This window comes from Anolis sagrei, chromosome 2 (genome assembly GCF_037176765.1).
Source record: "Anolis sagrei isolate rAnoSag1 chromosome 2, rAnoSag1.mat, whole genome shotgun sequence".
Taxonomy (NCBI): Eukaryota; Metazoa; Chordata; class Lepidosauria; order Squamata; family Dactyloidae; genus Anolis; species Anolis sagrei.
The window spans coordinates 110,440,184-110,584,362 of NC_090022.1; the positions used below are offsets into that span (position 1 = coordinate 110,440,184).

The 144,179-nt window shown below is 39.6% G+C and overlaps 1 protein-coding gene and 1 long non-coding RNA gene across 6 annotated transcripts; one reads left to right on the top strand and one right to left on the bottom strand.

Moving 5' to 3' along the window:
• Window positions 1–42,309: 42,309 nt before the first annotated feature.
• On the bottom strand, window positions 42,310–86,970 carry GABRA1 (gamma-aminobutyric acid type A receptor subunit alpha1). 5 transcript variants are annotated; one of them, XM_060764979.2, is made up of 10 exons: window positions 86,861–86,970; window positions 83,898–83,986; window positions 79,045–79,157; window positions 68,742–68,809; window positions 64,228–64,448; window positions 61,727–61,809; window positions 58,880–59,023; window positions 55,335–55,487; window positions 49,157–49,359; window positions 42,310–44,728 (listed from the first exon to the last, which is right to left on the bottom strand). In XM_060764979.2, exons 2-10 carry the CDS (start codon window positions 83,969–83,971, stop codon window positions 44,414–44,416), a joined length of 1,374 nt encoding a protein of 457 aa, XP_060620962.1. In that variant the 5' UTR covers window positions 83,972–83,986; window positions 86,861–86,970; the 3' UTR covers window positions 42,310–44,413. The 5 variants fall into 5 exon arrangements, with proteins under 5 accessions (XP_060620962.1, XP_060620961.1, XP_060620959.1 ...); XM_060764978.2 differs by having other exon boundaries at window positions 86,845–86,970; XM_060764976.2 differs by lacking the exon at window positions 86,861–86,970 and adding an exon at window positions 86,384–86,669.
• An 88-nt stretch (window positions 86,971–87,058) lies between these two features.
• LOC137096058 (uncharacterized) lies at window positions 87,059–91,200 on the top strand. The gene is made up of 2 exons (XR_010909203.1): window positions 87,059–87,616; window positions 90,867–91,200. It is a non-coding gene; the product is annotated as an uncharacterized lncRNA (long non-coding RNA).
• The last annotated feature ends 52,979 nt before the right edge of the window (window positions 91,201–144,179 follow it).

A 144,179-nucleotide genomic window follows, 5' to 3' on the forward strand; every position in this document is an offset into this window, starting at 1 on the left:
AAGATGGATGAGCTCTTCAGCTTTAGGCTACACTTTTTCATTTTTCAATAACAATGCCAAAATGAAGGGACAAGAAATAGGATCCTGGGGAGAACAAAAGGATTTGAGCCTGTTGCAAAGTTTCACATCTATTTTCTAAGGAACAGTGTGGTTCTGTCAGGTCATGCTGATCTTTCATTTTCAAACTTGAAAGATCAACTTACAATATCATCACTTTTTCTACGTCTCAAGATGTGGACACCTTCCCTGCTGCCTAGCATGGACAGATTGCCCTATGGTTCTGTGACCCTCTGCCAAAACATACATATCTCTTGTCCTAACTTCAAAAAACCTCTTTAAGAAATCCATTCCAGACTTTGCAAAAGGTGAACTCTTCTTTCCTGGCAGCCTGCTTGGTGGGAGTGGGAAAGCGGGGAGAGCGAAAAAGGAAAGAGGAGAGATAACAGGACAGATAGAAAAAGATGCAATGGTGAAAGGAGAAAAAAGCATGTAGCCTAAGGCTCCTTCCACACCACTGAATAAAATCCTACATTATCTGATTTGAACTGGAATATATGGCAGCGTGGACTCAAATAACTCAGTTCAAAGCAGATATTGTGGGATTTCCTGCCTTGATATTCTGGTTTAGAGGCAAAGATGAAGTATTTTGGCCACATAATGGGAAGACAGGAAAGCTTGGAGAAGATAATGATGCTGGGGAAAATGGAAAAGGGAATAGGGGGCTACCAAGGGCAAGATGGATGGATAGTATCCTTGAAATGACTGGCTTGACCTTGAAGGAGATGGGGTGGTGACAGCCTACAGGGAGCTCTGGTATGGGTTGGTCCATGTGGTCACGAAGAGTCAGAAGTGACTGAACGAATCAACAACAATTCTGGGTTATATGGTTGTATGGAACGGCCCTCTGTCTTACTACTATTAACTTCAGACAATCCACTATCAGCATCTTTCCTCCAGCAAATTACCTCCCAAAGAATTCATTCTCTTCTTTTGAGAATACAGCTGTTTGTGTGTGTGTATTTCAAATGTATGCATTTTGTGCCCTTTTAAATACAAATATTACATTTATTGTCTACATTGTTTCCAATGCATGTAGATATTGTACCCATACATTCCTTTGCATATAGCATCACAAAAAGGTCTATACATTTTGACAGCAAATCGCTTCTCTTTAGGGTGGGTTCAGTAAGTTTGATTTGTTCCCATCTAAACTTGACAGCAATGTGTTTGTGTGTGGGTGTGCATGTCTGCATGTTTGAACAGTGCCTGTGTTCACATTTGAAAGGTTTCATAAAATAGACAATGCCAGACGGGCAGTATCGTTTTCCCTTTCTTTTCCTTTTGGTGGCCATCATTTTTTGTACTGAGTTCTTTCTGCAAAATGTCTCAGGTACATAAAAAATTGTAACACTGAAAAGGTTCTGAATTCTAGGCATCCATTTTCAGTACTAATGGGAGACTTCAACTAACTTGTTAATAGTCAAACTCTGCCAAGAATCTAAGGTCAAGTGAATGCTTATACACAACTTCATTATCAAAATAACAAAAGGATCAACTGCTCTGAATTTATTTCCCACCAACAGAAAACAACTGGACAACAATGTGGAACTACTGGAAACATTAGTCAGAGGTGACTACATCCTTATCACACTTGGGCTTTAAAATGGGCAGCCTCATTCTTCTGATACCTGCAGAATTCTGGGAAATGTCATTTGAGAAGGCAAGGACCTCTCTAGCTGAGTATTCAAAAGGCCCTGCTCTAAACCACATTTCCCAGAATTCTGCAGGTACCAGAAGAATGAGGCTGCCCACATTAAAGCCCCAGTGTAATAATGTGGCACATCCTCAATTTTAAGAAAATTTATTTCAATAAATGTAAGAAAATGTTGGGTAGGACCCTCTGGTAAGAAATGCACAAAAAGAAGGGGGTTCATGATGGATGAAAGTTTCTTCAAACTAGGACTCCATCTACACTACCATATAAAATCCAGATTAACTGCTTTAAACTGGATTTTATTAGTCTACACTGCCACATATTCCAGTTCAAAGCAAATAAACTGTATGTTATATGGCATCCAGATGGGATCTAAATTACCACAAGTGCAATTGCAAAAAAAAAAAAAATCCAATGAGGAAGAAAAGAGAGGAGTATCTAGAGAAATGGTCCCCAAGCTTTGGGCCTCCAGGTGTTCAGCTCCTACAGTGCCTAACAACTGGTAAGCTGGCTGGGATTTCTGGGAGTTGAAGTCCAAAACACCTGGAGGCCCAAAGCTTGGGAGTCACTGATCTAAAGAAACCAGAGTTGTACAATAAGGGGTTTTTAGATGAGCCAAAGTTTAAAAGGGGTACGTATAATACAGTACATGGAATAAAGGGCAAGTCATCAATTTGGAATACAAACAAGTAGTCAATGTTTGTGAGGGGGGGACCAGGAGGACAAAAGCTTATAAGATCAAGCCTGTAAAAGAGATTAAAATAATCATAAATAATCTTTCAGTAATGTTTAGAGGAAGAAGAACAAACAGATTTGTTCAAGATTTGTAGTTCTCATGTGACAGTGGTAATCAAAACAGCCTTCCTAGTCAGGATTTTGAGTTTTTATCATGTCACCTGCTTCTGACCTAAAGTTTGAAAAGTTGCAGTTTTGTACTACCACACATAGAATTCCCCTAGTCAGCATAACCACTCACTGTTCTAGCTGGGAAATTTCTCATTTCATGTGATGAAGGATGATGGTTCAAAAAAAGAGAAATCTAGTCACTTAGAATACAGGGCCACAGTCACAATACACGGTTATAGTATTATGATTCAACTTAAATTGCCTTGGCTGCATCCTACAGAGTTCTGGAATTTGTAGTTTGGTCAGAGACACCAGAGGAACTTTCTGGCTGGGGATTCTAAAAGTCCATCCTCCACCTGCTAGTCCCAAGATGCCACAAGATGTAACCATGGCAGACAAAATAGACTCTTAGTGGGATAATTGTGTAGTGCAAATGGAACCCTGGTTACAGGGGGCTGTAAAATGGTATGGAGAACCTCCATAAACAAAGCAGACTCCTCACTGCAGGTCTTCACTCTCCAGTTCATGGAGGACTGTGGGGACAATCAATGGGGTGGAGGGGCTGTCACTACTCAAGATGAACTCTTGAGTAAATGTCAGCTGATTGCACTGAATAATGATAAATTTTGAAAATATCCCAAGGAAAATTTAGCTCATCTTCCTTTATTGCCTCCCCTAACCAGGAAACCAACCCAAAAGCACAAATATTTTCAAAAATAGTATTTATTGAACAATGTGAAAGATTGTTAGCTACTTGGTCTCTTGTTCACTTGCTCTGAGGCATCATATATTCTTTCAGCCATGCATAAATCTGGTTATTTTTCTTCCCATTTATTCAACTGAGGGGAAAATAAAACATGATACACAAGCTTAAAGGAACATGTTTGGTTTAATAAATATCCCTGAAAAGCAATTCACTGTTCTTATAAAGAAAATTATATAAATCCATCAATACCCTAGAAACAAGAGGGACTTCATCAGTCCTGTTGGTGGGATACTGAACCAAAGCACCAGAGGCAAAGCTCAACATCCTTTAAAAATTATGCAACTCTTCTCATCCTTTGGTCTTGGACATGGAGATGCTGATAGCCATGTGCTTGATAATCCATTCTGAGAGTTGGCATACCCTTCAGCCAGAAAAGCATATCCCCATCTTGCTGTACATTTATACTAATAAGAAACATGTGAGAACAGCAATTCTTTATCACAAAACTAGTGTTTTCTAACAAATATACAAGGAAATATGAATAAAAGGAATTGAAATGGTGAAGTGATGAGAATACTGCAGCATAATACAAAAAGGTGCATTGTTGTGACCTGTGACCTCATCAGACAGGGGCAAAATCGGTGGCATGTACCGGTTCACCTTCTCCTTTACAGCAGAGCCTGCGGGTTCCCATCTCATGACGAACTGCAACTTTCAGCAGGGCTCCATCATAAAGGAGAAGGTGAACTGGCATATGCCACTGCAGGGGCAACACAAGAGACTTCCCATGTTGCCTTGGCTCAATGGGGGAAGTCAGGTGGCAGACACTTTCCCCCCAGTGGGTGGGGATTAGGGTGAGTTGGGCAATGCAAGGCATGAGGCGATGGGTTCCCCATTCTCCCAGATGGGCACTGCCAGAATTGCCATGATTCCCCTTCTTTTCTTCCTCCCTCCTCTCTGGCTGGTGCTTTCAATTTATGGAAAATTGCAGGAAGCTTTTTATTTTTAATAGCAATTGAAATACATTCTAAAGTAAATCCCTCTGTGGTCCCTTAAGCTAGATCATTTTGCTTCATACAATATGGTGCTTCAAGGACATCCAAATATTTTCATGGTGGGGATCTCTATCTCAGATTTATGCCTCAGCCAAGGCAAGGATATAAACAAGGAGTAATTTTAGTTGCTTTCCTTTCATAGCAAATCACAGGTATATAAAGGTGAAGTGTGAAAGAGCCCCTGACTTAGTGTGTTTGTGAATGGCTGAATGAGATACCTTCAAGTCACCCTATTATCAATAGCCCTGCTCAGGTCTTCTAAACCTAGAGCTGTAGCTTCCTTGTTTAAATCTATCCAGCTGTAATGGTATCTTCCTCCTTTTCTCCTGCCTTTTTTTCTAATAAGTCATGTCTTCTCATTATATATCCAGTCTCAGTTTTGTCATCTTGGCTTCTAGGGATGGCTCTAGAACCCATTTATTTGTGTTTTAGGTTCATGTTATCTTCTTGTAATACATTGCAAATGAGTTGATTTTTTTCCCATCTGCTTTCCTTACTGTCCAGCTTTCACAATTGTACAGAGAAATCGGAAAGACAATGTCACAGTCAGTCCTAACTTTAGTATTCAATGATATATCTTTACACCTCACATATCCTTCATAGTTTCTATTTCAAGTTCATCTGATTTTGTGTGTGTGTGTGTGTGTGTGTGGCTGCAGTCTCCATTTTTATTAATGAGTGAACCAAAGTATGGGAAATCTTCAAGTATTTCAATATTTTGTCAATTATTTTAAATTTATGTAAATTGTCTGTGGTCATTTTTAATGGTTAGCTATTAGGCCTGTCGGTTTCGTTTCGTTAATTCGTTATTTCGTATTAAAATCGTTATTTTTTGCATATCCGAAGCGATATCAAAACATATTTTCAAACCCGGAAGGGTTTGAAAATATCGAAGCAGCAGCCCCATTTTTTTTACGAGCTGAAGCTCCGCTCGTTAATGGGATGGAGGCTGCTGTCGCTGTGCTGCAGTGCTGGGAGCCAATCCGGCGCTCCCAAGCACCCCAGCAGTAAATGGGGCGGGCGGGGCGAAGGGGCGGCGCGAGGAGGAGGAGGGCGCAGGAGCGCGCACGCCATCCAATCGGCTCCGGCTGCTGCGCCCTCCTCCTCCTCCTCCTCCTCCCAGCTGTGTTGCAGGAAGTGCGGGGAGGAGGAGGAGGAGGAAGAGGGCGCAGCAGCCGGAGCGGATCGGATCGCGCGCGCACTCCTGTGCCCTCTTCCTCCTCCTCCTCCTCCCGGCACTTCCTGCAACACAGGTGGGAGGAGGAGGAGGAGGAGGAAGAGGGCACAGGAGCGCGCGCGCGATCCGATCCGCTCCGGCTGCTGCGCCCTCCTCCTCCTCCTCCCAGCTGTGTTGCAGGAAGTGCGGGGGGGGAGGAGGAGGAGGAGGAGGGCGCAGCAGCCGGAGCGGATCGGATCGCGCGCGCGCTCCTGTGCCCTCTTCCTCCTCCTCCTCCTCCCGGCACTTCCTGCAACACAGGTGGGAGGAGGAGGAGGAGGAGGAGGGAGGCGGCGGCGAGGAGGAGGAGGAGAAGCGGGCGAGAGACGAGAGAAAGGCCGAGCGCGGGGCCACAGGCAGCCCTTCACGGTCTGGGATGCCCTACAAGCTGAAGAAGGAGAAGGTGAGGAGGGGCCCCTCTACCCAGCAGGGAAGGGCTTGGCGCAAATGGGAGGGGAAGCAAGGCTGGCCGGGCCTCGCAGGGAGAGAGCCAGGAAGGCAGGCCTCTTCTCTGGGCCTTGGATGGGCCACTGCAGCAGAAGCAATTTGCCTTTCCCATGGCAAGAAACAGGATTTGCAGCCATGCCAGCCCAGTCCCTCCCCAGCACACAAACATTCTATTTGCCCTACATAGGCCTGTTTGATCAAGAAAAAAATTGTTTCTAAAATGTTTTGTAAATATTTACGAAATTTCGTAAATAACAAAACATTTTTTTTGAAAGTTTTGTAAATATTTTAAATATCGAAACAAAAAAACACCCCAATTAAGAATCGAATTTAGAAACAAATTTTTTCTTGATCAAACAGGCCTACATTTAACTTTGTATTTTCTTCTTGTACTTCAGTAGTTATTCAACATTTCTGCTATTTTCTGCTAGTAATATGGTGTTATCTATATATCTCAAACTGTTGTTCCTTCCATCAATTTTCATGCCTCTTTCCTCTGTGTTTAATGTTGCTGGATGTATGATATGTTCAGGACATTGAATTCAACAGAAGGGTAGTAAAATGCAGCCTTGCCTGACCTTACCAATTTGGAACTTTTGTGTTTCTCCATATTCTGTCCTGACAAAAGTCTCTTTTTCTGAGTTCAGGTTATGCATCGGGAAAAATTAATCAGAATTCTTCTTAGCTCTTGTTAAACATGTTTTTCTGACCATTTTTAAAAAAAAAATGCATTTCTGCAATATCCTTTCAATTCCTGCAAAGGCACGGCCTGGTAATTAAATGTACTGGAATTAAAGATGGACGACAATTAGGGGGCATCAAAACTCTTAGAGGAAGGAATTGTATACCAGTCCCAAACTCCCATTCCTGCCCCAGTTCTGCTCATCATTTAGTTCAACATTAACCTTGCTCCCAAAGGGAAGCAAAAGCAATTATCAAAGCTGGGAATTATGAGATGCTTGAACCTAAGAGCAATATAGTATCAGTATCTGATTGCCCCAAATGGCATCTTCAAAATAAAGAGAAGAGTGTAGTGGGAGATATTTAGGCTTAAATTGAATACATGGTGACACATTATTTGCTGATACTCTTCTGGGGGAAAATGTTTTATTGCTTTCTACACTGTTCTCCAAGGAAAAGCATGGTTTTGATCAGAAGCTTTCATTATGAAGTCTGCTTTGCAGTGATTTCGAAACCCACAAAGGTTTGGTCAAAGTGCAAGTGGCTGATTTGGGTGAATTGATATTTCATATTATGGAATAAAAAGGCCCTTTTGAAATTATATCCCTCAACTATCATATTTTCACATGATACATAATGGCAAGGAGAAATGTTAGTATGTTATATACAATTATAGGCTAAGCCAAGCATTAGCCTCAGTCAGTGGAGCAATTAAAACCATTGAGACTTACATAAACAGTAACTAACAAATCCTCTTCATTTTATTGGTCTCCAGGGATGGAATTGTGTGGCCTTCCAACTGTTGGGTTGTTGTAGGTTTTTCTGGGCTATATGGCCATGTTCTGGAGGCAATTTTTCTCCTGACGTTTCGCCTGCATCTATGGCAAGCATCCTCAGAGGTAATGAGGTGTTCCAACTGTTGTTTGACCGCAGCTTCCAGCAACCCTAACCAGCATAGTAATAATGCAGCATGTGCTGTTCATATTTGTTGTTTTTCTTTTTAATTGTATGGTTTAACTGCTTTCAATTTTACCTATAGTTTAATTACATTTCATAACTTTATATGATGTTAATGTTAAGCTAGATCTGTTGTATATACAGCCATTACAGCCTGGAAGGCTCATTGGCAGCTAGGGAAGGGAGTGGGGAGGCTGGACCGTTGTTGCTGCTGCTGTTTGTTGGGTGTGGGGTAGAAGAAAGGGTTTGGAGCCGGAGGAAAGGAGTTTTGGATAATGGAGGAAGGCAAGGCAGAAGGGAAGATTTTAAGAGAGGAAGGGTTTAGAGCCAGAGGAGAGAGAGAAAGAAAGAAAAGTTTGTTTGGGAGATAGGGAGAGAGTGAAATTAATAAAATCATTTCTGAAAACTTCTTTTTCGCTCATTATTAAAGCTTTTCTATTTTTATTGGGGTCTCTCCCTTTTTTCTGAGGTCTATATGTTAAACATGTCCTAACAGTCCTGTTCTAAAGAAGAAGGAAAAGTGTGTTTGGGAGGGAGGGAGAGGGTAAAATTAATAAAGTCATTTCTGGAAATTTCTTTTCTGCTCACATGTTCTAACACGTTGAAATTTGGTATGCTAACAGAGGAGAATGTGTTGTAGCAGTTTCATCAAGATTGGTGTAAAAATGAGGAAGGCAGAAGGCCCTGGAGTTTCCCCACTGCCAATGCTGTTTTCCGCATATTGCCCAATTGCATCCGTCATTAGCAAAGCAATTCAGAAGTTTCAGAAAATTCCAACCTTTTTCCAGAAAAAATTCAAAAGTGACTTTAAAATCAAACCACCAGCCCCCCCTAGATCCAAAACGAGTTTTGAACCATTTTTTTTTTACCAATCAAGCCTACTAGCTACTTCCAGTTTGGGGTTTTTCTCTATTTATTTTGTCTTTTTAGCTGCCCACATGGAGTCTAGAAGGCCCATATAGAATATTACCCTAAAGCTATTGTCCATCCCTGCTTTAAGGGCTCTATGATGAACAAAAACTCACAGAGGAGAATTTTCCCTTCATTGACCGTATCTCCATTTTGGAATTTCATTGTACTTGAAAGACACTAAAAGCGTATGGGTACAAACACTTTCTGTGCCTGAAAATATTTCCTTGTGTGAAATGTGGGGTTCAGGTGCATTGAAGCAATGTTTTCAGACTTCATAGATATTGAAAATTAAAATGGTCTATAACAAAATCTTGTGATACTTGGTAGCTATAGTTATATGAAAACACTTGGTTATCTGTGACCATTCTTAATCATGACACTGATAGCTGTATTGCCATTCAATTTCCATTTATAGTACATCATAAAATAGGAAACCCTTCACGATCTTGGCTCATGTATGTTAGCAGTTGCTTGCCGCAGTGTGTAGAGTTTGATTTATTTTCTAAAGGAGAAGCTACAACAGCCTGTGGCAGTAAAACAACAAAGAGTTTTGTACCACTTAGTAGTATAATGTGATTTGGATATTTTAACTACTTGATAGAAATATCATTACTTGTGACACTCTGAATATTTGCCAATGAAAATGAGGTTTTAGGAAGGATGGTGCTTAGTTCTGCCAGCTTCTTTACTGATAAAAATACTTTTACTCTGAGGACAGGAATCTCCTACCCCTTCTAGCAACAGAGATCAAGAAAAAGTAAAGTCTTCCTTTGCAAACCTGTGGGCATCAATCTCCTTCTAGAGAGCAATCCTGGTATTACTTGTAGTTACCCAGGTCTCTTTCTGCTTTGGTCCTAAAAAAAAAAAAAAGGAAAACAGCTCCTTGTCTATGAAATGTAGGGGGCCTAAAAGTGGAAAGAGTCCTGTGAATTTCTGGAAACCAGATATATAATTACCAACATTTGCTTTTGGCTGAAAGGATGTGAGAAAAATTCTATGCTTTTATATCTATCACTGCCTTCTAGACCAGGCATGGGGCCCTCGAGGTGTTTTGGACTTCAACTCCCACAATTCCTTACAGCCTCAGGTCCCTTTCTTTTTGCTTAAGTGGCTGAGGAGGAAAAGGAAGGGCCTGAGGTTGTTAAGAATTGTGGAAGTTGAAGTCCAAAACACCTGGAGGGCCGAAGTTTGCACATGACTCTTCTGACAATGACCTGTGAGAAGTAAAGCTGCATTTTACATAATCACACAGTGAGTTCATTTTACTTCAGCATATTAAACTGAGCTCAGGTTGGCCTAGAGCTGGATGGATCAGGCTTTCCATAATAACTGCAGAACACAAAGCAATAGATTCAAACCTCAACGGAAGATTCAACTTACCTATTAGGAAAACATTTTGGACTGAGTCTGAAGGTTGTGGTCTCCCAATAATTAGAGGGTTTTAAACAGAGGCTAGATGGTCACCTCACACACAATTCAAAACCCAACAAATGCTACGTTCGGCAAAGGACAAGAGGGATCCTCTCACTTCTGCAGGAGTCTACTGTATACCATGCAGCTGTGGACAAGTCTACATAGGGACCATCAAACGCAGTGCCCAAACACGAATCAAGGAACATGAAAGGCACTGCAGACTACCTCAACCAGAGAAGTCAGCCATAGCAGAGCACCTGATGAACCAGCCTGGACACAGCATATTATTTGAGAACACAGAAATGCTGGACCACTCTCACAACCGCCATGTCAGACTACACAGAGAAGCCATTGAAATCCCTGAGCATGAGGACAATTTCAACAGAAAGGAGGAGACCATGAAAATGAAAAAAAATCTGCCTACCAGTATTAAAAAAACTCTAAAATTACAGCAGCAAAACAACAGAGAGTAAACAATCAGGCACATCTAATCATCTCTCAACAAAAGATTGTCCCAGGCACTGCCAGGCCATCAAATACTAATCAAGGTGGTCAGTTAAAACATTCACACCTAGCTCCAACAGACAAGAGTTCTTTGCCCCACCCTGGTCATTCCACAGATATATGAACCAATTTTCCTAGTTCCAACAGACCTCACTACCTCTGAGGATGCTTGCCATAGATGCAGGCAAAACATCAGGAGAAAATGCCTGTGGAACAGTAGTTCTCAACCTATGGGTCCCCAGGTGTTTTGGCCGAGAACTCCCAGGAATCCCTGCCAGTTTACCAGCTGTTAGGATTTCTGGGAGTTGAAGTCCAGAAACATCTGGGGACCCCAGGTTGAGAACCACTGCTCTAGAACATGGCCATATAGCCCGAAAAAACCTACAACAACCCAATTTAAAATACTGTTTAATTCTTGTAGGACTGTAACCTAAATTGTCCCCCCATCCTTTTCATTGCCATTCTTTTTTTTTGGTTCAGATTGACCTTCTCCACTATCTGGCACATGTTAGATTTAATACCAGCTCAGGCAAAGGTCTTGATAGGCTAGATTATGAAAAGTGTAATAGACACACAAGAGAGTTACATTTATCATTTCTTAAATTGATTCAATTAATTTACATTTTGAAGATGAATAGCCCACCTTTCTTTGCTGTGGAAGATAGATGCGTATCAGAATCAGGAATTCGGCATGCATGATAACTTTGCTTCTATAAAGAAAACAGAAAACATTTAAAATGTAAATGCTTTTTTCCCTTTTGCCAGTATCAGAAACCTAATACAAATCCTCATTTCACTCATTTTAAATATAAAGAGACCATGTACATAGTAAATGTTTAATCTTGCCATATCTATCACTTTACATCTTTGTTAACTGAGCACTTTGATGACTTCGGTGTGCTGCTAAATTGTATATCTGTGTACACTACTGTTCTCCTTAATTGAGTACGCCTCCTCCATGGTTTGTGGAACCTGCTTTCTTAGAAAATATATTTTTCCTATTTGATTTCCAATGAAATCTTGAAATAAGAAATGTACTTGTCAAGACAAGGCGAAGAATTTCTTCTCAACTACATGACCTTTCCTGTAGCTTAATTACACTGGAGGTGGGCTTTACAGCTGCCAGCCTCTTATATATGTATGTATCTGTCTGGCTTACTTGCCTGCTTATAATTATTTACATTCTGCCTTAAGAGGTACAAATCCTTCAAACAGGAAATAAAAATACACCAATTTTGTTCAAATAAGACAGTAAGTCCTCACATGAGACAGCCGGTGTTAGCTGGAAAAGTGCAACACTGCTGGAACAATGGCAAGCAGGCTCTTACAATTTCCTACCTGGCCTCTCTTGTATAATTGACTTCCTATGGATGTCTTGCTTCAGAAAGAGTTACACCATTTAGAGAAGGATACACTGTCCTTCACATACCTCTTTCCATCCAAAATAACTGAATATATACCTTTATAAATCTTTTTATAAATCTTTTTCCTTGCTATCCCTTTCTATTCTTTTTTCCGTTTCCGTTTTTATTTTCTTCCTTTTACTGAATGTGTAATATGAAAACGTTAATAAAGATATTTATAAAAAAAAATAACTGAATATATGGTAGGGGTGGGAGTAGAAACAGACTTCCTGGTTCCAGCTCCTATATTGTATTTTCTGGCACTTGTCTTCATATGCTGAGCATGATTTAATGCATAAATAAGGGAAAAATTATATTCATATAGTCCTGTGTGAATAGATTTCCACATGGTTTGAAACCCAATGGTTTAAATCCTATTGTTATTCCTACTAAAAATATATCAGTTGAATTAGTGGAACTTACGCTGTTGCTATAAATGCTAGATCCTTCCCTTTCTTGGCTTATCAAATTAGTCAGAGGAGGACTAGCTGGCTGGATATTATTATTATTATTATTATTATTATTATTATTATTATTGGAGTGTGTGCCTCTCTCTATAGTACTATAGCTTAGTGCTATAGAAGCATGGGAGTTGTAGTTTCACAAGGCCTTTAGCCTTCTTTGCCAAATAATTCTGATGCTTCACCAAAGCATAAATTGAATTGAGAAATGGCAGTTAAAATAGTGTTGAACTGCATTAAGTCTACAGTGTGGATGTAGCTGTGGTCCCAGCCTTCCTAGAGGGGGAAGTTGTAAGACCCTTGTTTGAAAAGGCTTACATGGACCCCATTCTATGGGCTAATTAATGGCCAGTCTCTAATATCCAGTTTGGGCAAAGTTCTGGGATGTGCAGTGATCTTCCACCTTTTGAGGTTCTGAATAAGACTGATGTTATGGATTCATTCCAATCTGGTTATGTTGGTGTGTAACCAGGGGCTGTCTTTTTCTAAATCACCTTGAGTACCAACCTAAGAGAAAGTGATGGATGGATTTGGTTCAGTTCCATTGTTGGTGGAGCTCAGAATGCTCTTTGGTGGCTGGTGAACTATAAATCCACACAACTGCAATTCTCAAATGTCAGGGTCTATTTTCTCCAAACTCCACCATTGTTCAAATTTGGGCACATTGAGTATTTGTGTGAAGTTTGGTCCAGATCCATAATCGTTTGGATTCACAGTGCTCTCCGGATGTAGGTGAACTACATCTCCCATAAATCACTGTCAATTTCTCCCAGCCCCCTCCAGAATGTCTGTTCGTCATGGGGGTTTTGTGTGCCAAGTGTGGTACAGGTCTGTAATTTGTGGGGGTCTCATTGAGATGTGGAAGTCAGAGCTGAATCAGTTGAAGGTACTTCAAATCATCATCATCACCATCATCATCATCATCATCATCATCATCATCATCATCATCATCATTTAATTACTTATTAATCGCCTTCCATCCGAGAATGCTCTAGGCGATTTACAGCTAAATTGTAAAAGATAAAATACATACATACAAAAATTAAAAATTAACAGGGATCGAATGCTCTAGTAAAAAGCCAGGTCTTAAGTTTTTGAGTAAAAGGCCCTAAGTCACACATGGCTCTCATGTAGGGCGGCAAGGAATTCCATAAGGCAGGGGCACTTCTCGTCATCCCTTCATCCGTTGTCCATACTCCCCCAAACATATTATTTTTATCATTAATCACTATGGTTTAATTATGTTCAATTTGTAACAAATGAAAATACATCCTGCATGCCAAATATATACATTACAATTCATAACAGTAGCAGTTATGAAGAAGCGACAAAAATATGGTTGGGGGTCACCACAACATATGGAACTGTATTTAGGGGTCATGGCATTAGAAAGGTTGAGAACCACTGGCTTAGTGGGTTTGAAAAAAAGGGGGAAGAAGAGCACCTGTTCAGCCTCACAGAGTCCACACTGCCATATAATTCAGTTCAAAGCAGATAATGTGGGGTTTTATACAGCTGTATGAAAGGGGCATCTCTCACTCTATATTCTTCTATCCACCTTGTTATCAATCCACATCTTTGAACTTTACACAAATCTACCATTTGCCAAAATATGCAATTCTGTGCTTTTCTTTTCCATTTCTCACAATATCTAGTTTGTGGTCTCTCAATATCGTTTGTTGGTCGACACGTCCATCGGATCCTGCTTTGTACCCCTCCCATCTTCTTTTTGCCGCCTAGATTTCATTGACCATGTCACGCACCCCAGTTCTTTGATGCATCCCTTTTTTGCTTGCTAAACTCTTATTGTCACCCCACACATTGTTCTTTCCACTTTTCTCTGAGGTCCCTTCCACACAGCCATATAACCCAGAATATCAAGGCAGATAATTCACAATATCTGCTTTGAACTGGATTCTCCTTTCAGGAGTTGGACCCGTGCTTAAGCAGCTGAGGGTGAAAAGGAAAGGGCCTGAAGCTGTTAGGAATTGTGGAAGTTGCAGTCCAAAACACCTGGAGGCCACAAGTATGCCCATGCATGGGTTACACTACAGAAAAATTAACCCTATGACAAATGTGCCATCTACATTGCCATATAATCCAGTGTTTTAATCCAGATTATTTGATTTGAATTGGATTGTAGGGCAGTGTAGACTCATAATCTAGTTCAAAGCAGAAGGGGCCTGGGGCCATTAGGAATTGTGGGAGTTGAAGTCCAAAACTAATGGAAGGCCCAAGTTGTGCTTTATAGGCTTCCACTCTAAGCACACCTTGGGCCTGGCCTTCTACTAACAACAGGCCTCAACTCCCCCACCCTTCCTTAGGCTTCAGTTGCTATGACAATGGAAAGTTCCTCCCCGGGCCATGAGACAAGCGGAAAGCGGGGGGGGGGGCACAATCTGCAACGTGATTGGCCACCGCGGAGCCACGTAATCTTGTGTGCATGTTTTGACAGGGCAAAAAAAGAAATCAGACCCAAGATGGGAGTAGGCACTTTGGAGGCAGGATGAAGGTTGAGGAGAGGAGTGAGGCAGCAGGGAAGGCATCTTTTTGGAAGGGACTTCACTTCTCCTTTCGGGACTAGAGCCTGTGTAAATCAACTTCTGGTTTTGGAGGGGCAGGGGTGCCAAAATACTGTTCGCTTACACTTGAAAATTACCTCAGTCCGGCCCTACATGGCTGAAACAGTTAGTGGGAATCCTGGTCACATTTTGGCCAGTTTCTACCCAGCCATGCATCTGTGCAGCCCACAGGAAGACAGAGGGAGGATTAACCATCACCATCTCCGATGTTGACCACCCCACTCTTTTTATAAGAAGTCTTTGCATAGTATAGTTGCAATGAGTATATTTTTATTGCCCTCTGCTTCAAAATGGTTTGGTAGTTACATATATTCAAAAGACAGAACAGCTGTGATTATGTACTATTTTAAACTCTATGGGAAAATATTAAATTATAGTGGGGGGGGGACAACAATATAATATTTGAAATTACTAAGGACTTATTTGACTAGACAAGTAACTCTTGAAAAGATATTACAGTGTATTTCTTTGGGATAAGGTCTAAATTATCCACCCACTTTTTCCAAGCCACCGCCCCCCCCCCCAAAAAAACCAACCCACCACCAATAAATTAAGTAAATGCTTCTAAAGATATAAATCCCACTCAATCAATAGTGAATTTAGCATTAACTGATTTAAATACACTGCATTGAATTCATGTAAACACAGACTAATATAAACTGAATGGCAAAGAATTTGTTTTGATAAAGATCCCATGCCTTTATTCTTTATGTATTTAAAATAAAATCAGTGCAATTACCAGATGACATATTTTGTTCAAAATGTACAGTGCCAAAATAATCTGACACTCAGATTCAGAATCAGAAAAACAGTTAATTATGATATAAAAGTTATTAGTAGATATAAGGTTAACATCAGCTTATGTCTTACCATTCTCAGGAGGAAAAAAAATGAAGCACTATTAAAAACATACGCTTTTGCATAAATGTGGGAAATATTTCTTAATTAGTCATTTCTTTGACCTACAGTGCAAGAAACCTGCCCATGAGTCACGACAAACTTCTCAACAGATAATCAGCTTGGGGAATAATTGTAAAGTTATGAATTTTGCAGTTTAAACCCACAGATCCCTCACATGAACGTACTAAAATGCCAGAGACGCAGGATTAATCTCTTTTAGGTCACTGGCTGTATAATGATCCATCTGTTTGGTTGCATAATGCCATCCAACTTGGAGTGAGGATATTTTGCTTTATTAGGATTTCTAGTTAATCGGTTGTAATCATTGTTGTTTATGTCCTGATGTTGTTTCTTTCTTTGTGCATTTTCATATTGGAGGTCGCTTCTCAAGCTAATGAGTGTCAAAATATGGGAGCAATGACCCTTCTATTCTTCCAAAGGCCGCATACATTTGACTAGCTATGTAAACATTAAAGATCTATCACACATGATTTCCTTCTTAATCCTGACCTTTTTGTTTCTGTCATGGCTAGAGGGCAAGGTCTCCCACAGCAGCATGCAGGTCTGTCCTTTCAGAACTCAGTGGATGATAATTTTAGAAAATTGAGACTCTCCTAACCCCACTCCCACCAGTCCCAGCCTCATAGGGATTTTTTGAAAGATTATAGAGTAATAGTAAGATGCTTAGTGGAGGATACCACCTTGTCTTGGGCACAACTTTAATGTAACAGCAAACTCTGCAGGTATAGAGAGCTTAGAAAAATTACAGTTCCAGTCTCCTAGCAGTATAGCCAGAGAACATATTGTTTTGGGGTTCTGGGAGCTGTTTCTCATTACTTAGAATGGGGCCAGAATGGGGTAAAGCTGGACTGTGATGCTTTCCCCAGGGTGATGGGGAAAATGGTGATGCGGGCGATACAGGGAATGGGTTGAAGTTTTCCCCCCTTTCCCATGGATTTGCCACACTGCCCAGCAAACCGCTCCACTGACACCTACATTTTGGACGTCGATGTGATGAGGGTTAATTTAAGAAATAATATTTTTCACACAAAGAAAAAAGGAAAAATAAAAGGGGTAGGTGTTGTGGAGCTCTGATGTGTAGAGTGGGATTACATAAATATCTACTATATTAGTGAGGAAGAAGTAGGGGGTTGAGGGGGAAGAGTACTTATGTTTGTTGTGATTATTACTTCTATATCTTCAACTCAAGTACTATACACATAATCTAAAGTTTTGAAAGTTCCAAATGTCCTCTATAACAAAGCAGAATACCCTGTTGTCATCCAATGTCAAGACTAGTAGTCATAAGTCTTGAAGTTTCCCATGAGTAAAGAAATAGCCAACTTTTGATTTAAAAACAGAGGTAACAAATGTCCTTCTGATTCAAATATGTGGTTAAATAAAATATTTTAAACAGGACAGAATATATCTACACAAACACAAATAAGCAAACACAGAGATACACAAAGAAATACACACACAACTCATATTTTATTCAGTGGTGGTGTTCCCCAGGCCACCTTTTCTTCAACTTTCTTAAAGGATGTATAAATGATACTAATCAATAAGGGAACCCATACAATAAGGGTTTTTTATGGGTTGTCTTAGTTATAGCAACCCAATTGTAGAAGCTCTCCCCTTGGAAGCCCAATTGAGATTGACTTTATTTTTACAACATGACTCCCATATCTGCACAATCAATATACATAATTGGGTTGTTGTAGGTTTTCCGGGCTATATGGCCATGTTCTAGAGGCATTTTCTCCTGACGTTTCACCTGCATCTATGGCAAGTGTCCTCAGAGGTAGTGAGGTCTGTTGGAAGTAGGAAAATGGGTTTATATATCTGTGGAATGACCAGGGTGAGACAAAGGACTTTTGTCTGCTGGAGCTAGGTGTGAATGTTTCAACTGACCACCTTGATTAGCATTTAATGGCTCGGAAATGCCTGGGGGGAATCTTTCTTTGAGAGGTGATTTGATGTGCCTGATTGTTTACTCTCTGTTGTTTTGCTGTTGTAATTTTTGAGTTTTTTAATACTGGTAGCCAGATTTTGTTCATTTTCATGGTTTCTTCCTTTCTGTTGAAATTGTCCACATGCTTGTGGATTTCAATGGCTTCTCTGTGTAGTCTGACATGGTGGTTGTGAGAGTGGTTGTGAGAAATATACATCATTTCACTTATTCCCATAGAGTATCCTGTACACATTACATTTTTTTTCTCAGAACCTCTGGCAAATAATAGGGTTCACATGCCCACATAAAGTCTGGTAACATATTCCCTGCAGATTCATACTGTATTTCCTAAATTTAAAATGTAACTAATCCAGAGATCCTCAAACTTTTAAAACAGAGGGCCAGTTCACGGTTCCTCAGACTGTTAGACCCGTACTATTGTTTGAAACAACCATGAACAAATTCCCATGCACACTGGACATATCTTATTTGTAGTGCAGAAAACCCCCCTATGAAATGAAAGAACAATATAATATTTAAAATGAAGAACAATTATAACCAACATAAACTTATCAGTATTTCAATGGAAAGTATGGGCCTCCTTTTTGCTGATGAGATAGTCAAGTTAATTATTGTTGTTGTTCTGTGCCTTTAAGTGATTTCAGACTTAGAGTGACCCGAAGTCTAACATTTAAGGCAGGTAAGTGTTGGGGTTCAGCCTGAGTTTGAACTTGAACCTGATTCTCTGTTTGTTCCTCCTGATGCTAATGAAAGTATATTTACTGATGCTAGTGGAAATGTACCTTTTGATGCCAATGCTCCTGAAATTAGTGAGGAAGAATCTGCTGTAGGTTTGGAAAATGCCAATGTTCCTGAAATTAGTGAGGAAGGAACTTCTGTAGATTTGGAAAATGAAAGTACCAGTGTTAATGAGAATGTTGCAGATGGAGACCTTGAACTTTCTCTCCCTTCTGCACCTGTTAACTGTAATGACAACAGAAGGAGCCAAATTTGGGAAGACAGAAATAAAACACTCAGTTTGCGTCGATCCTCCCGAATTCAAGAATTAAAAACATTAGCTTCAAAACAGAAGGGCGGTTCACGGAACCGATTCTTGAGTTTTAATTGCAATACGCCAGGCTGATTCCCTCAGTTCAGGCATCGTTTCAGAATTGATGAAGACCTTGGCAGTTCTCCCGGTTCCATGGCCATAGTATGGAAAGATTTCTAGGATATCAAGTACGGTTAGTGGATTGCTAACAGATTCAAGTATTTCTCAGAGAGGCTTTTGGTTTTGCTTTGTTCATTTAAATTCATGTTTGCTGATTTTGCTGTGCCTTTTGACTTGCATTTTTCCTTTATTTTGTAACCATTTTTCTTCAATAAAAAAAGGATTGTTTTTCACAGCCAAGTGTGGTGGATAGTTATCTTAGGCCTCGTTCTCTGCTCTGGATTGCAACAGTAAGTGAACTTTGGGGAGAGGAGGCATCTGGCCATTGGATCTAAGTTTGTGGACCCCTGATCTAATCATTCAGCACCGAAGAAGATTAGCTTTATTTCTAGTGCTTCTGTTTGCTAGTTTTTATATTGTTTGAACAATCACATTACTTTGAAATATTCAGGGATTTTAAAACTGTTGAAATACTTTTGAATTGTTTTTAATTGCTCTAAGTTGATTATATCAGGTGTGTTCAGCCCTATAAATTATGGAGATATTATCGTTATCACACTGATAAAAAATAAATAATGAATCGTATACAAGGGATTCAAATGACTCCCATCTACAAAGCTGTCCAGGAGGTTGAGTCATGTCTGCCATCCACATGCTCAGTATGCACATTGGTCTTACTCTGTAATATCATGAGACATTTTAAATGAAGCCTATAGTTGTATGTATGAAGAAGCTCCATAAAAATCAAAATCCTCATTGTGTAAGATTAAGAACTATGTCAATAGTATTGTACCTGTAAAATCTCTCTATTCAACCACTGTGCTCAAAGCACAAATAGCAGAAGTGTTGGGCATAAATACATAAACAAACAAAAAAGCAAACATAATATACAGATCCAGCATAACATGCTACAGATAACCTATGGACTGTTAGCCAAGTGTCTTCCTTCTCCATCATTTCAACTTAGAACCTCTCTCCTCGAGTCCATAAGCTGGCATTAGCATCTACAATGTGCATCCAAGTATAGAAATGTAATACCATTTGTCCTGTTCAAGCTCTGAATGTGTGCACAGAGGGAACCATTTTCATGCCTCAGGTCTAAAATAATGAAGCTTCTGAAATAAAAGGATGAAAAATGAAAACGAGGGCAAGAAAAAAGAATTTTCAAGCAAAATACTCAAGAACCAGCTACAGCAGAGGGAGTGATTCTTGATTTTGCTAAGTATATTCAAGAAAGGTTTCAAATCATTCCTAGAAAAATCATTGATAAAGGGTTTCCTGCCAATTCATGACATGTTCTTCATCAGGGCTGGAGCATTTGTGTTGTCATAGAATCATTTACATTACAGCAGCCTCAAGCCTGAGCTTACTTTTTTGGAATGGCTTCTTCTCCCAAATCCCAAATGGGGCCATTTCAAACATGGCATCACCTAAAGAGATTTTGAGCATATATGGCTTGGTGAATAGCAAAGACAGCATGGTAGAAAGAGATGTAGAAGCAAGGAAATGCAGTAAACCAATTACTCTGTCAATCTGTTGGGTGGGATAAGTACACAGATATGTGATTCACTGGCAATCCACTGGTATAGATGTATTTCTTGAGCAGATAACATAAGATTTAAGCCTGAAAGTAAAACATAAGATGCCAGACCAAAAATAAAGCCAATTTAAACAACTCAGCCCTTTTTTTAAAAAAAGAAACTACATCATTTTAATGATGATCGCAATTTTCCTCAGGCTGAAATAATTAAGTGCCTGGATGGCATTTGCTATCCATAAACCTATTTCCCCCACTTTAGGATTTTGAATAGAAAATTGGGTCATGTGGGCAATGAACGAAAATATAGTCACTGAAATTAGATAATATAACCCATTTTTCTTAGAACTGTAAGCTAGGTCTTAATTATGGAAAATAAATGCCTTATTTACTAATCCTCCCAGTCTCCTCTAATTTGTTACTTTATCACACTAAAAATAATTAAGTTCTGTCAAAACATCCCATCGGTTAATCCTTCAACAAACTGAATTCATCAAATATATATGTGCTAGAAATATATGCTTTTTTTGTGTTCCGGGAACTTGCTTCTGCTTAAATAAGCAGAACTCTGTTTGTGTTAGCTATACAGAAACATTTCCACTTTCTTTTCCCAAAGACATTTTGAGAATTGATGCAGTGATTAATAAAACCATGAATCATCCAAGAGAATCAAGCAATGCCCTTTTACAAGAATCTGCCATATCTATGACCTAGTTCTCCCTGCTGTGGTGGTGAAACCGGCTCTCTTCCTTACCATCTCAGATGCATGGATTTGGGTTGGTCACACAATTCCAAACATGAAGGTCACCCTTTCAGGGGGGAAAATGGCAGAGCATATGACAGCACTACAAAGGAAAATTGCAGAGGAGAAATGTATGGTCATCTGCCCTGCATCAATTGGTCTGTAAATCCAGACATGGCTAAAACCAGAAATTTGCTAAATCTTATCAGCAAATTAGGTCGACAACATTTATAGTTATCTAAAACTCAAAATGGACATCAGCCCCCTCAAGTGTCCTACATCATGGAGAACAACCCTGGCTTTGTAAGCTATTCTGCTGCCCTTTGTTAACATCTCAGTGTCGCCATTCCAAGGTTCTTGGTCATTTGATTCAAATGAATAGTAAATGCCACTATTGTCTCACCCTAATATAAATTGAAGATATGAACATTCCTTTATCTTGGAATGTAACTAGTTGCTTTTGCCATTTTGAACTTACTGTGGAAATAGATGGGAATAGTAGGGAAAGACAGAACAGGAGAGAAAAAGTCAAAATGGTAAATATTAGCACACCCCAGAACTCTTAGCATCCAATGTTCAGAACTTTAAAAAAATCTTATTGGAAGACTCCAACTCAGAAAATAACCCAGCAGCATGGCTATGTCGACTGAGGGATTCTGGGAAGTATAGACCTCAAAAATACATTTCCCATGGTCTACTTTACCTCTCAGAAAAATGTTCATTTTTTCAATTAAAAGTTACTGAATTTCTAATAAAACTATATTTAACTCTTTTCTCTTCCATCTGGGAAATAACAATTATTATATAATGTGCCTGTTTTATCATTTTCTCCTCCACCTGCTACATAACAGGTACTTTATCTCTTGGCTAGATAGCCACATCAAACGGTGATTCCAAAATACTCCTTAAAGCATCTCTGCTTTTCATTTTATATAGAAAATGTGATAATGACTGACATTTCAGAAGTTAGCAATATACTTGATGGCAAAACTCAGCTTTCTGAGGCATTTTTCAAGGGCTGACTCTGTTCAAGGATTGATAGTTTAAGGCCAAATGGCCATTTACTTACTTGTATATACTATTTTTAAAAGTATAAAAATGAGTGCCACTAGGTGGCACTGTGAAAGTTCTCGAGTTGAGTAAAAATCTCATCTATATACTCATGTTTATAATTATAAAGATTTTTATGTGACTGTTGTATGCAGTTATGGCCCATTTTTCTAAACCCATTTATTGGCCTCAAAAAGTAGCTGGGGTAGGTGATGATTTTTCATACATGCAGAGCTACTAAAAATAGTTCCCAGAGTTACATGATATGAAAGAACAAAGCTGTAATTTTTGATCAAGAGATTTACACATACAAAAGGCTAAAATCATCTTTTTAAAATTGTCTGAAATGCGTCCTGGAAAGAATCCAAGGGGAGGGGGAGCAGTCGTGAATCATGCTGCTAACTCTATAGTCACTATGGAAACCAGAGCCCACGAGAAACAGTTTTAGGTAGTCAAGTTACTGTCCAGATCTTGAGAATATTCCTATAAAGTATTGCCTAAAATGGACCATTCCATTCCAGGCATTCCATCCCCCTATTGCTTATTTTCCTCAGGCATTTTCTCGCCACATTTTAGTTGTCATATTAAATAGGACAGGATGGGTGAAGTAGACATTTTGTTTCTATTTTATCCATATATCCATGTAATCCCTAGCCCTGTTCAAGTGTTTGGTTGCTGTGACTACTAAAGACAAAAAAAAATGCAAACAGCAGCATGGGACTGGTAGCCTCACTTTGCAACTAGATGTGAGGTGGCTATAGTGCCCAGCTGAGGCAAGATCAGCTCACTGTGAAGTGATCCAATCCTTGTGGTTGATTATTGCACTTATGAATGTGTAAATTAATCTACAGGGAGCCAGAGTGATGCAGTGATTTGAGTGCTGGATTACAACTAAATGGTTCAGGACCTGCCTATCTCCGTGATCGCATCTCCCCCATGAACAGCAGATGCTTAGATCTTCTGGGGAGGCCCTTCTCTCACTCCTGCCACTGTCTCAAGTGTGGTCGGTGAGGACGAGAGAGATGGCCTTCTTGATGGTGGCCTCTCACCTTTGGAAAGCCCTCCCCAGAGAGCTAAGACAAGCTCTGTCACGAGCCTTCTTCCTAAATGACCTGAAGACCTGGTGGTTCCAGCAGGCTTTTGATAATGATTAGCTCCAGGTCCTACCATGGCCAACAGTTAGGTCCCTGCTCTGCGCTCTACCCACTTCCCTGGCCCTCTGCTACTTCATTGCCCTTGACCTGGGCTTGTTCTATTATAGCTATTCAGCAGGCCCTGGAAATGAATAGCCCCAGGCACTACCCTGACATTAGGTAAGGCTGTGCTCTGCACTTTACCCGCTTCCCCAGTCCTATGTCTCCCATTGGCCCAGCCCTCTCATATCTGTGCCTCAGTCCTTGGAAATAAATACCTCCAGATCACACCCTGACCATCATGCAGGATCATGCTTGCTTTTTATCCACTCCCCTGGCCCTAGTTTGTTAAGACTTGGGTGCAAGATTCTCAATCGTCACTGTCTCTCTCTGCAAGGATGCTGCAGCTTGCAGGCCCCATGCAAACACCCTTCAATCACGGCACAGCTCAGCAGCCAAAATAAGCTATAAACAGCTTTTATTGCAGTCGTAAAGCCATTTACACTATATACAAAGTGAATCCATCAATCTCTCTCTGCTCTGGTCAATTAGCAGCTCAGGTAGCAGTTCAAAAAGTAAGTCCATTCTGTTCAGCGTGCATTTCCACAATGGCGATTGAAGAAAACTCTTATCAGTAAGTCCACGCCCAGTACTAACCTAAGTGATGACACAATGTCCATCTACACCAGAGGAAGCAGGAAACATTTTTAATGTCCTTTCTAGGAAGCTGACCATTCCCTCTGTAGCCTTTAACTCCATCCTTGCTGGATAACTTTGCATACATACACATTGCCATACACAATTTAAATTCCCCATTATTGACACAGTTTTGACATAGCTTACCTCATTATATTAGCCCAGCCCTCCCATAGCTATCCAGGCCCACTCTCAAATCTTGGCCATAGGAAACTGAACTTGCCCAATGGAATTAGCACTGAACTGGTTTTTAATTTTAAATATTTATGACTATTTTATAGTATTATGTCTATGTTTATACTCATATATTTTTATGTCTGTAATTGCAATGTTTGACCTATGGTGGAAACTGCCCTGAGGTTTATTAAGTTCATTATTATTAACTCTGGATACCCTGCTGGTGGACCAAAGAAACCCACTGTTTGATATTTGGTGAGTCACACACTCTCTGTCCCAGAATCCCCATGATAAGTTTACCTTATGGTTGCCATAAGCCAGAAACAACTTGAAGGCATACAACAACCTCATCTATGTACAACATGGTTAGCAGTTTGTTTAGCTTAGCTTGGTTGTTGCTGGGTGCTTGGTAGGGGTTAATCTGTGATGATTTGTATAGGTTTGATGAAATGAGCAGCAGCTGAGTTCTTTAGATAAATAAAGGGCCTGGAACTCTTTGGGTACAGATAACACTGTACCTTCATACTTGTGTCTTGGCTGTTATCCCTGGGTTAGATCTGTAGACCCTACCCTTATTCCTGCAATCCTGTTTTGAATTCTGCTGTTGCTCCTGTAACTATGTCTTGGACATTGTCATACCTTGGAACTGTGGAAAATCTTAATCTAGACTTTACTTTGACCCTGGACTCTCTGGCTTGACTTTGGAACTCTGACTACGTTTTGCATCCTTGAACCCTGGAATACTATTCTAAGTGAACTTTTGGCATCTCATTTTTGGGGTGAAAACCTGGCTACTGTTTGTTCTTGCTCTCAAACTGGCTTAGGAATATTATTGAAGTATTGGACTTTTTGATCCTGATTTATGTTATAGGCATCAAGCAGGGGCCATAGCTGGCACGTTCAAAATTCAGGACATTCTAGTTGTCATGTTTCCACTTGTCCCATATTTTTTGAGGTTAACTCCTATAGATGGCTCCCATTTTCTTCCTTCTTTTCATCTCTTCATTTTGGTTTCTATTTTGTACAATTTCAGTAGTCTGATATATGTATGTAGGTATTTTTGAAGTTTTCTGTGAAGATTGTGTGTTGATTGCTGTGAACCAATCCCCACACATAAAACAAATTCACATACAGTCATCTTCCAAGCAAACCAAAACCAACAAAACTCCCTTGGTGATCAGTGAGTGGTGACAGAGGGAGGACTGGGAAATCTGGAAGCCCCTAACTTTGGAGCAGCCCGTGTGTGCTGGGTGTGGATTCAGTCGTTCTAATCCACCGCCAGGACTTACCTTTGGAAGACAATTATACTCACCCATGAGTAATAGCCTATGATGATGATGCTGTTTTTGTCTGAGAATAGCTCATTCCACTTCTGAATCATGAAGTCTAATCATGGATGCAATGGCCATAACCTACAGTCTGTGTTTCTAAGATGCATTCCATATTGTCAGCTTTTGGGAGACATTCTGAAATGGGGGTATTTATTCTTGTTGATTATAGTCTTGATAATTTTTGATGCACTACCCACAGAGTACTTTTTCCATGCACATACCCATGGGGGAGGTACAGAGGAACACCTTCTCCCATAAACTGGATTGCAATGGACACAGTAGTTTCACTCTGTTTCAGTAGGAGTAGGATATGTCTGGCATGTTTCTGCACTACCTTCAAGATCATGTAGGTGATGAAAAGAAAGGGAAAGGAATGTAATTAATTTATGATCCAAGGTCACCTGTTTGCCCAAGCAGAATGGGGAAAGCATAAGAGTCTTGGAGGTAGCTTCTAAGGCCATCCCTGAGTCCCTGCAATGCCTCAGGGAAGGTACTCATAGAGAGGAACAAAAAAACAAATTTGGATTAACATTTTTTTTAAAAAAACAAATCTGACAAAACTTCTGACATTTGATCTTAAAGACACAGTGGGGGAGGAGAGAGACTGAACAAGTTACAGGATTATTTATCAGTGCCTTGCAATGGGAGACTGTCAGTGTAGGGAAAGATAAATAGCTTCCAGAAATAGAAGTAAGAGGGAAAATCCCCTCTGGATATAACTTCAATTTATTATCAGTTAAGTGTTACAATTGTGGTTTAATGTTTGCTGGTGAAGGTTGGAACAATAGCAAAGCTTTGTGGACCCTTTCTATTAATCCCGCCATCATGAAAAGTTTATCTGCTAGAGTAAAGCAACAAGTGTGCGTGGATCACTTCAATCTATTTATAGTAAGCACTCAAGCAGTTTCATTATCGAGGGATTCAGGTTGCACATAAAGCACATTTTAAAACATGAAAAGTCTTTACAGAGAAAGATTGATTTTACAATGGGTTTTTTTTTTTGAGGGGGGATCATTCAGTCTCTGCCAACTGTTCAGAAAGTCTAAGAACTTCTCCAGCTATACCTGTTACTCCCCAAAGAGCAGTACATAGCTTGGCCTGAGTGAAGCACATTATCAACATCATTGTCATTTTCAGAGTGCCTCATGCCTTTTCCTATTATAAAACTCAAATGGCCTTAAATGTAGAAACTCGTAACAACTTTAAGCTTCTTACACACTTTATTGCATGACGCCAGCAAACCATTATTGCAACTGAACTAACATGATATCATGTACATCCCAGTACCATTTGCCTTTCTCTCCCCATGATTCAATCTCTAGCTATTGCCAGGTAGAACCTGTCAATAGCTCCCCATCCTGTCTCTATTCACCAGCAAGGGTGAAGTGATTCAATCTATGTTTCCACAGCTGAAAGGTCAGCAAAGTTTGGCTAGCAGAGTGCATGCAGCCCCCAGGATTATTTTGGTGGACCCCAGAAACCCTCCCCAGGAGTTCTGATGGTGATGCAGCTCTCCAAAGTACAGAGACAGGCAACTTCTGTGACCTCCCAAGGGATCTCCAGATGTCTCTCACAATGTCAGTCCTGTTTCAATATAATGGGATGCCAATCCAACCATAGGAATGCAGCTGGAGATTTCTTCCATGCCCCTACTCCTGATTCTCCATCAGACAATAAATGGATGTGTTGGGAGGTGGCTGACCCATCTCAAAGGGTGGGTTCATTGAGAGAGTTTTGCCATTCCGCAGTTGATAAAGAATGGCAACATCCACAGTGATTAAAAAAAACTGAGTTAAACGGTTGTAAGTTAGACAGCAGCTTTGTAAGCCACCAGTCTGCCCAAGTTTTATATGCTATGGGAAGAAGTACTTACTTTCATCTGTTCCAAATCTCCTACCACTCAGCTTTGTTGGAAGAACCTTGCATTTAGTATCATGAGAGATGAAAAATGACTTTTCTTGGCCTATCTGTTCCTGTTTCAGAGCTGCTGGCTTTCACTAAGTTGCTGATTAAAATACTGGGTGTTTCCAAGCTTACATCTAACTAAGTGTATCAAAAGGCTTTGGTAGGCATCTCTAGGCTTTTTTTTTGTCTATCCATTAGAAAGAGAGATCCTATTATTCTCTGTCCAACATATTCACAAATGGTTGCTCTCAGTATGGCTGGGTTGTTGAGGAAAGGAAATCCTCAATTACCCAAGAAGGAACAATATGCCATTTAATTATGATTCATAATGCACATACTATTCTAAATTGCTCCCTTGTGATTAAAAAGCATTTGCTATGTAATGCTGATTATGTTATTTTCTTGATTACTTGTCCCAAGCCAAATCTTACTGAGACAGTTTTCTTTCATTTTGTTTTACTTCGATCTTCAGGTTGCTATAGAAGCAATGCTTCATTCTCTTTCTGGTTCTGTACATGCCTTTCCCCCCCAAAAAAGTAAAAATTAAAAGAGCAGTTCCTTAAGTAGTATTACTACAATGCTGAACAGATAATTGAGGGTGAAATTAAATGGGAAAATCCTTTATGCAGCTCATCATCAAAGATTGCTCTTGTTTCATTGCTTGCTGGTCTACAGAGACACTCGCTGGTACACCTCAGCAAGCGAGAGTCCAAAAGTGGCAGGCTCAAACCCTGAACCTCAATCAATGGCTGATACCAAATGAGAGACTCCCCCCCCCCCCCCCCCGGGCACACAGAAAACTGGGCGACTTGGAAGGTGCTGAACAGACTGCGCTCTGGCACCACGAGATGCAAAGCCAACCTTAAGAAATGGGGCTACAAAGTGGAATCCACGACATGTGAGTGTGGAGAAGAGCAAACCACTGATCACCTGCTGCAATGCAACTTGAGCCCTGCTATATGCACAATGGAGGACCTCCTTGCGGCAACACCAGAAGCACTCCAAGTGGCCAGATACTGGTCAAAGGACATTTAATCAACTACCAAGCTTTCAAACTTTGTGTTTTGTCTGTTTGTTTGTTTGTTTCGTTAAAAACGTAATACAACTGTCTGGTTGCTCCTGACACGATAAATAAATAAATATTGCTTGCTGGTTTCTTTTCTCACCTCTCTGTGTTTCAGCTCTATCATTTTAAAACATGGCGTCCAAGTGCAGTGCAATGGCTTAAATCAATCAGCAAAAAAGGATCACTGACATGCACATATCCTAATCTATCCATCCAAAGACAATCTCCTCAGTTCAGTTGTGTGTATGGTGCTTGCAGTGATTTCATATGCTTTTCACTGTAAGTGATGTGAGCCAGAAATCTATGTTTTCTTATTGTCAAGGCCCTTACCTCATAGACACTTCCTTTATCTCCCCATGGGGCCATCTTTCTCATTCATGCTACAAACTCCAGGGTTCCATAAGATATTGCTGTGGCAGCTGAAGTCAAGTATAGCTTTATATTTGGTAAAATGAATGACCCACGCTACTATAATAATGATTTATCATAACACATGATAGCTTAAGGTAAAGGTTTCCCCTGACATTAAATCTAACCATGTCCGACTCAGGGGTGGTGGTGATCATCTCCATTCCTAAGTCGAAGAGCCAGTGTTGTCCACAGTCATGTGGCCAGCATGACTGCATGGAGCACCATTGTCTTCCCGCCAGAGCTGTACCTATTGATCTACTCACATTTGTATGTTTTCAAACTACTAGGTTGGCAGAAGCTGGGCCTAACAGCAGAAGCTCACCACACTCCCTGTATTTGAACTACTAACCTTTCAGTCAGCAAATTCAGCAGCTCAATGGTATAACCTGCTGTACCATCAGGAAGCCCATTAACACATGATACCCCAATGAAAATGTCAGTCATTGGAATCATTTGTAGTTTGGGTGATTTATATATCTTTCCTTTCATTCTTTCTTGTAATTTGAATCTCAGGCCGATGATATTTAATTACTTAATTATTTACTAAATGTATATCCTGCCTTTCTCGACCCAGAGGGGGATTCAAGGCAGCTTACAGCATAGGCAATAATTCAATGCCTTAAAAACAATATACATCCAATATACAATTAAATAAACATTTCAATTTGAGATTAAGAGCAAGGCAAACCCCGGTGGTGCAGTGGGTTAAACAACTGAGCTGCTGAACTTGCTGACCGAAAGGTCACCTGTTTGAATTCAGGGAGCAGGCTGAGCTCCTGCTGTTAGCCCCAACTAACAGTTTGAAAACATGCAATGTGAGTAGATCAATAGGTACTGATCTGGCGGGAAAGTAATGGTGCTCCATGCAGTCATGATGGCCACATGATCTTGGATGTGTCTAGGGACAACACAGCTCTTCAGCTTAGAAATGGAGATGAGCACACACACCCCCCCAAGAGTCAGACACGACTGGACTTAATGTCAGGGGGAAACCTTTACCTTTACTTTAAGAGCATTAAAACATATAAAACAGTGCAATTACAACTATAAAATCACATTTTCCTCATATTAATAGAGGTGACTGTATTTTGAGTATAGCTGTAGCCAGTATTACCAGCACTGATGTCACTAATTTCATATATGATACAAAACTTTGACTAGGAGCACATACCATTCTTAAACCTTAAACACCATTTTACAGGCAAAATGGATCACAACTTGCAATTTTCTATTTAAAAAGACATTTGATCATCCAGATGGGCAAACAAACGTTTATGGTATCAACCTAAGTCTAAATATCATGTTTGGTCAAGCTTACATAATCCATGTACATGTCAGCAAAATTACAGAAATCTCCAAATTTGTTTGGAGGTACCTGCAGTAATTATCAAATCAGGTACAAAACTTTATTTTGATTCCATTAGAAAACATACCAACTTCAGAGACTTTGTGATCAAATGTAGCTTTTCATAATAAAAAAGGTAGACATATATTTAAAATTATAACATAGCTTATGGTTATACACTAATAATTCTTTCCTATTCTTTTCAAAGATTGTTTGTTTCAGAGTTTCCAACCTTTTCTGTTTTCTGGTCAATTTTAAGATGTTCTTCATCTGATGCAACTCTTTTAGGCTGCTATCTTAAGTTCTTATAAATTTAATAACAACACAAATTGAGTCCAAAAATATATTCACATAAATGTTAATTGTAAAATCTACCTTAGCTGTCTAAGAGTGCATCTACACTGCAGAATTAATGCACTTTAACTTCTATGGCTCAATACGATGTAATTATGGGAGTTGTAGTTTTACAAGGTGTTTACCCTTCATTGCCAAGAGTGCTGGTCCCTCACCAAATTACATATCCCAGGATTTTATACCACTGAGCAGTAAAAGTGGAGTCAAACATTATTATTTCTACAATGTAAATGCACCCTGAGACTTTACAGCTTCACAGAGCTTTTCCATCAGTACTGAACAGAAGGGGTGGTTTGAAGACACAAGATGCAGCCAGTTTGTGCAACTGATCAGTTCCAAATCTGGTAAAAGTCTGAATGAATGAAAGACTGTGTGCAGTCTCTATTACCTGGAAATGTCACAATTTTGAATGACAGCTCTGTGAATCCCTCAGACAGTAGTTAAACTGGATGGGGGAATTGAGGGGCTTCTAACACAAAGGAGTAACTTTGTAGATGCTTGTACCATGGTCTGTTACTTTCTATCACTCTATGTCTTTTTCAGATGGACATTTTCTAACTAAGAACATTTTTGCTGAGGAGTGGAATAAAAATGGAATCAATCAAGTACTGCACAAATAAATATGATCTAATTTAATATTAACTGGAACACAATTTTGTTATACAAGCAAATAATAATGGGGTGATTGTTGAACATGGCAACTCATTTTTGCCTTTCCATTCCTTTCTATGTAATATACTATTAAGAAATCCCAATGCATAGTGTGCCATCATTGTGTTGAACATCACTCCCACTCTCCAATTCATTTAGCAGCAACAAATCATATAAACATGCAACATGTTATCACAGAGCACGTATTTTCTGTACGAAGGACAGGTTGAAAAGCAGGAATTCAAATTGAGGAACATTTTTAGTTTGCCTGCATTCGGTATATGTTAGAGAAGGTGAGTGAGAGTAACAACCAATCCCACACCACCACCACTCCTACACATATTATGGACTAAAAATAGACTTACAACCTCATCACCGAGAATGAATCCACTTAAATCCGATTTCTTTCTTTCAGAATTCTGGGATTTGTAGTTTAGGGAGGAGCATTTATCAGCCTCACTAAAATACAAAGCCCAAAATCCTGCAGGAGGCAGAAACCTGATTTAAAGTGGATTCATTTTCTAGTGTGATGAAGTCATTAGGAAACATCTACACTGACCCTTTAATGAAGTTTGGAGTTAGCTTGAAAATGTAGTGGTTATAAAACTGCAGCAATCTTTATGGGCTTTAAACTAACACAAATAAAGTTGGGGAATAGTTCTAAACAGAGCCCTTAATGCTTACCTCTGGTATAAACCACATCATATGGAAAAATGGCTCCACAGAATGTAAATTGCAGAGTGGACACCTGCAGTGATTAAAAATTGTCTAGCTGTGGATATTGGAACCAATTCAAGTTCTAGGATTTCCAGTCTTATCATCCACTCACCTAAGCTGCTTTCTTCTATACCAGTTTTAAATTAACCTAAGTGATCAGTGTAGCTGTGACCTTAGTCTTCTTTGCTAGAAAGTTGGTAGCATAAGCTCTCATAGACTTGAGTCTACTTCATACCTATAATACTGGTAGACTGAATGAGCTAGCTTCAGGTACTAGTAGCTCAAGATCACCCACTGAATTTCAAAATACAGTGTGGACTTGAACTAGAATCCCAGATCAAGTCCCAGTCAAATGCCCTTAACCACTCCACTGATCCCATTGGATCTTAAAACAATCTAATGGTGATAAATAACTTGCAGCAGAACATTACATTGTCAGAGGATTGATGAAGGTGAGGGAGCTGGACATCTTTTTATTTGGTTTGGCTTTTATTTTGTTTTGCTTTTTGTGTGTGTGATTAATATTTTGTGAAAGCCACAGTAACAGAGAGTGGAGGCAAACAGCTGTCTCAGGGTAATGTGACAGTCGGGATTTCTCTATTTTCATGTTTCTCATCAGTTCCTTTTTATAGATCAGCTGTGGCCAAATATTTGTTGGCATTTAGGTCTACACAGTCTTTACAAGCCAAAGCTCTCGGGCACAGCTGTCCCAGGACTGTGGCTTCCTTTTCCTGACACAAGCTGCCTCAGGCCAGTCGCTCTTTGCCCAAACCTATTGCAGTTTTCGGTCCTCCAGTTCCTTATGTCACAAAACAATCTGTCATTTCAGTTTTGTTCCTTGCCTTTCTCCTGACTCTGACTTGAATAGTATTTGGCAATGGTGACAGTGGGAGAGATCCTGATGCACTATATTCAGAAATATCTTGGGAAAGAGGAGATGAATTATATGACAGTGTTGTCCTTTCTTCACCTAGCTTTCTTATGCTTCCATCCCAAGGCCAAATCCTCAAGCAGAGATGTCATTGGGACTGCATTGCAATGGCGAAAAGGGTCAGAAGCAAACATTAATAACATTGTTTAGCATAACCTTCTTCTTTCATTAAGACTGAGAAAAGAGATTCTAAGCATTTAGAACATTTTAAATGTCTACACCTTTCAGAAGTATGGTGGAAAAAAACAATTTTTTAAAACAATGTATGTTGTGGAATTAACCTCTTTTTAATTTTTTTTAAAATCTACTATTAATGTTTATATCATTTCCTAGCTGTAGTGCTAGTGTTATTCAGAGGAACCATTAACCATTCTTGATCTTTGTTTCATTTCAATTGCCTAGAAGGATTTCCCATCACTTTGGATGCTCAAATATTCCTCATGATGAACAATATAACCCATAACTCATATAACCAGATTATATGAGTCTACACTGCCATTTAATCCAATTCAATGCAATTCATTTGCATTCTTAAACTGAGTTAATATGGCAGTGTAGATCCAGACTTAGTTGTCCTTGAGAGAACATGCCTCTCTTAATCTAACATCAAACTCACTATTTTTTATGAATGAAAATATTGAGTGCCCAGATGTATAGTCAACGAATACCATAGAGTTTATAATCTAAGTCATTTGGTGAAACTTATCCAGCTGTTTATGTTTGATGTGGTATTAAATTTACCAAAATCTTTCAAAAGGGGTGCCACAGTACTCCATATGAATAATAAAAAAGAAACTTTGGTGTTACTCAGTAGTCCCAAAAGTTGAATCTTCTATGTACAATAGAGTCCCCAAGTACTCTTCAAATGTGGTGAAAAACTTATTGTCCCTTCATCATATGCAGTAACTAACTAACAGACAGAAGCTTCATTTCATTTATATACAATTATCAATTTACAATGGCAGTGTAAAATCAAGAGATTGAATTGTTTGATAGCTATATTCTAGAATAATTGCAGTCATTCTGTTCTTGGGACTTCATTTTGATTAAAGACTACTTTAGAAATTTCTCCATGTTTAAAATCTCACTATTAACATACGAGGCCATGAACAACATTAGTCCAGACTTAAAGAATTGGGTGGACCTGTTTATGAGAATTTTGTTCTGGTTGCATAATAATTTGAAGTTGTCATTTTTTTCTTCTTTAATCAATGTGGGAATTGGAATGCAGTCATCATTTGTTATTTGTAATTATCTGAATTTTGTCTTTGTTTTCTTTGAGCTTCATTGCTATTTTTTAGCATGATGACAGAGATTAGCCATACATACTAACCTCATGTATGAGCCTAATATTTTCTGATTAACCATGAAAAGGGTCCAGTAATAAATATTTGTATCATGACTGAACTAAAATTCTATTTTTTTTTTCAAGTGGAGGAATACTGTCAAGGCTTCTTGTGGCCTGTTTAGATGTTTATGTTCAAATACTGTGCTACTTTGACCTACAAGTCCTTTTCATTGAATAATATGAACTACTCAACGCCAATTAAGGTTTGAAACTAAATGCATGATCATTTCCCATTGTGTTGTGTCTGCACATCAGAGATAATACATTCACTTTATCTAGCAAGCAAACTTTCTGGGCTGATAGAACAATGAAAACAGTAAAATGAAATAATAGTTGATAACCGTCTTTGAGAATTTGGGATATATAGGGATAGTAGCTTGTCATTCTTTAGAGCCAATATTTACCTTTATCACTGCTTATGGTCTCCTGAGATTCATCTGTTGTGTAATTTCCATTAAAAGTGGGTAGTAAAACAGTCTGCTGTCTTCCTATTTTTCCATTAGGAACACTATAATAAATTAGAGGGCTTATATGATGCAGAAATATTGCAGGGATCTTTTCACAGAGGGTCCTCAAGTCCACCTTTATATAGAAAACATTTGTATTGTTTTAAAAATGCATTTGTAACTTGCCTCCCCCCCCTTGCTATTTTCTCTTTTTCTACTATATCAAGTATATCCCTAGAGTGACTGCTTCAACAGTTCAAAAATGGACCTTAGAACATTCCTTGTTTTTTATATACATTTCTGATCTTTCTGAAGCATTTATGAGTTTCCTATCTGCCATCTTATCAAATATATCTGGACAAAGGAAAATTAGATCAAGAGAAAATGCACACGAAGGGCAAGAAAGGGATACTATCTCTGTACTACCACCACCACCATCACCAATACTACTACTACTACTAATAATAATAATAATAATAATAATAATGTATTGCTTGCTTCTTTCGGCTCAACGCAGGACACATCGTTAAAATGCAACCATAAAAGCATACACATATCAAAATACCTGAGACAAAAGCTAAGACACAAGAAACATAGAATGTAATTTTAGGGCTGTGTGGTTTCGTTCGTTAATTTTGTAATTCGTTAATAATTCGTATTTAAAGTGGTTTAAGATCCGATATTGAACCATTCAGGAGCAACTAAAAATCGAAACGAATTTTTAAAATTTATTTCGTAATTGTTTCATAATTGTTTCGTAATTGTTTCGTTATTATTTCCGTATGTCTGGTGCAAGTTTTATAGTTGTTGTTGTTTTTTCAGTGATAAAAAAAATAAATTATCACACCAATAGTCAACAACAGAGGGAGAGGGAAGCTTCAGAAGTTCCCCCTGTCCCATTTGGAGGGTTTTTTTAGTGTATTGCGCAATCGCGTCCGCCATTAACGAATCGATTCGTTATTGTTTTCAAAATCATTTCGTAATTGTTTCGTAATTTCCGAAATTTCATAAATATCGAACTTTTTTAAAGAAAAAATTCGGAATTCTTTTAAATAACGAAACGCAAAAACCCCCTAAAAACGAATCGAGTTTAGAAACAATTTTTTCCATGGTTGCACAGCCCTATGTAATTTAATAGTCATAGTTATAACTGTCTGAATAGGCCTGCCAGATAAAGTCCTCTGGAAGATGGTTGCCAGTTGCTTTTTGGCAGACTGAAGTAGCAACCCCAAAGGATCACAGTGTCTGGGACAGTTATAAAGGAAAAGGTGATCCTGTAATTTACCTGGACCCAAACTGTGTAGGGTTTTAAAGGCAAAACCAATAGTTTGTACTGTGACCAGAAACGAATTGGCAACCAGTGGAGTGACTTTAGTATAGAGATGATATGCTCACTCCTAGATGTTCCTGTAACTAGCCTAACTGCCGTGTTTTAAACTAACTGAAATTTCCTAAGTTGGTACAGACGTAGCCCAATATAAAGCACATTACAGAAGTTCAACCTTGAGGTTATCAGTATGTGCACTGCCATCTTTAGGTTCTCCAATTCTATGAAGGGGCACAGCAGCCGCATCAGCCCAAGCTGGTAAAAAGCACCCGTGACCTTTATATCTACCTGGGCTAACAGTTGGACAGAGGGATCCAGGAGCACTCCTAAGCTGTGAACACAGTCTTTTAGGGGGAGTTCAACGCTGGTTGGTACACCTCCATCCCTAGGTTAGGACCCTTAATGGCAAGCACCTCTGTTTTGTTTGGATTCAGTTTCAATTTGTTTTTCCTCATCCAGTCCAGACACACATTCACAGGAGACATGCTAAAACTGTATTTGAGGGGATAGAGAAATCTATTTGGCTGTTATCAGTATACTGATAGCACCCTGCACCATGCACCGCCACCTGGAACTTGCCTGAGAGGTACAACCAGAATCATTGCAACACATTATCTCTAATTTCTGAACTCACCAGGCAATCCAGAAGGATACCACAATTGATGGTATCAAAAGCCACTAGAAATTATAGAAGTCTCAACAGTGTCACACACTCCCTGTTAGTGTTAAGACTCAGATCATCCACTAAGACTGGTTCTGCACAGGCCTTTAATCCACACCCAGTTGGCTTTAAGAAACCTGATTGGGCACCAATTAGAGTCCATACACCTTCCACCAAAACCCACTTGGGGGGGGGGTGTCTATATGCCCTGCCAGATCTTCCAGACATGAAAGAAACCCCCAGCAAAAAGGAATAAAAGTAAAAATTATTTACCCATCCACCATTAAAGTGGTGTTGGAACTCTCCTGACTCATAGAAATGATACATCAGGAGAAGGGGGGGGGGTATAATTAATGCACCCTCAGACAATTGCCTCTTTTTGCTAATAGAAAACATCAAGGTTGTTGTCTACTAACACTTTAACTAACTACAATAGTTGGGATAAAAGTAACATAGACACATGCTCACTGAGCTCTTGGGTGAAAGAGAAAATAGAAAATCTGATCAATACAGTTTAGTTGCAGTTTTGCTTGTATGATGTAGGTACTGTTCTAAGCAGCAAATGAATGTTTGGAGGTTATGGACTAAATGTATTGCTCCCTACTCTTAGAATCAATTACTAAATGGTAAGCTAAGTCAGCACATTGGTAAACATATTGATTCAATAGGTCTAGGCTTTCAGATTCATCCAATAGATGGAGTTTCAGATTTCTGTCTCCAGGTGCACAATACAAGCAGGGATAAAATGCGTAGGAGGGGATAGTGCTGCATCTTTAATTAACTAATCACATATTATCTTTTCTGTATAAAATAGGCAAAAGAATGCAGACTAAATCATGTTCTAAATTCTGTTGGGATTAATAGTAGCACTAGGGACCTAATAAGACAGGGCTTGGGAAGCATCCTAGAACGTTTCCCTGCCAGTCCAGCAACAGATGAGCATGCTGTGAAGCCCCCCCCCCCCCACAACAGGAGTGGAAGCTTCATATGATGCTTCCCTCTCAACACAGCAGCCTGTCCACGTTGTGCTGGCTCATGTGATGAAGGAAGTGTCACCATGAGGGCGTGGCAACAGATTTGCACTGCTGTCCTCTGTTTCTTCAGTGAAGCCAGACAAATTGGGATTTTCAGTGAATTGACTTTAAAATTTAAAACTTAAATAGTAAAACTAAAGATAGGCCAGGAAAATTGTTCATTGTTATATAGTTTTTGTTTTCTGACATATAACCTTAATTTATGGAGCATTTGGCAAAAGAAACAAACCACCACCCAGATTTGCAAGGTGTAGGATCAAAAATCTTATTGACTTCAAAATCATAGCTCATACTCTGTTTCATAGTACGCATGCAGAGTTAACATTACCTTTTTTGCAATTACTGAAGAATTCTTTTTAAAGGGGAGAGGGTGCAGCTGTTTTTTGAAATGTGTACAAGACAGCTACATTTTAAGTGCAAAATGTATTCAGAACATTGAAATGCCCCCACCCTCACAGTTCAACCAAATGAGTTTATCAGCATCAATGAAGCCACCGTGTCTTCTTTGATAGGCCTCCAGTGAAACAAAAAAGAAAAGAAAGGAAGAAAACTCAAGGCTCTGCAAACTTGGCATTTAGAAGCTTTTACTTTTCCTGCTCCAACATCATCTGTAATCAGATGTAATGTGACAGCAACAGCTTGACAGGGTGATAATACATTTTACTTGCATAACTCCCGCGCTGCCACTCAGCTGAGATGCATTTGTATTTAAGCCCTGCCATGTTGATATACAACAGGGGAATGTGTCTTTCCCCAGAAAATCTGCTACACAAAAATCTGAGGCAATCTTAAAAGTATTTCCTGCTATTTCATCAGTTTGATGCTTTCCTATGAGAAATGTGTAATTTCCCCCAATTCTACTCATATAGACATACAGTTGTTCTGATGCACGAAACAAGATAAAATGAGGACTCCTCCACTGGAATATCAGATTCCTAATGCAGATGAAGTCCATTCTATTCACAAAACGACATGTTTTAAGCAGAGTCCTGAAAATATTATTTGTGACAACTACACCTACTACAATTTCCCATCCAGCATACTCATTCACCATGTTTGCTGGGGGTAGATGTGTCTCGTAGTGTAAAAAAGTAATTTTCCTTTCTTTGGTTTGAAGTAAAGTTTTTTTTGCTTTTGCTTTTGTTTTGTTTTTGGCATAGCAACAACAATGGGGAGATCACACAGATCCTCTGTCTGAGTGACTTTCAGGAATTAATGGCAACCGAAGACCTGGAAGAAAAGCAAATAAGTCTCTCGAAGAAAGAGACAGATGTGTTACTCATAGAACTTGGAATTGCTGATGGCAAAAGCTTGAAGATTCTTTCAAACCCCTTTGAAACAGTGTATTGTAGTGTGCCTTCAAGGCATTTCCAACTTATGGAAACCCTAACACAAAGCTATTATGGGATTTTCTTATCCAAAGAGTTTGCCATTGCCTTCCTTTGGACTGAGTGGGCTCACCTTGTTGATTTCTAGAAGTGAGCAGAGATATGGCACCAGGCCTCAAAGGGCCTTCTATATTGCCATATAATCCAGTTCAAAGAAGATAATCTGGAATTTATACAGCTATGTAGAACGGCCTCAGAGCCCTAGACAAACATTGCACCATAGTTACTCTCTTGTGTTTTAAAGTATATATTTAATTTATATCTTCTGCATATAGTTTTTGACAGTTAACTACTTACATGTTGCTTCATTCTAAAGGTCTGTAACTTAATGAGTTCAAATCATTCAAGCTCCAAAGTGCTGAAAAACCTGAACTGTCAAGGACAATGTCCTCAATAGATTCATCATTTTGATCTGGAGTCTCAGACTCATTTTCACCATGAGCCACATCTGCCTTCTTGTTTGCCTTCAAAGGGCTGGTTGTAAGACCGTATCAAAGTAACTATGTTGCCCTGACTTACCACATCATCACACTGTAGCATTTTGCCCCTTTGAAGCACTCTGGGGACTGGACCTGCCAAGTGTCATCACATGACACTTGGCAGCCTCCACCCCATTTACCTTCTAAGTATGTAAAGGTAAGTGGGTTTTGGGTAGCTTCAATGGAGCTACCCACATTTTTGGACCTTTCCACCCTGTCCTGTTGTCCCCATCTAATGGGGAAAGGATAGAGCACTCACAGGGTGCCACTAGGCACCCCGCACAACTCCCAGCAAAAGAGCATGGCCCCAGAGGACATATGAAGAGATCCATTGAAAGCCTCATGGGCCACATAAAATGACATGATGTCATTCGACACATGTAATTTAGATAGTTTTTAAGTCTTCCTTCACTACTGCCTTGGATCTGAATTACTGCTCACAGAAAAGTGTCTGATCTGCCTTCCAAATATTACTAAAGGAAATAAATCTTACATTTTTGTAATGTAAAGCGATCATACAAGCAAATCTACTATTCAATGTTCGAAATATCTAACTGGCCACCAATATTATCCACAAATAATACTGTAGTTATAAAGGACCTTTTATAAAGAAAATATTGATGTTTCTTCATCCTTTGCTGAAAATGGCTAAAAACAATGGTTGTCTTAATAGAGCTCCACAGTTCATTTTTCTCCAAATTAAGTACAGACATGAATGGTTTCTGATATCATGGTGATATTATCTGGGAAGTGCACCTATTCAGAGGGATAGTCTTAGAGCAAATAAAGTCTGATGTCTGTTTAGAAGGGAACGAGACTAACCCAAGACCATCATACTTTGGAGACATCAATAGCCATTGGAAAATATTATAATGAATACCAAAGTGGAAAACAGTAGAAAAAGATGAGGATACCATTAATAGATACATTGACCCAATCAAAGAAGCCACAGCTTTGTTGATGACTAAATTTTCTTGAGGTGTCTCATTCATAAGGTTCCCATGAGTCAAAGCTGATTTGATAGTAAATAACACAACAAAAACAAGTAGATGTTCACTTTGAAACAATTTTCAAGAGAAAAACAGGGTTTATTTTAGTATATTTGTAATTATAATATGAAAGATGTGAGCAATCCATGATAAATTATGAAATCATCCAAGTGTGGTACCTTTCCTTGTTTCCAATACATTTTTTCTTCCACTCAGATGGGAAGTAAGGAAAGCCTTTAGATCCCCCCCCCCCAACACCCGACATATGCCTTCTGTCTCAGGATGGATAAAAGTAGGCTCTTCTCTTGGACATCTACTGTCCTCTCTCTCAGGTCGTCATCCACCTTCCACTTCTGCTTTCTCCCACATAAGATTAATAGGGAATGCATGCAAGTATGCACAGAACAGAATTTATAAGGCCTGTAGAAGAAAAGAAAACCTGAAAGAACGTTTTAAAACAAACAAATACCATTTAGAACTGCTGTGTCAGAGCATTTATTAGTCTCCTTGGTCTAACAAAACAAAATGGATCATATCCACAAATGTTTTCCCAACAGTATCTGTTAATCATTTGGTTTCAGACATCAATCAATTATGAATTCAATCCATTTCCAGAACTGTATTCATTCACCCATTATTCAGAATAGTTTACATTTGTAGTAATATTCATTAAACTTTCACAGAATTATCCAGTATCTAATATAAGATAGGCTTCTTCAGTACTTTATTATTAAACTTTCTTATTGCTTTGCCTAATACTTGGGATTAAGTGTCAATGGGGAAGTTTTAATTAATTCATGGAATGCTGTATATTTTCATTGGGGATATTAGCTTATTGGTTTTGCTCTGCATTTGATGGCTGTCTCCAAAGTCATAAGTCAGATTGTGTGAGTTGAAAATAAAAATAAATACTATATATAAAACAAGGGCATGTTTAAACATTAAATAATTCTATACATTAATAACCTCCTTCTACATACTCTGCTTTATCACATTCCTTCTAAATCACTCATTTTCTGTAACATGGCAAAAGAGTCTTTGGTCTGCTTTGTCATTTATCAAACAAGTCTTAAAATGAAGCCATGTTTTTTTTTTTTAAAAAAAAATCAACCAAGTAAAACATTCACTGGCATTATTCATATTTTTTTAACTTTATTTGTATAATAGAGTTACAGTTTGACATAAAATAATGAGCTTTTGCTAAACTCTGTAAAGCATTACATGCGTCTGCCATAAACAACCCCTATTATAGATTTAGGTCTTTATTGCCACATCACTGCACAAAGGTGCAATAAACATTCAATGTCATCTTTTTTTAATTATCCCAGGAGTAAACAGAAAATGTCCTCTATAAGAGTGTATCGTTATTTTCAAGGAAGACTTACTATTATTACATGGTTTAGCAAAGCACTGTAAAAAAGCTACATAGAGAATACCTTGTTTTCAATAAACTGTGCAGTTGGATTTATACAGTATACTATTCACATAGACTAACAAACTAAGAGATGATATAATGCAGTCATTGCATAGCAAAAAAAGCAGACTAGTAATATTCACATCTAATGTGCAAAGTGCAGACCGAATAGTAGCAAAATGGATAATTAGGAAGGTAAAATGTCCTTAAGGAACATACTAGAGTAAACGCCAAAAATAACAAGATAAACAAATACCGAAGTTAAAGAGTCGTATTTTATTTTATTTTATTTTATTTTATTTTTCTATACATATATCTACACATAATACCAGAAGATAACACATCCTCTTTTAGTAAGCTCCAGTCAGATTAGCTCATCAAGTTTGGACAGGACTAAATGGTAGACAATGAAGCATTAGGTTTATTTAATAAATAAATAAAAAGAAAAGAAAAGATTTATTTTCTAAAGAAAAATATTAACTATTTCATTTTGTAGATACTAGGTGAGCAGCAATCTTTTGATTTATTGAGAAAGAGTATATAAAACATTGCCTGTAACATGTATAGATATCAAACTGACTATCTTATTAGCTAATTCAATTGAAGGTCCATGTAGCATTTGTTTTCTTTTTATATATATATTTATATGCATTCACTACCATGTGTTATGGATTCTGAACCGCTGTTTTAATGTTTCCAAAAGCCATCAGTGCCTCACACTTGTTTTCTAATAACCATCTCTAAAATTTGTGGGTTTTTTTTTCTCCTTAAAATAAATTCTTGGCAGAAATGAGACTGGCTAGAATTATTTTGAAGGGAAAACTAATAACTTGCAAAATGGACATCTTGTATTTAAAGCCCTTACATATTGTTCCTACAAATATATTGCTACAGTAAAAATGAAATGTAATAAGTTTTAATCAATAAAATGTATTTTCCTGTACATTCTTTTGTGTATGTTGTTTTTTTCTGTATTTAATGCTACATATATTACATCACTTATCATTAACAGTTATGTATCAGCAAATATAGCAATAATATACAGATGACATTTGTCTTAAATATTTTACCATTTTCCTACCAAATATAATTCCATATTTTAGTATTCACGCATTACCTGAGCATACAAGTCATTAGCCTAATAGTACACTGGATGACAGTTTCAAACTGCAAGCTACTGTACAAATAGCCACTTTACAAATGGAATATATTCCCAGCTCTCTTCTTTTGTCTTTTTTTCCCTTTCAAATGCCACTGACTTTTTTTTTACTGCAGGCTCTCAATATGTATCTTTTTAAAATATAACATATTAAGAGCTTAGAGAGGTGACCCCTACACAATATATTAAGAACATAAAAAAGTAAAAAAATGTACAATCTCATGCTGTATATTTACATATATTATTGAAATAATAGATTTTGTCTTTCTCTTAGCCATATGCTTTTTTCAGACTAAAGCTTTGTAATGTACTGTTTTATAAAATAATACATTCAACGTATCTAGAGCTTGCAATACAATGGTCGTTTCTTTTTCTTCTTCTTCTTCTTCCTAAAACAAACAAAGAAACCTAACAAAAATATCCCTAGTAAATTATCCAAGTATTGTTTTACTGAACACGTTAAAAGGAATTAGGACTCTTCGCTTAATGTGATACAGGGTTGGTATTATAAAGTCAAGTGACATTCTAATGCGTAAAATAAGACTGCAGTGAGAGAGCGTATTAAAGCATTCATTATCATTAATCAAATGTGCTATTCTGTGATAACCTCTACCATTAGTAAGTCGGCGTTCGTTTATGTAAATAACAGTATATATACTCTAAAACTGGTGGCTGGGTGTTTAGGCAAAAAAGAAATCTAGGAAAAATATTTGTATTTTCTGGAATCCACCACTTTGGAAAGGTGTATATTCTATAAAAGAACTGAAAATAAGCAGCACTCCAAAAATGGAAAATACAATACTGTATGTGCAACATGAACATATATATATAAAGACTGTTTTACCTTCTTTCATTTTGCATAAAAATATCTCTGTTCTGACATGTACAGCATCTCTTATGGGGACATTCAGCAATATTTTATCTACAAGTGGTTTGGATTTCTTACATTTCCCTCTCTCATTCAGAGACACGGTTCAGAATAGGGTGTCTACATCACATTGTTACAGCCCTAGAGTACAGAGTTAATATCTTTTTTTCCTATTATATATATGTATATATATAATATACTTTTACTTTATAAAATAAGATCTCATTTTCTTTAAGACAGAGGCAATGAAGCAAATGGGAACTGCTGTGTGTTTAAAACCAAAAAGCAATCCCCAGTGCAAAAGAGACGGAACAAACTATGCGGTTAATGGGTTAGTGAGGAGGGGATTGGTCTTTCAGCCGGGGCTCTCTATTTAAATAAGTTGCCCAATACACTAAATTAAAAATCCCAAAAAGCAATGGGAATGCTATTCTTGATAGTCGGTCAATTTTGCTGACACTGTTAAATGTTTTCTTGGGTTCTGGAGGCTTTGTTTCAGGTTTCCCTTCTTTGGGCTCTATCGTTGCACTTTTAGCAATAGTAGCTAGTCCAGGGTCCCTTGCAATATTAGGAGTGAAGCTGGTTGCTGTTGCTGGTGCTGTGAACGAGTTGTTTTTCATAATGAGAGGATCCTTGACTTTCTTTGGCTAGGAATGTAAAAGAAACAGGTTTTAATGCAATATTTCTTTTCCATAGACCACCTCTTCAAAAATATCCTAGTACTCGAATATTGGTAAATTGAAACATTAACTTAGAAATACTTATGTATGTATTAGGGATGTACAACATTTCTACCTTTCCTTCACCGGCAAATTTCTACAATGTCAAAAAGTGACATTATGTTTTCAGGATAGTATGATTATGCACAAAAGCAAGGCTATTTATGTTGATCACAGAAAAGTGGGATTTGATAGTTTGTATGACAGTTTGTATAGCAGTCATGCCAGTCATGGAGGCATCTACGGATTGATTGTGAGAAGTGTAGAGTATTGGGGAAAGGAGATAAAAGAAGCATTGTTCCTCATTTAAAATTGCAAAGGGATTGAAAGACCTACATTCATTTTTTTAGCCCCAGCATATGTAAATCCTGTTGATTCAGTGGCTACACAACTCGAGAGTTGCCCTTAAACTCAAATAATTGTTCAGCTAGTCTACCTCCTAAACGATATTGGTTCAGGTTGCTTGTATGCAGAAGGAGTTCCCTGATGTTGAAGTGAATAGGAATTGGGTTTACAGGCAAAGCATCCAGCAGAGGTACACAAAAGGTATAACTACTAGGCTTGGGTAACAACAGAAAAATTTGTTTCTAAACTCGTTTTGTTTTTAGGGATCCATCGTGTTTCGTTTTTTTAAAGAATTCTGAAATTTTCCTTTTAAAAATTTCGAAATTTACGAAATTTTGTATAATTACGAATCGATTCGTTAATGGCAGACGCGATTGCACAATATGCTAAAAAAACCTCCAAATGGGACAGGGGGAACTTCTGAAGCTTCCCTCTCCCTCTGTTGTTGACTGTTGGTGTGATAAAACAAACAACAACTATAAAACTAGCACCAGACATTCGAAAATAATTACGAAATAATTTCGAAATAATTTTGAAATAATTATGAAATAAATTGAAAAAAATGTTTCGAATCTAATTTACTCCTCACACTATTCCTGCATGGCTCAATATTGGATCGTAAGCTAATTTAAATACGAATTAATAATGAATTACGACATTAACGAACGAAACCGCCCAAGCCTAATAACTACCTATCCTGGATGCAACTTGAGCAGTGGGCAAAATTGACAGGATGCAAAATACTGAATTCTGTTAAAATAAAGAGTTATGTTAAAAGCCAAATAAAAGTGAGGTTACTAGGGTATATATATACTGTGCCATCAGTGCACTTCTATCTGGTCGTCTGCCTGCAGGAAAGTACATTTTGTCATTGCTGGTGGGAGATGAAAACAGATATGCAATGTGACAGCAGCTTACAGATTTTTGCCTCTGAGTAGGAGGAAGCAGTCTGTGAAGTGAGAAGTTTAGATTTCACAACCAATTTCACAGAAAGGTATATAACCATTCTTAAATTGCCCAGTGCTGTTATAGCATTGCACCATATGTTTCACCAAATCTGACATAGTGTAGATAGAGATATGATTGGAAATGCTTTTAGTTTAGACACAAATGGAGACCTAAGCAAGTGAGTGTCATTTGTGCCATTCATTTCCGTTATAGAAGTGTACAAAAATCCCAGAGAATGAGTCTAAAAAAAAATCCATTTGTTTCTTATTGGGTTCTTATGGGTAAGAATTCAAATATTCCTGGAGCAACCCAGATAAGTCATAAAAAGGTTACAGAGAGATATATTGTTGAATAACAGCAGCAGCATTAGTTGTTGTTTCTCAATACCTCAAAGGAAGTCTTCAATGATTTCAGTTTTTATAGCCCCACTCAGAACCCTATAGTCGCTATAGAGTATATAGCAATCTCTCATGAGGCATCCTGAGACCCTTGCTTTAGAAAACAGATCAGTGTATGGCATTCAGCTGTGCATCATTTGTCTTTCATTACCCCTTGGTCATCTGCTCATCTTTCCCATGGGTCACCACTACAAATGTGTGACTGTCTTCCCTAACAGCTACACCTCACAGTATTCACCCTATGCCATGCTGTTTCGCCCTAGGAAAGGGTTCTTTCTTATTGTGGAGCATTATGGCCTCGGGTGCCTGTACCATCTCTATATTGTAATGTGATAACAGCAACTGCTATTGAAAGATACTTTTAACTACTTGAAAGTTAAAGTACATTTAAATAGGACTTGTCCCAAATTCCCACCATGGAAGAGATAGTCCCAGGGGCCACATCAGCCATGATACTTTGTTCCAACGGAATGACCTCTTCCTCAGAGCAATGCATTGAGTCAAGTGATACCCCAGAAAGCCCATTCTTTCACAATTAATGGGACTGTAAATCAGCGTAAAAGGCAAACTATGGAGAGAGGGAGCAGGTTCACCATGTAATGCCATTTCTTGTTCTAGCCTTGCAAGGTACTGGAGTTATAAAATGTTGATGGCACTTTCTTGGCTTTGCTTGAGTAGTTCCCATTCCCTTTTTTCAGGTTTGATTTCTTGTTAATTGTATGCAAAATCATATCATTTTCCCTATTTTAATTATGCCCAGAAGCTGAGTAACTACTCTGCAGCTAGTGGAATTTTTTTCCAATAATCTTTCTGATATAATCTATTTGTTTTCATATACAATCTTTATTCCCCAAATATTAGAAATGGGTGAATAAAAACTGAACATATATAATCATCACATTGATATTTTTAAGAGCTGTGAAAAATGCATGGAGAAACTAAATCCTTTAGAAGCCTCTTGGCATAAAAGCTGCTGACTATTTCCATCTAATAGACAGAATAAACCCAGTTAATCCATCTGCAGAGTATGATCCAAAAATCATTCAAGATTGAGAGTGCTTTGGCTTGCTGTTTATGAGCTGTGCTAGTTTCCAATGTCCCAACAACTTTAATCTAATGTTGTTTTCATTTCTTTAACATTTCCCTCATAATATTTTGTGGGATGGAGATAACCTTGGTGGCCCAAACATCTAGAAATCATTAAGAAATGGTTCTACCTTAAAGAATAACCTTTTGTTGAAATAGTAGTAATGAGGTCTTTGAATTCTGCTACAACGGAGCTCAGTTTCAATAGCTTGTTTGCCTGGATCCTACTGGTGGGCAAAATCCTCCTCCTCCTCTCCTTCTTTTATTAATTATATCTTGCTTTTCCTCTTAAACTATACTCAAAGAGGCTCTACTCAGCTCCACAGAATCTGAGACATCCGATGTGGTTCAGCCAGATCCCTTCATACAGGGATAGAGGCATTACCATCCAGTTCACACTGGATGATAAGTATGAGAATGATTTTTTTCAAGGCATAATTTGCATGTTCTTTATTATTTTCACTTTTCCATAAAAAAGCACTTCATTCTGGCTCAGAAGTACCATAACTCTTGCTCTTGAACATATGACCTCTTGTATTCATGGGCTCTCCCTAACAGTTTTAGTTTTAAATTTACATCTCATATTTTGATCACTCAAAATAACTTCATGCTGAATGACAGCATTCTGTCCACTGAAGTCTTCTTCTCAAGTGGTAGCAAGTGATATAGAAGCCATGTATAGGCTCAGGGTGTGCTTGGGAGCAGAAGTGCTTTGGATTTTGAGGAATGTTGAAAACCATGGATTTGCAAATATGTGCATAATCTTGGAGATGGGATCCAAATATAAACATGTTTCATGTACACCGTATATATATAACCTGGAGGTAAGTTTATCTAATACTTTCAATAATTTTGAGCATGAAACATGTTTTTGTGTACACTGAACCATCAGAAAACAAAAATGTTGCTATTTCAGCCACAATCAATTTTGAATTTTGGACTATTTCAAATTTTGGAATTCCAGATAAAGCTGCTCAAATGGCATTCTTCCAGTGGAAGTATGTAGTGCAGGCCCGTAGCCAGGATTTCGTTTCGGGGGGGGGGGGGGGGCTGAATTTTTTTCAGGGGGGTTTCGGGGGGGCTGAGTTTCGGGGGGGGCTGAGTCTGAGTGAAAGAGGGTCTAGCCTAGCAAACTTTTTGTATCATTACCCCAATACCCCCATGCATATGGGATATATTGAGTATGGTGATCAGATCATGATATGAATAAACATAACAGTTTAAATAATGCCCCAGTAAGGCCTTTTCATGAACCACCATGAGAATTTCGGGGGGGGGGGCTGAAGCCCCTCAAGCCCCCCCCCCCCCCCCCCCGGCTACATGCCTGATGTAGTGAATGATGAATATTCACATAAACATTCTTTGAGACTGTTACAACACAGGGCACCAGTGCTTATGTTCAAACCCTTAACTCAACATTCTTAAGTGTAAGAGAATACAGGCAAATAGATACAACTCAGGAGGCTTTCTTTTAGATAAATACATTTAGAATCAGATTTCAAGTTCAAATGGTTTTGCTTAGTGGTTTCATACTGTCCATGTTACATATAAAGTATCAGGCGAACATCTAAATTATTACCTTTTCTGGGACAACACTCTTGCCATCCCATGCATAACCTCTCTTTGTAAAGTAGTTCACTGTTGCAAATTCAATCAGTGCCGAAAAAACAAATGCATAACACACAGCTATGAACCAGTCCATAGCAGTAGCATAGGCCACCTTTGGAAGAGAATTCCGTGCACTGATACTTAAGGTGGTCATTGTTAGCACAGTTGTCACTCCTGTAAAGCAAAAGAACATTTCAGAACCCATTATATCCTATTGCTGTTTTCATTGTTGTTTATTGTTGTTGTGTGCCTTCAAGTTATTCCCAACTTATGGCAACCATAAAGAGAACCTATCATGGAATTTGCAGGGATGAAGAGTATTTGACTCATCCAAGATCACCCAGTGAGTTTCAATGGCGGGGAATTGATCCCTTGTCTTCATAGTCATAGCCCAACACTCAAACCGCAACACCACACTGGTTCTCATTTTCATTACATAAATACAATTTTCCTTCTTCTCAAGGCCACTGTAATAGCTATTGTATGTACATACATGGTTGGGGTAAGGAAGAATATATAATTCTATTAGGATGCCTAGTTGTTCATAAGTATCCAGTGTTGTGCACTGGAGATGGATAATCTGGAATTCACTTTAGCATTTGAAAGTAGTTTTGGATACTGCACAGCAAAAGCACTGAGAAAACCGTCTTCAGCAGACAGTTAGGAGCAAACACATGTGGGTCAGCTCTTAATGACACTCTATTACAGTGTTCCCTCACCACTTCACAGTTCGCTTTCCGCAGACTTGCTGTTTCACAAGGAAGGAGGAGGGGAAAGAGGAGGGGGAGGAGGGCTTGCTTCCTTTCCTTCCTTCCTCACGTGAGGGGAGGGGGAATGAGGAGCATCCCTACTTCATGGATTTTCACTTACCGTGGGTGGTCCTGGAGTGCAGCACCCATGATAAGTGAGGGAACACAGTGAGGTAGCCCACCTGAGATGAGAATCCATGTGGAACTGTTAAACTGGCAAATTGGCAACTGGGTACATTTTTTTTTTTACCATGGGGGGATATCTAGGCTTTTTTTTCTGCCTCTGGCACTAAAATGTCTTGAGTGGGTCCCCTTTGATTGAAACACAGCCATCTTGTCACTTGAAGTATATTAAAGTTGCAGTTCATAATTCTAGTTGTTGCTGAATCCCAACCCACCATCTGAAGCAAGACTTTCAAGCTGTTTTTGGAAGTTGAAAGGCTAGTTACTAATGCTGATTAAATTAAATAACGGGGAAATAAAAAAGATGTTGCAGCAGTAATATACTTTGCATCCTGAGTAGCAGTGTTCCTCACCTGCCACCAAACAATTTTCTTTTTAAGTAGCCACTGAGCATTCACTGTGAGTATAAGGTCTGTATCTTCGTTCCATTGCTTACTGTAGCATTGAATCACATACTCACCAGTTACCTTGACAACTGCAGGCATCTCATGTATTAAATCTCTGCTACAGTCTATTTCCACTGTGTCAAGCATTAGCCAAAACACATGGCAACCAGAAATATTCTGCGCTATCCATATTCAAATGTTTCATTTATTGCTTTGGAAGGAAAATAATCAGACTTTTCAATTATCAATCATCTCTATTCCAAGTTGGCTCTGTTTGCATAACAATTTGGCTATTAAAAATGACATAAAGACTGCAAGTCTGAGGTAGATTGTTCAATTAGTCTTGCTAAATTAATGGGATTTTAGCACTCCAACAATCTAATTTAATTTATCTTACTCAGCTTCCCATCTATTTCCATTTTTTGTTGTTGTTGTGCAACTTCAAATCATTTTCAATTTATAGCTATTCTAGGGCCATCCTATCATGGGGTATTCTAATCTGGAGGTTTTCCTTTCTTGGTCTTCCTAAAGCTACACCTACACATACACAAAAATAAATAAGTACCAATTTTAGCAGGGTAGATGTTGACATCATCAGCCACCTCTTTGAGACAGTTCAAGGGAAATAGAACCATTTATTGTTGCGAACTTTCCCTGTTGTATTGCAAAGTACTTTGACTGGCTTGGTCTGGAATATTTATTATTTATTTATTTATTTATTTATTTACTGCATTTGTAAACCGCCGTTCTCAGCCCTAGGGCGACTCACGGCGGTGTACAACATATAAAAAACAATTTACAATAAAGGCAATATCACAAACAACAATAACAACATCACTATTAATAATACAATTACACTAAATCATTCAGGATGTCTCATCGTAGAATCACAAACCAATCTCGTTATCCATATTCCGTTCCAATCATCATTGCCAATTGTTGTAGCACTTAGTCAAACGCCTTCTCAAACAACCACGTCTTTAGTCTCTTGTGGAATGTCATAAGGGAGGGCGCCTGTCTGATGTCTACAGGGAGGGTGTTCCACAGCCGGGGGGCCACCACCGAGAAGTCCCTATCCCTCGTCCCCACCAGGCGTGCCTGTGAGGCAGGCGGGATCGAGAGAAGGGCCTCCCCAGACGATCTCAAAGTCCTCGTGGGCTCGTAGGCTGAGATGCGGTCAGACAGGTATTTTGGGCCGGAACCGTTTAGGGCTTTGTAGGCCAACACCAGCACCTTGAATTGGGCCCGGTAGCAGATCGGCAGCCAGTGGAGCTGGAACAACAAGGGTGTTGTGTGCTCCCTGCATCCCGCTCCTGTTAGTAACATGGCTGCCGCGCGCTGGACTAGCTGGAGCTTCCGGGCCGTCTTCAAGGGCAGCCCCACATAGAGAGCGTTGCAGTAGTCAAGGCGGGATGTGACCAGAGAGTGTACTACCGTGGCCAAGTCAGACTTCCCGAGGTACGGGCGCAGCTGGCGCACGAGCCTGAGCTGTGCAAATGCTCCCCTGGTCACCGCTGAAACCTGGGGATCCAGGCTCAACGATGAATCCAGGATCACACCCAAGCTGCGAACCTGCGCCTTCAAGGGGAGTGCGACCCCATCCAGCACAGGCTGTAACCCTATACCCTGTTCGGCCTTGCGACTGACCAGAAGTACCTCTGTCTTGTCTGGATTTAATTTCAATTTGTTCACCCTCATCCAGACCATTACAGCGGCCAGGCACCGGTTCAGGACCTCGACAGCCTCCTTAGTAGCAGGTGGGAAGGAGTGACAGAGTTGGACATCGTCTGCGTACAGATGACACCGCACCCCGAAACTCCGGATGATCTCACCCAGCGGCTTCATGTAGATATTAAACAGCATGCGGGACAGTATAGAGCCCTGTGGAACCCCACAAGTCAAAGGCTGTGGTGTTGAACAGGTGTCCCCCAATAACACCTTCTGGGTGCGGCCCTCCAGAAATGACCGGAGCCACTGCAGAACAGTGCCCCCGAGGCCCATTTCCGCAAGACGCCCCAGAAGGATACCGTGGTCGACGGTATCGAAGGCCGCTGAGAGGTCCAGGAGCACCAACAGGGACACACTCCCCCTGTCTAGCTCCCGGAGCAGATCATCCACTAAGGCGACCAAGACCGTCTCAGTTCCATGTCCCGGTCTGAAACCAGACTGTGCTGAGTCCAGATAATCCGTGTCTCTCAAGAATACCTGGAGTTGTGAGGCCACCACGCTTTCCATGACTTTGCCCAAAAAGGGGAGATTGGAAACAGGCTGAAAGTTGTCAAATTTAGTGGGGTCCAGTGATGGTTTTTTCAACAGCGGTTTTATAATAGCTTGTTTTAAGCTCGCTGGAATTTTGCCTTCCCGAAGGGAGGCATTAACCACCACCGTTACCCACTTAGCCAATCCCCCTCTGGCCTCCTTCAGAAGCCAGGATGGGCAGGGGTCTAGGATGGACGTAGTGGGCCTCATTCCTCCAAGTATCTTGTCCACATCCTCGGGCTTCACAAATTGAAAAGAATCCATCAAAATAGGACAAGCAGGTGCTCGTGTCACATCCTCAGAGACTGCATTTAACATGGTGTCCAGACCAGAACGGATCAAAGTGACTTTGTCTGCAAAGAACCGAGCAAATGCTTCGCAGCGCGTGGCCGAATTGTCAGGGCTCCCGCCTGGGATGGCGGGAGTTAAAAGGCCTCTGACAATCCGGAACAACTCCGCCGGACGGTTCCTTGCAGACGCAATAGTAGCCGCAAAGAAAGTTTTCTTTGCGGCTTTTATTGCTGCAGCATATGCCCTTAGAAAGGACACAAACCGTGTTCGATTTGACTCGCTCGGATCTGAATGCCACACGCTCTCTAGTTCCCTCTTCCTTCGCTTCATCACTGCCAGCTCCTCAGTAAACCAAGGAGCTGGTTTAGCTCGGCTACTTGAGAGGGGACGTTCCAGAGCGATCGTGTCAATTGCCCTGGCCATCTCTCCATTCCAGAGAGCGACCAAGGCCTCGACAGGGTCACCTACCGAGGTGGCGGGAAAATCCCCAAGAGCCGTCAGGAATCCATTCGGATCCATAAGCCTCCTGGGGCGGACCAACTTAATGGGTCCTCCACCTTTGCAGAGGTTGGGGGGCGCAGTGAGCCTAAATCTGACAATTAGCTTTACAAAAAAATAGAATTGAAGCATTTTGAGAGCTGGTAAGGATCAATACAGCCACCTTCATCTCTAGACCTTCTTTGGAAGCATGTGTCTAGAAACTGCATTTGAAATTTTACCACTACATTACTGCACATAATATCTTAAGAGACCAGTGCAGAAGCAAGTTCAATGGATTGCAACACAACATTACTTAATAGCTAGGCTAAGAACATATGATTTCTTGGTGTTTGCATGATTGTGTTTGTGTGAATTGTGCTTCAGTCACATTCTGTAAGTCTGTACTGAGGACGAGTGCCATTTCTCTAAAGTCAGTTTTATTACGGAAATAAATAGCCTGACAAAACTTTGAAACCAGTGGGATTTGTGTCTCAAAAATGTGAGCTGAAGTTTTAATGTTTAGTGTTTCAGACTGTAAGATGACTTTCTTTGACTTTATAGTATAGCTGTATACATTTAAATAAAAGAAAAAATAGAAGAAGGAAAACGTTGCTAGAAATGCATTGGTTTAACATCAGGTAAAATGGATGGTGTAGTGGTTTGAGTGGACTAGGACAATGTTGGATGGTTTCATGCCTTACTTAGCCATGAAAAATCACCAGGTAACCATGGACAAGTCACATCCTTTCAGCCTCAAAGGAAGGAAAGGGCAATCTTCCACTCCTGATGAATATTTTTAAAGAAAACCCAGTGATACTCACCTGAAGGTAACCATAAGTCAGAAATCATTTAAAGATAAACAGCAACATCAAAAATTGTGAAAGTTTTCACAGTAATACTACTAAGAAGCCATTGAATTTGGCCTTTTGACTGGATCTTAGTTCAAAGGCCAAGAAGCAATCAGTCCTAAGCAACCCTGCAGTAAAGGCTTTCATCATTTTACATGCTATTACATGTAGCATCTATGTAGGATGTGCTCTTATCAGTGATTCCTTCAAGAATGTCATCACCAAGAACCATTAGTATGTTGGCCATCAGCCTGTAATTTATTTAGAAAGCCCACTGTTGCAAACAACTTTTTGCCTGAGTGAAGGTATTTCAATCCTTCTGCTATTAGAAAAAGATGATTCTCACACATTTCTATGACATATGTGTTTCCCTGTTTTGTTTTGTTTTATTGCTATTGCATCTGCCCTCAGCTCCATCCCATTTCTAAACTCAATATATCCTGTATTTCTATGGCTTTGAGCTACGTACTATTCTCACAAAGCTATTAATGAGGTGCCATTGTGCAGAAAAAATGGATTTCGGAAAATAAATAGTTTTGCTAGTTTGTCAATGAATACCATGGGGGCTCTAGAAAAAGAGAAACGATCAGAAATAAAGAGGCATTATTCTTTCTTGACAGTTGCTCATTCATAAAATCTCCATAAGTTTAAAATCAGAGGCAGTTAGCAGCAACAATTCTCGCATGTAATTTGGTTGGAAACAAACTGGGACTGTCCTGCTGATCCTACTAACCCTTTCACTCCCCACATATAGGACCTTAGCAGTGGAGTAGGAGTCTGCTTTTGTGAACTGCCTTGCTACTGGCTCACTAGCAATATTCCCACAGAAGCTTAAAAACAAGAGCACTCAAAGCTCTGCTTTATTGAATTAGCTTCCTTGCCTGCAGTCACTGTGTCATGAAACTGAATATTTATCAATACTCTCAATAAATTTCTTAATGAAGGACACTCACCGAATACCGTTCTTGCTGGAACAGATTCTCTGTTAAGCCAAAAGGAGACCTGGGAAAGAATCACTGTCATAATACAAGGTAGGTACGTTTGAATGACAAAGTAACCAATCTTTCTCTTCAGGTGAAAATGAGTTGTCATCACAACATATTCTCCTGAATAAGAGGACAAAATATACAAGTCAGTGACATTCCATTGCAAAGTGCCTGGGATAAAAACTACAAATACTCACATCAGAAATAATTTAGAAACCATTATTCATTTTTTAAAGAAACAAAACTCTTAAGAAATTACATAGTACAAAACCAAAATATAGAATGCTAATATCAGAAGTTTTGACAGTGGCAACCTGGCATTTAGAAAAGATGGGGTGTGCTAGTCATGCAGAATTTCTTCTCCCTCCCCTGAATTCCAAATTTGAAGGGATCTTGGAGGGAAATTTTGCAAAGCCCTTCTCTTAGAATATGATGGCTAAGTTTGCACAGACCTCACCATTATTATCTGTTTATATCTTAGATGAAGTTTGTTCACCAACCCTGTATGGTGACTCACAAGTGGCATAATATAATCTTATTTCTATCTTTATTTTTAGCTGCTTGAGAGTGAAGAAATCGTGTGAGTTGCCTTGCAGCTGGCATGGTCATAATATCAGGCCAGCAAGTTGCTCTCGGCTTGGGAGTCACAAACTGCAAGGTGCAGGATGGATTGATCTGTGAATAAAGTCAGAGAACTGGCCTTCTTTAAAGAGAAAGATTTTGCCCAAATGTCTTTTTGATCTTTTCTTGATCTATGAATTATAAATCAGTTGGGTGGCTTTCATCTTCTTTTTTAAAGAAAAGTGCTCTGTTAAGATTGTCTGTGGCGCCTGTTCACAGTTTAATGGTTTTTTGTGAAACGGTATTTTCCAGAAATTAAACAGGCATCTCATTTTTAGTCTGATCATTTGTGACGATTAGTTGAAAAATTAATATCTTGAAAAGGTCAAATTCCTTTGGGGCCCGATAATGCAGCGTCACGTTCTGCACTGACATAACTGAAACAAAATAACTGTCAGAAGAGAAAAGAAATGAGCCAGTCCAATAATCAAATGGAAGCTCTGCCAAAATTAGAAGCGGCATAAATGGTGTCAGGCTTTAAAAAACTAATGACTGAATCTAATTAGTGAGTGTCACTTTCCAGAATCTCTGACCATTGCCATACTGGCTGGAGATTCTGGGAGCTGAAGTCCAGCCATTTCTAAGGATTGAAGACCGTGAGGCGCTGGTTTCATACAGCTTTTGTCTGAGTGTTATCTACTATATCTGGATAGATAGTGGGGAGAAAGAGTCAGAGAGAGAGAGAGAGGATAGAGAGATATATTTAGACAGTAGGTAGTAAACAGATAGATAGGTGCAATTTATTTTCTCTTTCTTCTCCAGTTCGTTCAAACCTTATTTGTATATTCTTAGCAATAATTTAAACAAAATCCTGGTGACGACCCCTTTATTCTTTCAAAGGAGTGGATCTCTCTTGCAAACTGTTTGAGACTAATGGTTGCAATTTCATCTTTGAAATTTAATATTTGATATTGTTCTTTCCTTAATATAACTGCTTCTCCAGTTTGTTTTGCTTCTGTGTTCCTGTTTTTGTTATTTTTATTAGTCTGTGCAAACATCTTGCGCAGAACTTGGCACTAATCATAAATAACAGTGATTAATGTCTTTTAAGCCATTATGTTAATTTTGTTCTTGATGCCTTTGCAAATTGGGATTTCTTATTTTTTTCTGCCTGAGCTGCCTCATTTCTGACAGCATTGACAAAATGCTATGAAACAGTGACTTGAATGTTAACTATGTTCTTTCCATTAGGATGACATTTTGGATTGGAAAGCAAACCGTAGGACCTGTAAACGATCCCTCATATCCCACTTCTTGGAAATAATTACTTGTTTGCACACTTCAGAATAGGGTACATTTTAATACAGCCAGAACAGTCTTAGAAGTATATTTACTTCATCGAGAACATGGAAAGCCAATCTGTGGCAAAGAGATATATAGAATTTTAGGTCCCAAATTAATCTCCTTCAATGGGAATACCTGCTCATCTTGAAAGAGTGATATGGTTTGGTTTATTGAGCATTCAGTTCCAAATAGTAGTGAAGGCTCATCCTGATCTCAGCTTTCAAAGCTGGTTTTGTTTTTTCAGAATCAGGCAAAATGAGCTAATTTGGTTACTTGGATATCCTAGTATTTGACCCATGGTAAACATTCCCAAAATGTGGTGCAGAATTGCTTAAGGTTATCTCTGTTTCTGTCCCTGAATCTTTTTCTGAAAAACCACTTGATATGAATTCTAGTATTATAATCAGCCATCACAGAACTGGACAGTTGATAAGACAGAATTTTAAAGAAATATTTTAATTTTCTGTAGTTTGGCTTTTTTTTCTCATGTCAGGAGTGACTTGAGAAACTACAATCGCTTCTGGTATGAGAGAATTGGCCGTCTGCAAGGACATTGCCCAAGGGATGCCCTGATGCTTTACCATCTTGTGGGAGGCTTCTCTCATGTCCCCACATGAGTAGCTGGAGCTGACAGACAGGAGCTCACCCCACTCCCAAGATTCAAACCACTGACCAGTCCTGCCAACTCAAGGGTTTAACCCAAAACGCCACAAAAAAACCTGTTTGCTGATACAGTTTTATTTATTTACATGCTTAATATATTTCTAGGCTGAAAGTCAATATTAATCCCAACTATAGGAGACCCACTAATTGAATTAAATATGCATTGAATTAAATGTGTTTCAATAGACCTGCTCTGGCTAAGACAATTACATTTCCCCACTTGGATCAACAATTGTTGATTTCATAGGAGAGAATCCTCTGTGAGTTTGATCCATGTGAAGAAAACAATTAATTATTTAGATATGCAGCACACTAGTTTGACTAACATCAACATAATGGAAGAACTTAAGAGAGCATTTTAATTTTTTTCCATAATAGCTCAGGTACTATCTGCACATGAAGTAACAATGTTCTGAACATGTAAAGAACAAGATATCAGAAAAAGCTTCCTGGCTATGAGATTTCATCCCCTTCAAAATTTAACAGTCCTAAGCCCAATTGTTTCACAATTACTTGTTCATTTTATATTGAATTTTCGTAGCCTGCTCTAAACACATGTGCACACGGACACCAAAGATAGCTTTAAAGTGTCTCATTCTTAGAATTATGGGTTTTTTCCCCCTGAGGCATACAAAAGGTATTTGAGGATTCAGAATGAGAGCAACGTTATGCTCAAATTTTGCCATTACTCTGAACTGGCTCCATTTTTCCTTAGCAAATCTGTTGAAAACTTTGGAATGCCATTATTACCTGGAGAAAGAAGCTGGATTTCACTAGTGATTTTTAAACACACACCTAACCCTCACTCCCTAGTTTTCTAAGCTTATCTTCTTATCTAAAAAAACATGAGGTATATGTATTTTAAAAATCCATCTATTGGAATGGTTATACATTTCACTCCATACCTACATCACTTCACACTGATTTTGCATTTATGTACTCACCTGTACTCGACTGCACTATTCCAGAATCTACAGTTTGTCCCATGAGATCATATTGGTTCAGTCGAGAGCCATCCTCTGCTACTACAACAGACAGTGCAGGTTCCTTTGTCCATTCATACACTACTTCTGATTTTGTGTAAGCATCTAATTGAGGGGGAAACAAGTCATTTCCAAAGGTGTGACATTTTATTTACTTACCTGCCCATCATTCCAAATATAATGTACTGTATATACTTGAGTATAAGCCAACCTGAATATAAGCTGAGGCACCTAATCTTACCACAAAAAAACGGGAAAACTTATTGACTCGAATATAAACCTAAGGTGGGAAATGCAGCGGCTACTCGTAAATTTCAAAATAAAAATAGATACCAATAAAATGGCATTAATTGAGGCATACAGCTTCTTGTTTCTCCTTCAGAAGTCTTCTGGGAATGATCAGTAATGGCTCAATGTATGCGATTAAGAAGAATAGCCTGAATGCTCACCAGAAGGCTGCATACTATATCAAACATAGCTGTGCTTGCAAACAGTTCAGAATTTCAACCCTGATTCTGCTTGACTGATAAGATTATTCAGATTGGAATTCCTTGGCACACACCTTAAAGCCTTTGTTTTTTTTTTAACAAAGCTTATCAAAATCTCTTCCCAAATGCTAGTATTTTTAAAGTATTTTTTAACTTCATTAGAGTAGCAACGAAAGAGTAGCACGAAGCCTGGACCTCATCTACCACTCCTGCCTCTCCATGTGGCAATGTTTTTTTTTTCTTTCATTCACAGTGACTCACTTTAAAACCCCATAAAATGAAACAATGGAATTGGTGTGATGACTTCCTAAAATAGCTCTAAATATTGTCATTGACTGGATCATATGCATTTTTAAATTAGTGCTAAAACTCCAATAAACTAACATGCTCATATAAAGTAGGTACACCTGTACTTTAAAAGCTTATCAAAATCTCTTCCCAAATGCTAGTATTTTTTAAAGAAGATTATTGGAGGTGTAATCACTTCCTAACATTTTTCAGATGAGAAACTGATAGTGGTTGAACATGCAGCTTATGTCAAGAGCTGCTGTAGAAGCAGGAAGAGCTATTGAAGCACCAAACACCCAGTTTCCAAGATGAAAAGCCATTATATTAGGAGGGAATTTGAGGTAAAGCTTTTTCTCTTGATGGGTTCTCTTTTTTCACAAGCTCTATCTCTTTGCCCCTTCCTTTAAAGCAGCCTGTGTAGAGTTCTGAAGGGAAAACATGAAGGGACACCACTGCTTACTTATGGTAGGCATTGCTAAGAGCATCTTTTGATCACTAGAAACTATTTCATGCTGAACAATTAGAGTATTACCATTTTATTTTAATTTCCCTGTTTACACGCTCTGGAATCCTAGGATTTGTAGTTTGTTCAAAGACACCAAAGGAGCTCCCTAGCTGAGTATCCCTTCATCTTAACTGCCAGTCCCAGATTTCGGACTCAGTTTTTTAAAGCAACATCAACATGAGGACCTTAAATGGAATCAAAGGCTGGAGTTTCATTATTGCTGCACTGGTGTGCTGAACTAAGCAGTTTTCACTTTTCCTGTTTAGTGAACAGGCACAGGGTTAGGGTTCTTCCAGTGGAGAGGTCCAACCAAACTGCACGGAAGATGTAGAAAAATATATTTTATTCCAATGGGACATGTAGAGAAATACCCGTATTTACTCCAATCTAATGCACCATCGAATCTAATGTGTACTTCAATTTTCAACTCTGAAACCAAAAAAAGTATTTGCTGATTAATGTAATGCACATCAGCAAAAGGTGCACTATTTGTAATATGGCCATTACAGTTGCTGCCTGCTTAGATTTACTTCTTTCAAAAGTTTTAGAACACCAAAACTTCTAGCAATGGAAAAGAAAACCTTGGGTTGCATCAATGCTGTAGAATAAATCAATTTTAACTGCCTTGGTTCAATGCTAAGGAGTCATGAGGGCTGTAGTTTTACCAGGACTTGGGCCTTCTCCACCAAAGAATGCTGGTGCTTCGCCAAGCTATAAATCCCAGGATTGCATAGCATTGAGCCCTGGCTATTAAATTATAGATGGCATTCCTCAAACTGGAGCTCCAGTTGCTCCTGAAGCAGCTTCCCCTTTTGCTTTGGCTCAGCACAAAGTTTACCAAGGGCCCTTCCACAGAGCCATATTACCCAGAATATCAAAGCAGAAAATCCCTCAATATCTGAGCCCACACTGCCATATATTCCAGTTCAAAGCAGAAAATGTGGGATTTTATTCAGCTGTGTGGAAAGGGCCCAAATTACACCAATCTAATGTGCACCCTAATTTTGACGAGATGATTTAGTCAAAAAAGGTGAGCATTAGATCTGAGTAAATGCAATATGTCCCAATGGTTTCTACACTAGTGTTTAATTTTTTTAAACAAATTCTTAATACTGGTTTCATCTAGACCTTTTAAAACATCATAGTGATCCCTAAATGTTTTTAATTGGATGGAAATAGGATAAAATAATGACTTCTTCAAAAATGCTTGGGGACAAACTCTCACATTCCTTGTAGGTCTTCCTGATAAAATGTAACTGCAGTACAAATAGAAAATCTCTTCCTCTATATATGCTGTCTTCTCACAGTACTTTTGTTCCCCAGGTCTGCAGAGGAGCCATTTTCTCTCTTTGGCTATTGTCTGTGACAGCTATTGGAGTATGTTTATTCATGTAGAAAATCATCATTTTTTAAAAAAAAAAAAAGAGAGAGACTGGAAAATATATTTACACACATATAGTCCCCGGCTTTTAAACAGCCTGGCTCATGGAAAGAAAGTGAGAAAAATTATTTTTGAAGTCAACTTACAGCTTCCAAATTTCAATGGGCAAGCATGTGCATCCATGGGAAAATCTTCTAAATGCATTGGACATTCTGCTCTCACTGTGAGCCTGTCAGGAGTGGTGGATTGGAAATGGGCAACAGAATAGTTTTAGAACAAATAGTTCTAAATAAAACAAAAGCACACATTCATTTGCAGCATTGATAACATGCTATGTCAAACAATCATTTGCACATACTGAAATATTCTTGCTCACTTGGATGTTTTGGTTTTTCACTCCCCAATTAAATCACTTGTACAATTCCGTAGCAATGGAATGGGCATCTTGTGCCACAGTTCTTGACATTTATAACATTACTGTATATGCTGTAGTGGGGCATTCAGCCTTTGTACTGGACTGATAGTATGAAAATACTCAATAAAACCAGAAACCAATCTCCAACATGTTTATTCTCCAACATGTTTATTCCAATGCTCATTTTAGTAAGCTCACTCAGGAACAAAGAGTTGCCAATTGTAATAAAGATGATATTCATGAAGTTAGATTTCTACTGTAACCATTTGCATGCCCCCTCAACCCAAACCCCTGTGTAATATCATGCTACTCACGATGGCCTCTGATCTTTTCTTGCAAAGCATAAAATGGCTGAATACATAGAATCAAAAATATTGTTTATTACTTACATTTGTATCCTATTCTATGTCCAGGGATTCATCTACACTGATGACTTAGGTGTATAGCTGGATCAGCCCTACAGTGGCCAAATGCACTGAATGTTTGCCTTTGTGTTTGTGTATGCTGGAATCCGCCCTGAGTCCCCTTGGGGAGGTAGGGCGGAATACAAATAAATTATTATTATTATTATTATTATTATTAATAATAATAATAATAATAATAATTACTAAATGCTGCATGGTGCTGATCCAACTCAAACCAAGGCAAGGCTACCTTAATGCAACCATGCCCCAGGTTAAGGTAATTTGGAGGAAATCCCAAATCCTTCCCTCAAGCTAGCGGGGAGTAAAGACAATTGAAGTGGTTCCGAACTGGAACCAAGTACAACTGCCCTCACTGTCATCATTGCTATCTCCTGTTCCCTAGACAGAACAGGGAAATGGGATGGCAGACCCCATGCATGCTGAGTGGGATGGGAGGGGGATTTCTCCCCTCCCAGATTTCTTAGTGGGGTGGTGCTTTGGCTGACATCAGTCAGAGCATCCAAGACCAAGTACACAATGTCTCACCACTGAAACACAGCAGGGGAGGGAGCTCCCTGCAGCCTCTGGGGCATTTCAGAGATCTCTGTCTTGTATCCATTTGGCCTCAATCTGGAGTCCTAGACAACAGATTGGATTTGCATCCGTAGTCAGTGTAGAAGGGCCCCTGTTCAGTGGTTCTTCAGGTGTTATGGACTTTAGATCTCAGAATACCTGACATCTGGCTGGGGCTTCAGGAAGTTGAAGTCTCTAAAACCTGGAGGACTAAGTTACTGATCTAAGTAATTTAGATTGATAACCATTCAATTTCTGGTTCTGTCTTCATAATAACCTTGAAGTGTGGATTAGATAGAGACACAACAATTAACCCGAAGTCATCTAGCAAACTTCACGGAGTGGAGATATTAGGTTAGGTAACATAAGAACACAGTGAGGTACTTTATACAAACAATTGATCCATCAAGCACAATAAAGTCAGTACTCTACCTGCTCCTCCTGGATGGAAAAGAAAAGAACAATACCACTCTCTTTCTTATATATCCAACCTTCTCCCCAAAACTGGGACAGATTATCAGCAAATTTCTAGGAATTCAAGTAGGAGCCCTTCCTACCTGAATTCTCTTCACAGAATCCTAGTGAGTTTCTGTCTGAGTACCATGCCAACCTGGCCATACTTAGCTTCTGAAATCAGATTAAATCAACTGCAGTCAAGGTGGTGTTCATTTTCCCTGAAGAACACTCTTAACTACTGCACTTCTGCAGAAAAAAATCCTAGCCAATTTGTCTTTTTTTCTTTTAAACCCCCCTCATTGTATCTTTAGGGATAAAGACAAGAGGTATTCATCTTTTTCAGACTGCAAAACAAGGTTCTTTATTGGGATTGGCCAAGCAGATCAGAAATGTATATCCAATGAAATGTTTAATTGCACTGGATCTTGTAAAGGAAGCATTTCATTCTCCCTCCTCTCTTCTCACCTCCAATGTGTGTGCTGGGGCTTCCAAGTGAGATAAAAAAAACCCTTCTTGTCATGGTGCTGCTTTGTGCCAGTGTTCAAATTACATACTTCGTTCATAAGGCAGTAATTCCCAAACCTGTTCAGTGAAACATGAAGCCTTTTGTACATCCCAGAGAATTCAGTGGAGCTAAATAAGCTTAAAGGTCAGAAAGTGAGAAGAAGAAAAAACAAGAACAAATAGGAAGGAAAACCAGCTATATTCAATTTATCCTTTAGGGGATGTGCCCATCATTTTAGTATGAAAAATTCTACTTCTTTTCATAAATGAGATAATGTCATGTTGCAAAGCTCACCTCATTGTATAGAGCAGAGTTCCATCTTCTGTAATCCTCAGGAGTTTGTTAGGCATAGTCATGTTGTGAGCTACTGATTTTTTTCCATTGTGGAAAAATGTATCAGGTGTCCATATTTTGCTGGCCATTAGGTTATTAAGCCTGAGGACTTGCATGGGTCCTTTGAACTTCAGTCTTTCATCCCTCCAGCTTTGCCGGAAAAATACATCTATTGTGTATTCCTAAAATAAGACAATAGGGAGCATTGAAAACATTAATCAGGCAATGAGGGCATTGAAGAGGGATTCCTTTAAACACTGTGTTTAAAGAAATCACAGATGTGTATTCATCCTATTTGTCATTGAATTCTGAAGGTTAAAAAGCAGAGGATAAATAGAAGAAATGTTAAGATACACCCTATCTCACATAAAATGAGGGCCCTTGAATTTAAAAATATGATATAACCCTTCTAGCAATGGAGGATCCCTTTCAAGACTTACCATCAATACTTGAAAGAATTGATAGTAATAAATCATATATTTTGACTATACCCAAGCTGGAAGCATACCAGAGAACCACACTGGTAAAGGTCCAGGAAAATTTCCCAGATAGAATATCCTTTTTAGAGCATGAGCATGTGAAATAGTGCATATCAAATTTGTGGATATGGGGGTTGTACTGTAAATGTGGTGGAGGCTCCTTCTTTGGAAACTTTTAAACAGAGGCTGGATGGCCATCTGTCAGGGGTGGTTTAAATGCAATATTCCTGTTTCTTGGCAGGGGGTTGGACTGGATGGCCCATGAAGTCTCTTCCAACTCTTTGATTCTATGATTCTATGAAATGGAGGTTAGGCAACCATAAACAGCATCCCTTCTGGACAGGGCTCAGGATGCTCTTAGCACTTCATACAAACTCCCTTCCCTCAGCAGCTGTCAGGCTGCAAGGGAGCTCACTATTTACCAGAAGTAAGGGTAGAAGGCAATTCAGATGTTAAAAATGTAGATGTTCTAAACTCCCAGGAAAAGAAAAGAAGGGACCATTCCATCTGTAAGAATAATCTTTTTTTACCTCTCTAAACTGAGAGCAGCCGTATCTTCATCATCTGAATTGCCTCTCATTTCCCTCCTTCCTAATAATAAGCACCAGAGTACCTGCTTAGTATATGATCTCAGCCCATGCATCATGTTCTACAGAGGACATCATTTTATTTGAAGGGCTATCCAGTTCAAGCTGAATTTTAAGAGAAAGAGGAGAGAGCAGAATCCTCCATTTTACTAATCTAGAGTTAACACTTGAGAAATAAGGGTGAGTAGGTGTGCAAAAACATCAAGTTTTAGGCAAAGATGTTCCTCTCTTATCTTCTCACTTTGGTTGTGCAGTTCCCCTTCTTTGGGAATGCTTAAGTGTCCATCCAAGTGACAATTGCTGGAGTGTCCAGGGAAACATTTCAGTAAGAATTTTTTCAGGAAAAAGCTAGAATAGATTTATATTGTGTGTGTGTGTGTGTGTGTGTGTGCACATATCAAAGACATACTGTATTTATTTGATTCAAAGATGCATTTTTTTCTCCATATAAACATCTTTAAAAATGCGGTGCTTCTGCTTCTTAGAATTGTGTGTACTCTATACATACACACAGATATAGCTTTTTCTGTTGGTGATAATGACATTAGTGTGCTGACAATCAATGGATTCTTAAAATCAAATAAATATGGTATGTCTAGCTCTGTGCCATGCAAACAAGTATATGAAACTGAGAGAGGTTTATGAAACCTCTAATGAACATTAGTCATCAAGCTTTCTGCATCTTGGCCTTTAAATGAGGACAGTCTATACAGACATGAAAGACAAAAGAGACTGTGTATTTTTTCATAAAAATCCATCCTCCTCTAATTGCCAAAATCTGCCATATCCGTGAATGCCTAGAGAGAATGCTATGGGCATTTCTTTCTCATCATTCTGAAGGAGGTTACTATTATTATTATTATTATTTCAGGCATTTCTATCCTGTCCTTCTCACCTCCGAAGAGGCACTCAGGATGGCTTACAGCAGGCAGCCATTAGATGCCAAAAAACCCCCCATTAAAACACACAGTTACAATTAACACAATTAAAACAATTATAAGCATTCAATTAAAAAACATTCTGTTCTTCATCTTCATGCAAACCCCTACATACAGGCCATCAATTATTATGTATACTTTAGGATATACCAGTTTTCAGCTGCACTTAAATAAATTCAACATTTCTTCTTAACAAGGATGAGATGCTAGATATAAAACAGATGCTAGGATCCTCTTCCCATCTCCAGAAATGATTACAATTACTTAATAATAAAGAGGGAGATTCATAAAATAAAGGCCAGTTACAATAATGAAACACTAAGATATAGTCACCAATGGATGAGCTTCTTTAATGGAAGATCTATAAAGAACTGTTAGTTTTTAAAGGCTACTTATGGTTAATAGGCACCTAACCATATCTGCAGCACGGTCCTCTCAGAGTATCAGAGCTTTAAAAAGAGCATGACATCTGCATTGGATCCTGTGTCCATAGACCTCAACATTTCTAGGCAGGAGCCAAATTACATATATGCCACAAAATTGTATGCATCACATAATTCCACCAAAGAACTTGAAATGAGATTTATATAGCTCCGGATGAAAACCTGATGTACCGATCAGGTTATAGACACACTCCTTACACAACACCAACAAAATCTAAGTTAATAGAATGAAAATATAGAGGCAGGGAAGTTATTGGTTTATAAAGGATAGCATTGAAAAACAGGCTGAGTAGAATCATTAACAGAACAGTGTTCCAAAGTATTGCAACAGTGTTTGTGTTCAATATATTTCAAAAGGAGCATTCACATTTAATTTTGCAGCAGTAGTTGCAGTTCCAAAAGGAATAGGCTTTCAAGCAGGTATACTTTATCCAAGGCAAACATACATTGCATATATATAACTGCATTCACCTGAAAATGTAGAGCAGTGGAATTGCAAATATGAAGAATTACTATTACAAATTGATTATGCTTTCTTAAATTCTTTATTTATTATTAAACAATGTCAAATAATAGTCTGTTTACTAATAAATACTCTGCATTTACAAGTGTTTCTTTGAATGGAAAAATATTGTGTGTGGTTTACCACAAGTTCCTAGTGAAATCTTTTTGAGGCATTTGAGGGTTTCGGTTTCCTTTCAGTTTATCTTTAAGAAAGTGGAGAACTGAAAATTATTTTTTTAAGATCTCCATTGGACTTTTTGTAATAATATTGCAGCAAAACAATAACACAGATGACTCATATGGCATCTTAAAGGCTAACAGGGTTTTTTTTTAGCACAAACCTTCATGATCTGCAATGAACTTCATCAAATGTATCTGAAACATCTGACATGAAAGCTAATGAAAAACAAAATGTGTTAATTCTTAAGGTGAGCCAGGACATTGGCTGAATCTACACTGCCTTATAGCTTAACTAGCACAGGGCCTCATTGGTCCTAAATCCAGAACCGAGCCCATTCCATGGTTCCAGAGCACCATCCTACCATTGATCAGTTATGCTGGTTTCACCATGTCAATACTGATCAGGCTTGTTACAAGTTACTTCTCAACCTCTGAGGCAGGTGATGATGATGAAGAAATTTCTAGAGACTCAAAAAGTCAGGTTTCTGTACATTACAAAACACTTGCTAGGAACAGACATTATTTTGCAGTGAAGGAGAATGAATGGAAAGTTCACCTCCAAATAGAACATGAGATGAAATGATATAGCACCAGTTCTATGTCTGATAAGTAAAAGTCTTCAACCATAGACTGAACAAACAGGTACTGCCTACTATTATTTCTATTTCTCTCATCTGGTCTACTGAATGTCTCTGAATGATCTCATCTCCACTTCACCTAGGACCTCATCACATTGATAAATTTCCTCATCCTAGAATAGTTTGCCGATACAGCCAGTATGGAGCTGGCTGGATCCCATCATGTAACACACAGCTATTTCTGGCAGTGCTCCATTCTGGCTGTATCAGCAAACTGTTCTAGGATGAGGAGATCTGAACACGGGAGACTACCTGTGTTCAGAGTGAAAATGCTGGGGACAGTACAGGAGCAAGCCAGAAAGTTATGCTTTCTGGCATGTGGTGAGCAAGTGGGTGATGCAGGTAATGCAATGCACTGGAAGGCTAATTCGCCCCACTGCCCCACAATTTGCCCACTACCCTATGGATTCCCTCCATCAAGGGCCTCCATGTGATGAGGTCTCTAGTGATGTGTTCCTTATGAGAAAATCTTTCCTTCCATTTGCTATTCCTTGGAAGAATTTTAATTTGTTATCTTATTACAGGTTGGTGAGGGCATTCAAGATGAAAGTTTATGTATCCTTGTAAACAATTGTGAAATGATACAAATAATGGTACAGATGACAAAAAAGGCAGGGTACATGATAATAAGCCAGTTCAGATTTTCACACTCTTTCTGAAGGCTAAAAAATGTGTAGAACCTGAAAGTAGATAGGACATCACTTACCATATCATGGTCTGAAACTGGTCCAAAGCTGGTGACAAAGATGTCAGTCTTCACTGCAGTTACACGCTCTGATGAAGCAGGAAATGAAGCAGGAAATTGGGACAATTAGTAGCTTTCATTGCATTCAACATAAAAAGGCCTCTAGTGACCAAAGCATCTTTGTGTGTATTTTTAATTGCATGCATTTTAGCCTTTTGCTTTTATAAAATGTACACATGAAATACATGGTTCACATTTTATTTCTCTGGAATGAAGTACAAGATTTACAAAAGCAAGGCAAAATGTATTTCATTGTTTAGACCAGGGGTCCGAAATTTTCCTTAAAAAAAGTTCAAAATTTACGAACAACTATAAAACTTGCACCAGACATGCGGAAATAATAACGAAACGATTTCGAAACAATTTCGAAACGATTTCGAAACAATAACAAAACAATTACAAAACGAATTGAAAAAATCGTTTCGTTTTTTAGTTGCTCCTGAATGGTTCAATATCACTTCGTTATCAAAAAAATTGAATTAATAACGAATTACGAAATTAACGAACGAAACCGCCCAGCCCTAGCCTCCACTACTTCTCCATCTCTGAAAAAAATATATAATTGTAGCTCCAGGGGTGGTGGTGGGGGGGCTGAGGAACAGATAGGAATCCTGCACCCCAGATGAAATTTTCCTTTCAAATTTTTATAACTGTAGTAAGTTAGGACTTAATCATATGTGTCTTCACAAGTGTCCTAGGATGCTTGCAGCACAGTTGATCCACAGAGCCACACCCCACCCATCACATGATGCACACTAACTTCCAACAGGGCTTTGTTGATTATCTTTGATACAAGCATCCTAGGACGCTCTGCCCAGAACACAGGAGGCTTCCTGTATTCCGTTTGGGAAAATGGGGCCAATGTGAGAGAAAGCTGTGCGGTGACACTTCCCCACTTGTAACCTGAGCGGTTAGTTTACTATTTGATGGTAGAATCTACTGAATTCAATTGTACTAGATTGTCTATAATCCCTGCGTTTTAATCTGAATAGTAATAATATATCACTTCAACAGTGCCTTTGAATGATGGTATATCTGATGTCCTGGAGTCATATGACATCCAGAAGATGTTGTACTACAACTCCATGGTTATGCTGGCTAGGGCTGCTGGGATTTGCAATCTGATAATATCTGGAGTTTTGCACAATTTCTATCCCTGGTTCAAATCTTTTTAAAAAGCAAATATATGGCATTCAGCATGGACAAAAATATAACTCCTAAGCTAATTCACAGCACTATACACTTTATAAAAACAATCCCTAATCAAAATGCCTTCACTGGAGTCATATTCTGTGGCATGTTATTTATTTTTACCCTAATTAACTAGCGAATGTTCAATGGTAGTGATTGTTTTTTAATTCATTTCTGAGCACGAAAGACATGGCCTTTCTCAAATTTGGGGTTCTCAAGTACAAAAAGCAGAGTGAAAAAGCCCACACTTGTTTATCACTTTTACAGTTAGATGATTCAGCTGTGCTTTGTTGGGTGTTCCAAAAATAGTGAGTCATTCTTACACAGGACATAGCTTTACAGAGACTGACTCAGAACGGATATCAACTCATCTTGAAAGGCAGCCATCTTCGCTTATCACATTGAAAGTGTAAGATCAAGATGGGATTGTATTCTATTGGATCACAAATTCTGATGCCTTTGGATTGGATGAGGATAGAATTCTACATTTGAATAAATCCATCACATAACCAACAGGAAGACTTTGATTTGAATAGGTCATACTTAAGTTAGAACCCATTATTTGCATGCTACATATTAATTAAAAAATAATACAAAGTATCAATATTATGTTTAAAATCCTTCATAGCTTAGAGAAGAGTTTCCCTAACAATTTTATGTATCACATAGGAACCCTACACTATCAAGAAGTGGGCTTCTTGGGGAAGTTTACTAGTTTTATCCTCACATTAGCTAATAAGATACTTGGATTGAGGCAGACTGATTGGTCCAAGGTCATCCAGTAAGATCTTAAGGGAATTTGAGCCAGATCTCTTTGATTGAAGTTTCTGTCCATTACAACAAATAAGCCCCACACTGGATGAATGGTTTAGGACATCATAGGTGAGGATTTCTATATCAGCAGATCAGTGGATTTTAAAGGATTTTTCTATTGTACTGAAGCCTGTTCCCAAAACAGACTTGGATAGCTCCTTTAAATTTTAGACTGAGAAAGGGTTCTCTTCTCCACTAGTGACCAGCAGGACCGAAATCTATACAATCTCCAAAGTGTAGAGCCATCATCCCATCTTGTATTAGGTTAGGAAAACCCGTCCATTTGTTTGTTTCATTCAGTTTCTCAGTATTCCACCATGATTCCAGAATCCTGTTTTTTGTTTTTCTCAAGTGGATATTGGTATACACTTTGGAATACACTTTTTCCTGCTGTGTATTTATGTATGCTCCCTCCTCCCTCCTATTTACATAACCAAACCATTTTAAATACAACAATTTTAATCACTAACTAAACCATTTTAAACAAAACTATTTTTAATCAGAAATGAAGCAGAACTTTGTATCAAACCAGGGATGTTATCATACGTTTATCTTTATTTGCTTCTTTTCTACATTCTTATTTAAACATCTGTCTTCAGGGTGTAAACTATTAAGGAACGTCAAACCATGCCTTAGTACTGGTTACATTTCACCTACACTAGGAAGTCATACAGGTGAAATGTAGGTGAGTACTGGGAGTAGGATTCTGGAAGAATCCTCTCTCCGGGTGTGCTGACCCCTGCAATTTCCCCAAATGTGGGAAATTCGACTGCATAATTTGTACCATGAAAACCTATTGGGTGACCTTGGGCAAGCCACACTTTCTTAGGTTAAAAGACAAGCAAAATATCCTTGGAATAAACCATGCAAAAAAAAAATCCTATGAAAAGATCCCCATAAATTGGAGTGAACTTGAAGGCAAATAACTACAACAAATACAAAGATTTATTATCGATGACCTTGCTAACATCACTTCTGAAACGCAATGTGGGAAAGTGCGGACATGTGGTTCCAACTCCCTTTTAACAGGACTACAAAATCCAAGACCTTCCATGGAATGAATTCATTTTTCAGATGGACCCCCTCCCCTCACACCACCACAGTGAATGACTATGCCTGCTTTACTTGTTAATACTCCCCATGGACACCCCCCCCCCCCCCAAATACACACACACTAAACCAACCAAGAACCTAGAAGCCAAAACTAGAAGTAAAGTGACTTTCTGATGCTTATGGTGGGAGTTTTGACCCACCACAGGTCTAAACTGCCAAAATCTAAACCCTATATCTGCACCGTTGCCTACAACTGCCATATGATAAAATGTATCTCGTTCCAGAGTGCATGGGAGGTTTTGCTGCAAATGCTACGTTTGTTATCTATTTATATTCTGGAATCTAGAGCATGTTTACTTTAAAATATCGTAAGTTCTATTGTGAGCACAGCACAATTCAGAACACTATTATATGCATGAAACATTTTAAGGAATAAATACCTTATACGTTTTCATTCCTAGGGCAACCTGACTGAACATGTCTCCCAAAAATTTCTGAAGTAATAATGTTCCAGTACATGGAGAAAGAGTCAGGAAAAGATAGCCAAAAGAAGCCAACTGAAACTGTAAGGTGTAACATTTACTTCTCCGTGCTTTATTAAACAATATAGGGATTATTTTTATCTATACATGTATACATGTATTTTCATAGGAATAAATTGAACATTTATTCCCAGTTGATCACACTTTTTGTCTCACAAACTGATAAAAGACAAATCTTTTTCTAATTTAGTCTAAAATATCAGTATAAGTATGCACATAGTATATTAATCCTTTAAAAGAAAAATCCTTTCTGCATTATTTTAGGTTTTTGAAAATTGCCATTAATTAATCGTGTTCATTTGACAAACTATCATTTACATTTTACAAAGACAGAATGGCATAGTGATTTAAAAGGTGGACGAGAATATGGTACATCCAGATTTATGTCCCTTTTGAGTCCTGAAATGCACAGGGTGAAATTAGACCAATCATTTTATCTCTTGGTCTAACAATGCTGTGAGGATACAATGAAGTGAGCAATTATATACATTAACTTCCTGAGATGAAAGACAGGTATAAGATGCAATAAATACATCGCATTTCATGCCTGGTGTTGCAATGAATTCAGTCCATGAAAAAGCTTTCAAAAGTTAAAATTTCTAATCTATATTCACATAGGAAAGCTATACTTAGAAACTCTAGGCAAGTGAATACACCACAGTGTCTTGAGGAAAAGGCTAAATGTGTAGAGTATTTAATGGCACTTATTGATGTTTGCTAAAGTATGAAAGAACTAGAATATAAAAGAAAGAAACAATATTATTTCATTGTGACTTAAAAATTGAGATTTCATCTTGTTTAGAATCAGTGATGAATTTAGGATAAATGAGGCCCTGTGCTAGTGAATTTATTTATTTATTTATTTATTTATTTATTTATTTATTTATTTATTTATTTGCGACATTTATATGCCACCCTTCTCACCCGAAAGGCATTACATGGCCTCTTCCTTCCTTGGGCTGTGGAGGAGGCAGGCTAGGTAGGCTTGCACTGCCTACTTTTACAGCACACTCCCACAGAATAGCAACTCCATCATTATGTCTGAACTCACTGAGAAACAGAGTGCCTTCAAATTTAAAAGAAAAAAATCATTTAAAAAAAAATGGGCAGGAAAATGGGGCTCCGGCTAATAGGGCCCTGTGCTTAAGCATTCCTCAGCACAATGCTAAATCTGGCATTGTTTAGAATTATGTCAGTTGGATAAAATGAACATGTACATTCAATTTCATCATTTATTAAATAAAGGAAAATTTGCACCGACATATGCATATGTGCATTTATGACAGTATCATGATGTCTTAGTAACACAATTTAACAAAGATGATCAGGAATCAAGAATGAAAATCCTTCATGTAAAGGTATTGGAAAACTATACAAAACTAATGTGGGTAAACTAGAATTCAGCAGTGATAAATGACTGAGTATATATGGTTCTCTATAAAATATGTGGCACACATACTGGTATAACCATTTTAAAATAAATACTGACATTTAATGTGCTTTGCAGACTCCTTCACTCAATATCCAAAAAAAAATAATCACCAAATGTCATTTATTACTTTTACAAAAGAGTTTCCAAATAATGCCATGAAGGTAACAGAAACCATAGCAGAGATTTTATAGAAGCCAGTTTAATGTAGGAGTGTAGATGACATTCACTCTGAACCATAGCGTAGAAAAAGAAGAGAAAATAAAATTGGCTACTCTGTTAGAATTCAATATATGTATCACCATTATATACTGAGATACAAGGGAACAACCACAAATTGGCCTGTATAAATCCAAATAGTAGAAACATTGAAAATCTCACAACCTCTGAGAATGCTTGCCACAGATGCAGGTGAAACCTCAGGAGAGAGTGCTTCTAGAACATGGCCATAAAACCCGAAAAACCTACAACAACCCAGTGATTCTGGCCATGAAAGCCTTCAACAACACATTGAACTACGTCAGCATAGCTATGTCAGACCAAAGGCCAACCTTTTTTTTTTCTGGTGTTCAAGACTGCAGCCTGATAGGAAAGTGCATGATATAGTCTTATTTGAATTGGGTTATACAAAGTCATGCCAGTAATGTGGCATAAAATGAGATGACAAGACGATTTACAAAAATATTGCAAACGCTGTTTAGCTGAGTAATATACCTTATAAAATATACATTATTTAGCTGACTATATGTTAGTTTCTTCCAACACATGGGTAGTACATTCAGAATTTCAGAAAAAGGGTTGTAATTTCCACCAGAATGTCCTGAAACTATGGTTCTTTCACTGGTAGTCTGAATGTACCCATGTGTTGGAAAAAGAAACACTTCAATTACATTATTGTGGCAATACAAATTAGTAACTTCCTTGATATACATCCTACTTCTATTAAACATCTACCTTAGGTAAATGTCCTTACTCTTGATGCACGACTAATTATCCTAAGTGAGATGTTTTTTGTTATATGACTAATTTGAATTACAAGAAAAAACTGCCAAGCCTCTTTTGTATATGTAATGAAAGAGGTATAGAGCAGTATAGCTAATCTTATTTTTCTCTCCTTGGTGTTTTCATGAACAATCTTAAGTTTTCTATTTCAAGGAGATTGCTTAAAGAGATATTGTAATGCAGAGATAGGAGTTCATTTGAATCTATGAACACCTTCTGTCTTAAACAGAGACCAAAAGCCCAGCCTAGAATTATTACGAAACAGTTGGTTGCCTAACAGATAATTCTTGCACCTAACTACTGGGTAAGTGACCTCCACCAGCTGCTTCAAGAAAAATATATAGCTTAGAGCCAACTCAATGTGAAAATGGTAAACAGAATTTGAAATAGAACAGAGGTCAGGAGAAATCCACTAAGTATATTGTTCTCACAAACAATTAGAACCATACAATCAAAATTCTAAAGAGGCTTTTCTCAGCTACTTTATACATGCAGACAAATTCACAAATAAATCCATCTCCCTGTTTTAGCTTGCCAAAAGATGGGGAAAATATATACTACAACTTTACACTGCTTGGAAAAGGGTAAATATGTTTGCTCATTTTGAGTATCTTCCTGGAAATGTTTGCAGTAACTTTCTAATTTAAAGGAAGCTAGCGGGATAAAGATGTCCAAAAATATCTCTGAATTTTTTTACCCCAATTTTTAAAAGTCCAGCTTTCTTATCCTTTCCATTACACATTAACATTCTTTTTGGACAAGCCCTCCCTCCCCAATATTTAAAATCTATAACCTATCCAAAATTAGTCCCAGTTTGGGCCTTAAAAGACTCCAGGTTTTGATAAAGACACTTGTGCATATGAGGACTAAACTTATAAGCAATTCAGTAGACATATTTGTTTATTTTATATTATTTAAGAATCAGATGTGATGTAATTAATTTCTAACATTTGAAACATATAGAATTGAGCAATGAGTCACCATTATGTAGGCAATACATCCCATACTGACATATATTCTCATAATTATACTTAATGCCCTGATAGTGACCAGAAAAAAAAAGATTTTATTGGTTGTGTTCCTAAAGAAAGGCAAAGATTGGGGTCCATCTGAAGCCATTCCTATTTATTACTCTTTGAATGCAACCCACATGCCCGTCTCTTCGAAATAAACTGCTGAGTGCACACTGAGATTGCAGCCATAATATTTTGGAGAACATAGGGAAATACTGAGTCTGTATGCTTCATGACACCCCTATTGTGTTAAAATGCAAGCAAAATGCTATCTTTAGTCCCCCTAAGATTAGAACATCTATTAGATGTCCCATGATCCACACTTGGAACATTCTAATTGAATTGCGGCAGTTTTTGCATTACCCGTCATTATGGACCGTAGGCAGTGACTATAATGCTACTGGTAAGGTGATCACAGAGACATTGAAAATGTCTTCTGTACCAGACAATTCCTTTTCACTTCTAAGCTTGAGAATGTTTGTACTAATATGCTACCAATAAAATATACCCTGTCTCTCAAAGTTACACACTTCAGCAAAATGGTATTTGGGGACAGGGTCAGATGTAATTGCCCTGTTGGCACATTGCTAATGCTATAGACTGCTGCTTGTACTAGATATGTCATCAAATGCAGCAAATAGGTGTAGTCATTTAAATTAAATCTGGACTATGTGTGAAACTGAGCACTTTTCATTCTAATTAACCATCTTCTGGCATCTTGGCTAACTTCATGACCTAAACTTTATGCAAAGGCTCAAGAAGAAAGGGGTCATGCCAATGCAGCAGAGACTATGTCAGCTGTAGTCAAAGGGAAAGGGAGGAATTAGACTTTTCTGACTGCATACTGAGGCTGATGTTCACAGACAATCTACTAGAACCCATGCGCAGCCTTCCATTTTGTAAGGCATGGATGTTTCTCCATGTCCTGCATTTGAGGCTGAGATACACCCACACAGACATTAGCTGGAATATCCCTGAATCATTTTTGATAATGCATTAAATACCCCTTTTTCAAATCAGACATAACACTAATTCATGCCTCCATCCTAACCAAGGTATATCTAGAGCACTTATTAAATATGATATATTCATGCTTGCCATTAAGGCTAAGTGGAATCTATAGTTGTATTAATCAAGGATGAAAAAATATTTGGGAGCTAATCCCAGATTTTGCATGAAGGTAGAGGAAATATTATCACAGTAAGTGAACAAAATAATGACTTGCTTTGTTACATTACTTTCAAAATTACATTCAAAATCCTCCACACAAAAGAATCCATTATTTTCATGAGTTCCCTTTATCAAAATAATCTACGAATAATACTTAACAAAGCAAAAGTTTAAACATAATACCATCAAATTCAATACTATTAAACCAAAATCGAGTGGAGAGATAGATGGAATTAACAGATAAAAGGCAATGGTGGCATTGAATGAGTCATTTGATTAGGGCTTTCAGCTTTTTCTGTTTGATGCTTCTTTGAAGACAGTTTAAATGTGACAATTGGCCAACTCTTCCATTTTCCCACTAAACAAACCTACCTGATAGTGAAAGTTATTTCATCTGTTTGTGTTTAGTAGATGGTTTAGGATTTTGTCAAAGGAGATGAACAAAGTTGGCAACTTCCATGTCAGTTGGGGTGGTGAAGAGAAATGAAAGTACTCTGGGTTTCGGTTTGAACTTTAAAGGAGCTCTCCAATGTGCTTAATCTTATCCACACTTTCAGCAACTCCTTTAAAGTTTAGATTAAAGCTCAGGAGTGGATTAACATACACAACATGAGCACCAACAACTGCCACTGTTTGTACAGAGAAGAGATGAGGACACACATAGTGGGTTTTCTTGGTGCAGTGGCTGAAAAAAACCCAGGGTACTTTGGGTTCAAAGAAGAATATTGGGTAGGCCAGCCCTCAGATGAATTAAACTTACCCAATTGTATTAAAATAATTTGAGTTAAAGAATGTCTTGTTGATTTTAGTGGGAAGTTACATTCACATTGGCACATTTTGGCTGGGTTGAAATGTTAATGTGAATAAACTGGAAATCATAGTCCTCAAAGGTTTATTCAATATCAGTAACAAAAGAGCCGAATTTTCACCAATGTACACTGTTCAGAATTCACAATTATGAGGAACCCAGGGAACGTCCTTTCCATGAACAGATTGGCACTTCCTGTTCACAGGCTGGAAAATATTAGATCCTCCTGAATCTAGTATTCTTGAAGGTTGTACAAAGATCAAAAATCGGAAAGAACCCCGGGTCAAAACAGGTTGCAATAACATTTAGACTGCCATTCACTGCATGCTATTGCTTACCCAGAAATAAGTGAAAGCCCTCTGAATGCAACGTGGCCTATTTCTGAGCAAACTTGTGTAGACTGTGCTGATAGGGTAATATATCTTTGGCACATCAGACAGTGCCCATCTGAATATCTTATTCCCCCTTTACATCCGGAAGGCCTTGCACATGTGCGCACGTGTTCTCCCAAAGCTGTTTCTGAATGACAGGTGACCCTGAGGCACAATCTTTCCTGCAGTGTGAGGAACTACAGTCAGAAGCAGAAATCAGGACAGCTGCTGACATAAATTGGAGCAGATTCAGTTCTCCGCTCTGACACAGTTTTATGTGAATGCATGCTCTCTTGATACCACTGTAAAATTCTACAGCACATTTTTTAAAACAAAGGAAGCTCCCTCGGTTCTCTGAGGTTGGAATGGAGTGGGATTATCACGAACACTGAAGAGCTCCACTTTGGAGGCCCAGTTTTGGATCTCAAGTAGGCCAGCCCTCAGATCAATTAAACTTACCCAATAGTGTTTAAATAATTTATGTTAAAGAATGTTTTGTTGATCTTAGTGGGAAGTTACGTTCACATTGGCATGTTTTGGCTGGATTGAAATGTTAATGTGAATTTACTGAAAATGATAGTCCTCAGCGGTTTTATGCAATAACAATAACAAAATATCTGAATTTTCACCAATGTGCATTGTTCAGAATTCACAATGATGCTCTAAATTATGAGGAACCCAGGGAATGTAGCAATTTATTGAGAGGTATTTATCTTACCGCAAGTGAGAATCTGGCAGACACCTACACCTATTTCTTTATTTGGTCTGTTTATTTTATTCCTCTTTAAGAAATCAAAAGATTCAGCCAAAAAATAGTAGTTGTACACATTTTTTGTTCTTAAGGTCAATTCAGAAATGACATTAATACATACCTCCCAACCCTGGTCTGAGGCGATTATCATAGCCATCAAGTAAACGGTCTAGAATCCGAGTGAATATTGTTGTGTTGTCCTTAATTTCATCTTGTAAGGAAGTTTGTCCAGAGCTGGAAACAAAACAAAAAACCCCAGTGCTGTTAACATTATAAATCATTAATCCAGCAACAAACCTACAGAATCATAATTCTCAAATCTGCTTAATCTCGCTTATACTGATTTTTAGATGCAAAATCTCTTCCATCAAGCCAGATTATGGCAGCATTATAGGATCCTTTCTCCTACACAATTTCTTTTTAAAGTATACACATTCATTGAAAAGCTTTTACCAAGCCACACAGAACCTTAGAAACCAATAGACATTAGATTTGAGGCATTTAATGTTTACCATTTTGTACATTTGCAAACTAGGGGTTTCCAAGTGACGGTGGGTGTGCGTTGTGTGGGTTTGTTTGCTTGTTTGTTTTACAAATCAACTCCCTAAATAGTTTGCTGTAAAATGAACCCTAAAACAAGCCATTGAGGTATCTAAATAGACTCAAAGTAGGGAATAGTAGGCAACACACTGGGAAATGTATTATTCAGAAGTTAGTAGCATCAGTTTAAGCAAACTACAATTAGAAATACAATCAGTGATATCATTCTCCAAACTGCACAATTTTCTGGATAACTCTATCAGCTAGTGATTTACACCATAATGCGTATATATAGTACATTCCCAGTTAAATCTTCTATGTGTTATTAACAGTTCTCTTTCTAATATGCTTTGGAGGAAACCAAATTGGATGCACACTTGAGTTATTTCCTACTGAAGTAGAAAACGTTTTGTGAGTTTATAGGGACATTTTCACATCTTGTCTTCCAAACCACATTCCTAGCAACTAAATGATTGATATTTAAACATTTAACCCTGCATGGTTTAATACAGTGCTATCATTGAACCCTGGCAACACCAATGCTTGGATATGGTTTAGTGATTGATGCAACATTTTACAACAAGCTTTAGTATCAGGTTTTGGCCTGAATGACAACTGGAAACCAATGAATCTGGGCATGTTTAGCCTAAGAAGAGAAGGCTGAGAGGAGACATGATGAGAGCCATGTATAAATATGTGAGGGGAAGTCATAGGGAGGAGGGAGCAAGCTTGTTTTCTGCTGCCCTGGAGACTAGGACGTAGAACAATGGCTTCAAACTATAGGAAAGGAGATTCCATCTGAACATAAGGAAGAACTTTCTGATTGTGAGAACTGTTCACCAGTGGAACCCTCTGGCCTGGAGTGTGGTGGAGGCTCCTTCTTTGGAGACTTTTAAACAGAGGCTGGATGCCCATCTGTCGGGGGTGCTTTGAATGTGATTTTCCTGCATCTTGGCAGGGGGTTGGACTGGATGACCCATGAGATCTCTTCCAACTCTATGATTCTATGAATAGTAGTCCAAGCCTTTTCAATCTGAATACAACAAGCAAACTGTTTTCATAGATTTGTCACGGCATCGATTTGTGATGGTGCTGGTCTCTTTTTAGTGTTGGTCTCTTTTTAAAACTTCGGTGAAGTTCTTGTCATTAAGAAAGTGGCTTTCTTCTTGCACCTTCAAGTACAAATCATACTGTTTTCTCCTAATCATCTATCATGGTTGTGTTAGAGCCAAATCTTGGAGTCCTTCTTCTGTCCTTTAACTGGGAGAGATCCTATTTGCAAAATGGGACATTTGCCAGTGTAAACTCAGCAGGACTTAGCCCTTGAACCCCAAGTTCCTTTCTTCTTGATCACTTTGTCACCTACATTATTGCTGAATCAACCTTCTTTGGGTATCTGGTCCAATGTGATTAACACAATCTTTCCTCCAAAAACTCTTCCATTTGGAAACTCCCCATGAATGGTACCAATAAGGACAAATATTTACAAGCCATATTTATCTCATATAATAGCTACCACATTTATGAACTAAACGATGTATATTAAACTAGCATTTAAATCATTCTAAATTTACAGATTAGATGTTTGCAAAATTAATATACATAAATATAGGTGTAAAAACCAATTTAAAACTGTTTTATGGTTTTAAAAATCCAGCTACAGCAGTTTCAAACACAAATTCTATATTAAAAAGTCTCATATTAACACATTCATAATTTTGATCACAGTTTACACATGTACAACTATAATTCAAAATGTATATAAATACATACAGAGCATGTGTAATAACTGCAGTTTTGTGTTGCATATTTAGCTCATTTGTAGAAAAGTAACATAATTTATGTAAATTTTGGTTGATATTTATTAATACACTACAGTACTATTTAAACATCATGAGGAAAATCCTTTGTATTTATTTTAAATGCTGTTTATATGGGACAAGATTGCTCTATCCTATATAATTTGCAAATTAATATTTCATGTCCTCCAGAAAATAGGGTTCCCACATTGCCATAAGATATTACTTGCATCTTTTCTATAACATTTGAAGGTTATTTTCATTTCACACAACGCAAGCTGTGATTGGCAAAGACAACAAGGTATGTGTTTATACCATATATTTTCATAAATATATGAATTTTTTGGATGTTTTTGCTAAAATGCAGTAAAATCTCCTGTTTGAAATACAGTGATCCAAGTTTTTTTGAATGCATGAGATGGACCCAGAAACAGTTACCAATATTTTCACTCTCTAGTAACTATAGAATTCACACACAGTATGGTCTTGAGTGTTTTGCCTGTGCAAATTCCATTAATTTGACTTCCAACACAGGTATTTGAAGAGTAAAATGATTCTTACTAACCAAGCTTCGGATAAACCCATAACACACTATTAAAATGGGTTGTAACAATAGTCAGAAAGTAATACATTTCATCATGTCATGCTGAAACCAAGAGAGCATTTGTGGAAAAATTAGGCCTTGTATAATATTGATTTCAATTGGATCAAAGTTGGTATGTTTCACTGTCTCTAAAGTTTTGCCCGGTATCTCTGTAAATGTAGGCATAGACTCAGTGAGAGAAATGGCTCAAAGTAATGTATGAAGGAGGGAAAATGTCATGAATTACACCTATATCTTCAATTATATAAACTTATAATTCTGTCTTTTATAATTATAAGTTTTTAGAATTATTAGTACTTACAAGTTTTAAAATTATAAGTACAATACTCTGCTCTTGTATTAATCTCTGCTGCTCTATGAATAGGCCTGACAAAAGCATTGTGCATATAGCACACACAAATGCAAAACTATCAAGTTTTACATTCTCATTTATCTTTGGTACAAAAAAAAGAGATTTTTAAAAACCCTGAAAACTTCTCCCTGGCTTTATGAGCAAAATAGTTGAGTCAGGAACGGGCGACCCTTCCTTCCCCTCAATACAGACACGCGTGCCACGTCACTTGATTTGCCAGACAGGGCCACAGACAGTAAAAGGAGGATAAACATTTTAGCTATGAAATTGTGTTTTTCCCAAGGTGTCATTTGAATATCTTGAAGGAAAATGTCAGTTACCATGTTTGTGGTTTTACACTAAACAACTGTATAATAATAATAAAAAACGACTGTGCACTAACTCCATCTACAGGTCATTATAATAGTGACACCTCATATAATTTTTCAATAACAGGCAAATGTTTCTTGATTCTGACTTCTAAATCTACAGTCTCAGCAAAACAGCAAGCAGCACACAGTAGGGAAGCGGGGAGGGGGTGATAAAACAGAAGACATGGTCCAAGGGTCAATTCTCTCTTATTTTCATTTATCTCCTTTTCTTTCAGAAATCCACTTTATGCACCTTGCTCATCAACTATGCTATATAAAATGATATGCCAGCCTCCTTTATTTGTATGCCTGTGTTGCTGTTGGTTTTTTTAAAAAAAAATCCTGTCCTTGGAGGAAAAAAAGCTGAAGCTAAATTGGATGATCCATCGTCACCTCGGTCCCTTATAAAAAATACACATTTCTGTTTGTTCACGGAACCAATTTAAATAGTGATGCTGAATTAAGAGAAATAAGTCAGAATTAGAGATGAAGAAGTGTTTGTCATTATTTGCATTTCAGCACAAAAATATGCATTCATCGATATATAATATACACTATTGACACAAATAGTCTAATCCCAGATACAAATCATAATTGGAGAAGCTTCCCCCTCCTCCCTTCAATGAAATAACGTCAATGGTAAATTCACTCCTGATCCTGATGGGTCTGGATGGCATGCTTCTCATGCCATGCTCCCACTGATCCCAAATTTTCAATCCTTACATGAAATAGCTAGCCTTCATGATCCCATTTCTCAGACCCAATTTGCTTGAACAGTCTAGTCTTACAAAGAGATTCTGATTTGCTGATCAAATATTTAACAGGGAAAAGCCAGCCCTAAAGTCTGTAGGCCATTCACTCATTTTGGTGAAAATTGAAGAAACTGATATGCAAATTGCTAACATGAGGTCCTGTGCTGACTTCTTTCCCCCGTTTTTCTATGCAGAATAAATTCTGGCAGAATATATCTATCACTCTTTTGTATGTGTGACTGCATTTAAATCACCAATCTAACTTTAGTGTGGGTGAAGGAGTCACTGATGAACTCTTCCTGAACAGCAATTGCACTACACATGTTATGCAAACAAACCGTCATTTTCTTTCAATCTTCTCGTATTTTGACTTAGCTGGGATTTGAACAGGATTAACTTCCCCTAAATACAATTAGTAGTAGCCTAGCCCATGTGCAGCCAGTTCCTTATTCTCTTTCCATTACAAAGAGCAAAGATGTTCCATACTGACGTTTGTGTAATAATTTTTTTTGAAAAAGAGAGAAAGACAGTCAAGAAAGAGAGAGAGAGAGAGAGAGAGAGAGAGGTCTTTCCCCACCTTCTTCCAGTTAGTGTGCTTATAAGGAGAACCCAGGCCCAAAGGCGGTCACAGAGAAGATGCGTCATTTTCATGGTAGGTTATGGAAGCTGAAAACAAAATTTGAAAAAGAAACAAAAGTAAGCAATCCCCTTGCTTTGAAAGACCACGGCAAAATACCAACAGGTCCTCAAGAACTTTAGATGGCTTTCCTAGATGTCAAACCGTGATAATTACACCATGGTGTCTCATTCAAAGGAAAAAGAAGATGGCCCTATCTGCTTCACACATTTAATTATGTCCATTTCTAGAGACAGGGTCCTTCATTGCACTTCACAGAGAATTTTTTAAAAATCTGTTTCACTTATGCTTTCAAAGGCCAAGTACTCAAAGAAGCCTTCTCAGTAACTTCTGCCCTCCCTCAATGAGCTGCCACTTTCAAGTACAAGCTTTGCAGTTTCTTCCTAGGAGCAATGTTAAAGACTCTAAGAGCTTTTAAACAGTGCCTTTGCTTTGATAAATAAGATTTCTTGAGGGTATTTCATGAGGTCTTGAAAACCCATAGGAGGTCCCAAATTGGAGATGACTTCCATCCAAAAGGAGACCTCTTACCTTGGCTACCAAGCTATTTAGAAGCAGCATAACATTTATGAGCATAATCTAGTTTCATCCAAATCACAGTTAGGCTTGCATAGCTGTCCAGGATGCTTCCCTCCTCCAAAGTGCATACACAAGGATCCCTTTTTAAGTCACTTCATGCATACTGCACCTGATCCCAAGTCTTTCTCTCCCCCATTGCCAAATCAGGAGGGGACACTCCTGGTAGCAAAGGCTCCATCTCCTGTCTCGCTTTGTGCCTGACACCAGTTTAGTTTCAGAGTCTTTTGCAGAAAGGAGAAACCGAAGCCCCCTCCCCTCCCCCTCGGAGACCTGGGTGGTCTTCCTGGAAGCCAGCTTTACCATTCCGAGGGGCTCTTCAGGCCCGGCTGCCGCTCCTTGCCCCCTGCTCTGGCTCTGGCTCTGCTGCCGGAATCCACTGGGCTTGCATTGTTTTATCCAAGATGGGCTCGCTTGCCTCCCCCTCCTGCGCTCACACTCGCACACACACTCCTGGCATGGGCTGGCTAGACTCTTTGGAAGCAATTGCAACACAGAAGCACCATTTCAAGCCACACCAGAAAACCAACAGAATGAAGAAGAGGAGGAGGAGGAGGAGGAGGAAGAGAGAGCAGCTGGAAGGAGGTGGCTGGAGTAGTAGGGAGCTCAAAGCCAACCATCCACAGCCGGAGTCCAAGGCGAGAGTCAAGCTCCTCATGGGAACAGGCAGAGTTTTCCCTGCCTTCTCTGTAAAAATGCGGGCTGCCTCTCTCTTGATCAAGAGATGGGAAGGGAAGGAAAAGGAAAAGGTGGGGAAAATCGATAAAGCCAAAGCACCGCCTGGCTTGGTGTGCTAACTTCTGCCCTGTTCTCCAGCCAAGCGCTGTAGATGCCCCCCCCCCCTCACATACACACACACACTTGCCCTCCTAAATTCACAAGAAGGAATCCAAGCCCCCGAATTGCCTGTAGAGGAGGAAGAAAAGGGGAAGGGGGAGCAAAAGCAGCGGGGGAGGAACCACCAAGTGCACAAATCCTTGCTCCTCTCCCAGCCCTCGCCCTTCCTTCCTTTGCTTCCTTTCCTCGGCCAGCTCCCCCCCCCGCTCACCCGCTACCATGGCCCCTGAGAGTCCAGACGAAAACAGAAGAGAGGGGGGATTGTGCCCAGACCCCCACACACCGCCACCAGGTCTTCCATGAAGAGAGCGATGGAGAGGGACGTTTCGGGGAGAGCCGGGGGAAGCCAAGCCAAGCCAAGGATGTGCCTGGCTTCTGCTCAGGGGGTGGCTGGGCTGACTCTGGGTTAGGGGGTGCGGAAGGCGGTGGGCTCCCCTCCCCGGTTTCTCCCTATATTTTTGGCCACCAGCTTAGCAACTTTGTCTCCCCCCGGAGTGGTCCTCCTCCTTCCTCCCCACCTCAACGCCTCCCTCCCGCCCCAAACGCAGGGAAGAAAGAGGATGCCGGAGAGGATGGGGAAGAGGATGGCTTCCGCTCGGGCTCCCCAGCCCCCCTCCCTCCCCCCTCCCTCCCTCCCTCTCTCCCGGCCGCCCATCGATCGCTGCGGATGTGGGTCTTGCGAGGGGGCTCTCGGGTGGGCGAAGGGGTGGGGGCAGGGGCAGGGGCAGGGGCAGGGGGATGGATCTCGGGAGAAGCCATGCCGCCCCGGCGTACCTGCTCGGCGCGAGAGGAGAGAGCCCACACCAGTCCTTCCCATCCATAAAGATGCTCTTCCCGGGGAAAGGGGGAAAAGGAGTGAAGGAGGAGAGAAAGAGAGAGGGAAAGAGAAGAGGGAGGGAGGGAGGGGGGAGAGGGAAGGAAGGAGGGATGGAGGGAGGGAGGGAGGGAAGGAAGGAGGGGGAGCTGGGAGATGCTGGATGCTGGAGCAAGGCGAGAAAGCAAGCGCCGGTTACCTCGAGACTCTCCGCCGGAGCCAACGGAGGGATCGCGCCCTGAAAATCGCCCAAAAGAGCGGCAGGAGGGAAAGGAAAGGAAAGGAAAGGGGCCGAGGAGGAGAGGCGGCGGCCGAGGAGGAGGAGGTGGTGGTGGAAACTCTCCTCTCTCTGCCTCTCCCTCCCTCTCCCTTCCCCTCTCTCCCTCTCCCTCTCTCTCCCTTTCCCTCTCTCTCGCTCTCAGGGGCGCTCAGCCATCATGGATGCCGCCGCTGTTGCTGCCGCCGCCGCCGCCGCCCGACTCTCCTCCTCCTCCTCCTCCTCCTCCTCCTCCTCCTCCTCCTCCTCCTCCGCCTTTCCAGCCCCCCGCTTCCCTCCGCCTCGCCTCCGGATCGCAGCTCGGCAACCCCACCAAAAACACCCCCCTCCCTCCTCCCCCCAAAAAGAAAGAAAACCCAAATCCCACACACACCACCACCCACCCTTTCGCTTTTATACCGAGACAGGAGTAGTACGTCCCGGGGTAAACCGGATGTGAACGAGGCTGTGACTTCATGCCAGGAGAGATTGGGTTTTAGAAAGGAAGGTGGCACCAACCAAGCTGGCAGCCAGGAGACCCGCTCGCCCTTTTTTTCCTCATTATTATTATTATTATTATTATTATTATTATTCTTACTATTCCATATGCAGCACATCTTATTATTCAGCCCTCCCGCCCTAATCCCCTTCCCTTCTCGGCGCAATCCTTTCTAACGCCACCCGCACCTGGCGTTATTATTTTGCTTGGATTATATTTGATTGTATGGGGATAGGGAGGGAGGGAGGGAGGAAGAGGAGGGAGGCTACGCTTGTGTGTGTGCCTGACTATAGATGCAGATATAGACTGGCGGGAGGGGCTGAAGGGGGCTCTCCTGACACGAAGTGGGGAGCATCTTCGGACAGATGCGGGGAAGCCTGGTGCGCTCCAGCACGCCCAGCGCCTGCCCTCCACCCCTCTTTCCCCTCCAAAGAAGATCTGGCCCTCGCCGCCCCCCAATTGTCTTGATCCAATATCTATTCGTTTCACCAGTGTGAATGACGAGAAATGCTAAGGGATACTTCTTCTCCCCTGCTGGGTTTGGTGGCTCTTCTGTATTCCTGGAGTAGCCAAAGATGTATTGTCGGGTTCACCGAAGAGGAAGAGAGAGGCCCATCTCCCTTCCAGGCTGAGACGCCAGGAGTGGGCAGGGTGGCCCTTAGTCCCAGAGGGTTGAGGTAGGGCAAGTAGAACCTGGGCTGGGGGGCATGGGTGAGTGAGGAGGTTCTGGTATTTGTGCGGTTCAGAGGGCGCTGGTGTGTCGGCATGCACCTCTGCTTTGCCTTCCCTTCCTCAATTTCCCTCTGCCAAACGGTGCGGGGAAGCGCTTCGACCCTTCCGCGTTGCCTCCAAGCCCCTCTCCTGCCAAGCAGCCTTCCAATGTCACTGCCTGTCCGAGGAGGCATCTGTCACTGCTCTCCAAGAACAGCATCAGGTGGCCGCCAAGAAGGCACCCTCTTGCCCTAGGAAATCATGCCGAGTTTCGCTGGGCGCACGCACGCCTTCCCACCGGCATCGCCTTCCCCTCCTTTCCCCCCACAGCCTCCCCCCCCCCCCCCCCACACACACACACACACAACCAGCAGTGGGATTCAGCTTCAGATTTCTTGAATGGGCTGTGTTTCCAGAGAAGCAAGGGAGAGCACATTGCCTTCGCGGAAGGGGCCTGAAAGCTCCCGGGGAGCTCTCCGTGGTGCTGAAAGGCCGCCTTGTTGCTCAGAATAGGACACAGCGGAGCCAAGGCTTTGGGAAGGCTGCCTCGCTCATTTCCACCTAGCAATCCAGTCCCTTGCGAGAAACGGTCGATGGGGATTACTAAAGGGACAGCCTGCCTCCTTGCTCTCTGAGTGGGATTCTGCTTTGACATAAAGTTTTTCCCCCTTTTTAAAAAATACATTTCATATGGGGCATCAAGGTGCCCTGAAAGAAAAGATAATACCCAACCAATGGGCAAACTGAAACATACGCTGATTCAAACAATAAAGACATTGGTGGCCTCAGAAAACATAGGCCTTGTCTCAAACTGAGAAAGTCATGGACTTAATATTTATTTGAAACTCTCTGAACACAAACAAACTACATTTCCTCAGACAGCTAAAAACTCATCAATTCTCCCTCCCTCCCTGCCTCTCTCGTATTGTGCACTTATCTATATCCTTAGCTGGAGCTGAAATGTTGTGTTCCTTCAGTCATTTCTGAATAAACACAGGTTTATACAATCTGAAGAGAAACCATTGAGGAACCATTACCACCTTGATATTTTGGATATTTTGCTGGCATAAAGGACACATAGGCAGGCTCCTCAGTGGTTTGGGAACAAGTGAGCTCCACGTATTCAGCACATTCCTGATTATGAAAGGACATTGACTCCGAGGAAGATACAGGCTCTTTGAAGCCTGCTGGCTTCTGAGGCTGAAAGCATTGTGAACAGTCATGTACATTTGGAATTCTTAATGGTTTCTCCTTGAATTCTCCTTGCTTTTCTTTGAGTTGCTCTCCCTTTAAATGTCATTAAAATGTCACAGAGGCACTAGGTTACTTGCTGCTGGCAGGATAGGAAATGTATACAAAAGAAGAGGCCAAGGTCAATGCAAAATAATAATAATAATAATAATAATAATAATAATAATAAATTTGAAAAGCTTACATGTTACAAGGATTTAAAGAGCGAACTGCAAAGACTTTGTCACAAGCCAGTGGTGATTGGTACACTGGGTGCAGTGCCTAAAGACTTTGGCCTGCACTTAAACACAATCAGCACTGACAAAATCACCATCTGTCAGATGCATGCATTATTAGCTGACACATCACATAGTCCTAGACACTTGGGAAGTGTCTTATGTGTCATCCAATACAACAGCCAGAATAGCGATCTTGTTTGCTGTACTAATCTTGTTGTGTTTCTAATAATAATAATAATAATCATCATCATCATATGACACAATCTGGTGACTTATTCAGAAAAATGAGTCCCAGTCCCCAACTCTGTTTTGTTTCATTTGGTCCCAAACCCGAACTGGATGAAGACTTGATGGGTTATTGTGTTCAGGGTTGCAGAGTCCATGCTTCAATCCCACTACTATGAGGGGAGAAGATTTTCAGTTAAATTGTTGGCTGGGATGGGCATCTTATAGTCCTCCAGTTGTTGGTGATTGTGGTGGAAAGTGGTGTTGAAAAGGATCTGGAGCAGTACAAATTGCTCACCTTATTCTAGATCAGTGGTTCTCAACCTGTGAGTCCCCAGATGTTTTGGCCTTCGACTCCCAGAAATCCTAACAGCTGGTAAACTGGCTGGGATTTCTGGGAGTTGTAGGCCAAAAGACCCGGAGACCTGCAAGGTGACAACCTCTGTTCTAGATCATGCATGAGGATACATATGGAAACCTTTTTTGCTAATACAGAACCATTTGGAAACAAAATTAGGGCACAATAAGGAATGCCTGTAATATAGGCTACAGCATGAAATATCCATTTGTGTTCTTCCATCCAAGTGCTAACTAGAACTGACCATGTTTAGCTTCAAAAATGGTATACAAGCTTCTTTTTCTCTAGTATTTATTCAAGAACATTGCTAAACCATCTTTAATTTAAAATAAAAATTCCAAAGTGTTTCAGAGTGAAAACCAACAGCAATAAATCTAGTAGCCAAATGTTATGATACAATGATAAACAATTCTAGAAAATGACTCACATGAAAATCAACCATAATAGTTGGGCAAATAATAATGAAAAGAACTGAGTATTTTTTTAAAGAAATGTGAATGATGGAAATGGCCCACATCCTGCCTCAGTGAAGAGAGTGTTCCATATGGAGAGCATCACAATAGAGAAAGTCCTGCTCCATATCTCAACTGAATGAAGTGTAGTAAACAAAGTGTAAGCTATAGTGTAGTAAACAAAGTTCCCTATTCAGGAGTACAGATCAGGATGGTTTCTAATAGCAGGGTGGGCCATATATATATGTAAACCTATGAGTCCCCTGGTGTAAACCGTTTCTGCATTACTTCAAGCCTAAGTAATCAAAGGTATGACATCAAATCTGGCTTGGTAGTTAAATAGCAGCCAGTGAAGATATCTCAGCATAGGAGTTAAAACAGGAAAGCCAGTTCATCCTCACAACAACCCACTCTCAAAAGGGAGTATGATTGGATCAAGATGACCCAGTGCATTTCCTACTTATGCCCATGCAAGTAGAGGGAATGGCTGAAATCAGGGAAAGGGGCAACATTATCATATTTCTGTACAAATTCTCCCTCTATGACCCACTTCAGAGTTCACAATTGTCGGGGGAGGCCCTGCTCTCGAACCTGCCACCCTCACAAGCGTGACTGGCAGAGACAAGAGCAGGATCTTCTCGGTGGTGGCCACCCATCTGTGGAATGCACTCCCCAGTGAAATCCGAGTGACTCAATCTATCCTCTCCTTCAGGAAAAAAACTAGTCTTGGCTCTGGGACCAAGCATTTGGGCAGCTGGCTGAGCAACAACTGTAATGACTCAAGAGAATTGTCAATGAAGACACCTTGGACTGGAACTCTGGGCTATGATTTGGATTAGAGGACTCAAACTTGGTTGTGTTGATATTTTAAGGGCCATTATATTGAATGTATTTTTCATGTATTTTAACTGACGTTGACCTGTTTATGTTAATTGCTGTGCTGTAATTGCCAATTGTAAACCATCCTGAGTCCCTCTTTGGGGGTTGAGAAGGACGGGATATAAATGTTTTCAATAAATAAATAAAATTTATAATGAAGACATTAATGCTCTTTGCGTGTTGAACCATGTGTATGTTTGTCAACAGAAGAAAAAGGTTGAACAAAATGTGGTCTTTCCTTCTTATATCCCTTTTGCCAATGAAGTTTGAAGCATCCTGGCATACCCAAGCTTTCTCTGTATTGCTGCCCCATAGATCTTAGGTCACTGCAACACAAGTCTGTTTTCCTCATTTTTTTTATTTTACAAGCATTCACATTAAATCTCCAAACTGCTTCTCAAACTAGAGGTGGAAAGTTAAGTGTAGGTGGAAGATTCCATGGGGCCAACAACTGGAAATAAAATTCTGAGAAATAATTGAGGTGTGCATTCTTCCCATAAGATATAGTACATAAAAATAACTATCGTTCTTGCTTAGCTTTTCCACGCTATCTTAGTGATCTTCAGATGATGGCCTTTTGATTGTGCTTGTTTTCGGTTCCAGTAAAGTGCCAATGGTTTGAGTGCTTGACTAGTCTCCAATGAGCCATGAAATGCACTTGATGATCGTAGGCCAGTCATCCCTTCTTAGCCTGATGAAAAAAGAGAAAAGAAAGAAAGCCCGTGAGTTGTTGTAAAGATGTGGTGGGGAGGAGAAAAGTCAGATACCTGAGGTTCTGAGAGAGAAAAGGGAAAGGGCTATCTGCAAATAATAAATGTCACAATAAATACCACTACATAGGCGGCATGCTGTAGTGTTTTGAATGTGGAACCAGGACTCCAGGGGACCAGAGTTTAAATCCCTGGTCAGCCACAGAAATCTCCTCTGAACAAATCTGGCCAAGAAATGCCCATCCTATGATTGCACCAAAATAAATGTCAGTCAGAAATGGCAATCTTGTATCTTATTTTTCACAGCAATATCTGGGAATAAGAATTCCATTCTTATTTGCATAATATTCTATTTCACTATGTTTTCTCTTAATGTTTTCTATTGAATTCAGTTTGGCATGGCTTTCTTTGTTTCTAGCTGTTTTTTCAGTCAGCTTCACTCTGAATTGGAGCTAACAATGATGAAGGAAGATTTAGAAAATAAAAGGTCACCGCACTAAGGGATAGCAAGTTTGAGGGCTTGTCATTATTGGGTGCCTTCAAGTCATTTCTGACTTATAGCAACCTTAAAGTGAACCTATCACCAGAGGGATGGGGGTATTCTTAGCAATATTTGTTGAGACAGGGGTTGCTTTTGCCCTTCTCAAAGGCTGAGAGTATGTGACTTATCCATGGTCATCCAGTTGGTTGCAATCTCAATATATAATAAACACCTGCAAATCATGGTTAAATCATAAACCCTCACAAGAAGCAATCATATGAACTGATATCAATTTGATCCAACAAAACACAGTTTCTAGAAAGTATTAATCTCAGATCTTGCCATTCTCCCCTCTTTCCTGCCCTCTCTATCATATTCTATCGCCGACTGTCTCACTTCATATTGCATGAAGACTTTCAATTTAAACAAATTCTAAGGGGTATTTTTGTCTTAATAACATTAAAGCACATATCCCGTTATTGTTTTGGTTTTAATAATCTTTAAGCTGTCTTTTGTCCCAATATCAGGGAATGGGCAGGATACAAATGAAATGATGGTGATGATGACTGGCCTCCTATTAGTTAGTTATAACATTGTAAGTTACACTCACAACCTTGCAATTGCTTCTTTTTCACATTTACCATTGTAGTACCCTTGCTGTGACCATGAATATTTGCATAACCCACCTGAACAGACATCCTGAACAATGGCGTTCTGCAGCACTGCTGAGCAGGATGCTTTCAGATGGTGAAAACAACCCCATACTGCCAGTAAGCAAAGTGTCCTGTTCTTAACATTCAGAATTCAAAGTTCTGCAATGACAAACAGCCCAAGGTCATGAAGTTGTAATCAGAATACAGTCCAAGTAGAGGAGGCAATAAGCAGTCAAAGGACCCTTCCACACAGCTATATAACCCAGAATATCAAGGCAGAAACTGCCACAATATCTGCTGTTAACTGGGTTATCTTAGGGCCCTTCCACACAGCCCTATATCCCAAAATATCAAGACAGAAAATCCCACATTATCTGAGTGTGGACTAAGGTAACCCAGTTCAAAGCAGATATTGTGGGATTTTCTGCCTCAATATTCTGGGATATAGGGCTGTGTGGAAGGGCCCTGAGTCCACAATGCCATATATTCCAGTTCAAAACAGATAATGTGAGATTTTATTCAGCTGTGTGGAAAGGGCCTAAGGGTCATTAATCCAAGATGTACAACAGCAGAGTCAGATCATCAGGTTACCAAGAGGTGAACTGAAAGTTTGCTTCTGGTAGCTAGACAGGGGACAGCTTGCCTGCTTTTAGCAACACTCAGTGTATCCTATACCACATGTGAAATAGTATGTCTCACAGCTGTAGGCATATAGCCTTTTCTACATTTGATGGTTTGCACCATATGCCAAAGTTATTTTCTCTTCTGAAGGTATGAAAGTCTCTCCTCCGGCATCCTTTCTTGCTGAACTGGAAAAGGATTTGACTTGTTTATTAGGCTGAACTACTGGAAGAGGACTCAGGTGCTGTAAGTCTTCTTCATCTTCTGAAGAAGACAAATTCTCCAAGAAGAGAGCATGGCACAATGGCACATGAAGCAGAAACAAAGTCCCTCATTGGTCCTGGTGCAACTCATCTTCACAGCCTCATTGCTAGCAGGAGGGGGCTGAGTGTCTACATCATCCTGCAATACCAAACTTACCAAAGCCACAACTTTATTGCTCAGGATGGCTACCTGGCTTTTGAGATGGGCTTGAGGGGTCAGATCAAGAAAGGGAGACATAGCGTAGGTATGTCATATATATATATATATATATATATTGTACCTCTGATGCAGGATTATGAGCTGTAATAACAGAAAGATTTGCTCATTCCTATAAAACAAGGGAGCATGAGGAAAGAAGCATCTGCAGTATAAAATGTGCTATAGCTCATTGGCAGAGCATATGTTTTACATGTAGAAGATCCACAGGTCCAGTCCTTCATGCCTCTAGGGTGGACTGAGAAAGACCCCTCCTCAAACTCTGCAAAACAACTGCCAGTTAAATAATGTTGAGCTGGATGGATCAATGATCTGTCCCAGTGCACAGCTGTGTGCCATGCCTCCCATGAAAATTAACTGGGGTAATAAATTAATTAATATCTTTCAGGTTTAAGTATGAAATATTTGCAAAATAAAAAGAATGAATGATAGTGTTTTATTGCTTTATTCTTCCCCTCTGTCAAATAATCACCCTAATAAATTTCAATCAAATGGAGCTAACATAAAGTTACAGTTCAGCACAGGGTGAATAGCACAACTGCCAAAAGTTTAAATATAGAGGGTTGTGTTCACAATCTGTTGGTCATAATCAGGAGATATGGTTCTATTTGATTTGGGGGATCCCCAAAAGTTCATTTTCATGACCAGGACCCTGGAGGGCCTATAGGTACCATTTTCAGGGGATGTGGAAAAAATGCCATGAGAAAGGAAATACTTGAAAGAAAAAGCAGGAAGAGAAATAACCACACGGTAAAGTGGTTCTTTTGCTCCTTCCACCTTTCTTGACATCCTCTCTGAAACTGAAAACTGGTCATTCTGTCCTTACTCTTTTTGTTTTCAATTTTCCCCGTCTCACTTCCTCAGCACTCTATGTCTTTGAGCAGGAGGGCCGTCTGAACAGCATTATAGGCCTCCGGGAAAAGCAGTGCACCAGGCCCCACCTACACAACCATGCACAGGAATAAAAATGTAAATTATTGATAAAATAAACTTATATTTATTGTTACCTCCAAAAAAAATCTGTGTTTTGACATTTTAAACATGCTGTACAGCAAAAATTGATCAATGCAAACATGTGGACCATATAACATCAGCCCTGAACTTGAAAAACAAACATTTCAACATAAAATTGTATCATTTTATCATGAGATTTTGGTGTTCTTTGGTAGATCAGCTGATGTATGATTTACAAGTAGTTTTTTTTCCTTCTTCTAAGTTAGAGGGAGATTTGAATGTTGATAATTGGAAAATTGGTGCTATATTTTAGGCTGTGCATAGATTAACATGGGGCCCCTGGGCAACTGACCAGTGTGCTTATGCTTCAAAATGGCACTGTCTTTGAGCCTTTTTTTTTTTTTGGCATTTTCTACCTTTTCTGTCTCCCTCTTTCTTCAGATGAATTTTCATGCTTTTTGTAAGCCAGGAAGTTATCCTGAGTCAACTGATATTCATCTCTTACAGGTATATTTGACTTGATAACAGAGGACCCTTCCACACAGCCACATACCCCAGAATATCAAGGCAGGAAATCCCACAATATCTGCTTTGAACTGAGTTATCTGAGTCCACAAAGGCATATATTCCAGTTCAAAGCAGATATTGTAGCCCGAGAGAAAAGAGAAAGAGAGCATTAGATACATAAAGACAGAGACCACTTAGATATACAGATATTTGTGCAAATAGACAAGTAGGATTTGCAGTACAATGTTACAGAGTGGGGTGATGTTGTTTGCTGCTCCAGTCAGGGCCCTTCCAAACCACCATATAACCCAGAATATCAAGGCAGAAAATCCCACGATATCTGCTTTGAGCTGGGTTATCTGAGCCTATTTATTTATTTATTTATTTATTTACTTGTATACCGCAGTTTCTCAGCCTAACCGGAGACTCAACGCGGTTTACAACAAGGATAAAATCAATCACGATATACAATTTAAAACCACAAGAGCACAATATACAATATTACACAACAATAACAACGCAATGCATCTCATAACTAGAGTCGTGATCCAAATTCGTCGTCCATATTTCCATTCCTGTAATCGTCACATTCATTGCACTGATTAACCAAATGCCTGTTCAAACATCCAAGTTTTTAATCTTCTTTGGAACACCATTAGTGAGGGGGCTGATCTTACCTCCATGGGAAGGGTGTTCCACAGCCGAGGGGCCACCACAGAAAAGGCCCTGTCTCTCGTCTCCGCCAGCCACACCTGTGAAGCAGGCGGGATAGAGAGCAGGGCCTCCCCAGAAGATCTCAGGGTCCTGGCGGGCTGATAGGCAGAGATACGTTCGGATAGGTAGCTTGGGCCAGAACCGTTTAGGGCTTTAAAGGCCAACGCCAGCACTTTGAATTGAGCCCGGGAGCAGATCGGCAGCTAGTGGAGCTGGCACAGCAGAGGAGTGGTATGCTCCCTGCGCTCCGCTCCTGTTAGTATCATGGCTGCCGAATGTTGGACTAGTTGGAGCTTCCGAGCCATCTTCAAAGGCAACCCCACGTAGAGAGCGTTGCAGTAGTCTAAACGGGATGTAACCAGAGCGTGGACTACCGTGGCCAAGTCAGACTTCCCAAGGTACGGGCGTAGTTGGCGCACGAGTTTTAACTGTGCGAATGACCCCTGGTCACCGCCGAAACCTGAGGTTCCAGGCTCAGCAATGAGTCCAGGATCACACCCAAACTGCAAACCTGCATCTTCAGGGGGAGTGCGACCCCATCCAACACAGGCTGTAACCCTATACCCTGTTCGGCCTTACGACTAACCAGGAGTACCTCTGTCTTGTCTACAATGCCATATATTCCAGTTCAAAGCAGATAATGTGAAATTTTATTCAGCTGTGTAGAAGGGGCTTCGGTCAAACAAAATACTCCTGATTTGTTTGTTTTTTTTAAAAAATTCTATCAGTCTGCATCCCAAAGCATGCACAGTTCTCATGGGGCTGCTAACTTCTTTTTCCAAATGCTTTTATTTGTAATGCTACAAACCTCAGGTTTCTTTCCAGGGATGACCTACAGGGAGACAATACAAGAAGCATTGCCCAAAAATAAGAATTCTTCCCTTCAAAATAAATGTTCTTTTAGACTCCAATTTCCTAGCATTCCAGTAATTTAAAACTTCAATTAAGTATTTGGGGGATTAAATATAATTTAGGCATCCAAAGGAAACTATAGCCAAAGTAATCAAGAAAATGTGAACAGGTTACACATAAAACCTCTTGATATGAAAAGTTTCCAATGTCTCACTATCTCCAGAGCCAAAAATGTAAAGATTGAAAGACAATTTCATGGCAGGGACAGGATTCTTATTTGAGTGGCAGTTCCCTTATTACACTCCCTCCATAGCTACAATCTTGGTGCTCCCAAGCTCTTATTTTGCATAAATGGTAAAGATTAGACTACATAAGCACTGGAATTCACAACCTAGCCATCAGAAATAAGTGCTTGTGTGTGTGTGTTTGTATACATGAGTAAAGAATGGAATAAATAGATTGTTTGCCAGCGGAAGCACTATGACAGATATGAGCAGCCAACCGATCTGAATAAAGCAATAGAAACTTGGAGATTTCCAAATACAAAGAAAATCAGATCAAGAACAATGCCCATCTGTTCCATAGTTTTGGTTTAAAGCACCATTAATGTGGTTAATCACACATTTTACATACATCAATATTTGTTTCAGATTTGATTATAAATTTGATACATATACATACATTAAATTATACAGTAAATATCTTAAATGACTGGGGTTTTTTGTTATTTTATTGGTCTTTTTCTATCTTTTTTGGTGATTGTTACATCAATGTCTCAGATCAGAAGTGGGTTTCTTGCCTCCTGAAACCTAAAATTGTGTAGCTGCGTACAATGAAAGCAAGCAGGAATCTAAATGTAAACAAGTCTACCATATGATTCTGGAAAATGATTCTTCTAATCAGCTTTTGGGTTTTTACATCAAAAAATATAAGAGATTAGAGAAATTGAAAGGCATGGGCTAGGATTCAAATAGTAGTATAGACCATTTATGTATACAGTAGAGCTTCTAAGCCTTTTCCCCAAGGAGGCCTTTTCTCTTTTAAAAAGGAAACTCAGAAAAAAACCTCTGGTTTAAAGCAGAAAAGCACACAAAATAAGCATCTATCTCCCACTCACCTGCCTCTTTCTCTATTTCTCCTGACCATCATCTTACTGAACAATATAATGAGATTTTTTTCTATGAAAAATACTACAGAATTTGGTAATATTACCCAGGTATGCATTTGCAATATACAGACACTCCTGAAAGGCTGCTTGTACTGTCAAAAATATCAGTAATACTGACTGTGGTGATTGTGGTAAAAATTGTATACACAGGCCCACATAAATATATCATGATTGGAAAAGTTGTGGTGCACTAAATATATGGGTGAGTTAAACTCCAGCTACACAATGAAGCAAGGGTGAGAAATTTGATGATTTTGAAATCCAGTTTGCATCCTACACAGCCTGCATGGCCAATGGGTAAGAATAGTGGAATGTGTGATCCAATAGCAGCTGGAAGGCCACAAACCTCCTGGCCTTTTAGTAAAGTGCTCAAGTTATCACTGCTTACAATACAAGGGCCTCATCAGAAAGGTCAGGCAAAGTTTCCTGCTTTGCCTGGCCTCTATCAAGAAAGAGAGGGACAGTGGGGTGAATCTGCCACCCCATGCACACCTCCCTCTCAACAATACTTTCCCCATCACATGGGGAAAGTGTCACCCTCCTGGAGAGGCCCCGTGTTAGGGAGGAAACCTCTAATGTCCAGCAACCTTTTCACCTTGGTTGTGGGCCAGACCTCTGCCAGAAGTCACACAACATCATGTGATATCTGGTGTGTGGTTCCATCCTGAAGATGTGGTGGAAGCATCCTAAGATGTTGATTTCAGTAAACATGGTGAGATCCTAATTAAGGCTCCAAAACAGATAACCAATTTAGTGCAACAATTTGAGCATTGAACTACTACTCTACAGAGCAGAGTTCAGTTTCCCACTTGGCCATGAAAACACACTGGATGACCTAGGACAAGTCACAGGCTCTTCGCTCCAGAAAATTCCATGATAGGTTCACTTTAGAGTCACCATAAGCTGGGAATGACTTGAAGACTCACAGCAATTCTCAAATGCAAACATATTTTAGCTAGGGGAATGGGAAAAGTTTGTGGGAGTAGTTCTTAATATCAAATACATGCCAGAAACATACATATATGTATATTCCATGGTAAATGTGATTTCCAAGCCTGTCTTGCACCTAGGACTTTCTCTTTTAAAAAGGAAATCATCATAAAATCAATTGCCACTCATTGGCATAAATCACATTCTTGCTCCTGACTAGAAGCTTTATTGAAGTGTTAATCCACTATTCAGCAATTGGTCAAGGGAGTCTGTACTAGTTGGAAGTAGCCAAACATTACAGTCATTATGTTACTCTCGAATCCTTTTCACTGTCACCTCCACGCCCATCCTCTTCCACCAGTAGCTCTGTTTCCGAAATTCCATTTTTCCTGTATCTAGTTTAGGTAGGATCTGTATAATTTATTTTATTTATTTATTTATTTAGTACACTTGTATACCGCTAATATCTCAGCCTAAAACGGCGACTCATTGCGGTTTACAACATTTAAAAACAACAATATTCCAATTAAAAATATAAAACACATACATATACAATACACAGTATTGGGCCACCAATACAGACCAATGCATCTCTTAAATTAAAATCATAATCCAATTTCGTTGTCTGTGATTGCCAGTCCTTGATCAGAGATTTCATCGCATCGGATTAGCCGAATGCTTCCTCAAACATCCATGTCTTGAGTTTTTTCCGAGATACTATCAGCGAGGAGGCTGATCTTATCTCTATAGGGAGGGCATTCCAAAGCCGCGGGGCCGCCACAGAAAAGGCCCTGTCTCTCGTTCCCGCCAGCCGCACCTGTGAAGCAGGTGGGATGGAGAGAAGGGCCTCTCCCGAAGATCTTAGGGTCCTGGTGGGCTGATAGGCCGAGATACGTTCGGATAGATATGTTGGGCCAGAACCGTTTAGGGCTTTAAAGGCCAATGCCAGCACTTTGAATTGGGCCCGGTAGCTAATCGGCAGCCAGTGGAGCTGGTACAGCAGAGGAGTTGTATGCTCCCTGCGCCCTGCTCCTGTTAGTACCATGGCTGCCGCCCGTTGGACTAGTTGGAGCTTTCGAGCCGTCTTCAAAGGCAACCCCACGTAGAGAGCGTTGCAGTAATCAAGGCGGGATGTAACCAGAGCGTGGACTACCGTGGCCAAGTCAGACTTCCCAAGGTACGGTCGCAGTTGGCGCACGAGTCTTAACTGTGCGAATGCTCCCCTGGTCACCGCCGAAACCTGGGGATCCAGGCTCACATTTTCTCTAAGACTTAACTCAGCTGGAATCAAATTTCTTATCAGGAGTATTTACCCTCAAATGTGATAAATCTACTCTGACCTTTATTCCAGTCTTTGAAAAATAGTATACTTATTTTGGAGGCTAGGGTTCAGCACCTAGGAATCTACTTTAATGTGAAGCATAAAACCAGGATTACCTTCAATTGCTTGCCTAACATGGAAACTACATCTTCAAAGATTAGTGTTAAATTGGCACAAAGTTTTAATTTATGCATATGTATGCATGCCAGTGGCTTGGTTAATTTACCTATGGGGTCAATGTCCATCAAAAGGCACCATTAAAAAGGCATTTTTATAGTTTTCTCATAAAAAAGGTATCTCCTGGACTCTTCTTCTTTCTTGACCTCTTCCTACCCTCCTTCAGCCAGCAGGTGAAGACTTTTGTTTAATTTAAGCAGGCATTTTAGGACTAAGTGGTGACTAAGCAGTTACCATTTAGTGAGGGTGGTGGTGGAGAGAAATAGCTACACTTTTATTACTATAGGCCAATTTTAAAATGATTTTATATTGTTTTAAAATATTGATGTCTTAATATGGCAATTCATTTGACTTTTTAGGTTCTGATTCATTTAATTTGTTTATGTGTTGAGCTCCATTGGGTTCCATTCATGAGAAAGGCATGATATCATTCCATTATTGTGTGCATGTAGGCTGGTCTTAGAGAAAATGTGAACAAAGGTAAACCTTGTATACATTGTTTGTAAGTTATCAGAGGAGTGGATTTGCTAGGATTCATCAAATAGCATCCTTTTCTTTCTCCCACTCCTCCCCAGCAATGAAGAAGAGTGTGAACAAAGACAAGGATCTTATTCACACGCTTTTCAAATGGACACAAAATATTTCAAGCACAAACCAATTCAGCACCAAGGAAAATTGGATGCATCCAAGATTGCCTCTGCCGACATTTCTTAAAATCGTTAGCCATATTCTGTTTTAATGTGAGGTAAATGTGCTTTCTGCTTGGATAGATATGTCCGTGCACCTAGCCCAATGTGTGTTTTATGAATACTGAAGCAGTTAGCTGTAGATCAAGCACTCAAATAGGAAAATAAATCCCAGAGCAATCCTGCACACTCTGTACATGGCTGTCATAGCTGTTGATACGCCTGAAGTTTTAAATGCTACTAATCATGGCACACAGTCAATGTTTTCATTATATCACGGGAGCCTTCAGATTGCATTTTTCCAACTTTCAAAGTCACCTTTCTCCTGAAATAATCCCTGTGGCATTCTATAGGGCAAATGGAAAATTGCTTACATAATTTCCTGATGTTGTTGTTACATTTTATTATTTACTTTCACTACATAAAATATCTCAGGAAATTCAATAACTGACTAGACTCCGGCAAAGCAGAAAAAGAGGTGTGTGTGTGTGTGTGTGTGTGATACTTTAGATTGTTTAAAGTGCTTCACACATATTATTTAAAAAATCTTACCACAATAATTATTTTTAATTATTAAACAGTATACAAAGGCCTTGAAACTTGTTTTAAAGAGTGAATTGCTGCACTTGGAGGCTTCCAGGAGAAGCAATTCACTGTAGTTTTGGACTAAAAAAGTTGGTCCTGAGATTTTGGGATGTTGATGACTTTGTACTTGGGGGTCACATAGAGCCATATGGCAGAACTTTGCTCATCTCTGCCTTAAATTATTCATGTTGCTCTTTCACACACCTCTTTCCCTGGCCTGGGGATGGGGAATACTCCATGTTTGCTTTCTCCTACATCCAAATTGTTTAAACCACAGATTCTTTCCATCCCAAAATTGAAGAGATGACTCATTGTTACTCTTGGGCCAGAAGAGCTTATTTTCAATAAAGTTTACTGCTACCTGAGATTTAGCAAATCTACATGAAGAACAAGAATGTATCCCCCAGATATGGGGAGTAATATTGTACTCCCAACAGAATGCTTGGAGTGCAATGAATAATCTTTGTAGACCTTATCCAAATGTTTTAATATTTATCAAAAATTCTGCATTCCTTCCCATTTATAATGGGTTAATTGTGCATGAATCTTAAGAACATTCTCTGGAGAGCTGAAAGGAGCCCTTATAATCTTCATACATATCTGGTTTAAAAAAATAAATTTGTACTTATAGGAAATTCAGATCCTGTCTATGAAGCACTCCTAAGTGAAAAGAAACCTTAATATGCAGTGTCATTGGATAGTTTTGCTACTCTATTAGTCAGGCAGGATTGGACAGAGATTATTTTACTGGTATGAGGCAAGTTTAGTGTTTACGGAAATAATTAAAAGCACCATAAAAGTAGGGGCAAATTGAAAAATGAATGTTTGTTTCAGCACTCAAATTCTATGGCCATCCAATGTCTGAAATCAACAACAGTTTGCCCACCACAACAGAAATGCAGTCTCAGTATTGCATGTCACAGGACCACATTCATTAGCCATGAATATTCTCTAGCTAATAGCTATACTATTTTTCATTGATATATCAGTAGCTGTAATTTGAGCATTTTCCATAAACTGACAATGACAGCAAGCCAACAGAAACCAGTGACAAATCTCAGACTTAGATCATAAATCAGAATTTGTTCCATCATGATTAAGAAATCAAGTGCTTGATCACATTGTAGGGAATTATAGTACCATTAATTTCTTCCTTGCACGTCTGGTGCCAACGGCCATATGATGGCATGACTGATATTGCATACACTGAATAGAGATAGTGACATAATTCAGTTATTGAAATACAGCAAACAGTCCTGTTTTCCTTTGCATGCTAAATAAGATATATAATAAACATTTTCAGTAAGATGAGACTGATACAAATTACTATTAATGGGTTAGCAATCCACTATGTGCATGCAGATAAAAAAAATAGCACATGAAGTGACAGCATTTGAAACATTGTCTTGGAGCTTTGGAATTCTTTTTTAAAAAAGAAGATTGACTATAATGAATTGATGAAGGCATCCATAACTGAGCAGTGATAGGATGGTGGCTCAGGAATACTGAGGGAAAGACTAGAGCTAAGTGGCATGGCATGTGTTTTGAATGAAGAACACTCCAGATTCAACCAACAGCATTCCCAGCTAAGGCTAGGAAAGAATCTTACCTAAAGCTGTGGGGAGCCATGCTCAATCAGAGCTGAAAATACAGTTTTATATAGGCCAGTGGTCGGATTCAATATAAGCCAACTTCCTCTAAAAGGTAAAGGTAGTCCCCTGACATTAAGTCCTGTCATGTCATCTCCATTTCTAAGCTGAAGAGCCAAAGTTGTCCGTAGACACCTCCAAGGTCATGTGGCCGGCATGACTGCATGGAGCGCCGTTACCTTCCCGCCGGAGCGGTACCTATTGATCTACTCACATCTGCATGTTTTCGAACTGCTAGGTTGGCAGAAGCTAGGGCTGACAGTGGAAGCTTACGCCGCTCCCCGGAATTGAACCTGTGACCTTTCGATCAACAAGCTCAACAGCTCAGTGGCTTTAACCCACTGTGCCACCAGGGGCTATCTGTTCCTACTGTCCTATCTTCCTACTATCTGTTAGATCTCAGGAATAATACAGAGGTAGCTTCCTCTACCTCTGTATTATTCCTGAGATCTAACAGATAGTAGGAAGACGTCTATTCTTGGGCCTTTCTCCCTTTTGCAAACATATAAAAGATAATATTCAGCAAGAAAGGGCCCCTAGTGTAACGAAATTTGAGACTGACCCTATGTTAAATATGTCAATGACCGATGTTGCTTGGTAGGTATGACTGCCACCACCTCAGAATTATTGGTCTGAGGAACCAAAGGTGTGAATGTGTTGTAGGTAAGGTGTGTTTGAGCTCTTAATTCTTCTATTGCTTCTTCACTGGATGACTGGACTTTAAAAGGGTTTGACAGACTTGGTTCTGAGGAGATTTGACAGATTGAGGCATATACCAGTTAAAAGTGAACTATGAAAAGTTTATTAAACTATAAACAAACATCGACTCATATAATGAGCGGTACAGAAGCGTAATTCAGTTGTAGAGACTTAGTTACTTAAACAAGTAGTTCCACTGACAGTAAAGCTTTCATCAACTGTGAGATTCCTTAAACACACTGCTCTATCTTTAGAAACAGTAACACTTGGAGAACAGACTCCTGTCTGTCTTCCCCACAGGGCTAATAAGCTCTCTTATACTTTTCCTCAGTATAATCAGACAAGTCTTTCTGTTACTGATCCTCTCAATACAGTAACCTTAGCCCTTGTCTGCTGCTTATTCCCTAATCTTAAGGCTCACTTTAAAAAAAAACTTTCTTTCCCTGTCAGATTCCTACTGTAGCTTCCTATCTTAAAATCTCATCCTTCTGTGTCTGATGTCAAGACACTTCTCTCTCCCTGTCAAAAGCTGACAGCCTTTTTCCCTCTCTCAACCGACTCCTCCCCTAATTGCTCCCACCAATCAGGAGTCGGCTTGACTCCTCCTCCTGCTTTTGCCTGTGTTCCAAGATGACAGGCACTGTCACTCAGGCCTCGGCCTTGTCGTCTTAAAGGTAGATTTCATTACACCTAGTGTTAAGGAACATCCTATTTCTGTTTGTATGTTTTTTTTAATGAAACATTATGAAAAGAGTTTTTGAGAGAGCCAATTTGTACCTGTCACTGGGGATCTGCTCCCTTCCAATCTCTAAGAATGAGCCCCATTGTTAAGCCGAAATTGATTTGTGCCCTCCCCCCATCCAGTTCTCTATTTTCTCCCTTATGTTTTGTAGCTGAACATTCCCCGTGTATCAGCTTCCTGCTAGAATAAGTTCCAACATTTATTGTGGATGTGTGCCTCCAAGTAATTTTTGCCTTACGGCAATGTTTCCCAACCTTCCTAATGCTGCGACCTCTTAATACAGTTCCTTATGTTGTGGTGACCCCCAACCATAACATCATTTTCATTGCTACTTCATAACTGTACTTTTGCTACTGTTATGAATTGTCATGTAAATATCTGATATGCAGGATGTATTTTCATTCACTGGACCACATTTGGCACAAATACTCAGTATGCCCAAATTTGAATACTGGTGGGGTTGTGGGGGATTGATTTTATCATTTGGGAGTTGTAGTTGCTGGGATTTATAGTCCACCTACAATCAAAGAGCATTCTGAACTTCACCAATGGAGTTGAACCAAACTTGGCACACAGAACTCCTGTGACCAACAGAAAATATTGGAAGGGTTCACCTACATCCAGAGAACACTGTGGACTCAAACAATGATGGATCTGGACCAAACTTGGCATGAGTACTCAACATGCCCAAATGTGAACACTGGTGGAGTTTGGGGAAAATAGACATTGGCATTTGAGAGTTGTAGTCTCTGAGATTTATAATTCACCTATAATAAAAGAGCATGCTGAACCCCAGCAAGGATAGAATTGGGCCAAACTTCCCACATAGGACCCCCATGACCAACAGAAATTTCTGATGGTCTTTAGCAACCCCTCTGACAACCCCTCACAATCCCCAGGTTGAATAACACTGCGTTATGGCAACCCTAAGGTGAACCTATCATAGGTTTTCTTGGCAGAATGTGTTCAGAGAGTATTTGCCCTTGCCTTCCTTTGAGGCTGCAATGGCGTGACTCATCCAAGATATAATCAAAAGTATTTGAATCTGGAAATTTGATACAGCTCACCCACACCTGTTTCCAAAGATAACACATTTAGGGCAGGACTTAAGGGCAGAACAATGCACTGTGGATAGTCAAGAGAGACCCCAAATGCACCAGAACCATATTTTAAAGGGGTTGGTGAAGTTTGGGAGCTAATTCCACTCAAACATTTTAGGCAGTTTTCTCTCCCCTTCAAGACTGGGCAACACTGGGGAGAAAAAAGAAAATCCTAGCTTTAGAAGGTTTCAATATCACTCAGGGTTGGCATGCTTATCTTTGGAGAGGAAAAGAAAGAAAGAAAAATGCAGAAGCCACCCCATACGAGCTGCACTTATCCAGACTTGGAATAGATACAAAGATAAATTTTATCAAAAAACACCAATGTGGTTCTCTCCTAATGAAGCCTATCACAAGAGAAAACTGCCCAGAGACAAATGGTTGACGTATAACCAACTGATAAAGATTAAAGGACAAGAAATAACACTCAAATCACAAGAGGAACTGACATCAATAGATCCCACTATTTCATGGTTCCAATACCACCAAATCAAAGAAAACTTTAAGATAGATAATAAAATAGGCTTTGAAATGAAGAAAACTTTTTGGGACAAAATATTAAATACAGACACAAAATGAATAAGAAAAATATATAATCAATTATTAATATGGACCACTGAAACTGAACAAATAAAAAACAACATGATAAATTGGTCGATAGACATAGGCCGCTCCATACCCCTAGTAGATTGGGAAGAGATTTGGCAAAAGAAAATCAAATACACCTATGCAACAGACCTTAAGGAGAGCTGGTACAAGATCTTTTACAGATGGTACTTAACACCAGAAATACTTGCAAAAATCAGTAAAGCTAAAACAAAAGACATTTGCTGGAAATGTGAAAAAGAAAAAGGCAACTTTATCCACATGTAGTGGGATTGCAGGAAAGTAAAAAAATATATATTGGTTACACCTACACAAAAAGATAGAAAAAAATCTAAACATAAAATGCAATCCAAAACCAGAAATTTTGTTATTGGGATTTGTGCCGTTACACCCAGATGCTTTTATAAAAACAAAACTATGATGTGCTGTTCCTTATGTCTGGGTGAACTGCCGGTGCTTTTCTTGAGAAGATTGAGATTTTCAGCAACTGAGTCTATTACAAGTTCTGAACATCAAAAAGGATATTTATTTCTCAAAGTTGCAAACAGAACAGTCAATTGATAAACCAAATAGATATTTCTTTTTTCTCTTCTCCACCAGTTACTGAGTCAGCCTTTCCCCAAGTGGCAAAGGGATCCAGGGATCCTTCACCCTAATCCAGAGCTATTGTCTTTTAGAATCTTTTCCTATCTATCTAAGCTCCAGATTAGCCTTGGAGATAAGGCAATGCAGTCTCTCTAAGACTCTATAAAACTCAATTCTCAAAGCTCAATATCTATGTTTCTTTATACTATATAACTCTCTTATAATCTATCTAACTATAGCTCAATTCTTCTCAATAAACTTCTCAATTTCTATCTGTAACTCAATTAAGCTTATCTAACTATAATATCTCAATAGTCTTTGCAGTAGTTTGTCGGAGCTACCTTTCTGGCCACCAGCACATCAGATTCCTTCTTGAGAACTGAACAGGCAGGGAGGACTCCAAAATGGAAGTCTTTCCCCAGGAGCAGGGGTGGGCTTAAAGAGTTGCTCCCTAGGCCAATCATTGCAAAGAGTTTGCAGGCTGGATTTTCCCGCCTTTGGCTGTTAAGCTCCAGGCTTTGCAAGGCTGCAGCAGCTCCTGAGAGAAAGGCAAGGGGCAGCCACTCCAAGCAACTAAAAAAGCAATGCAAACCAGTCTCCTGGGAGATGGAACAGGATTATTAGACTTCAAAATAGAAAAGAACAAGGATAAGATATTTTTCTATCTAATATCAGCCGCAAGGATGACTCTAGCAAAAGTATGGAAAACCAAAGAAATTCCCACAATGGAGCAGTGGATATCAAAAATAATGGACATAATAAATATGGACATACTGACACAAAGACTCTCACGTAACTACACAAAACCCCAAAGACCCAACTGGAAAACAGTTCTGGATTTTGTTAAAGAAAAAAACAAAGAGATATATATTATGGACCTGTAAGTGAAATCCAAGGAATGTATAAACATGAAGACGACAACTGAATCAAGTGAGGGCAAAAATATGTCTGTTTGCGTGTGTATATGCACAGAGAGATAAATATATGTATGAGCGTGTGTGTATACATTTACAAACGTACATACATATATAATTAATCTGGGTGATCCTGGAAGTAACCTACTGTCTCCATCCCCATTCCAGTAATTCCCCCCCCCCCTTACGTTACCCCCACTTCCCTTTTTCACCCTACAAACCTATTGTTCCCACCCCTTTTCTGTAAACATGAAGAAAACAATAAAATATATATTTTTAAAAAGATATATCTGAAAACTAAGCAGTTTTCAAAGAGGTTGGGTGGGGTGTGAAGAAAAAATGTTTGGATGAGTGAATCCAAGTGAAGATTTGAGAGAGTATAGCTTTCCATGATACTACCTCCTTGCACCTGTCCTCTGCTTTGAGAGAGTCAGGTGGAAACCAGGCCAATATCAAGGAGGACATAGTCTTCCACAATCCTCCCTTGGTTCCTCCACCCAATGTGACTTTAGAAGAAGAGCCAAGTAAGAATTAAGAGACTATAGCCTTCCCCAATCCTTTCTTACTTGTCATCCCACCCTGTCCTCATATGACACAGAGTGGGAACATGTGCCTTCTGTGACTTACTTGGATTCTATTTCTTTTCACATATTACTAGAAAGCATGTAACCAAATGAGATGAATTATCCTTATCACCTATTTTTGTTGAACACAAGCAACAATGATCTTCCTTGCTGGTGCCTGCCTCAACTTTCCACCTTGGGGATACTGGGAAAAGGTGAGTATGGGCTGTAAAGGGGTGCGGTTAGTTTTTAAATTTATTCAGGACTCGGGGGTGGCAAGAAAGGAGCTGGAGATACATTATCCTTGTCCAATTTTTAGCCAGTCAAATAGCACTATTTCTGCAGGCATCACTGAGGCATCACTGAGGAAGGCAGAAGGCAAACCATATGATGCTTTATATGAATACCTATTTTCAATAATTTTATTAGGTTTTATTAAATGACTTCCAATTTCATAGTATCCTCCTGTGATCTATCTGAAAATAGCATTTTGATTTCCAGCAGTTTTTCCATCAGAGGATGGATTGTATTACAGATGGCTTCATGTTTATTTTGTTCAACATGTAGTTCTTCCCAACAAACAGACAAATAAATAAATGTAAATCACTAGACCTAAATGTAGTAACATATCACAACTTTAAGAACCCTTTTATTAGTAGGCAAAACTGGTGTAATTCATTATTAGCTTCTATGAAAGCCGTTTGTAGATTTACAGGTTATAATCCTGTGTAATGTTATCCATCACAAATCTAATCTAAGTAAACAAGATTTGCTCATGTATTGTGAACTGCAGAATTCACTCTTAATATTTATTTTGGAGGAAATGAATCTTGGTAATGTTAACTTGAGCAGATTGATTGAATTAATTATGAAATCATTACTTAAGTAAATCCCATTTATTTAATTGGTCTGCTCAAGTTGGAACTAACAACTGGATTCAGGCCACAATGCCCTCCTTGAGAATGAAACTTCTTGAATTATGAGCTGATATGGAGGAGATATTTGGCAAAATATTCTCCATGACATGCTTGAATGAGGGTGTTCAGTGTGTTCTAGGTGCAGCCACAGTTATTATAAATTATTAAGATCACTCTTGAGGATTGGTGTTTATCCAACATTTTCATTAAAGGCTTAACTGATGTCTTTAACCTAGTGGTGGCGCCTATGTTTTCTTAGGTCTCCCAAGTCACCCTGCAACAAGTAGCATTCTCAGAGTCAAGCAACAAACCCTTTTCACTAGCGTCTTAGGGCTTTATCAAATGAGTCAGTTAAACTGCAATAGATAATAGCACCATCAGCTGGGGTTTATCAAGTGATACTGTCCCCCTTTTATTCTTCTCCTTTTTTCCCATTCAGAAAGCATTTATTTTATTAACATAAAAACTATGTTGATGACATGCTTTTTCAATTCTGTTGTGCTATGATTTCCTCCCTGGAAGTTTTTGTGCTTTTACGCTGATTTTGGGTGATCAGTGGATGTGTTTTGGGTGGGGAAATGTCAGTTCACTTCCTGAGGGAGGAGGAGAGGGGATAGATATTTCAATGTGATTTCCTTTTAATTGACAATGTAATTGGGAAAAAAGTTTTACACATTTATACTATATTTAAAAAAACATTGTTCCTTCCCCCACAACTAGGGTTTGTCAGAGAAATCAAACCTGCTCGCTGCCCACCCACCTCCTTTTCCTGCCCTGTTCCAGAGTTTCTCTCTGGCTGGAGTGCTATAATGCCAATGTTGTACTAATGACCCCAATTCTCTCACTCACATCCATATGCCTGGAAATGAAAGCAGAAAAGCCAAAAGAGCCTGAAAAGTTTTTTTAAAATGTTTTATTGAAGTTTTGTCATATTGAATATAAGGCATCAAAACAGTAAGAGAAAGGAAAAATAGGTTATAGATTATAAGATGAAAGTGGGAGAACATTTATTTGTATAGAAAGTAGAAAAGCAGAAAAGGGTAAAAAATAGTAAAAAAAAATAGTAAGAATAGTAAATAATAATAATAATAATAATAATAATAATAATAGAAAAAAACATATAAAATTGAAGAAGTAAGAGAAGAAAAATAATAAAAAAATAATAAAGTGTTAGTTGACATTCTTCATGCTTCCGATGGTCCTTAAAGAGTTATTTAAAATAATATTTTGCTTGGTCTGCTTCCCCTCCGTCTACTTCTTCTCTTATGATTGAATATCTTCATCAAATGAGGTCAATCTTCATCTGTTTTAAGTAGTTCTTTACAAGGTCCCAGTTAGTATGTTTTTAGGTAGTCTTTGACTAGGTGAAAATCAGTAGGTAAGCCTGTCCATATTAATAATTTCTCATACTGTATTTAACCAGTCCTCTTTTTTCGGTATACCTTTTAGCCTCCATGAACTGGCATAGACTATTCTTGCTGCTGTGACCAAAAAATTAAACAAAATCTCTTTTTTTATATCCTTTTCTATATCTAGCATATCAAGTAAGAAGTATTCAGGCTCTCTTTGAATTTTTATTTTTAGAATCTTTTGTATGGCTTCATTTATTTCTTTCCAAAACAGTTGTGCTTTTGGGCTGGTCCACCATGAGTGGAAAAAGGTTCCTGCCTGTTGTTCACATTTCCAACATTTGTTAGATGCATTTTTATAACATTTGGCAATTTTGTGTGGTGTAATATGCCATCTATATAACATTTTAAACCAATTTTCTTTTAAATCATAGGAATAGGTATATTTGAATCTTTGGTTACACGCTTTTTCCCAATGTTTTAAATCAATTTGGTGACCAATATTTTGAGCCCATTTCACCATATACTCTTTTATTTGTTCTTTTTCTGTTGTCCATTCCAATAGTTTTTTTATATATCTTAGTAATCGATTTGTTTTCTGTCTTCATTGTATTGTCCCAGAAGCCTGAAAAGTTTTTGAAGTATGTATTATTGAATTAACCCTCTGTCTGTTTCTTGTTGTTACTTCTATCAGACATAACAATCGCTAGCATGGGGACAGATCAGACAGATAATTCAGTTGCTGCTGCTTTTCTTCCACCCATGATTAGTTAGTTATGTCTGAGAAATCAGAGCTATCCCGATCAGGAAGGTCCTCCACACAATGCCAACTGAATTACTTTTCCTTTTAGAAACAATGCTTTTGTAGCAAAAGAAAAGGAACTTCACATGATACAGCCCTTAATTACCTATGGTAAAATGTATTTACTTCCTTAAGTGTTTATACTTTCATTTTAAAAGAACTTATACTTCATTGTGTTTATATTTATTTAGTCATAATGGACAAGGTTTTGCATGAGTTCATATTTTAAAATAAGAATTTACCAAAATTAATAAATGTGTTCACATTCAGTATGGAATGCACATATGATTTAAAACTCTAGATGAGGGAGAAACCAAAACTATTAATCATTTTCTATCCCGAGATGTCAGGGATTAATATTGGAAAGTCGTTGTTTGAATCCTTGTGTATTTGATTCACTGTTAGTGCCTCTCTGTTCAATTTTAAGATTTATTTGGTAGACAGAACAGGGTCTCTTTATTGTGGGAAGAAGTATATTTTTTGAATATGCAAATAGGCAATATTTTTGACTAAGCTTGTTTTAGAAATTACATAATTTTCATTTAAATGAAATCTCAGGCATTTCTTTTAAGAAATTGAGAAATACCTTTCCATTTATTCAAGAAAGAAATTCTTGTATTTACAAATTTAGCACCAAAACAGACAAGGGTTCTTTCTTTCTCCCACCCTGGACATTATTCCTGGTGGGAGACAGACTGTATTGGATAATACAGAATGTTTGATGAGCGAAGGTTGGATAAGTGAGACTCTACTGTACCAACTTAATATCAAGCAGCACAGTAAGTTCAGAAACTGCTTGATTGTTTGGGTGTTTAAACCCATAATCAAACAGAGTGTGTCACCTGATCCCATCACTGAATAACCATGTGGTCACATCCCACATCTATTGAATTATATACCGCTGGAGGTTGGCTATAAACTATATTCCTTCCTGTTTGTGGAAACCATCTTAGTTAATACTTTTTCAGAGAGGATGAGTACATGTGTTTAAAGGTGAAGGTTTCCCCTTGACATTAAGTCAACTCGTGTCTGACTCTTGGGGGCGGTACTCGTCTCCATTTCTAAGCCGAAGAGCCGGCATTGTCTGTAGATGCCTCCAAGGTCATGTGGCCAGCATGATGGCATGGAGCGCCATTACCTTTCCACCAGAGTAGTACCTATTAATCTATTCACATTTGCATGTTTTCAAACTGCTAGGTTGGCGGAAGCTGGGGCTAACAGAGGGAGCTCACCCCTTGCCAGGGCAGGGAAGGATTTTTTTATAATGTGTAAATATTCATGAAATACATACAACCATCTTTGTACTGGCCTGTTTAAAATGTTTACACTACTTTGAGAAAATGTCATAAACTCAACCACAGTTTTCTACTGAACAAAGCACATGCATGGATACATAAATCATTCTGAATCAGGATTCTGTTATGGAGAGCACCCTGTTAATGAAAATCTACTTGTTCTGCCACTTTATAATTATGCTATTAACATAATTCTTGGCCTCAATGGATGTACACTCTAGCAGGACTAGACATTATTACATAAATGTGTGCTTTTCTCTCATTTTTCCAGTCCAGTTTCATTTCAGTTGATACCCCAAAGTGTAGCCTTTGTCGTTTCAGCAATAATTGACCAACTGATGCAGAACGCCATACACACATCAATAAGTAGGGATGAACTTATTCAAAGTATACTCTTATTGGGGACACAACTGGCCATGCTTCATTAAATACCATATGGAACCGTGGCATCACTTGGAGGGTGAGGTGGGCATTGGCCACACTGTGTGACACAATCAGAGGGGGTGAAACCAAAATGACTCCAACTTTTCATTCTGAAGAAATGTGCAAATGCCCCTCTGCTAGACATATGTATACTTGCTTTCTGCTAAGTGGACTCACTGGTCCAGTGGGGAGGAGGCAAAGGCAGCAAGGGTCTACAGTACATGCACAAAGTCCTGCCATGGATCAGCTCTGGTAGGCAGGCCTTCCTGCCATATCATTCTTTCCACGGCCTGCTTGGCAACCTGGGTCTTAATGCGCAGAACTTCAAGAGACAGGTTTGAGATCAGACTTTTCCAGGTTTGGGCACTAGCAGGGAACAGCCTGGTCACTTCAGTAGTGTGGGTAAGCAAGTGTGGTAGTGCTGTCAGTCTCTTTTACTCTGTCCCTCCTCCTAAAGATTTCATCTCTGTGGCAATGTGTGCTCACGTCTCTATTCCATCTTCCTTCTGCAACGCATATGATGTGAGAAAAGCTGCTACCACCCCTACAGTGTTTTCCTTGCCACTTAGTCTTTGAGTGGGGTTAGGGAAGGTGGGAAGGAAGGTGGAGCAGGATAGATTGGTGTATTTATGGTGTGTCCCTCCCATGTGCAGATGTTTCTCAATTTTGCCCAGTGCCACCTGCTCAATTATGAAGGGTGACACCATTAGGTAATGCATTTTGTGACACTTTGTGATTACACTGATATAGAGGTCATGGAAACATTGTGCAAGATGGTGGAGAACTGCAATATTTGGCAGACTGGCCTCAACCACCACGGAGCAGCCAGATAAGATGGAAGAAGCTGGGAGAGTGGGGTAGAAGCAGAAAAGGCAACAGTGAGATGCTGGGGAGAACTATGTGTCTCTTGGCCCACAGTGTACACCATAGGCCAGCCTACTGGGAAGATTGCTGCCTCATTTAAAGCAGTAAAGGCAAATTCAGCTCCTAGGCCAGATGGCCTCATGTGTGGAATAAGAGGAACACAATTTCATTTGTTATTTTAGGCTTTTTTTAAGGCTTCAGTCAATCCACGATGGACAGTCTCCATGCTACTCATGTGCTTATTTCCACAGTTGCCTGGATGTCTTGTATTTCCCTGGTTCTGAAGGTTGATTTTGCATCATATTAGGAAACAGATTCAAATCCCCACAGGATTACAGTGGAGATAAGAAGGCCAGGGCACCACCTATTTCACCATGAATTCCTCAGAAGACAGATGTTATATCAATAGCCCCTTTCCAAAATTACATAGAACTTTAAAAAGAAAATATGCTGTTCAATTTCCCCCCTTTCCTAAACATATACCCACAGGCTTGCTCTTGGTAGTAGGCTGCTAACATGGATTTTGGTAATTTCACTCACAGGTATATATCTCTTTGGAATTTAGATGATGCCAGTAAATATTCATGAAGTTCTCTTAATTTCAAATAGTGGGTTGATCCTTTTCAGGAGTAAAAAGTCCTTGGCTCCACACTCTGATTCTGGATAACAGGTTTGCCTTGGATCATTTACGGAAACTGATTATTACTGCTCTAATAGTACATCTGTCTGAAATGGCACTAGATTGGGGGTTTTGTAGTTGTCAATCAAAGATTTTGTTAGATTGCTTTCATCATCTGTTAGAAGGAGGTGGGGTGGGAAAACTGAATATGGACTCCGTTCCAAGCATTTGTTACTTTGGCATCAATTCCCATCATTGCACACATCATTTTCTAAACATTGGAAATGTGTTTCAGTTCATCCTTTCAAATATCATTATAATTAAGCAAAAACACATTGTTTGAGTATGCTACCAGATCAGCATTCTGGCCCAAAATGCACTGGAGTTATGAAGGGTCTTGATGCAATTTATATAAGGGACACCATGTTACTGCACCACTGTATGTAATGGGACTTGAGCATCCAGGGGGTCCAGGATAGTTAGGGCCGAAGTAGAGTGATTCTTCGATGCCTAAGTAGATGCATTTATATGGGAAAATTATTGTGATATTAGTAGTCTAACCAGAGTGACAAATTAGGCCTTAAATTGTAATTTTATGTGAGGCATTCAAATTACTGTCCCTTCGCAGCAGTGCATGACTTGCATTAGCAAAGCCAAGAACTGGGATACATCTCCACTGTAGAATGAATGCAGTTTGACACCACTTTGACTATCATGACTCAATCCTATGAAATCATGGGAGTTGGAGTTTGGTGAGGTACCAGCACTGGCAGAGAAGGCTAAAGACTTTGTTAAAACTTTAACAGCAGTTAAAGTGCAACAGTGTCAGATTCTTCAAATAGAAAGACACCTGTGTCTTGAACAACAGATTGCCAAGAAGAATCAATAATCTGTAAAAAAATCTTTGATATTTGAAGGCACACATGTTATTTTAAATTATACCTCTGAGACATGAAATTTAACTAATAATTACTGTGGTTATGTTCATGCTGTTGCCAATCACTTGGACTCCAAGGCTAAGAAGTTAAATATTCATCTGTTGTTCCTTAGATAGAAGATGATAGATAGCTATTTATGAACATGTATGACATAAATGCCTACTTGAAGAAAATGTGGTTTTAGGAAATGTGATCAGCCTATATTAATTAATATGCTTGGCCTACTCTCATCTCCTATGTGACCCCTTCCTCTACTTTTTCTTTATTTTTCATTTTCTTTGAAATAATACTTTTTTAAAAAAATCCAATAAAAATTGAATTATCATAGCCATTATCTTACAACATGCATGTAACAGTATTGGGTTCTACTTTGGCTCCCATGACCAGCAATATCCTATTAGTAGACCTTTACTCAAAAGCTGTACCCACTACTAGAAGAGGAAAGAGGTGGAGTGAGTAAAAAATCAATGAAATTCGCCCTCTTTCTGGTTTCTCAAACCTTCTGATAATGGAAAGAGCCTATCTGGACCTAAGGCAAGTCCCCATCACAATCTTCCATGACTTTTACTGTTGCAAGGCTGCATCTGTTGATTATGTTAACTTTGACTCATGGCTACGGAAGACAGCACAGTTCCAATCAAGTTGAGTCCCTTTTGAAGAAATGTGTTCCCATGATATGATATAGTAAAATATAATGCTATCAGAGTATTGGATGAAATTATTTTGGGGTCAAGTTGAAGCCTATAGTGTTATAAGAATGAAGAAGTCTGTGCATTCCTACTTAACATTGGATGAGGAATGTCAGGTGAGGCATCCTATCTGGAATTAATCCAACTTGGATTATTAAACCTATTTAGACTATCTTCATATTATTGCTGTCATTACTGTCAGGAATAGTCACAATTGCTGAAGTCATGTTTAAAGTCAAACCTGTCATGGATATTTTGATTATGACAATGGTGATCTACACATTCTAATAGTTAGCAATTAGTCCCATTGACTAAATTTATCTCATTTGAATTTTACTGAGCTATGTATATTTTTCAAATAAGGTGTGATGATAGCAGCTTTCACTAAAGAAAATTCCAATAAGTTTACACATGAAACCAACAGAGTCCAACCAATCAAATGCTCAGAACATGTGAATCACTTTATCTGCTACAAGCAAAGGATGGGAAATTTATTTACTATAACAGGGTATTCTTCTGGCTGGAGAATTCTGGGTGCTGTAGTCTTTAAAAAGTAACTTTTCTAAATTCTGTGATATTGTCTGGACTTTAAATGCCATTAAAGCAAGCCATCATAATCAATGTTCAGATATGATGGAAGATAAAAATCAACTCCCACAAGTTCTCCAGTCCTGTTCTATAGGGGAAAAAAATATGTCTGCAGATACCATTGTCCACCTTCCAAATTTTATGGCCAACCCCTCCACTGAAAACCGGTTCTCTGGATGTTTGAATTATGTTCTGTGTCTCAAACTAAACTACCAGAGAATCTATATAGGAAACCTTTTATTGCCAATCTTTTGCATATCATTACTATATTTATTGGCTCATTGCATTAGTAGAAAGCAATTTCTTGACTATGGATGGCGGCATGGAGGGGGGGAGGTCTTCCACTAGCCGAGGGGCCCCCATAGAGGTCGTGGTGGGAAGGAGGAGATGTGGAAAAAGGAGACCTCAAATTCGGCCTAATTCGGAACGCTTATCCATATTAACAACCCCCAATCGGTCTCCTAAGGTAAATTGGTGTAACCAGGTGAGCGGACCCTCCGGCTTGAAGGTGGTGTTGTTGAACGCCAGATCTGTCAACGGAAAAACGACCTGGATCCAGGATTTAATCCTGGAGGAGCGGGCAGATCTGGCGTGCATCACGGAGACCTGGTTGGATGAAGCTGGGGGCGTAAATCTCTCCCAGCTTTGCCCTCCAGGTTTCTCCGTGCAACACCAACCAAGAGCCGGAGGACGGGGAGGCGGGGTCGCAGTGGTCTATAGAGATTCCATCCATCTGACCAGGAGCCCCATCCCGCAGACCACAAATTTTGAATGCGTCCACCTGAGGGTGGGTGACCGGGACAGAATAGGGATTCTGCTAGTGTACCGTCCACCTCGCTGCACTACAGTCTCCCTACCTGAGCTAGCGGGGGTGGTCTCGAGCCTGGCGGTGGAGTCCCAACAGCTCCTTGTGCTGGGGGACTTCAACATCCATGCCGAGGCAACCCTCACAGGAGCGGCTCAGGACTTCATGTCCGCCATGGCAACCATGGGGCTGTCCCAACGGATAACTGGCCCCACCCACTGTGCTGGACACACATTGGACTTGGTCTTCTGCCAGGGATGGGAGCAGGGTGGCGGTGTGGAGGAGCTGTCTATCTCTCCGTTGCCATGGACCGACCACTTCTTGATCAGATTTAGGCTCACTGCGCCCCCTAACCTCTGCAGAGGTGGAGGACCCATTAAGAAGGTCCGCCCCAGGAGGCTTATGGATCCGAATGGATTCCTGACGGCTCTTGGGGATTTTCCCGCCATCTCGGTAGGTGACCATGTTGAGGCCTTGGTCGCTCTCTGGAATGGGGAGATGACCAGGGCAATTGACAGGATCGCTCCGGAACGTCCCCTCTCGAGTAACCGAGCTAAACCAGCCCCTTGGTTCACTGAGGAGCTGGCAGCGATGAAGCGAAGGAAGAGGGTACTAGAGAGCGTGTGGCGCTCGGACCCAAGCGAGCCAAATCGAACACGGTTTGTGTCCTTTCTAAGGGCATATGCCGCGGCAATAAAAGCCGCAAAGAAAACTTTCTTTGCGGCTACTATTGCGTCTGCAAAGAACCGTCCGGCGGAGCTGTTTTGGATTGTCAGAGGTCTTTTGACTCCCCCTACCTCAGGTGGGAGCCCTGACAATTCGGTCACGCGCTGTGAAGCATTTGCTCGGTTCTTTGCAGACAAAGTCGCTTTGATCCGCTCTGAGCTGGACGCCACATTAAGTGCAGTCTCTGTGGATGTGACACAAGCACCTGCTTGCCCTATTTTGTTGGATTCTTTTCAGTTTGTGAAGCCCGAGGATGTGGACAAGATACTTGGAGGAATGAGGCCCACCACATCCATCCTAGACCCCTGCCCATCCTGGCTTCTGAAGGAGGCCAGAGGGGGATTGGCCGAGTGGGTAACGGTGGTGGTGAATGCCTCCCTTCGGGAAGGCAAGATTCCAGCGAGCCTAAAACAGGCTATTATAAAGCCGCTGTTGAAGAAGCCATCACTGGACCCCACCAAATTCGAAAACTTTCGGCCTGTTTCCAATCTTCCCTACTTGGGCAAAGTCATGGAAAGCGTGGTGGCCTCACAACTCCAGGTATTCTTGAGAGACACGGATTATCTGGATCCGGCACAGTCTGGTTTCAGACCGGGACATGGTACCGAGACGGTCTTGGTCGCCTTAGTCGATGATCTGCGCCGGGAGCTAGACAGGGGGAGTGTGTCCCTGTTGGTGCTCCTGGACCTCTCAGCAGCCTTCGATACCGTCGACCACGGTATTCTTCTGGGGCGCCTTGCAGAGATGGGTCTCGGGGGCACTGCTTTGCAGTGGCTCCGGTCATTTCTGGAGGGCCGTACCCAGAAGGTGTTATTGGGGGACTCCTGTTCAACACCACAGCCTTTGACCTGTGGGGTTCCTCAGGGCTCCATCCTGTCCCCCATGCTGTTTAACATCTACATGAAGCCGCTGGGTGAGATCATCCGGAGTTTCGGGGTGCGGTGTCATCTGTACGCAGATGATGTCCAACTCTGTCACTCCTTCCCACCTGCTACTAAGGAGGCCGTCGAAGTCCTGAACCGGTGCCTGGCCGCTGTAATGGTCTGGATGAGGGCGAACAAACTGAAATTAAATCCAGACAAGACAGAGGTACTCCTGGTCAGTCGCAAGGCCGAACAGGGTATAGGGTTACAGCCTGTGCTGGACGGGGTCGCACTCCCCTTGAAGGCTCAGGTTCGCAGCTTGGGTGTGACCCTGGACTCGTCGCTGAGCCTGGATCCCCAGGTTTCAGCGGTGACCAGGGGAGCATTTGCACAGCTCAGGCTCGTGCGCCAGCTGCGCCCGTATCTTGGGAAGTCTGACTTGGCCACGGTGGTACACGCTTTGGTCACATCCCGCCTCGACTACTGCAACGCTCTCTACGTGGGGCTGCCCTTGAAAACGGCCCGGAAGCTCCAGCTAGTCCAGCGCGCGGCAGCCATGTTGTTAACAGGAGCAGGGCGTAGGGAGCACACAACGCCCTTGCTGTCCCAGCTCCACTGGCTGCCGATTTGCTACCGGGCCCAATTTAAGGTGCTGGTACTATCCTACAAAGCCCTAAACGGTTCCGGCCCAAAATACCTTGCAGACCGCATCTTGGCCTACGAGCCCACGAGGACCTTGAGATCATCCGGGGAGGCCCTTCTCTCGATCCCGTCTGCCTCACAGGCACGCCTGGCGGGGACGAGAGAGCGGGCCTTCTCGGTGGTGGCCCCCCGGCTGTGGAACGCCCTCCCTGCTGAAGTTAGACAGGCGCCCTCCCTTATGGCCTTTCGTAAGAGTCTGAAAACATGGCTCTTCGAGTTGGCCTTTAACTGAGTGCTATATCTTGGCAATGATGACCGGAATGGACCACGACTATGAGACTGACTATGACCCATGATATGACGAAGCGGATTTTTAGTATAAGTATATGTCAAGTAGTAGTAGCATGTTATGTATTGTTCTGATTACTGTAAATTGTCTTTTCTATGTTGTTGTTCACCGCCACGAGTCGCCCTCTGGGCTGAGAGTGGCGGTAAATAAGTGCAAGTAATAAATAAATAAATAAATAAAAATAAATTAGTATGAGGAGGACACATTATAGATGTTTAAATCCAAGAAGCCTGTTTAAAGACTTTAGACTACAGATAATGAAATCAAGCATGTGATCCATGGTGTTCCATCCAAAGTCAGAAGTCATTGCAGCTAATCAGGATTGGGCTTGTTACACTGATAAAAGAAACATATCCATTTCTCCTTTATATCAGATAGTAAAAGAAATGGGACAGGAGAGATTCCATGACAGTGAATAGGCATATTTTGTGCCTTCAGCACAAAAAGGAATTACATGTTTTCCCAAAATCCATTTAAATACTTTTCATCACAAATCCACCATAAATTATACCACAAATGAGCCATTACTCAAGACTGCTCTTTCCCACTGGTTATCACTTTTATTTAGCCTTATCTTTTATCTACCTGATTAGGACTGCAGTTATGGGACTACTCAACACTAGATTCTGTGCATAGCACAATGAGATCATGCATTTCCAATTAGCAGGTAAATTTGTGGAAAACATCTAGGGATTAAATAGGTTTTTTTTTAATTTTAGCTTTCACTGCTACTTTCTTGCTTTTGAAAGATAAATGATGAAATCATTTTTGATACTAATGTAATTTTGGGCTCAGAGGCACACTTGAGTTATTTACATGGCATTAGTAGCTGAATAATCAAGGTGAAAGAAGAAATGGAGAAAACATGGAGGCAGTGACAGACTTTGTAGTTATAGGCACAAAAATTAGTGCAGACACAGGCTGCAGCCAGGAAATTTACTTCTTGGGATTTACTTCTTGGGATGAGAGCAATGACCAATCTTGATTAAAAAAAAGTGAAAAGTAGAGACATCATACTGACAACAAAGGTCCACATAGTTAAGCAATAATATTCCCTGTAGTAGCCTATGGATGCGAGAGCTGGAGCATAAGGAATACTGAGTGAAGGAAGATAGACGCTTTTGAACTGTGGTGCTGGAGGAAAATTCTGAGAGTGCCTTGGACACTGAGAGTGCCTAGTCCATACTCCCAACTGCTTACTGGAGGGAAGGATATTAGAGGCAAAGATGAAGTACCATATTTTCCGATGGATAAGACTACTTTTTAACCCAAGAAAATCTTTGCAAAAGTCAGGGGTTGTCTTATATGCGAGAGTCGTCTTATACGCGGAGTAGCCTTATACATGGGAGTTGTCTTATATGCAGGAGTAGTCTTATATGCCAGGAGTCATCTTATAGAGCGGGTGCTGAAATTTCCAATCCAGATTTGAAAATCTGTGGTTGCTGCATATGGTGAGGGGAGCTCAAAAATGGCAGTGGCCATGTCCCTGCCATATGCAGCAACTGTATGAAAGCATTAAGGGCAACGTTGTACAAGTACGGTAGAAAAAAATCCATTCATCAGGATTCGTGGACTTAATGCCATCCCGATGGTTAGGTGAGGGGGTGCCTCACCGGGAAGGTGTAAGTGAAGGGTGGAGTAAACTGCAGATGTCCGGGGGTGCCAGGGGTAAGGAAAAAAGAGATCGAGTGGCTCTGGGCCCAAAAAAGCACACCTCTTTTACCTGTCTGACCCACCCTTGTATCCTATTACCATATGTCCTCCTCTGCCTCTCAGATCACGCTCCTGAAGACTGCAGTGAAGCGGTGCAGGTGCACATGTACAAGATCTGAGAGGCAGAGAAGAAGGTACAATAATAGGAGAATTACCATATTGAAATCAAATCTGATGATTTTTAAATTTTTATTTGGTGTGCATTGGAAGAGGAGTAGTCTTATACGGTGAGTATATCCCAAACTCTGTATGTTAATTGGAAAAGTTGGGGGTCATCTTATATGCCCAGTCATTTTATATGCCGGAAAATACGGTACTTTGGCCACATAATGAGAAGACAAGAAAGCTCAGAGAAGATCATGATACTGGGGGAAATGGAAGTAAAAAGGAAGAGGAGCTGAACAAGGGCAAGATGGATGGATGTTATCCTTGAAGTAACTGGCTTGATCTTGAAGGGGCTGCGGGTGGGGACAGCCGACAGGGAGCTCTGGCGTGAGCTGGTCCATGAGGTCACAAAGAATTGGAAGCAACTGAATGAATAAACAACAAAGTAGCTAAATAGATCAATATAGAATGCTAATTTTGGAAAATGCTATGGGTGAGGAACAACATTCAGATTTGGGGCTCAGTGTCACCAAAATATTGACAATAACCAATTATTTTCTTTGCCCCCAAATTCCAAGAAAATTGGTTCAGTGATGGATTGGGTGAAGCTGAACAAAGTGAATCTCAGTCCAAAAAAAGATGGAAATGCTTTTGGAGTACTGAAGGGCAGATCATGGGATAGAGATCAATCCTATGCTGGAGAGCATTGAAGACACAGGCTTACCATTGGATGCTCAGGTATTTATGGTGGCAAGGTGTAAATAGATGTGTCCACAGCAACATATATCTTCATTAAATCCCATCTGGATTATTCTGATACATTTTTTTACAACTGACTGAAGAAGTCTGGTAATTTGCAACTCAAACAAAATAACTCCCCCAAGCTCTGAATAAACTAGATATCTGAAAGCAACAAAAATGGTAATGTTCTAAGAACTTACTTGGCATACCTTGACATGCAACTGCTCAGATCAAAAAACATTGTTAGTTCTTAATATTCTGAAGATGCTGCATTGTTTCTGTTAATAAAAATGGTTGCATGAATGAAATCATCTGTGCTTGTGTACTGGGATATGCATTCTTGAGTTTTTCATCCATCTATATATGTGTGTGTACATACATACATACACAGAGCTATAGATTCAGACACATACATAAAGACATTCCTCCATAAAATGGGACTCCTAATTTGGCAAAACTTTGCAAATACCTCTTTTGAAGGAGGCAAACCTAGCAAAAGCATAGCTCAGGAAATGGAGTGTAGAACAAGAAAAAAAACAGAAGCTTGTTTCCATTAGAGGCTGGATAGGATTCTGATTTTGAGATATTAGATTTATAAAAGTTAGGAAAAAGTTGACACAATGATGGGGAACAGACGGAATAGAGATGGAAAAGAGTTGGGCTACAGTTTTATGAATTGTGATTGAGTAGTGCAAGGATTGATATATTATCTAGCAATGGCTTAATAAAAATTCACTTGTGTCTTTGTTTTAAAACTGTCTCTGGCTGTCTCTTTTAAGCCTGATAAAGAATCAGGCCATGTTTACTGCAGTGTGCCTACAAACTAATACATCCCCATAGCCACAAAGGGAGTTACATTGAGGCCTCCCAAAAAACAATGCAGGGAAGGATTAACTGGGGGAGGCGGGGGAGAGGCATGGTAGGTGACAAGAACCTAAGAACTAGCAATAAGGGGTCAGCCTGGAAATAGAATCTGTTACACTTCCCATAGGAAAAAAATGCAAAACTAATTGAAAAGGGATGGGTATAGTGGGGAAAAGAAATACAGTCCTGTTTGCCAAGGCAACTAAACCAATGTTTCTTTGCACCAAGATCCACACTGAAACATGGAAGATGCAGTAGTGGCAGAGATGAAATCTGCATGCGGGTACTCTAGTGAATGCAAATATTGCTTCCCTGCACTGCATTTCAATAGAGTGGAGAAGGAAAGTTCATTTTGTGAAAGGTGAAAACCTTCATAGAATCAATTCATTCCCCTTGTCCCTCCCACACCTCTATTTCAATAGCAATGTGTGAATGATTAGAACCTAGGCTTTTTTCCAGGAACATTTTGGCAAAACCCATCCTCAAAATAGATGCAACTCCAGTCAAGCCTGATTAGTGTTGATAGAGATGAATAGCAAGGAGAAACACAGTCAGTTCCAGCATTCTGAGAGGAATATGAAGCAGAGGAGGGCAATAACTTGAGCAAGCAGACCGTCAAGCACTTAACTGAGAGGTCTGTCTTGTAGTGCATGTAGTATTTCCAGGAGACATCCTCCCTAAATCCCAGAATGGCTTCCACCCCTCCAGAGGAACAGTGGATATGATCTTCACGGCACAGCAGCTCCAAGAAAAATGCAGGGAACAAAATCTGTACATAGCATTCGTAAACCATGAATCGTACTGCTCTCTGGACCATCTTCTTGAAAATCTGATTCCCTGATAAATTTATAAACATTCTGTAGCTCCTCCATGTTGGCATGTTGGCAACTGTCTTGGACAGAAATGGCTTCCAAACTGACCCCTTTAACATGGGATCAGATGTGAAACAGTGTTATGTTATTGTTCTGTTGTTACCCCAACCTTATTTTCTGTCTTCATAGCTATGATTCCACACCTTGTTGATGGGAATCTTCCCATCAGTGTGGAAATCATATATCAGACAGACAGCAAGTTCTTTTAACTTCAGCAGGCTGAAAGCCAAAAGTAAGGTCACAACAACTTCTGTTATAGAACTCCAATATGCTGATGATAATACAGTCTGTGTTCATTCAAAGGAAGACCTACAAGCCATTTTAAACACCTTTGCAGATGCATATGAAAAGCTTGGTTTCTCACTGAGCATCAAGAAAACCAAAGTGCTCTTTCAGCAGATACCAACCAATCCCTCTGCAATGCCAAAAAAAAAGCATAATGGTGTAATACTAGAAAATGTTGACCATTTCTGTCACCTTGGCAGCCAACTCTTCACAAAGGTTGACATAGATACTGAAATACAGCACAGTCTGAGCTCAGTGAATGCAGCATTTTTTCAAATGAATCAGAAAGTGTTTGAGCATCAGGACATTCATAGGGATACCAAGATGCTTCCAACTCTGTTGTACGCCTGTGAAACATGGACTGTCTACAAATGTCACTCTTGACTTCTGGAAAGATTCCATTGGTGTTGCCTCCAAAAGAAATCCTGCAAATCTCTTGGGAAGGCAGCATTTTTTCAGCATTCTGAAAAAAACAGCATTGAAGTGATTGTTTAGTTATTATTTATTATATTTATTTAACCCTTCCTTTTCTCTCCCAAAGGAGACTCAACCTTAACCTTAGCATACAACTGAAAATATACAAAAATGCAAACATTAAAACAGAATTAAATATAATGAATACCAAAAAATTAACAGTTAAAAATGATTGACACATATTCAAAGTAAAAGAAAAAACCTACAGCATCCCCTGAATTGATCTTTAAAACCTTCGTTTTTAAAAGCCTGTCTGAATAAAAAGGTTTTAGCCTGCTGCCGGAAGGACAGCAGGGAGTGGGGCATTCTGGCTTCCTTGGGCAGGGAGTTCCAGAGTTGAGCAATGATCCTCAACCATTAACTTTGCTGGACTGGCAACGTTGTCCTAATGCCAACCACCGTCTCCCAAAGCAGTAGCTTCATCCTGAGCTCAATAATGGAAAATGTTATGTTGGTGGACAGCAAAACAGATTTAAAGATAAACTTAAAGCTAACCTACAAAAATGTGACATAAACACAGAGAACTGGGAAGCTCTGGCCCTCAAGAGCTCTAACTGGAGTCATCTGTTACCAACAGTGCTATGAATTTTGAAAAGACACAAATAGATGGTGAAAGGCAGAAACATACTGAAAGGAAGGCATGCCAAGCAAACCCTTGTCATGACCACCTTCCATTTGGAAGGTGGTCATGTGAAATAACAAGTGGATTCAGAATAGGTTTCTATAATCACTTATGGACTCATCACCAAGATTCTACCATGAGTGGTAGATAGATAGTAGCATTGCCAGCATGTTTTCCTACATCTGTAAACATAAATACTGACAATAATGAGAAGCTAATAAGAGTGATTCGTTTTTTGCCAATTTTGTGTTACCCAACCAAAACAAAATAAACATTTCTAAGCAAACACTTAATGGCAAATATTGGAATGTTGGCAAAGATCCTTGATCCTAAGTATGAATGCATTATTATTCATGTCCCCCTAACCCCCAAGTATACCTTTACAGTCAGCAGCTGCACCAAGTGATGGAGGTCTGTTCTGCTGAAGACGAGGACACAGCTAGATGGCATTTCCAACCCCTTTCCACCAGCAATCTTTGCAATGAGGAGTATGATTGTCATATCGGAGATGGCTGACAGGAAAGGCTGGAAATGTCATCTTTCTGCATCCTAATAATCAGCAGAACAGATCTCTGTTGCTCACAGATGTGTAAGCTAGTCTTATGGCTGCTGTGTTTAAAATGAACTATCTGTCTATTTTATTAGAAGAACTTGGAAAATTTGGTTGTCTGGTCCATAATTAGCCAGCAGAGCCAAAGACTAGTTTTGCAAGGCCATCAAGCTGTAATCCAAAGAATCCTGTAACATCAATGTTAAAAAGGCCACACTATGCATCAAGAAATCCCATTCTGAATCTGCTCTCTGCCATACTCTCACTGTTATTTATATGATTTATTCAATTTCTACCTCAGTATTCACTGAGAGAGTCATAGCTAAGCTACACTCAGCCTTGATATCACTAATATTGGGAAGGTGGGAAGATAACACAAGGTTATTGTGAGGATTATATATTGAGTAAAGAAGTGAGAAATAGAGGAATCTATTCTCTGAAAACAATACAGCAGACCTCCCAGTCCATGCATTCCAACTACAGATCATTACAGCCCATGCCTAAAATGGTGGTGACATGCATGTAAATGTGCCTATGCAAACAGGCACACGTCATCACCATTTAATAATATAGAGTGTGACCATCCACTTTTTTGCCATTCATGGGAGGGTCCTATGGATCTGGACCCTGGGATCTGGGCCCCCCACTATAATTCAAGGTAAAGAGAGGGAAAGAATTATGAAATATCAAGGGCTACAAATTGAGATTCAGTGCCTCTGGGCAAAGAAAACAATGGTGCTAATGGTGCATAGAAGCTGTGGGATCAATTCAAAATGTACTGACAAAACATCTAGATGAAATTGCCAAAGACAGGATCAATAGCACAATTATGAAAAGTGTGAATTGCTTGGAACATGCTCCATTATTTGGTGATAGCTCCAATCAGTAACACTTTGTTGTCTGTGAAACCAAGATAATAACATTTATTTACTTACTTACTATATTTATACCCCACCCTTCTCACTCTGAAGGGAACTCAAAAAGGCTTACAAAATTATGGCAAAAATTCAATGCCGTGTCATAGACACAACAATAAAACATACCATATCAAATTATAAAACTGTTAAAACATTTAACAGTGAAAACATATAAATACAATAAAACAGATTAAAACATACATAGTGCCGAGACTTGATTTTCATACTTATTGATTTTCCCATAGTCATTATTCAGACTGCTAGATTGAGGTCAAATTCTGTATTACTCTACTCCCCAAATGCCTGTGTACAAAACCAGGTCTTTAACTTTTTCCTGAAGACCAGGAGGGATGGGGCCACTCTGATGTTACTAGGAAGGGAGTTCCACAACCAAGGGGCCACCACTGAGAAGGCCCTGTCTCTCGTTCCCACCAGTTGCACTAGCAAAGGGGGTGGGACTGATAGCAGGGCCTCCCCCGACGATCTGAAAGCTCCAGTTAGCTCATAAAGGGAGATGCGTTTGGACAGGTAAGTTGGACCAGAACTGCTTAGGGCTTTATAGGCCAAAGGTAGCACTCTGAATTGAGCCTGGTAGCAGACTGGCCCCATCTACACTGCCATATAATGCCGTTTAAACTGAATTATGTGGTCAGTGTAGACTCATATAATGCATATTGAACTGCATTGAACTGGATTATATGAGGCTACACTGCCATATATTCCAATACAATCTGCATTATAGAACATCGTAGACTCATATAATGCACATTGAACTGTATTGAACAGAATCATATGAGTTTACACTGCCATATAATCCAGTTCAATCTACATTATAATGGCAGTATAGCTGGGGCCATAGACTGATAGATACATGTATGGATGCAGAATAGATATTTGTGTCAGAAATTTTTGAGGTTTGAAGCAGGTGTCAATTTAGATATACTGCCTTTCAGTGTATTAATTAAACTTAATGGTTCAGTTGCCAGAGATATTTAAAGAATAGTTTACAGGGAGCTTCCAGGAAGACATTGTACCATGTTGTGCACATCTTATATGTAAGTGAAAATCTTACAGTCCAGTCTACATTCACAGACCACTAACACAGATGATGCACAGGAACTGTTTTCTCAACACTGCCAGCAGAATATGTAAATGTACTTGGCAGTCTGAACACATGAGCTTGTATTTGAGAAAGGTTTACTGCTGAAGGTGATACAGTTCTTTTTCAACAAACCATAAATCTGCTGGCTATTAAAACAGCTGGACAGTTAAACATAAGGCAGATTTGGTGGGCATGGTCCACTGGAAAGGGTGAAGTATAGTTTCTTTGTTTTAAATGAAACATATTAACTGAATATGGCTGGCACTGCATTGTTAATGTAGGCCGAGTAGAAGATCATGTTTACTGCAGTCTTTTTCTCTGCTGACTCTGCTAAATATTCCCCTTCTCACCCATAACAAGTGGGTTAACACACACACACACAACTTTTTTCAACTCTGAAGTATGAATGCAATGTATATGTTTTGGGTTTTTTTAAAAAAAAATAGCATGGAAGAACATCAAACAGCTTAGACAATAAAATATGTATCTGATGTTTTTCATATATATTATGTGAATAGATTTAGTAAAGATAACCTCAGGGTTTTGTTTTTCCTCCTAGGAGATTAAATTATACTGATATTGTATATACTCAAATGATGTTTCTGCTGAAACTTATAGAAATCAAGGGATCTATGTGTATGCATGTGTCTTTGCATCTCTCTGTGTGTAATGGCTTGCAGAACACTTCTGGCAATTTTGAGTCACTCACAAGGATGTCTTGGAATTAGCTTTTAATGACTGGTTACTTACATCACAGGAAGAAAGTTGTGAAACTGAGTAAAGAACACACAGGAAACTCTGATTTTTTTTTCTATCCCCAGGAACCTCACCCTCTCTATTCATTGGAGTTTATTTTCGCCAGGCTCTAGGCCAGTTTGAACCAGTTCTTATTATCAGTCTCTTCTCAGGATATGCATTGATTTATCAGCTCTTTTCCCATCATTTCCAAATAATGTAGTATTAGAGCAGCAGTTTTTGAATCTTTTATATTGAAGGAATATTTTCTACATTGGCTTCACTGTCATATGATTTCAAATGGTCACAGAGGCGTTTGGGACATGTTTTTGGGTAACATTCAGTGGTTACAACAAAACACTGATAAAGCCATCTTAGCCTTGAGACCTGTCAACTTTGGGCGTGGAGTGGGATAATGCTCTTGACTGTAATAGGAACATAAACTGCAATAGCAAATCTGTATTTCAAGAAAGGCTGATCAATCATTCTTACTGGTGAGGCTATATTACTAAGTTTCCAGAAATACGTTCTCTTAGAATCTAATTTTGAAAATTGCTGGATTAGTTGTTATTCAAATTGAGATTTTCACAAATGAAAATGCAACCAAATTCTATACATCCAAGAACTTGAACTTGACATGTTTAAGGCCTGGAAATGTATCTGGTTCAACACGACAAGCTCTGTGCTAATGGGTTCTCCCATTATTTGGGCAAAGCAACTGAGGAGTACAGCCTTTCCTCCAAGTAAACAAAGAGTGATTGATAAAATGGTTTTAGATTACATTTATTAGGAATCTGAACAGAGATCAAGAGACAACTGCCCAATGAGGATGAACCATAGAATCATTATGCTGGAAGACACCCTGAGGGCAATCCAGTCAACTACCTGGCATGCAGGAATACACAAAGCACTCTTGACAGATGGCCATCCAGCCTCTGTTTTAAAACATCCATGGAAAGAGACTCCACCAGTTTGAAAGAAAGTGTTGAAGCTTCCATATATTTCCAAATTAGAGGCATATAACGATGCCACATGGAACAGGACTGACTGACTGGGAGACTTTGGGACTGAGGAGACTGCTGCTTGCCACACTGTCCCTAGGCAAAATTGGTTGTAGGCTGAAGCGGGGAGTCCAGATGGCCAGTTTTCCAAGAACATCCAAAGATCACCATATCCTTTGTTTCATGAGTAGAAGATGAATGTTCAGACAGTAACATTGGGGCTTACATTTCTTCTAACCTTGTTATGAGTGAGAAGAGGACTATCTGGCAGAAACAGGAAAGATTTTCAAAGTTTGTTGTAGCATAAAAATGAGAAGAGAAGGGGAAATTGGAACCTACAAGTTCCTTAAGACTAACTGATTTTGTTTAAGCATAAGCTTTTGTGGATATAAATAAAGTCAGGATTGACAACAAAACCCAGGCTGGATCTGCATTGCCATATATCCCAATATCTGATTCCAGATTATCTGCTTTGAATGGGATTATATGAGTCTACATTGCCAGATAATTTGGGATAAGAAGGTAATCTATGATCAGATGCTGGGATATAGGGCAATGTAGACCCAGCCCCAGATAGCACAATGTATATGACAGTTTCAGTTACTTCCAGGCTCAATTGCAGGGTAAGGGAAACAAGTCTTTCAGGCTTGTTTGAAAACTGCAATTATAGGCTTTGGCAGATATCTAAACACAGTCCACAAGTGGTCAGATTGAGCTAATTGCCTGCTAGACAAATTGCTCTTACAGCTGGGCACATAAGTAAGGATGATACTGGGCAGGTGTGTTATGAGTCAGAGCAGTTTGGCATGAGTCAGAGCTTCAACAAGTTTTTATTTTACTATAACATGTCCAATAGCCAAAATGAAAGTTATAATTCTTTCCAGAAACTTTGTCAAGTTGGAATTTCTTCAACTAACCTGGAACCAAATTATTCAGGTTTTTATGGTTGATATCACTGATTTAAATGTAGCCTATGAATATACTGGTAACCAGTACAATAGAGGTATCATATAATCTTTAACATCTTGTAGTGATGGACCTTTCCAAATTTTCGCTCCCTGTTTTTGTTCTTTTTTTAAAAAAAAACATTTCAATAATAAAGTAATTCTCTGGTCTAGTATACCCATGCATAATTTTGTGTGTTTCTTCCTCATAAGAACATAAACACTATTGTGGGTGGCAGTGGGCAGTTGGGATGGAATCTCACTGATATTTCAGGCATTTATATTGAACACTCAAAGGGAGTTGATTTATTCTGAGAGCAAGGGCAAATCTGTCTGCCTTTTCATATTCATGGAGACCTGCACTCACTAACTTACTCACCTATTCTGTAGACTTTGTCTTGTCTCTGTTTAATGTTTGTAAGCCTGATCTATTACTTTCACGATAGGCCTTGGTGTTCTTTCTCTACAAATCTACTTACATTTTGAGCACCTTGCACTCCTGGCTGCTCAGCTTACTGGCATCTACTGTAAATAAGCTAATTGAATAATAGGCACTAGTGCATACTGGAAAGTCACTCTTTTGCTATGAGAAAAGAATATTAATGGATGGGACATCTTTTCTAAACTCTTTACTGTCCAGAAAAGCTTTCAAATAAAGATTTTAAAACAAAAATAGTTTTTGTGCCAACAGGCGATTACTCCTTCTGCAACAACTCTGGAAGTTTCTACCACAATTAAGTTTTTTTCATTAATCTAGGATTGCATTCGACAAAAACACACCAAAACAAATACCCAGAAGCAGTTTACTAACTTTCCTATCTGTGACTCTCCAGATGTTTAGCAGTCCCAAGCAATGCCCAGAATCCCATGCTGACTGCTTGGAGAAATCCCTTTGCCCACACTTGGTTTGAATGGGAAAGCATTTATTTGGAAATGTAATGGCAAAAACACAGAATATTTTCTCTAATCTTTTTCTCAGTAGATTGGTTACACTATAACTGCCACGAGTGCATCCTATGAGATCCTATGATTACTATTTTCATGAAATAACTAGAATTGTGTGCCAGAGAATTCTACAGCCTCAGCAAGCTGTGCATCCCAAAATTCCACATGATGCAGCCATGGCAGCTATGATTGTAGCAGCGTATTATGACTATTAGGCCTGTGCGATCAATAAAAAAAGTTTCAATACTCATTACTAAATTAAGGGGGCATGAAGAATCATTTCTAAAGTGTTTCTAAAATATCATTAGGGGTCTGTATTGTAACTATAATGATATAACAAATTATTGCTTAGATTTTGTTAATTGTGCAAGGGGGAGGGGGAGTACAACCTCCTTCTGCCAGGCAGGAAAAACACAGTCAAACCACCCCTATGGAACTGTTAACATCAAGAGAGGAATATTCCAGGGTGACTCACTGCCACTACTGTTGTTCATCATTGCAATGATCCCACTGTCAGTAATTCTACAGAAAACAAACCTTAGCTACCAAACAGCAAGAAATTCACCAAAAAAATTCCCACTTGCTGTACATGGATAATCTAAAGCTTTATGGAAAATCAGAAACTGAAATCCTGTCACTGACCAACACAGTCAGAATCCTCAGCACTGACATCAGCCTAGACAAATGTGCCACAGTGGCATTAAAGAAAGGGAAAATTACTCACAGTGAGGGCATAGAGATGCCAAACAGACAAACCATAAAATGCAATCAGCCTGAAGCCTATAAATATATTGGCATACTACAGTTGGACAACATCAAGCATGTGAAAAATGTGGTCAGCAAAGAATATGTCCAAAGGGTCAGAAAGACTTTGAAGAGCAAATTAAATGGCAGAAATACGGTCAAGGCTATCAACACCTGGTCCATCCCTGTCATCAGATACACTGCTGGAATTGTGAACTGGACACAAGCAGAGCTGCATGATTGTGACAGAAAAACAAGAAAATTGATGACAATCCACTTCTCATTATAACCGTGTAGTGATGTTGACAGACTTTACCTGCCCAGAAAATCAGGAGGTAGTGGCAGCGAGTCACCCTGGAATATTCCTCTCTTCTGCAAGTGATACTCATGTAAGCCACTTCGAGTTTTTATTATTATTATTATTATTATTATTATTATTATTATTATTATTATTATATGGTAGAAGAAGAGAAACATGTACAGGCAGATTATGTGAAAGGCAGTCAAGAACCAACATTGATGGGAGTCAATAGTAGAAAACTGCTTCAAGTGCAAAAGACAAAGAGTGAATACCATAGAAATACAGTCCAGAGCAGAAGGGAAAACTGGCAAAACAAGACTCTCTATGGACAGTCCCTGGGAAAAATTGAGAGCCAAAATGACAAAGAAAAAACATGGATGTGGCTCACAAATTGAACTCGGAAAAAGTAGATGAAGGGCCTAATTCTGGCAGCCCAAGAACAAGATATTAGAACCAATGCCATCAAAGCCAGAACTGAAAAGTTGACGATAGATCCTAAGTGTAGACTCTGAAAGGAAGCAGATGAAACAATAGATCACATCCTTAGCTGCAGCAAGAAGATCGTGCAGGCATACTACAAGCAGAGGCATAACATTATTGCTCAAGTGATTCATTGTGACTTGTACCACAAATACCATCTTCCTGTGACAAAGAACTGGTGGGATCACAAACCTGAAAAAGTCAAACTACTCTGGGACTTCCAAATTCAAACTGACAGAAATTTGGAGCACAATACTCCTGACCTCACGATTGTGTTAAAAAAAAACAAAATATGGATTGTCGATGTTTCAATCCTTGGTGACAGCAGGATTGAAAAGAAACCACTAGAAAAGCTGACACAATACAAGGATTTAAAGATCGAACTGCAAAGACTCTGGCAGAAGCCAGTAAAGGTGTTCCCAGTGCAGTGCCTAAAGACCTTGGCCTGCACTTAAACACAATTGGTGCTGACAAAATTACCATCTGTCAGCTGCAAAAGGCAACCCTACTCGGATCTGCATGCATTATTCGCCAATACATCACACAGTCCTAGATACTTGGGAAGTGTCCGACGTGTGATACAATACAACAGTCAGCAGAGTGATCTAGTTTGCTGTGTACCAATTTTGTTGTATTTCTAACAACAACAACAACAACAACAACAACAACAACAACAGGAAACCTACTAGGTAAACTGAAATTACTGCCTCTCAACTTCGCTTACCCCACAGGGTTGATTCAACTCCCAACAATCCCCCTCTTTTATCTCAAAATCCTTTTAGAGAACAAACACAGAGAAGGAGGAAGAGGAGCAACATGGCAGTAAGCAGAATTCTGGGATATGAAATTTGGGACGGTGAGAACCCCTGTTCCAGAGAATTCAAAAGGCTCCACCCTAAACTACATTTCCCAGAATTCTGCTCACTTTCCACATTAAACCACATGGGGTTTCCATTAAACCCATGTTGGATAAATTACTTTTAAAACACAGGTTTTACATTGCCTCCAGGTCAGCAGAGCTTGGCTTTTCCCTCTCCAAGTTGGAGAAATTACTTTTAAAACACACATGCCACATTGCCTCCAGGTCAGCAGTGCCAAAGAATTCAAAATGCCCTGCCCTAAATTACATTTCCCAGAATTCTCGTCAATTCCCATGTTAAAGCCTCAATGTGAATGTGGTCTCTGCCCCTCTCTGGGCCAGCCATGTGCAGGGGGATTTCTTCCTTGCCCATCCATCCAGGCATCCCTCCCTCCTTCCCTGCTCCCCCCCCCCTCACTTCCTCCTTTGGGAAAAAAGCAGAGCTTCTTCCTCCACTCCAGCCTCACCATCCTTTTCAGGGTCCTTTGAGGGAACCAAATCTTGCCCTTTTGGGGGAGAAGCAGCACCCACAATGGAGACCCGGAGCCATTTATGAGACTTACATAACTCATCTGAAAGTCATAGGTCAGTGTTTTGAATCTTAATTTTTTTTTTGCGTGGCCACCCCCTGTATTTCTTAATATTGTTACGTATGTACAAATCTAACAAATTAGATCTGAAAAACAAATTAAAAACAAAGTTTTGAACAACCCTAATAACTATATATATAATACAATAATTCCGTATTTCCAGGAAAAAACAAGGGAAATCCAATGCATTCCATTTCCAAACAAGGACCTAATAAAAATGAATCGAAGGGCACTGATTTGCCTCTGTCTGCTTGTTGGTGTTATTGAGGGCTGAGAAAAGAGTAGACTGAGTGGGTTTTGTTTCTCTTAGAGGAGCATAAAAAAGAGAATCTAATAACTCTGGGCTCCTGGTTGTCTTAGGGCTATTGAGGCAATCAGCACTGGCTCACAGACAAGAAAGCAAAGATATTTACAAATACAGTAGAGTCTCACTTATCCAACATAAACAGACTGGCAGAACGTTGTATAAGAGAAAATGTTGAATAATAAGGAGGATTAAGAAAAATTCTATTAAACGTCACATTACATTATGATTTTACAAATTAAGCACCAAAACATCATGTTTTAGAACAAATTGACAGAAAAGCAGTTCAATACATAATAACATTATGTAGGAATTACTGTATTTACAAATTTACCACCAAAACAGACAAGAGTTCCTTCTTTCTTCCACCCTGGACATTATTCTGGGCAGGAGGCAAACTGTGTTGGATAATACAAAACATTGAATGGGTTAAGGTTGGGTAAGCAAGACACTACTGTATGTCTTTAATTTTAATGGGGTTCATATGGCTAACCTCTAGCTTCTCAAATCACCCTTACCATGTCATTGCAACACCGGGATCCTAAATGGAACCCTGAAATCCACTGTCCAATAAGTGCCAGCAATGAAGTCCACAATGACCTTTGCCCCAGATTCAGGTGATATCTCAGTGAACTCGTCATAAGTTCAATAAGCACTACATCTCAGGGCATGATTTAACATTGACTTTAGTAATAACCCTAATTCTTTCACAATACCATAGAAGACAGATAATGGGCTTAGGAAGAGCCACAGAGTTATTTCCAGATATTATCTCAGTATTTTCCTGGGAACATTTCTTCATCTAAATTTCTTCAGTTGCCAAACAGGACCCTTTCCCTGGGGATCCCATTCAAAGTGTGCCAGCATCCTCAGCACTCATTGTATGGACAATCAAAACCCAGTGTCCTGTTCCAGGAAGGTAGGAACAGGGATATCAAATCCTATTACCTCTGACTGAACCACATTTTTTCCTCCCGCATCCCTTTCCTGGACAGACCAAGAATAGTTAGTAGACTTAAAATTCAGCAAATGGCAGTTTATTAAATGTCCTGCCATGATTGGAGACAATCAGCAGAAATGACAAGCGGCGCTCCTGAACCTATCAGAGAGCAGATCCTAGCCAGAACTGACTTAGACCAATCAACAGCTGGCACAGCAAAGTTTTATTGTTTTGAATAGATGACAAAGTACTATAACTATGACAAATCTTGATGTTTGCAATTCTGCTTAGTCTTTGGAGCACAGACTCTGGTGACATCCTCTTTTGGCCAAAGGAAAATAGAGCCTCTGTTCTTTGCTTTCATCCTGTCTGTGTCTTATTCAATCCTTTAGGGAGCTTGACATGCCAGTTTTCCAACCCCGTGGTTCTTGTGGAACTGAAATGAGTCAACAACTAGACAGCAGTCAGACCCCACAGGACTAATGCATTGAATTAAGGCAGGAAGGAATGAAGAAATTGGGCAGTGTTAATATTTTCTAGTGTCCCCTGCAATTTAAAGAGAAAGTGAGGAACAACAATTACTCCTCCAAATCTTAGTACATAACTAAGGGACAGGAGCAATTGCAACTGCCCTGTCACATGGCTTGGCTTCAGGAAGACCTACATGCAGGGATCATTTGTCCTCTAGAATCTCAGTCCATGTGCATTGACATGTGTGAGAGAAGTGGGGCATGTGCTTTTAAAAATGAAGGTTGTATTTCTGCATCTGTGTGAAACAAGTGGGAAGGGGTTCTGTATGTCTATATTTGAGTGTGAGGAGACAAGAATCTGTCTAGAGAACAATAAACTATTTGGAATAATAATACTATTACACACATATCTACTCAGAAGTAAGCTCCAATTAATTTGGTGGCACGTACTACTCAATAAATGTGTAGAGAATTGTAGTCAGTAGAGGACTGACCAGGGTGTCAGCTTGCCTGATAGCAAATAGGCCCCCTAAACTATTAGACAATATGTTAAAAATGATAATGATCTTTGTAGCTTGTAGCTTACAATTATTTGTAGTTCTAATATTATTATTGTATGCAACTAAAATGTATGCTATGTTGTTTTAATTTTAAATAATTTTCAGTACTTTATCTTTAAGAATATAATAAACAACACTGAAAAATAATTGATTTGGGTTATGTGAGGCCAACACGTATGTTATATAAGCTAGGATCTTTTGTGGGTGGGCCCCGTTTGTCTCCTGGCAACCAATATTTTTAGATCCAATTTGCCACTGATTGTAACCTAAGATAATAATTAAAAAGGTCACTGGGATGAATTGATATCTTTATAACAGATATATTTTATGTATGCATCTTTTTTTCTTATTCTTTGTATCTCCTGGAACTCAAATTGTTGTAGATTTTTTCCTTGCCCTTATCCAATCTTTATCTTGAAAACAACTCTATGAAGAAGGTTAGTCTTGGAAGTTATAACTGACTCAAGATAACCGCATGAATGTTATCGGAAAGCTGGGAGCCAATACGTAACATGAATTAGGCAGAATGGGATGTTGTCAGCACAGAGTTATTACAGTAACCATGAATCTGAGAGAAAGCTGTAGTGTTGAGTAGGATGATCCAATGAAGATATTGAGATATTACAATGTTGTAGTGTATAGTATTATATGTATTGGTAATCACAGACATATGCAGTGTATTATATATTACGTTATGGTTTTTTTTTCTTTGTTCAGGCTTTCCTAAACTCATTGCACACATCCTAAGGTTTCTGCACTTAAAACAGTTGTTTTATGTGTTTCTCATTAACACTTTTTGTGTTTTTTTTACCCAGATATATTTTTATCACATTCATAGAATCATAGAATCATAGAGTTGGAAGAGACCTCATGGGCCATCCAGTCCAACCCCCTGCCAAGAAGCAGGAATATTGCATTCAAATCACCCCTGACAAATGGCCATCCAGCCTCTGCTTAAAAGCTTCCAAAGAAGGAGCCTCCACCACACTCCGGGGCAGAGAGTTCCACTGCTGAACGGCTCTCACAGTGAGGAAGTTCTTCCTAATGTTCAGATGGAATCTCCTCTCTTGTAGTTTGAAGCCATTGTTCCGCGTCCTAGTCTCCAAGGAAGCAGAAAACAAGCTTGCTCCCTCCTCCCTGTGGCTTCCTCTCACATATTTATACATGGCTATCATATCTCCTCTCAGCCTTCTCTTCTTCAGGCTAAACATGCCCAGTTCCCTAAGCCGCTCCTCATAGGGCTTGTTCTCCAGACCCTTGATCATTTTAGTCGCCCTCCTCTGGACACTTTCCAGCTTGTGAACATCTCTCTTGAATTGTGGTGCCCAGAATTGGACACAATATTCCAGATGTGGTCTAACCAAAGCAGAATAGAGGGGCAGCATTACTTCCATTCTGTTGATGCTAGGCCACACATTTTATTTCAAATGTCAAAGAGTATGGGATTGTTTAATACAGAAGATAGCTTTCTGTCTGTCTATATTTAAAATAACATAAATAATATACTTTAAGAGCTTGAAGCAAAATGATAAGTAATGTTTAGAAGAATAGTTTCTCACAGATAATAGATGATGTTGAACTGAGATGCAGGATTAACATGGTAATACAAACTAAAATAATCCTGAATTCTCTCTACTTTAGCCTTTGATGTTCTGAAATCAATTTGAACTTCAGATAGGAAAATAGATTGGTAATAACACCCGCTTCATATTATAGGTATCAGCCTCTCTATGCCAAGTAAAACAAATTGTGAAATTTACAAAAACTAGTTCAAAATGCAACTGGACTGGATTACATGAATCCAAAGCTTCACTTGTTAGCCAGAGCTTAACTGGCAAGAATTCACTAGGACTTAGATCATAGACTGGTTTACAATAATCAGCTCTAATAACATACATCTTATTTTATGTCCCCTCGCTGTCTTTACTGAGGTTTATTCTTACATGTTGCCTTTGCTGTCACAAAGCACGGTATTCAGACTGCGTTTTACATTGTGACCCAGAGGCGCACTTTTGAGGCAAATGCCACTCAATTCATAATACAGCTGTGCGCTGTGAGCTGGACAATTTTCTGTTCTAAACCAGGTAATTACAGTCTTCGGCAACATCACTAATGAGAGGCCAGAGAGGCCAATACACAATTAAGGCCTTTGAAATCAATGGATGAACAACCTTGTGTTGGATTGCAGCCAGGATGTAGACACATAGCAAGGATTAGTAAGAAATGTTGTCAAAAAGGACGGTTCTAGAGAGACTTGAGTCCCAAGAATAAACTTCTGTGGACACAACACCACACACAATCAGATCTCCATATTGGGGAACACCTCATAGATCTGTCTCTCTTCCACACTCCTGTATTACTGTGGGGTCAAGAAACTCACTAGCATCCAGATTCTGTTTCCCTTCATCTGAATGGGAAAAGGAATATATTTCTATTTTCAGCTGTCAAATTCATTTTATAAGACCATGATGACCAGTGGACTTTTTCTACTCAAGCTGCATCCCTTCTTAAAAGTGCAGAGGAATCATTTCTTTATTCAACAGCTGCCATGAAAAGGAGCCAAGTAATAAGTCAATAGGTGATTTGAAGGCACATACACAGATGAGATTGAAGAGTATGAAATATACTCTCCCTCCAGGACTCCAAGGGATCGCCACAATCAAGATTTCAATGTACAAAGTCATTTGTAATTTTTATTCCTTAATAAAAAAAATTCAGAAGACATTCACTTGTTCATGAAGCATAGTAGACATACTGTATCTAGGATGTGGGGCCTTAAAAACTGGGCACCATCCTCTTGTTTAATATGTAATAATAGCAGTATGCTGATTTTTTTTAAATTCACCTGTTGTCTCAAATGTAATGGACTATAAATTCATTCATCTACGGATTTATGGGATATTAAAAAATTGTTTCATTTTTTTAAAAAAAACATTATTTATTTATTTATTTATTTATTTATTTATAAAAATTACATCCTGCCTTTCCCCACTCAAGGGCCCAAGGTGGCTTACAGCCAGTAAAACATACAATATAAAAGTTAAAATCAAATTAAAACCATAAATATTAGACATGCTGTAAACTCTAATCAAAGTTAAATAAAATAAATTATACTAACTACAAGAGGTATTCCCTCAAATTTTGGCACAGTAGGACAATATGAACAAGCCTTCCTAGTATCAGAACAATTCATCTATCCACTGGGTTTTAAAAAAAATTTTCAATGTACATCATCTTCAGCCAGTTTTCCTTTAGATCGTATTGATAGGTATAGTTGATTTTACTGTTCCATATTAATTCCCATTCTTCTAACATGATTGACCTCCATATGTTATTCACCCATTTTATCATACATTCCTTGATGTTTTCTTTCTCTGTGGACCATTCCAGCAATACTCTGTAGAACTTCGTAATTAATTTCTTCTCATTAACAATAAATTTTCCCCAGATTTTCGTAGTCTCTTCAAAGCCTGTAGATTTGTCCTTTTTGAAGTATTCGGTCAATTGCCAGTATTGCAGCCATGTAATATTGCCTAGTTGTTAATTCAGTTCTTCCTGAGATTTAAATTTTATTTCTTTGTTTTCTTTTTTCAGCATATCCTGGTATGTGAACCACCTGGTACATAACACCGCAGAAACTGGCAAAGTTTACAAAAGATGTGAACTATAAGTGCTCGAAATGTGGGAAAAATGAAGGGGCCTTCCACCACATGTGGTGGGCCTGCAAAAAAGTAAAACCGTTCTGGAAAACAATCCAGGAATCCTGTCAAAAGATACTAAAAATAAATATCCCAGTTAAACCAGAATATTATCTGCTAGGGATGACAGATATCAAATGGGACCTGAACACTGACAAACTATTTGTTTATCTGACAACCGCAGCTCGGATCATGTACACGAGACATTGGAGACCGAAGAATGGATAGAAAAGATATTAGATATAATTAACATGGACCAATTGACTCCCCTACTAGCAAAGTCACAGAGCAAATATATTAAAACAACAAACTGGACTTCCATCAAAGAATGGATGAAAAGAGACAACTTCAAGATGTTACTCTGAACAGGTGAGAAGAAGGGAGAACTACCAACGTTGAACATTTAAGAAGTAAAAAGACGCTATAAAGCTATTGTTTTTTTTTCATACAACCATTATAAAGAAGAATGGAAGTATGTGTATTAGTATGTGTATTTGTCACCTTTCCCTTCTTTCAGACCCTCCCTCCCCTCTTCCCTCACTTTCCCCCCCAATTTTACTGTTTTTATCACTGTTAAAACCTAAATAAAAACTTTTCAAAAAAGATTTTTTTCAATGCAGGCACATCATCATCCTCCTCCTTCTTCTTCTTCTTCTTCTTCTTCTTCTTCTTCTTATTATTATTATTATTATTTACACACCGCTTTATCTCCCCATAGGGGACTCAAAGTGGCTTAACATAAAAGCATTGGTATCCAATTTACAATATACAAATGTTAAAACAGAATTAAACACAACCAGCATTTTAAAAATTCAATTAAAAACCATCAAAACATATTCAGTTAAAAACCATACCATCCCCTGACTAGATCTTAAACACCTTAAATGCCTGTTTGAATAAAAACATTTTAGCCTACCAGCGAAAGGACAGCAGGGAGGCCTGAATGAGTCCCCACCCCACTCATTCATATCGTGGCTGTCATCAGTCACAACATGCCTCATACTGCACATCAGCTGACATTGATCAGAGAACAGTTTCATAAAGTGAGCTGGAAGAGGCATGAGGGAAAGCCTCCTCCTTCCTCCATCGGTGTGTGGAGCCAGAATGCCCAAGAGAAGATAGCTGGCATGTCACAGTTAGGGAGAGGATAATACTGTATTTTCAACCAGGTTTTCCACACAGTTAAATTGATGCAATGACATGATTTAGAACTGCTGTTCCAGGGGGGTGGGGGGAATAGGGGGAGGGGGTTTGCTGGGCGATACATAATTAAGGAATGTATAGAATGTCAATTAAGGCAAATTTACTTTTGGAATAATGTTTATTGAAATAAGTCCTGTATGGCAAAATTTTTGTTGATTGTTGGGCTGTATCAAAATTAAAAAAAAAGTTAGGGAGAGGATGAGAGGGGATTGCCGTCCCATATCCATGGGCCACCTGAGCACAGTGAATGTGAGATAGCAGTTAAGAAAATTGTAGCTGGTTTCATTTATGGACTGACCCAGCTGCCTCAACAGCCTTAAAGTCAGGAAAGCCTGATTCCTGGTTCAAGGCAGCTTTTCCCAAGGTTTGCCAGATGAGTCCCATGCTATGTATCACTCATGGTAAGCCATGGGGCTGATCCAAGTACACATCAACCTAAATGGTTATGTAGATTAACCCAATAGAGTCTGAAATGTTACTTTTAGTTAATTAGTTGAAATGCCAAGGCCTAATATAAAGTTAGCTATTGTAATAGTTGTCATTTGAAAATAAATGCTTTGACTGTCTTACCTGGCAAAGCCGTTGTGATGGTGGGTGCCCTCTGGCCAGCCACGGTACCTGCAGGGGGCTTCTTCCTCCCAGAAGCCCCTGCACAGCAGGAAGGTTTCCCACCATTGGGACAGCTGGTCTATTGGTGGCAGGCTCCACCCCACAGCCCAATTGGCCAAGGCCCGTCGCCCTCCTCACTGGGCAACCCATTTAAGGGCTGCCTCATGCCTTGGCAAGCACTATGCCTGCTTTTGCTGATCCATCCCACCCATCCTACATATTTGTTTCATTTTTGGTTCCCATGTTAACTTATCACAACTAGGTTGGTGTGTGGCATGGGCTCTGGATCTGGCTTGTTCTTTCCCCCCTATTGGAAGGGGTGGGGGAGTGCCAGTGGTTGCCAGGAGAGCCACATTAACATCAGCCTGGTATTGTGCCGGCAGCACCCTGGCGTAGAGAAATGTATCGGTCAGCAGCAGGCTGTCCAATCCAGAATCCAGGACCCATTCATGGCTGCCAACTTTTGTTCCTGTAACCAATAAACAAGTTGTGGCCATTTTTATATCCAAACTTTGTGTATTAATCATCTTTTCTGCTGGTTGGATTTGCACACGCAACTCTAAGCTTATCTATTTTAGAAACATAATTTAAATAGGAATCCTTTTATGTACTTAAAACAGATACACACATCTAAATAGTTGGAACTCCTGGAATCGAAAACATGCTTTCCACCCTTCTTCCTCAGCATCAGCTTGACTTTCACAACAGCACAGAAGCCATGACTTGAATCATGTCCTTCTCTAGCATTTTGTGATGGCACAATCTTGTTTCTGAAAAAGCAATTAAAATGTTTCCATTATGACCAAAAAGGAAGGGCATACTAGAATCATAATCTGATTTATTTCTATCTTTGTCATTTGAAAAAGGAAATGATTGCAAGTAACTATTTTAAGAAGTTACTTCCAAACTGTGTCCACTGCAAAAGACTGATCACTACATTAAATGTTTTAAT

Coding starts and splice junctions, on each gene's coding strand:
- GABRA1 (XM_060764979.2), bottom strand. CDS start 83,971: ATGAAAATGACGCATCTTCTCTGTGACCGCCTTTGGGCCTGGGTTCTC. Junction 64,449..68,741: donor CAGTTTCAGACCATGATATG/GTAAGTGATGTC, acceptor GTCTTATTTTAG/GAATACACAATAGATGTATT. Junction 49,360..55,334: donor TCCAGCAAGAACGGTATTCG/GTGAGTGTCCTT, acceptor TTTGCTTTACAG/GAGTGACAACTGTGCTAACA.